The 133,179-nt window shown below is 46.5% G+C and overlaps 5 protein-coding genes across 16 annotated transcripts; 3 read left to right on the forward strand and 2 right to left on the reverse strand.

Annotated features, from left to right (window-relative positions):
- The first annotated feature begins 7,534 nt into the window (after positions 1-7,534).
- On the forward strand, positions 7,535-16,481 carry Dusp9 (dual specificity phosphatase 9). Of its 3 annotated transcripts, none has more exons than XM_013125858.3 (4): positions 7,535-7,807; positions 13,359-13,774; positions 14,293-14,748; positions 15,058-16,481. In XM_013125858.3, the coding sequence occupies exons 2-4, from the start codon at positions 13,402-13,404 to the stop codon at positions 15,381-15,383; spliced, it is 1,155 nt and encodes a 384-aa protein (XP_012981312.1). In that variant the 5' UTR covers positions 7,535-7,807; positions 13,359-13,401; the 3' UTR covers positions 15,384-16,481. The 3 variants fall into 3 exon arrangements, with proteins under 3 accessions (XP_012981312.1, XP_040600695.1, XP_005087012.1); XM_040744761.1 differs by lacking the exon at positions 7,535-7,807 and adding an exon at positions 8,376-8,792; XM_005086955.4 differs by lacking the exon at positions 7,535-7,807 and adding an exon at positions 12,586-12,789.
- A 13,994-nt stretch (positions 16,482-30,475) lies between these two features.
- Positions 30,476-36,216, reverse strand: Pnck (pregnancy up-regulated nonubiquitous CaM kinase). 6 transcript variants are annotated; one of them, XM_013125863.3, is made up of 13 exons: positions 36,178-36,216; positions 35,469-35,616; positions 33,606-33,675; positions 33,137-33,268; positions 32,723-32,797; positions 32,488-32,626; positions 32,190-32,313; positions 31,913-31,988; positions 31,706-31,818; positions 31,546-31,624; positions 31,387-31,474; positions 31,151-31,295; positions 30,476-30,867 (listed from the first exon to the last, which is right to left on the reverse strand). In XM_013125863.3, exons 3-12 carry the CDS (start codon positions 33,671-33,673, stop codon positions 31,158-31,160), a joined length of 1,032 nt encoding a protein of 343 aa, XP_012981317.1. In that variant the 5' UTR covers positions 33,674-33,675; positions 35,469-35,616; positions 36,178-36,216; the 3' UTR covers positions 30,476-30,867; positions 31,151-31,157. The 6 variants fall into 6 exon arrangements, with proteins under 6 accessions (XP_012981317.1, XP_021079181.2, XP_012981316.2 ...); XM_021223522.2 differs by lacking the exons at positions 35,469-35,616; positions 36,178-36,216 and adding an exon at positions 34,539-34,680 and having other exon boundaries at positions 31,706-31,767; XM_013125862.3 differs by lacking the exons at positions 35,469-35,616; positions 36,178-36,216 and adding an exon at positions 34,539-34,679.
- Positions 36,217-47,530: 11,314 nt separating this feature from the next.
- Slc6a8 (solute carrier family 6 member 8) lies at positions 47,531-56,983 on the forward strand. The gene is made up of 13 exons (XM_013125881.2): positions 47,531-48,471; positions 49,968-50,099; positions 50,940-51,189; positions 51,606-51,738; positions 52,946-53,080; positions 53,167-53,270; positions 53,379-53,503; positions 54,162-54,274; positions 54,389-54,526; positions 54,603-54,705; positions 54,803-54,903; positions 54,976-55,146; positions 55,460-56,983. Exons 1-13 carry the CDS (start codon positions 48,210-48,212, stop codon positions 55,598-55,600), a joined length of 1,908 nt encoding a protein of 635 aa, XP_012981335.1. The 5' UTR covers positions 47,531-48,209; the 3' UTR covers positions 55,601-56,983.
- Positions 56,984-60,795: 3,812 nt separating this feature from the next.
- Positions 60,796-99,166, reverse strand: Bcap31 (B cell receptor associated protein 31). 4 transcript variants are annotated; one of them, XM_013125853.3, is made up of 9 exons: positions 99,025-99,157; positions 98,073-98,129; positions 96,973-97,107; positions 94,526-94,626; positions 85,880-86,027; positions 64,411-64,546; positions 63,414-63,534; positions 62,581-62,681; positions 60,796-61,215 (listed from the first exon to the last, which is right to left on the reverse strand). In XM_013125853.3, the coding sequence occupies exons 3-9, from the start codon at positions 97,062-97,064 to the stop codon at positions 61,177-61,179; spliced, it is 738 nt and encodes a 245-aa protein (XP_012981307.1). In that variant the 5' UTR covers positions 97,065-97,107; positions 98,073-98,129; positions 99,025-99,157; the 3' UTR covers positions 60,796-61,176.
- A 422-nt stretch (positions 99,167-99,588) lies between these two features.
- Positions 99,589-121,596, forward strand: Abcd1 (ATP binding cassette subfamily D member 1). Of its 2 annotated transcripts, none has more exons than XM_005086948.4 (10): positions 99,589-100,794; positions 104,573-104,753; positions 113,095-113,237; positions 113,321-113,489; positions 114,729-114,823; positions 117,395-117,540; positions 117,904-118,049; positions 119,868-119,952; positions 120,192-120,317; positions 120,402-121,596. In XM_005086948.4, the coding sequence occupies exons 1-10, from the start codon at positions 99,901-99,903 to the stop codon at positions 120,619-120,621; spliced, it is 2,205 nt and encodes a 734-aa protein (XP_005087005.1). In that variant the 5' UTR covers positions 99,589-99,900; the 3' UTR covers positions 120,622-121,596. The 2 variants fall into 2 exon arrangements, with proteins under 2 accessions (XP_005087005.1, XP_012981346.1); XM_013125892.3 differs by having other exon boundaries at positions 99,592-100,197.
- Positions 121,597-133,179: the final 11,583 nt, after the last annotated feature.

Here is a 133,179-nt window from a genome sequence, read left to right on the forward strand (position 1 = left end):
AAACCTGGCCAGCTGGGGAAGGCAGGGAAAGGTAGAAATCTAGAAGGGAACACCACTGCAGCTGAGTATCAATGCAAGTGCAGCTGAAATGCACCTGCCCACAGAGCTATATCGTGGTATCTCAGCAAGTAGGGGGATAGTTGTCCCTGGATACAGTGTCTGGGAAGCAATTACACCAGTTCCCACAACTTCTGAGAACCAGAGTGAGGCAGCATTCAGAGGACTTGGTGAGGAAGGAAAGATGGTACGTGTGTACACTGATGGGAATATACCAGGGTGTTGTGACAAAGGAAGAGGCTTGTGCTGATGAGTTAGAGGACATAAATGAAGAGGCTGGCCTAAGACAAGCAAAGGACCCTGTGCCTCTTAGTCCGAACACCAGGTGTTCAGAAGGCAAACTGTTGCAATGCTTTGTGAAATCCAGCCCTTCCCACTCCCTGTCCATCCCTTATCAGAGCCATCTACCTCAGGGATGGAGAGTAGCATAAGCCAAAACCAAGTCACCAGGGGTGAACCGGGCAACAAAGGAAAAGGGAGGAGTACCTCCACCACCCAGCAGTCTGACCACAGATAGGTACTGCTAACTGGTCGGGACTCTGGGGAGATGTGTGCAGGAGAAGGCATAGCACCTACAGGAGGAACTTGGAAACCAGAAGTTGAAGTGATGATACTTGGTAAGCAAAGATTAGGTGGCAGGATGGATCCTGAGATGCTGGGTAGGGAAGCTTTTAAGAGCAGAATGAACAGAATGAAGTCAAAACTGGTGATCAGAAGATAAAGTGCACAGCAACAAGGGATGGGGCAGGGAGGCCAGCTTTGCTAAGAGGAAGATGATATTCTAAGCACAGGTCTCCCTGCTCTGAAGCCAGGCCCTGAACACTACTCTTAACTTGTAGCCTTCAGAGCCTTTATCTGACGGCCTGGGAGTAGATGGATCTGTCACTGGGAGACAGCACATGAGGCTTGCCTCTGAGACATGTAAATTTGACATATCATCTTGAGTGATACAAAGAAAGCCAACTCAGAGTGCAACTGGGCCCAGGATCTCTGAGACAGAGGCCTTAAGATGTGGGTCAGTATGTGAACATTGGTCGATAGTATGAGTAAAAGTGTCCTTCAGAGTGTGAGCAGAGGCAACAGGCCCTACTCAATGACACTGGTGGACAAGGGTGATGTCACAAATATGGAAGACAGGATTTCCCAATACTCCTCTCTTACAAATACAATTCAACAACCACTTACCAACAGACGGGACAAGTAATGACAATCCAAGCTATGAAGTCACAATCTCCAGAGGCCAAGCAAGGACTTTCCACAAGGTGACCAGACCCTCACTAGATTGAGTGAGTCTTTGATTGGATTTAGTTGGATCCTTGAGGCACTGGCCAGGCCTGGGACATGAAATTCAGAATCTAATTATAAATACCCTGGTATAATATCATATTCCCATAATCCCAGCACTGTGGAGAGGGAGGTAACAATATTAGAAGTTCCAGATCCTCCTCAGCTATGTATAGAATTTGTGGTCAACCTTGCCTACATGAGATCCTGTCTTAAGAAAAGAAAAGCAGCATTGGTGTAAAGATGTGGGCCTGCCACCCACCAGCCCCATTAGGCCTAAGAATTTTCTTCATCAGACTTCAAAGGTGTGACTTGGGAAGGTGAGCGGGGGAGGGGCAGACCAAGCTCCTGAAGAAACATCTATTGAGATCAATAAATAACTCAGGACCCTATCCATGGACTGCAGGCTGCCCAGCACTTAGACACCAGGAAGGAAGCCTTGGTCTTGACTAGCCTGTGTCACTTTTCCGGCCAGACAATCATAACTGACCATTGAGAAGTTTTCCCAGGTTTAGCTTTAGAGCTTCTGTCCTTGGCCCATCTCTTCCTCCACCAAAGCTGTAGAGAACAGCTACCACACATACCATGAGACACAACCCTCATGGTTCTGGCCAGCTCTCCAACTACATAACCATGAAGCTGAGCTTTGCAAGTGGAAAGACTAGGTCATTCCCATAGTCACATCCTATATTACTCACAGATGCTCTCCCTGAGGCTTCCACTACTAGAAAACCAAGTCTCAAGTCTCACCTCCAGGTGGTAACAGCCAAGCCTAAATAGCCAACTGAGCAGATCTCAGAGTCACCATGTTGTCCCTTCTCTCTTTTAACTTGGGTAGCTGCTTAAAGGAAGCAGTGCTGCAGTTCAACATCTGCAGGCAGGATAGTAAAGACCCCCAGAAGGAACTTAGTGACATCATGACACTTCACTAGGAAGGCCTGGTCCAGAGCAAAGAACTTTTCTTGGCAGCTCTCCACCCTCAGTATTTCTCAGGCAAGAGCTAGTCAACATTTGCCTCTCTAAGACTTCACTGTCCCCTGCCTGAGCCCACTGCTCTCCCCATTTTCTCAATGCTCAGGGCCTAGCCCCAAGTCAAGCAGTCACATGGTGTGGCATTTGTGTCCTCTTTGTAGGGCTCCCTCAGAATGTCAATCATTTACCAATGTGGGAAGTAGCTGCTCACTAAATTTAGATGGAAAAATCCCCAAGTTGGCAGAAATATCATGAGCCTTCCTTGTGGCAAGCGGCCCATACAGGAAAGTGGGGAGGGGTAGTGAGGGTGCCAGGATAGATTCACCTACAGCCTCAGCCTGGGTCTCCTCCTGGCAGGATAGCCCACTCTCTTTTCCTATTTAGCATTTTGCCCATCTAAATTGCAGTCCCAGTTCTTTGTAGCCAGGAGCAGAGGGAGCTGACTTCTTCCCTGCCCTGGTAGTATGATGGAGCCTTGTAGGATGCACTGAGACCTCAGGCCACTCAGGCCCAAGACTGTGGGAAAAAGTGACTCTAGTCCCCAAGTTAAGAGGTCACTTCCCACAGGTCAGGCTAACTAGTGGAGACTGTCAATTTGGCTTTGAATCCTTGATTGAAAGTAATAGAACTAACTCCATCACTTGTTTCTGTCCTCCAGGGGCATCTAGGAACATTAAATGAAAGCATAATCACTCTGTCATTACCAGCCAATGTCACTGCTTGTCATCATGGTCATCATGACTTGAATGAGACTTTTACACAAACCCCTGAGCTGCTCATCACCCAAAAGGCCTGTAGAGTAGGACTTCCTGGATACAAGGAGACTCCTTCTGACATTTCTGAGATTCAAGGTGGAAAGCTAAGATACAGAAAATAATGCTTCAAAAGGCAATCAGGCTAGAGAGTCAGGACAAGGTGGCAGACCTTACCCGAGTATTCATCTTGGAAGCCACTTAACTCAGCCAGCTTTGAATCTTTGCTTAGAAGGTCATTTCTGGTACCTGAAGCCCAGACTCTGACCCAAGATGTGCCACAGATTACCACAGGGACTTGAGAAAGTATCAGACTGGACAGGACAGGAGCACATGAGACTCAGTCAGCCTGGGCATCTGAGGACAGGACGACAATGGAGCCCTGGGCTCTGCAGTTCTGGGGAAGTGGGGTAGGTGGAAAAGAATGCCACAAGAAGAATCAACACAGAGGACAGTTGGGGTTCTCAATGCGGCATAGGGTCCCCACAGTCTCTCCAGGAGTGCCCCTCCCTCTCCCGCTGACATCTGAGGTTGCAAGGAGCCCTAATCTGGGTTGTCCATGGCTGCCTGCTTCACATATTATCTTGTTTCTTGTGATGAGCAGGCCTGACTAGCAAGACACACTCCTGGCAGAGATGGGGCCAGAAAGGACACTCATGAGGCCTTTCTCCAGGCCCATGATGAAAGCAATGATAAGAGATGTCTAAAGCAGGGAAGCTGGTATCTGTCTGTGCAGCCCAGTCCTTCCACCCTTAGTAGCTCACTGTGTTCCTGGTCTCCTTCAGTCTTCGACGCCCCTTGGATAAGCCCAAAAGTCATTGACTTGCCTGTTCGTTCCTTCTGTATAAAAATCATGGCTTCTGTCCACCCTTACCTCCCTTTGCCTATCCAGCCAGGGCGGCTGGCTCTCTGATGGAAAAAGGATTATATCATCTGCAATGTAGATACAGACACACACAATGCTTTCTAGAGGACAAGAGAAGGGGTGGGAGCCCAGCAACTGCCAGATGGGGGTTTATAACCATGTTATTGGACCTGGCTTCAGAGGTCCTGCCCCCAGAAATCAATCACTCACAATGCAGATGTATTTTCTCTGTCCCAGCCTCTCTCTCCTTTTCTCTCAACTCCCTCCTGTCCCTCTTTGGAACTTGTACCCCTGGGGCCCTAGGACTCCATGTCTGGTTGGACTGCTTTTGACCTCATCTACAAGAGCAGCTGGAGGAGCTGCCACCATGAACCATTTTGTTTAACACATCTGGGTGTGTCCCTGAAGGAAGCCACTAGGCTCAGGAGCTTCTTCTAAATGGGTCTATAATTTGCTTCTGAAAGCACAGTACATGGTAACAACATGCATCTAGAAGACACTAGTTGAAGCACTGTTGATCAAGGATGGGGGCCAAGGAAGCTGTTAGGCTAAGCACAAAGGTAAGCCTGCTTAGTCCAGGTGGTCCCATAGCGGTTTGGGGCACCTGTGATAATAGATGGCTTCAGCTACAGGAATTCTTCTCTGTATGAATCAATGGTTTCCCAGAAATAAAAGTTGCAGATGTATGAGTGTGTATGTGCATGTTCTTGTGCATCCAAACAGTGCCCCCAGATGTGAGCAGGGTTTCCACGTGAGAAACCTTCAGCCTGAGCACAGCACTCAAGAGTACAATGCCATAAGACACAGAAGGAGCTGTAGACAGCTGGAAAGGGGCAGACAAGAGCCTTCCTGTCTGCCCAACTTGGAACCCTACACCAGGGCTGAGGCTTCAGCAAGTATTACTTTCCCATGCCTCTCCCACAGTTCCGCTTACTTGAAGAGTGGCCACAAATGGGACCAAAAAATGTGTGTCTTAACAGTTACAGGTGATCTTACTCAAAAGACTACTGCATCATGGAGTGGAAGAGGTGACCGAAACATGGTGACACTCTCAGGCTGAAGATTCCTCCATCCCAAGGGGAGGTCTGTCATCCTAGTTCCTCCACTTTGCCTGGGTATGGAAGACGTTGGGGCTATTTTCAGTCTTGGGGAAGCAGCTAAGAGATTAAACAGAGCATAGGGTCTTGGAAAAGCAATGAGATGGCCTCCTCCCACCAAGGCTGTCCCCCAAGGAATGGAAAAGAAAGGAAAGGCATGACATGCTCATGGCCCTGTGCTAGTGCTGAGTGCCTTGGTCTTTTAGGAAGCAAAGGGACTGGCTAGAATGAGATCAGACGAAGTGGCATAGAAAGGGCAAAGGATAGAGCTAAACAATCATCTTATCCTGAGGTTTGTCAGGAACCACCAGGACCTATGCATGTAAACATGGCTGCTACAGAGATGGAGTCCAGCTTGTTTCCACTTCAACAATAGGAATCTGCACTCGTGTCTCTGTCGAAAAAGTTTTACATTTTATTCCCCAACCTCAAAAAGGCACAGACTGGGCCCTGCTAGTCAAGTAAAGTCCCTAGAGATAAGGAGGAGAGTATTTCCAGAGGCCAAGCAGGCCTGGGCCTTTCAGTTTCCCAGACATCTTCAGATGAGGCTAGCCCTTGACTTACTTCTCTTGCAGCAACCACTGTGGGAGGCCAGGGTAGGTGCTCTGCAAGAATCAATACAGACATACATTCCCCAGACTCTCAGCTCTGAGTCACTGAAGTGCAGATGCAGGAGGCTTTTACAAACCTGTGTAGAAACACATCTGAGTTAGTCCATGAGATGAGTGCCCAGGCCACATGCAAAACTTCTCAAGTCCTCTGCAAATAAGAGCAGAGAATGGCTGTCCTCACCTCATCTTTCTTGCTTTCAGCTTCTTTCAGTTTTGTTTTGTTTTGGGTTTTTTGGGGGGAGGTTGGTATTTGATTTTTGTTTTTGTTTTGTTTTGAGACAAGGTTTGTCTGTGTAGCCCTGGATGTCCTAGAACCAGCTCTATAGGCCAGGCTGATCTCGAACTCACAGACATCTGCCTGCCTCTGCCTCCTGAGTGCTGAGATTAAAGTTGTACTCTCCTAGTTTCTAAAGAAAGTTCCCATAACCTTGGAATAAGGCATAGTTGGGACTGCCAAAAAAGACCCAGGGATAGAAGTAGGGAGGAACCAAAGACTGGCCTGTGTGCAGCCATTTTGGCAGTTGCAGGTTCCAGTCCTGAGCCCATCAGCAAGAGCCCAGAGTAGAGTGATCTAGAGAGCAAGCCTACAATCAGTCTATTGCCCCTTCCTGGCAGGGAGAGGTTGATGTTTGCCTCTGCCTATAAGAGGCTGACATTTTGCTGAAGCTGAGATGAAGAGAGGCATCCAGAACTCAAGAGCATGGTGGTCGTGCCACGCTACAGAATCCACACTCTGACCTGGATGACACATCAGTGTCTGATACTGCTGTAAAACTCACCTGGAGATTACAGGATATTGCTTCCCTTCTCAAATGTACAGACCAAAAAACCAAATCTTAGAGATGGGACAGAGATTTGGTTGCTGGAGGCCAAACTGTCACCTTCCTTCCTCTGCAGGAGTAAATGACTCAGGGGAATCTGCACTGCTGCAGATATAAGCCGGCAGCCCAGCAGCCAGGCCTCCCTTGGCTAACCCCATCCTTGGAGCTGCTGGCATCCCAGCCTGCATGGCCTCACTGGATTCGGCTCCTCATAAGCAGAGAAGCCAGCCCTTGGCAGCCCTGACCAAAGACTGGTTCTCAGCATCTCCCCAGTGCAGAACTTCCTGAGCCCCCCTCCCCATCACCCATGACTCGCTTTGGAGACTTAGAGACTTAGAAAGAACAGGACCTTCCTCTGAGTCCTTCTCCCCCAAAGCTGGAATTGAGACCTGGAACCAGCTAGGATCCTGTACTTCATCGGAGGCTCTAGATTTCTGACTCAGTGACCTTGGAGCCAGTATGGCTTCACCATACTACTTGGCACCCCTTTCCAACCAGTGCCTCAGTTGACCTAGCTGTAGCATGGGAACAGTCTCGCTTCCACAAAACTGATGTGAGCATAAAATAAACTACTGGATGGGAATGCAAAGGAAAGTAAATGGAACCCACAGGCTCCCAGCCCTTCTCTAACACATGAGAACAATAGAAGACACTGCCAGGGGGACCTGGGGTAGGAGCACTTGCAGCACTGTCAGTCAGACCGTACACCCACTCTGTTGTGGGGACTGGAGGTGGCCCTGGAGGTCAAGGCATATGTCCTGTCCCTGACGGGCCCCTGCACTTCTGCTGGAAGTAGGTATGCCAATGTAGACCATTAAGCAACCACTGCCCAACCCAAAGGCAGACGAAGTCAAACCTCCCAACATACTCTGGCGCCCAAGACTGGGGTAAAGGGGTAAGCAACAGTGCTTGGGGGGGGCATGGCACCACAGGTCGCATCAATCAAGCAGAAGTCGTGGAGGGCAAGGACTTGCAGGTGGGTGGAAGGCGGGTGGGGCATGGGAGGCAGAGGGAGATGTTGGGCAGGCCTCAGCCCCTCCTTGATCCTTTCCAGCTCGATCCTTTCCAGAGCTCTGCTGGCGACATTGCCCCTCCTGGACAGGGGGCGGAGAAGACCGCCACAGGAGGGGAGGAGGCGGCTGTGGCGGAGGCGGTGATGGAGGCGGGATTTGGAGTTTCCCTCCGCAGCGGGGCGGTAGCGACTGCGGGCCCCCAAGCTCCCTGAGAGGCCGCCGCCCGGAGCTCTGGTGGCGTTTGCTGGTGGGAGCGGTGATTCTCACTGCCCGTGCTACGGAAACTTCCTGGCGGTGGACGCACAGAGCAAGGGATCAAGCTGAGGCTAGCAGAGGTGAGCAGAGCACGCGGAGCCCTACCCCACCCCCACCCCTCCTGGCTGCCTACCCCCAAGTGCGTTCCTCCACCTTGGACCCCCAAAGTCCTGCCAAACACATCCCAAAGGCCCCGAGGCATGCTGGGGAACAAGAATCTACAAGAGCCATTAGGTCTATCACTACACAAGCTTGCCACCCTACCCGTGTGCCTTCCATGTCCCCTGCCATTTCCACCAGCTGCACAGTCGTGATCACACAGGTTCCTGTACCGTACATAGCAGCAGACCCCTGTCTCACTACTCACCACTACCCCAACTCATACCAACACTATCCCAGACCCTGCCACACCCCAGTACACTCAGGTGCTGACACAGTGCCAACACATCCTGCGATGTCTGCACTAACATAGTGCTCGCTCGTGCTCAATCTCTCTCTCTCTCTCTCTCTCTCTCTCTCTCTCTCTCTCTCTCTCTCCCTCCCTCCCTCCCTCTCCCCTCTCTCTCTCTCTCTCTCTCTCTTTCTCTCTCTCTCTCTCTCACACACACACACACACACAAAATGTCCCTACCATCACAAACTTCCCATATGCCCATTGCAGACACCCACCCAAGTCCCCACAGTCCAGACACTGTTATCCACCCACTATAACACAAATGCACTCCCCAGCGGCCAATACTCCCCATTCCTCAGGCAGACATCTCCAGCATCCCCAACACCCTAACATGCAAGGAACACCTGCTAGATTGCTAGATCTTCAGCATCCTGCCCCGCCCCCATCGCAAATAGCCCTGAATACTCCCTACGCCTCTCTGAGTCCCTCCCACCACCACCCCCAACACCTGGCACACAGGCTGTAAAGGCTGCAGCATTTGGTGGCATCCCTGCCAGACTCACTAGCTTGGGACTCTCCTCCAGGTGCCTCCCTAAAAGACCTTGAGATTCCCCGGGGACTGACTTGACCTCTTCTTCTGTAAGAGATATAGAAGGCAATTGAGGCCCAAGGTATAGTACTTAGATGTGAAAGCCAAGGGGCTGACGGGGTGGGGGCGGTGGAAGGACAGGAGAGGTAGGCACTGAAATGGAGGAGGCCTAGCTGGGACCAAAAGGGTCCTGCGCATAGTGGGTTGTTTCCTTAAAAGCTTTAAGTCTGCATGCACTGTTTGTGCCCCATACTGCGTGTATGCTATGAGGAGTGCTGTGTGCATGTGTGCTTGAGCGTGTCTAAGAGGAGTGTTGTGCTCCATAGAAGGAAAAAGCAGAAACAGTACCCTCCTGGGCTCCCCAAGGCAACAATTGGTTTCATTCATTCATGCCTTCTTTCTTTCTTAACGAGCATTTCTTCTGCGAGCTCCCGGTGTGTGTGCCAGGTCCTCACTGGAGGGCTGGGGCCAGCTTGGGACCACTCATACACCCATTTCTGCCTTGGAGGAGCATCCGGTCCGGCTCAGGAAAATCATAAATCCATTTCCAGTGGAAAGTGGATTTTATGGAAAAGACATGGGATTTGGTAGAATCTCTGTCTCTGGGGGTTGTTTTTCTGACCATGTGACCTGGCCGTGATAGCTGAAATCCTACCACTGGGCCAAGCGGGAATCATGCATTTTGCTGGGGGCATTGCGGTTCTCGGGCATCTTGGGGGACCTGAGAGAGCCCGCGGCACGCGCTGGGCCTGTGGGGGGTGTTGGCCTGGCCTGTCAGAGGCTCTGGAGTGCCCAGCGGGGGAGGCAGTGGGCTCACCGCCCACCCTGCCCCTGCGGAGAGTCTTGAGCACACCTCCTGACTCTACCAGCTGAAGGGGACTAGGGGAGGCCCCCAGTGCTGCAGCCTCCCCAAACCCTGGCAGCCAGGAGAAGCGGGCGAGGGGCGGGGCCAGCGCGCAAGCTGACGCTGCTGGGGACCTGAGTGGGGGCGGATGGGGGGGACTTGGCTGGCCAAATCCTGCAGTGCGGGGGTGACAACAGGTTTCCATTTGTCCTGTTTGTTGGCACTGCGGGCGCGGCAGGCATCGCGCACTGAGCACTGACTTTGGAGAGAGTGTCCCTCATCCCCTCCCTATCTGTTACTAGGGCTGGGGCCTTACCAGCAGGGGCCTGTAACAAGGTGTAGGGGAAGTGCTCTCCAAGTGTGGGCAGGAGTAAGGCTGATTGTTAATGCCTCAGATTCCCTTTCCTTCACCATTGTAGGGTGCCTCCCTCCCATGCTCATCCCCAGGACAGTTCCTATTACTTCTTCCTGAAAGTCTACTCCAGAGAGCACACCTAGACTTCTGAGAGTACCAGTATTTATCTTTGATTGAAGATCCTCACACCAAGCACAGGGAGCCTCCAGGGTGGGATACTTTCTCTCCAGTTGTCTGCATCCATGGCCCCATGCCATCACTACCCTATCCACAACATAGATACCAGCCAGCCCTACTTACAAGTGATACGTTGCAGAACTTCTGTGTTATCTTCAGCTTCTGCCCTATCCCAAGGTCTTACCTGCAGGTACAGTTGGGCTATGGAGAAAGGACCTAGTCTGGATATGCATGGTCAGGCAGCACCAGACACACTTCTGACACTGGAGCTAGTATGTAAGGGAGGAGAAGGTAGACTGTTGAGAAAGAAAGAAATGAGCCATGCCACAGTGCTGCCTCTTTGAAGCCACTGGGAGACAGAGAAGGAAGTCTGCAGGCTTGCCCCTGAGACCAACACGGTATAGGGGCTGGGACATGAGCAGCCAGTAGAGGAGACCTGGGTTAGACTGTGTCCACGGAGCCCCATTTGCCCAGAACCCTTGAATATCAATATTGGAACTCATCCTAGAAGCAGGGACATGGTGAGGTAGGGGCTCAGTAGTCTAAGCTCACTGGTGGTTCACTGCAGTGGTGGAAAAAGGGGAAAACCTGGAGGGCCCTCTGAGGTAGCCTTCATCTTTATGGCTGACTTCTTCCCCAGCATCACTTCACGCAGTATCTCATGAGAGGAATCTTTTCAATAGGCAAAAGATGGTCTGCAGTGGTGCTAAATGTTGCTCTTTAGCAACACATTTTTCACTCCTGTTTTTTTTTTCCTTGTCTGATTCTTTTTTGTTGTTTAGGGTTTTCATTGTTCTTGTTATCGTTTTGTTTTTAGAGAGGCAGTTTGAGACAGGGTTTCTCTGTGTAGTCCTGGCTGTCCTTAAACTCACAGAGATCTAAACATCTCTGTCCCCTGAGTGGTGGGATTAGAGGTGTGCACCACTACCCCTGTCCATCTTTATTGTCTGTTTCTTTTTTCTGGTTTTTCCAGATAGGGTTTCTCTGTGTAACAACCCTGGCCATCCTGAAACTTGCTCTGTAGACCAGGCTGTCCTAGAACTCAGAGAGATCTGCCTGCCTCTGCTTCTCAGGTGCTGGGATTAAAGGCATGCACTGCCCATCCTATTCTTGTCCGGTTCTTGTTGCAAATTGTTACACACATTTCCAAAGGAGTACGACCAAAACAAAATCCCCCTCTAGGATGAGAACAGCACACTTGATTCACAGCAACCTTGCTAATACTGGGTGTTTTCATTTTGAGAACATTCTACTAATGTACAGAAACTGGGAAGCATTTCTTTATTTTTTAATTGGCTTTCTTTCCATGACTGAGCTTCAACCTTTCCCCAAATATTCTTACCCCATCACATTCCTTCCTTCAGGCAGAGTATGCAGTCCTTGAGTTCCTTACCCATTTATCTACGGGGTCTTAACCCTTTGATTATTTTGTGCGAGCTTTATCTTATCTGTTGTGTGTTTTCCTTTAACACTGTTATTTGCTTTTCTTGGGCTTTTAGCAGAGAAAGAACACATGGCCAGATGGGGCTTTTTTAGGAGCCTCCCCCTACCTCTCCTTTCATTGTCAGCACTTATCACCCCGATATCTCATTCAGTGTCTTTGCTTATTGTTAAGGTGTGTCCTGCTGGACTGGAAGACTCAGGCAAGGAGAGCCCCTGTGTGTCTTTTCTGTTCATCATCTGTCTGGTGGGCTGGTTGAAAGCCTCCAGTTTTTGTGAGCTGAATGGTGCTCTGGCATGGCAGGGTGGAGAACAAACTGAAGTTTTAGAAACTGGGACAGTGACTTCTGTAGCCACCATGGCCAGTGCAAAAGACAGAGGGAGCATAAGGATGATGACATATTGCGGTAAAACGACTTCCCTCCATGTGGATCCATCCAGGGGTTTGTGGGAAGAAGGCAATGAGGAAGAGCCAGCGAGGGCTTTTCGGATTCACCATGTGATAAGAGCACAGTTCAGAGTTGGGTGCTCAGAATTTCTGGGTACCTTTAGCCAGGCCTGTGCAAATGAAGCCCAGATGGGAATAGGGAACACAAGCGCTGCCTTGTGCCTTCAGTATTTCAGTGGCATTTCACAGTAGCCCAAATTGGATGGCTCTGGTTAGCCCATTATACAGATGGGGGCCATCTAGTTCCAGACAACGGCTGACTGACGTTAAGGGTTATTAAGTGAGTTATTTGAGGCAGTTTCTGGTTCTGGGGCCCTGGGCTTTTGTCCCCACCCCTCTTCCTGCCTCTAGGGACCAGACTGGCGCCAAGCAGGGGCAACTGCAACTGGTCCCCTGCTGGGCCCCCCGACCTGCCCTTGGCCTCTGCCCCGACCCAGTCCCGCCTGGGTGGAAGCCCTAGTTCAGCTTGCTGCTCGCAACTCCCACCCGACTGTTCGCTCTCACTGGTTGGCTGGCCTGGCCCCTATGCCCGCCCCACCGCCCCACCGCCCAGCCCCGCCCCTCCGAGCAGCTACTAAGTAGGTCCGAAGGCTGCGGCTTCCAAGGTGGAAGCTGGATCCGGCTGCCAGGAAGCAGCCAGCGCACGAGTGGCGCGAGGCTTGGCTTCCACGTGCGAGCCTGCTTCGCCACCCCGCCCTCTCCGAGCGCCAGAACCTGGGGACTCCCTCTCCAGGGACCATACCTGCGCCCTGCCCTGGCACTATCTGCGGCCAGGACGTCCACGCGCGGCCGCCTGCCTTTGGATCTCGCTCCAGGTCTCTCCTTTTGTTCTCTCCTGGGGTGGGGAGGAGTGGGGCCGAGTCAGCTCTTACAGGACTCGCCTAGGCCCATCACCTCGGTGACCCTCTTGTTCTCTGGTTCTTCCTGGCCTTAGAGAAGATCCAGACCTTGAACCCAATTTCTCCACACATCCAAAGTCGAACTTGGGGAGTGATGGAGATCTGGGCGAGTGAGAAAGTCAGAAAAGGGGTGTGGAGGGAACTGGATTTAGTCCTCCTAGAACCCCCCAAAAGTCTTCATTCAAGAGGCCGCTAGACTTTCTCCTTTCTGGGGTATGTCTCACACAAACTCCATCTAAGCGGGGCAGAGAGCAGCAACACCCCAGTGGCGGTGGCCTCGGGTGTTTTTCCTGGGGCGCCTTCCTTGGTTTTTTCACTGTGGGTGGAGCGCAAGGAGAGAAGCAGGCGATGGAGGAATGTCCCTCCAGGGACACTGGGCGCCTGCCCTCAGGACAGGGGCTGACTTCCCGTCTCCAGTAGCCTGGTCCACACTGCGGGAGCAGAGACAAACCTTCCCTCACTCGGAGCCTTGCGTCTCTCCACAGCACACGCTGCCCGACGTGCAGAAGTGCAGAACGCTGCGCACCCATGGAGAGTCTGGGTCGTTCATGCCTGTGGCTGCGGCAGGAGCTGTCGCCCCCGCGCCCCCAGCTTCTACTGCTGGACTGCCGCAGTCGGGAGTTGTACGAGTCAGCGCGCATCTGCGGGGCGCTGAGCGTGGCCCTGCCTGCCCTGATGCTGCGCCGCCTGCGGAGAGGGAGCCTGTCGGTACGCTCACTCTTGCCTGGGCCACCGCTGCAGCCTCCCCCACCCGCCCCTGTGCTCCTGTACGACCAGGGTAGTGGCCGATCCCGGCGTGGAGAGGCAGAGGCCGAAGCCCCAGAGTGGGAAGCTGACTCGGTGTTGGGCATTCTGCTCCAGAAGCTGCGGGAAGAAGGCTACCTGTCCTATTACCTACAGGGTAGGTGAGGGGCAGTGGGTTGAGAGAGGGCACAGGCTGCCTGTGGTGGCCTCAGGTCAGGAGAAGGTCTTGCGTTCCAAGGGGATTTCATAATTACTTTATCCTTGGGCAAACTCCATCGAGTTTTTAGGTTAATACTCCCTCCCAGTAACCTACCAGACAGCTTTTCGGAAGGTAGACCGCAGCATGACCTTGGGCATGTCCTTCATCCCTCCAAGCCCATTTATAAATCTGGAAAATAGGGAGAATTGACCTTAAACAACATAGTTCACAGGATGTTCCCTAGGGCTGCACCATCCAGAGAGACAGCCACAAGTGCTGAGTGAGGGTGGATGGGTGTCCATAGTACATACCACATGTGGTGCTCCAATATAGATGAAACTGCTGGCTTCTGTGTTCCCTTTCGCAATATCTGCAACCCACCTGGGCTGTTAGGATCAGCTCCCTAGCCCCAGCTAGGGATTCCTGACTGCCCAGGTGGCCATAATAGCAAGACAACCCCCCTTCTTTCCCGACAGGTGGTTTCAGCAAATTCCAGGCCGAGTGTCCTCACCTTTGTGAAACCAGTTTCAGTGGTTGTGCTGGATCAAGCCTGGCCCCAATGCCTAGCCCAGTGCCTGTGGTGGGGCTAGGTGGCCTGTGCTTGGGCTCTGATATCTCTGATGCAGAGTCTGAGGCCGACCGCGACTCCATGAGCTGTGGCCTAGATTCGGAGAGTACCACGTCCCCTCCAGCTGGGCTGCTACCACCCTTCCCAGTCCAGATCCTGCCCAATCTCTACCTAGGCAGTGCCCGAGATTCAGCCAACTTGGAGAGCCTGGCCAAACTTGGCATCCGCTATATTCTCAATGTCACCCCCAACCTACCTAACCTCTTTGAGAAGAATGGTGACTTCCACTACAAGCAGATCCCCATCTCTGACCACTGGAGCCAGAATCTGTCCCAGTTCTTTCCAGAGGCCATTGCATTCATTGGTGAGTCCTCCCTATCCTCCCTGTCTTCTCTTTCTACCTGCCCCCACCCACTAGACTGACCCCTGGTCTCTCCTGCTCCTCACCCTCTCCTGTAAGGGAATTCTTACCCAGCTTAGCTACCCTTCCCAGAGCCTACAAGGCACTTGGGTAGGTGGGAGTAGAGCTCAGGTCAGCTGCCAATGAAACCTCCCAGATATGGCCTAGGTGGGGTGGGGAGACTGTGATGGTCCCCCCCCCAATTCACTTGGTTTTGGCCTCATTCATACTGATTCTTGCCTTGGGGGCCATGTTTCTGTCTGCTCTACCTAGATGAGGCCTTGTCCCAGAACTGTGGGGTGCTCGTCCACTGCCTGGCAGGAGTCAGCCGCTCTGTCACTGTCACCGTGGCCTACCTCATGCAGAAGCTCCATCTCTCACTCAATGATGCCTATGATTTGGTCAAGCGGAAGAAGTCTAACATCTCACCCAACTTCAACTTCATGGGGCAGCTGCTAGACTTTGAGCGAAGCCTGCGCCTGGAGGAGAGGCGCTCTGGGGGGCAGGGCAGTGGGGGACCAGAATCCACTGTCTCAGACCCACCTTCTTTCTTTACTACCCCTACCAGCGATGGGGTCTTTGAGCTGGACCCCACATAAAACCATGTGGGGTAACTAGGCTGGTCCCTACCTATGACCCATGTATTAGCAGGGATGGGATACAGCCATAATCGGGGAGGGGGGAGGGGAAGCTCAATACCTCAAGCGGGGATGGTGGAGCAAGGCTGGAACAGAGCAGACACCTGCCCTACCCCGATTCTATTACACGTGCCTATGGGTGGTTCCGTGGATATGGGCTGACCTGCACTGCTTTAGGGCAGGACCACGCTCCAGAACCTGCCTCTTCTGCGACTGTTACTTTATTCTTTCGGGGTGGGAGTGGGGCTTCCTATCCAAGAGACCATTCCAGACTGCTGCCTGCTGCCTGGGCTTTGTCCCTTCTTGCTGTTTTCTCTTCAGGAAGATTGTATCACACTTTGCCACAGGGACCTGCTCTTCCCTGTCCCCAAATGGCCGCCTGTGGGAAAAGGTCTCACAACTTTCACTGGTGTAGTTTCCTTCCTGCCTCTCCGGCTAGGGCTTAGATCTCTTAGGGCTCTGGGATATGGACCCAAAGACGCAATGGCTGCTCTCAGCATCCACAGGGGCAGCCTCTCTGGGTGGCTTTTTGCTGGGCAGTGTCACATGGGAGGGCATGGGCCTGGGAGCCAATCGGCAGGATCCCAGCCACACATCTGGTGCCCCGACTGTTTCTTCCCTCCTCCCCCAGATGTCTTGACAGAATCACTGAGACTCTTTGTGACTGAGGGTGGTCAAACTGCCACTGGAGGAGATGGGGGTCTCAGAGTGAGAGCTGAGGGGGAGGGAGGGAAGGATGAAGGCCTCAATTTTGCTGCTGTGTGTCTCACACAGCCGGTGTTGGTTTGGGGGGCAGGGAAGGGACCAAGCTGCAGACACACACATGGTCTTTCATTGCAGTCCACACCCCTTTGTAAACAGTGTGTATGTGTGTGTGTGTGAGTGTTCACACATGCACACTAGTCTACTCACACATTCAGCCTGGGGCTGGCAGTACCTGTGGCAGCAGAACCATCTTGTCTTAGAACCTGGAGACGGTTGTGCTTATTTGTTTTTGTAATCCACTTCATAATCGCTTTCTTTAATTGTTCCTCCTGAATAAACGGTTTATTTAAGATACTGAACAGAGAGTGCTGCTTCCTGGGCTCCTTGGGGAAGGGAGGGAGAGGAAGTCTGCCCTTCACCCATTCATAGTTTTTCATCTATGTACACTGCCTATGGGCTACCTGGCCCATACTTTAGGGACGGGGATAAACAATAAGCTAAACATGATGAACCTGCATGTTTGGAGCTGCATTCCCAGAGGGGAATGAGACACTGTGTGGGCCACAATCATAAAGGAATCAAATACCCCAAATCAGTCATGAAGGTGCAAGTGACCCTGAAGTCCTGAGTAAAAGTAGGCTGTCTACTATATTGAGGGTGACTAGGACTTCAACAGGGGAAAGACATGGGCTGGGTGTATCATACAGTGTGGAATCAAGGGTACAAAAGCCTAGGCGAGGTCAGGAGAGCCGTGGGACCGGTGTGCACTTGGGCCATCTGCAATGTTAGGCAGAGCCTACATCATCTAAGTTTCAGGTAGGGCTCTTCTGCTCAACACTGCACTACAGCTGGCAGAACTGGGAATCTATGTTTCCAAAGTTTAGAGAGAGAACAGAAAGGAAGAGCAGCAGAGTATGTATAGGGGAGAAAGTAATGGAGGCTAAGTTGTTTCAGTCAGGTTTCCAGTCAGCACAGGAATACCTGAGGCAATATGCTTACAGAGAGAGAAGATTGATTTTTTTTGCTCACATTTCAGAGTTCCAGGCCATGGTTGGTTAGGCAGCACCCAGTGGTGGAAGTATATAGTGAAACATGATTGGACACATCATGACCAAGAGGAAAAAGGGAGGAAAAGGAAGGGACTGGGGCCCCCCAAGACCCCATCTCAAACTAAAGATACATCCCCTCCCCCAGTAGCACTGCCTGATGGCCTACACCCTTAAATGTGGACTTTTGAGAGATATTCAACATTCCAACTGCAGCAATGGACTTAGAAACAACAAGATGTTCAGGTAGCACTCCCAGTCCAAAAACCCTGAAATGTGGATGAAATTTAAAGCCCTGTGACCAGTCACTTGGTGGTAGCGCACACCTTTATTCCCAGCACTCAGGAGGTAGAGGCAGGCGAATCTCTGTGACTTTGAGGCCAGCCTGTTCTACAAAGCTACACAGACAAACCCTTGTCTCGAAAAACCAAAAACCAAAACAAAACAAAAACCCTATGACCAAATGGCTGAGCTGGTGAGAAAATAAGAGAAAAACTCTGAGGGAAAAAACAAAAAACAATGAGGACCTTCCAGTCCAAAACTGCCTGGGGCATAGCCTAGGACTAGGAGCCAGGAGCCTCCACAGGAATGCAGCCCTCCCATACCTGTTGGTGTTTAAAACTATGATAACCCCTTTCTTTCTGGCAGAGTCCCATGTAGCCTAGGCTGGCTTCAAATGAATTCATTGTGAGGCTGAAGAATTTAAATTCCTGATCCTCCTGCTTCTACCTCCCAAGTACCATAATTGCAGGCAAGTTATACCACCACACTAGGCAAAGTGTTACTCTAAGTCACTAAATTTAGGGTAGTTTGTGACAACAGCAAACAAATACAATAGATGACCTTGAAAATACCCCTACAGAAATAAATTAGGATTTGGGTCAAAGTGGAATGAAAAAAATATCACCCCTTGAGAATTTCTTGCCACAAGCTGAAAATGACATTCTGAATGGCCTAGGTATGAAGTCATGTATGTTCCCCAGCATGTCTCTGGGAAGAACACAGGTACTGATGGGGTTGCTGGGAAGCTCTGAACACGCCTTGAATGTATATCTGGTTCTCATAAACAGACTGGACTTCAATTATGATGGACTAGTAAAAATAGCACAGTTGGAGCTGGAGAGGTGCCTCAGGGGTTAAGAACACTTGTTACTCTTGGAAAGGATGAGAGTTGGGTTCCTAGCACCCAAATGGTGGCTCATAACAATCTGGAAATCCAGTTCCAAGGAATTTGGTGTCCTCTTTTGGCTTCCACATGTACTGCACACATATGTTACATGGACATACACACAGGAAAAATAGTCATAAAAATAAAATAATAAAATAGCAAAGTTTAAGCTGAGTATGTTGACACACACCTGCAATTCTGGCATTGGGAGATAGGGTCAGGAGGATTATTAGGAGTACAAGGCCATCTTGTGCCTTGTCAAAGAACTACTGACCACTAAGGAATGCTGGAGTAGGAGAAATACTCTTCCCCAGGGAAGAACACACCATTTGGTTATTCAATACCAAATTACCAGCCCTGAAAACATACATACGAGTAACATTACACAGACTGAGCAGATTATATTTAGAAATGTGTGTGTGTGTGTGTGTGTGTGTGTAACAACAATTCATACAAAAAGAAGCCATGCATTTGAAAGAGAGCAAGGAGTGGTTTGTGAGAGGATTTGGAGGAAGGAAAGGGAAGGGAAAAATAACGCAATTATAATATCGAAAAATAAAAGAAATATTTTTAAAAGACAATGGCTGAAATTTTTCCACTTTTGAAAGACTCTTTGGGGAAGTTGCTAAGTATCCCCATTCTCTGTCTTCCCCTTTACCATTTTATAAATAAAATATCCAAAGGTGAATAGAGTATAAACATCCCACATCTACTTTTTCTGGTAGCACTTTAGCATTGTGTGTGTGTGTGTTCTTTTCTGTGAAGATGCACATAGAGGCTAGAGAACAACCTCAGATGTCAATAATTCCTGAAGTGTTGTCCGCCATGCTTTTTGAGACAAGATTTCTTTCTGGCTTGGAGCTCACCAAGAAGGATACTCTTACTACCCAATAAACCCCAGCAATCTGCCTGTCTCTGCCTCCCCAGGTCTGGATTAACAGCATGAGCTATCACATCTAAGTTTTTAATGTGAATTCTAGGATACTGAATTCAAGACTTTCTGGTTGAAAGGAAAGCACTTTACTGAGCCATCTTCCCAGTCCAGCATTTTTAGCATTGTATTTATTTATTTGCTTGCTTCTTTTGGTTTGGTTTTTCGAGACAGAGTTTGTATCCCTGGCTGTCCTGGAACTCACTCTGTAGACCAGGCTGGCCTCGAACTCACAGAGATCCACCTGACTCTGCCTCCCGAGTGCTGGGATTAAAGGTGTTCACCACCACTACGTGGCACACTTTAGCATTTTAATCAGTTATTTAAAATTCCTAGTCTGATAAATCCAACTTTCCTGCCCTATGTGACTTTGGTTCTGGTACCCACTTTGCCTTATATTTTAGTATGCCTTGAAGGTATCTTGTTGAGAGTTGAACATGATGTATCCGGGGAAAGAAATCACTATAACAGTTGCCTGTAATGTGGCAGCAAAGTGGCAGGGAGAGGCCATGTTCTATAGTGCACTGTTTGGGGAAACCTGTGCCTCTGGCCTGTGCTCCTCAGATTCTGACTACTCAAAGGTAAAGCAGTATGACTACAGGGGACTAGAGCTGGGAACTCCCTTTCCCCACCCACCTACCCCTGCCATGAGGGCCCAGCTGGGCAGACCCTGCCTCAGGAGCTTCTCTTGAGGAAAGGACTTGTTAATAAAATTCTCTGAATACATTTTAAATGCCTAGGCTCTCTTTCCCTGCCAGAAGCATGAACTTGTTCTTTGTGTGAGTCCTAGTAGGTTTATAAAGAGAAAGTTCCTAAGAGCGTGCAAATCTGCAAGTTTTGATTGTCTGGTCTTTCCACTCCAACCCTCTGCAATTCAGCAATTTCCATGAAACAAGTCTTCAATGGTCCTGGGTGACTCACAGGTTCCTTGGGTTCCTGTGTGTTCCTGTCCCACTCCAACCTGGTATGGATAGCTGATAAATTTGGAGGAGTGCTTCATTTTCAGCTGCTTTGACTTTGTTTAGGATGACAATGATTTCTCAGCTCCTTTTGCATTGAACCACACACTAGTTTCCTAGGGCAACTTCTAGAATGAATAGAGTACACTGATTCCAAACTAGAAAAGGAAAACATGAAATGATGAAGGGGAAAAAATCTCTATTAATTCAGAAGTCAAGAGAGAAATGAAGAAACAGAAACACTTAAATAAGCAGAAAATGTAATATAAGATGACCCGTGGGAACCAGGTGGTGGTAGCACACGCCTTCAGTCCCAGCACTCAGAGGCAGAGGCAGGCAGATCTCTGTGAGTTCGAGACCAGCCTGGTCTATAGAACTAGTTCCAGGACAGCCTCCAAAGCCACAGAGAAACCCTGTCTCAAAAAAAAGATGACCCCTGGGACATTAAGCATTCAAGGTGTGTAATTAGAGATATGAAGAACGAAAACGAGAAACAGGCTGTTGCTGGGGGAGATCAAAATAAGCATCTATTCATCCCCAGACAACATATCAAATAAACAATTCTACTCAACTCTAGCTTAGTGAACCAATACGTTTATTGGGGGTACTTACAGGAGCATTGGTGAGGAGTTACTTAAAAGAGCACGATGACTCAAAGGCAGCTGCATCTCAGTGTGGGCAAACAACTTATGAAAGTTCCATCTCTGGAGCTCCCTGAACAACTTACAGGTTGCTTAGCCTACTGGAGAGTCTCTCCTCAGATACTGTTTGTTGCTGAGGCTAGAGAGATATTAGTGGGTAACTCTTGTAGAGGACCTGGGTTAAGCTCCCAGAATCCACATCAGTCAGCTCACAACCACCTGTAACTTCAGTTACAGGGGATCCAATGCACTCTTCTGACCTGCAATGACACCTTCATGCACATGGTGCCCATACATACACTCAATACATACACATACACATAAAATAAAAGTAAAAAAATAAATCTTTGGAGTGGGAGAAAAGAATTTGCATACTGCTTATATAATCTTGGGAAGGGGCCATGTAAATCTTGTTTCAGGAGCTTCCTGGACTTTCTAAGTTTTGTGAACTTCCTGAGCCTTGTAAGCTATCTTAGTCCTCTTGAAGGGAGTGTTTCTATTGGGAAGAAATACCTACATTGCACAGGCAGAATAAATATTTGAAAAAACAAAGATTAAATACCCTTGCCTAATGGTGGCAATAACGCACACCTTTAATCCCAGCACTCAGGAGGTAGAGGCAGGAAGATCTCTGTGAATTCAAGGCCAGCCTGGTCTACACAGTGAGTTCCAGGACAGCCAAGACTGTTACATAGAGAAACGCTGTCTCCAAAACATACTTTCAAAGTTTTATGAAAAAAAAATTATTTAGACGCGAGAAATTCAATGAACCCTACTAAGAAAACCGGAATATTAGTTGATGTGTTAATACAAAGACATACCTCACACAGGCTACTAATGAGGAAAAGAGGTGAATTTACCCAGGCATCAGCCTGGGAATCCAGCATGGGACTGATCAAGCCCCCCTGAATGTGAGTGTCAGTAAGGAGGCCTAGGTAATCTATTGATCAGTAGTACCCATCCCAAGTATACACACGGACTTTGGACTCCCATCCGACAATGTGAGGTGCACTCTCACCCTGAACTCTTGGGGAAGGGTCTAGGCCCTGCCCTATATGAAATGACAGACTATGGACACCCCCATGGAGGGCCTCACCCTCCCTGGGGAAATGAGGGGATAATGAGGGGTTGGGGGGAGGGCACGGGAGGAGGGGAGGGAAAGGGAGAGGGACCTGGAACTGACTTGTGAAGCAACCTTGTTTCTTATCTAAATTTAAACTGAAAAATAAATAAAAAAGGAGGTGAATTTAGGTCACAGTTTTAGAAGTTTAGTAGAAAGAACATAGACAAGACTCTGAAGCAAGGGCCACCACTTAGCTGCATCAGCTTAGAGTATAGATAGCAATTGCACAAGTCCCAGGAACAAGTAACTGTCACATTCCAAGACAGAAACAGAGAGGCTGTGGGGAACTCAAGGGGTCACATAGAACTACTTCTCAGGAGCATATACCAAATGACCTAAGGACCTCTCACAGGCTCTATTTCTTAAAGGGTTCCATCAACTTCCAGTCCTGCCACTATGGAGTCCAGGTCTTTTATCACATAAAGCTTTGATGGAGACACCATAAAACTCTATCCCAATCGTAGCAAATGCAAAGAAAGCTGCTCATAGCTACATCACAGTCACTGTTTAAAGACAAACATACACAAATTGAAAACGTAGCAAGAGAAAAATGACCCACAAAGACAATTTAGCCTCTGACTTCTGGTCAGAAACAATATAGGTCAGAAGGCAGTGAGTGATATATTCAGGCTACACCCAAACAAACAATATTATTTGTTTGTTCACACCCATCTTTAAAAGGTAAAGATTTGGGGTGTAGATGTAGCTCAGTTGGTAGAGTGTATGTCTAGCAAGCACAGAGTTCTGAGTTTCATTCTCAACACTGCATAAAACCATTCTCTAAAATATATTTCCAATTTTCCCAAAGATTTTATTTTGTTCTTATTTATGTATATGTGTGGAAAATATATGTGAGTGCCCATGAAACCAGAAGAGGATTTCTGATTCCCTGGTATTTTATTATAACAGGTGTCCCTTCTCAGGCTCAAGTCAATATTCCAGCTAGTTTAGGGGTTTAGCAAGGACATTATTCATGACTTGCTGCCACTCAGCTTCTCATTATGTCCTCACCTGGCATCTCTTCAGCATGTGCCTGTGGAGAAAGAGAAAATGAGGTCTCTTGGTGTCTCTTATAAGGACCCTAATTTTATCAGATAGGGGGCCTATCCTGATGATTTTAATTACTTCCTTGGAGGCCCAGCTTCTAAGTACAGTCCCATGAGAACTGGAGTTTTAACATGTGAATTGGGAATGAACCCTTTGAGTCCATTACAATCTACAGGTTATCTGAAGATTTAATGGTATCTCTATCAAAACCTCAGTTGCTTTTTTTTTTTTTTTTGCAGAAATTGACAAATTGGCGTAACGCCTCACCTATGTTTCTGTTGGTGCCTTATTTGGAGTGAATATATGTTCATCTACATGAACATTCACATACATGCACCACATAAACATACATACACACACTGTTCTATAACAATTTCATCTCACTTGAAACTCCATCTTGGAAGGGAACTTGTTAGGACTCAAGAAGTTGTAAAAAGGAGGCGCTTCCTTAAGACTTAGGAAGTAAACAATTCAGGAATCTCAAAAGATCCCTGAAACTCACTATATTTACAAGGCCCCTCCATTTCCAATGTTATATAATAAATAAGAGTACTCCTGAGGAAAATTCTATCTCAACAGTTGCTGCCTGAAACTTGTGCAGAGATGTCTACAGTTCTTACTTTCATCAGTTGTCACCCATGCTGGAGTGGCTTTTGGTGATGCAGCTGTCTTTGAGTGCTCCATGTTCCTGAAAGTGATCCTTCATCCATATTCTTATAAGAGACCCCAATAAACTCATTAGTTCATTAAGTTGAATTTTAGTGTATGTTTGCTTTGGTCTATCATCAGTTCCCAGCCTTGGGAGAATAGACATTTGATCACATGTCCCAAGGAAAAAGTGTCATACAACACAGACATGCACACATGTGGATATGTGCATATATGTGTACACACATGTACATACATACATACATACACACAGAAATTGGACCCTAAACTAAGGTGGTATACAAAAATCAACTCAAAATATATCAAAGACCTGAATGCAGAAGTTAAACTACAAGGGTTTACAATTTCTAAAGGAGAAAGAACTCAAGTTGCTATCAAGTTACCCATGCTCATTGTAAGTAACCCCTCACCTATGCTTCTGTAAGTAATGCCTCACCTATGTTCCTATAAGTAACACCAATTAACCTTACTGATCCCATTTGTGAAATATTTTTTGGTCTGTTGGTGCTTTATTTGGAGTAAATACATGTTTATCCACATCTTCTCAAAAAGTTAATACAACAACCCCTTAAAAGAAAATATGACCATCAATTTTGTGATCAGGATTAAACAATAGTTCTTTACACATAACACTATTGCATAGTTGTGTCCTCCAATTTGAAATATGCACTCCTGGAGAGAAGAGAGAAGCTCATGTAACTTACCAGATTCAGGAAAATAAGGACATTTCTAAGGTTCTGAAAGCTCAAAAATTTACAAGATTCTTTCCCCAAGGTTAAGAAAGCAGTAAACAACTCTAGGCCGAGCTGCCAGCAAACTGTGCAGGAAGCTCCAGAGATGAAGCTTTCATGAGTCATCATCCATGCTGGGATGGGCTGTATAGAGATACAGCTGTCATTGAGTCACCCATGCTCCTGTAAGTAACCCTTCACCTGTGCTCCTGTAAGTATCACCGGTAAACTAAGCAGTTCACTGAACTACAGTTGAGTGCAATCATTTCTTTAGTCTGTCATCAGTGCTTCATCTGAGATGAACAGACACTTGTTCATATCTCCCCAGGAAAAGTCACATAACATACAGGAAACCAAAGAAAACTATTGGAATTTATCACAAGTTTAAAGCATTTGTGAACCAACAACTAAAAAGGCAGCCCACAGAGTGGGAGAAAACACAAACTGCGTATCTGATAAGGATCTACTAACTAGAAAAAAAATAAAAAACTCAAAATAATGAACAAGTAAAGGATCAAAAGTGCAAGGCTCGGTAGGTTCACTTACATAACAAGTTCTAGCCAGTTTGTCTGACAGAAGACCCTGTCTCAAGCACACACACACACACACACACACACACACACACACACACACACGCTGTCTAATAAGTATGTGAAAAGATGTGTAACATCATTGATCACAAGAGAAATGCAAACAGAAGCTATGAAATACCCTTTAATGACTCTAAAAGAAAATCACAGGCAATAGCAAGTGTGGGCAATAAGATGGAGAAGTGAGAATACTTCTGCTATGCAAAAATGGTATGTCTGCTTTGGAAAACAGCCTGCCATCTCCTTAAAACATAAAACATAGAGTCTCCATATGTCTCAGTATTTCCTTTTCTAGGTCTACATTCAAGACAGTTGAAGCAGTTAGGGTAGTGCATGCCTATAATCCCAGTACTGGGAAGGCTGAGGCAGCATCAAGTAGTGAATCCCAGGCCATCCTGAAGACCTTATCTCAAAAAAGAATGGATAATGGAAAATATGTTCACCCAAAATCTTCTACACAAATGTTCATAGCAGCATCATCCACAATATGTAAAATGCAGAAATAACCCAAACATCTATTAATGGATAAACAGAATGTGACTGAATCATAAATGGAATATTATTCAACTGTTTAAAAAATTGATGAAGTATACTACATACTACAATGAAACATTATGCTAAGGCTAAGCAACCAGACACTGAAGCATATATATGGAATGAGTATATTTATTTGAAATTCTGGAGTAAAGCAAATCCACAGAAACAGGGGCTAAGGCAGAGTGACTGCTAATGGGTACAGGGTTTTCTTTTGTACTAATGAAATTTTTTTGGAGTTTGGCAATGTCAATGGTTGTGAAACTCATTGAACTGATATTGGAGCTGAGAATGAAGCAATATTTCATGAATCCCAGGCTGCTCTTGAAATTGCCATATAATCCAGAAAAAACCTTGAACTCTTGACCTTCTGCCTCCACCTGCTGAGTACTGGGATTACAGGCCTATGGCACCATGCGTACTCAAATGTTACACTTTAAAGAGTGAATTTTGTGCGGTGTGAATTCTATTCCAAAAAGTACTTTTTATTTTTAGACAGGGTCTCCATGTATAGACCTGGCTGGTTGAAACTCACTCTGTAGACAAGGCTGACCTCAAACTCATGTAGATCTGCCTGCCTCTGCTCTGAGTGTTGCAATTAAAAAGCTGCACCACCACACTCAGGTTTTTAAAGATTTGTTTTACTTTATGTATATGAGTATTTTGTCCTCATATATGTTTGTGTACTATATACATGCCTCATGCTCTTGGAGGCCAGAAGAGGATGTTGGAGTTACTGATGGTTGTGAATCAGTTGTGGGTGCTGGAAATTGAGCCTGTGTCCTCTGCAAGAGCAGTAAGTTCTCTTAACTACTTAGCAATCTCTCCAGCCCAATAAAAATTTTAATCTTGGAAAGAAAATAATTTTTAAGTAATAGAATATTAACAAAAAGTAGTAGTTGCCATATTAACTTTGACAAAGTAGATTTTAAGGCAAAGGAGATCTTAGTACTGCATTTTTAATAAAGTACAGAACAAATCTGAAATGTGGCACTGAAAAGTGCATAAAGCAGAAAACCAAAGAACTGCAAGGACATTTGGGAGGGATGGTTCAGTACTTAAGAGCACTGACTGTTTTTGATCTTCTACAGGACCCAGGTTCAATTCTTATGGTGGCTAACAACTGTCTGTAACTCTAGCTCCAATGGATCTTTTGCTCCTTCTTTCTGGCCTCTGGGAGCACCAAGCATACACACGGTGCAAACATGCAGGCTGGCAAACACTTATACACATAAAATAATTTTTAAAAAATTTAAATACCAGCAAGGAGAATCTGGCAAAAAGCACTTGGTCTCTGCTCAGAGAATCATTCAAGATACAATACAGCTCCCTGGAAACAGTGAAGGAGGAGACCTAAGGATGAGGTTGTAATTTTGATCAAAATAGCCAGATAAGTTTGAAAATACTGAAAAGTATGGCTCAGTTTGTGAAAGCCCTAGCCATAAAAGTCTGAAAACCTGAGTCTGATCCCCAGAACACATAAAGTGCTCACCTAGGGTTAGACATGGAGACCTGAGGCCTGGCTAAAGCTAGGCTTGTGTAGAGAATGTGGATGCAACATGTCCTTCGGACGTATGCCTGGCAGGAAGGAACTTATGGGCTATGTTGCCAACTCAGTCACTCTCTGTCCAAGTGACCTTCATCCCTAGCTCTTTCCTGGTTCTTGACTTAGCCATGACCTACTCCTGCCCTTCCCCTGACAGCTCACCTCCACTGAGTCCCACTTCAGCTAAAGGTTTTCTGTGTCATGTGAGACCAGAAGTGTTTGTCTCCCAGTCACCATTTCTTTTTTTTCCGAGACAGGGTTTCTCTGTATTGTTTTGGAGGCTGTCCTGGAATCGGCTCTGTAGACCAGGCTGGCCTGGAACTCACAGAGATCCGCCTGCCTCTGCCTCCCGAGTGCTGGGATTAAAGGCGTGCGCCACCAACGCCCAGCTTCCCAGTCACCATTTCTACTCCACTTCTGGGCCATTCTTCACTCTGAACTCTAGAGGGGTCTTTGTAGGGCCCAGATCTTTTCCCCCACCCCTAACACCATAGGAAGATTTCCCTGGTCTCTAACACGACATTAAATGAAGTCACAGAGAATGGTAACAATTACATAAAATCCTTTAAAGACAAAACTGAAATCTAGCCTGGTATTCTCTCTCCTTGGAAACATTGACAAGAGGATGTTGGAGAAAACTCTCCCTTTCTTCAGTCACCCAGTCCTTATGTCCCAAGCAAGCCTCCTCCTTCACATAGAAACAGGCAGGATAATTCAAGATGAGATAACAGTTTTCAGATTTTCACTCTGCCACAGACTGTGTGGCCTTGGTTTAGTTACTTAGTGTCTCTATGCTTCAATTTCCCCCACATTAATGGTAAAGGTGATGATAATGACAGCGGCCACCTCATCCACAGGTGAGCTTTAAGTGACTATACATTAAGCTTTCCAAAGCCTGATATAAGTGCCTAATAAAGAGTCATTGTCAGCTTTCTCTTTATTATGAGAAAGAAGACTCTCATAAATATCATCAATAAAGCTAGATACATATTTGTTACGAGAAGCGTGAACAGCAAGTTGCTTTTTCCCTACTTTTGGATCCCTCAGGCATCTTGAACTTACCATATCCAATAGTGATCTCATTACCCCTCCCACAAAGCCATCCCTATTGAATCTTTCTCCAGACCTGTTGCCAGGGCCATCTGCCCAACTTTTGAAGATCTCCTATCTCAGGCTAGGGTTGAGATTCAGTTTGTAGAGTGATTGCCTTGCATGTGTTAAACCCTGGGTTGGATCCCAGCACCACATTACACACTCGTAATTCCAACACTCAGGAAGCATAAGACTGAGGATCAGAAGTTGAAGTCCATCCATGGCCACATAGCAAGTTTGAGGCCAGTCGAGTCTACTGCATGAGACTTAGTCTAAAAATAACAACAAAACTAGCTCCTATCTGTCACCTGTATATCCCTACAAGTTGAGGTCCTCTGAAACCTCTGCCATTCACATTTCTTCCAAGAGAGAGTTTGGCCAAGATCTGAGGAGGCAATGTTTTCTTGTGAAAGCTACAAGAGGTACCACTGAATTCCTGTCTGTCCCTGAAAGACTGAACCCAGCTCCTTATTCACAGCACCTGACTTTTACAGGAATTTCAATCCCAGATCTCACCCCAAACTGGACAAGAATGCTGCTTGCTTGTGGAGAACACATCAGTAGTGCCCTTGCTCATAGGCTGTCCCCTTCCAGGTTTGGGTATGGCACCTTCCTCTGTTGACCAGCCTCAGTGCCTGAGCCTGCAATGAAATCTTAGCACCACTACCTTCCAGTAACAGGCAAAGGAGACAAGCAGTTCCTCTGCCAGGTGATCTAAAGCTCTCCTCTCACAAGCTGCCTTCCTCTAATGTGAAGATCTGAGAAGGATGAAGGACATGCTGCTTCTGTATGACCCAGTGGTGTCCCTGGTACTCCACTCCGACATGATCAGGATGAACCTCTCTCCCCAGTTCATATTTATTTAGGGCAGGATGTAGGGTGCTGGCAGGCAATGAATGGATTTGAGACACTGCCACGGGTACTAAGGAACAAGAAGTGCCTTATAGATGTCTAAACATGTGTCTGTGGCATCCCCTGCTGGTGGTAAGGACATACTGCATCCTGTGTCAAGGCCATTGTGTCAAGGGGGCAGAAGTGGCCTAGCCCTATGCCTAGTCTGGAAGAGAAACAGCTGACTTTTTCTGGAAGGGTAGCTTGATGCTTATGCTCAGGGCTCCCAGAGTAGTTAGGAGAATACTTTTCCTGTACAGTCATCCTCATAAAACCACCCTCTTCACCCACTAAGAGCCTCCCCTTGGAGTGTAGAAGTCCAATTAGTACTGCATCAACAGAATAAGAATGGGTGGGTGTCATGAGTGACTGAGGGAAGAGATGAGATGCAGGTGCAGTCAAAAAGACACTGGCAAGGTGACCAAAAGACAATGAAGTCTCAGGACAGGTCATTGGAGGTGAGTGAATCAAGCTGCTGAGACTCATTATTGTATCAGACATCCAAGGTTTCCCTCCAGTGACCCCATGGGGAGGGGAACATCAGGATACTGGGCAAGCATGTCAGAGATACATGGCCCAAAGTATGAAGCACATAATAACCTGGAGTGACCATGAAGACAGTGGGGGAAGCTGCTCACTTGCTTCCCAACCTCCTGGCTTCAGTCCTGAAACCCAGAGTAACCTCTGCCCCAGAAACCCAGGCCAGATTTGTCTTACTTCTCAGTACCTCCCTTTGGATTCCAAAAATTTGACAAGATGAGACTTCTTACACACACATCCCATTCAGGTTCTGTCATCCAGCTCACATACTGCAAAGGGAGAAAGAGGAAGCAGAGCCTTCTCCAAACTCTGGCTGGCTGAGGCCCACCCCTGACTGGGCCCAACAAGGCAGGCTTCTGGAGCCCACTGAGAAGTGGGGCTAGGGCCACTAGAGCCAGAGGACAGCTCATCACACCAGAAGCACCAGCAAAGGAAAGTATCCTGAATTCTGGTCACCTTCCCTACAGGCTCGACCCCTTTCCAGCCCAGGAATCTATATAGCCATTGGGATTTTGAGCAGAAGTTGCTGCTGGTGAATTATGTCTCCTGCCATCGCCCCCTGTTGGCAGCCCAGTAGACCTTGCTGGCATTCATTTTCTATCAGACCCAGGGCAACCAAGCAGCCAGGCAACCTCTTGCTGGCAGCACTCTGGGGACAGAATCAGGAAGTCCTTGAACAACCCAGAGTACCTATGCCATGATCCCAGCAAAGAGAGGAACAGGAGGCAGAGTACAAGACGCACTGCAGATCCACTGGCAGTAGACTTGCTTCCTTCATGTCCTTCCTTGAGGTGACCCACAATCCCACACTCATCCCAGACTCAGTTCAGCACCAAGGCATTGCTCTGTTTGTCTTTATTGGTTGGGAGGAGAAGGGACTGAAGGGCTATGACACAAGCAGGACCACCCACAGTCAGCAAAGCACAGAACAGCCACGTGATGCATGTGTGCGTGCAAGGTGCAGGAAGGATGGCCCCCAAATCCACTTGCAAACACCTCAGTTTCCATAGAGTGTGACAGCAACATGGGGAAGGGAGCCTCCACCATAGGTGAGGGTACGGGCTGGGGGACATACTGGGGAAGCCCCCTACCCCAGTGCCATGCACCACACCCACAGTCTCAAACTTTCCAGCGGAGGTCAGCCTGGGGGACAAGGGGCAGGGAAGGAAACCAAAAGGGCTGGAGGAAAGAAAAGCAGGAAGTCAGTCCACTTGGCCTTCTTTGGCATCCTCCTTGGGTGGATGGGAGAAAAGGGAAGCAGAGAAAAACAGGTTCAAGATGTGCCCAGCCTTCCTGAACCCTTCCTAGCATCTTACTCAAGCCTTGGCTTTCCTTTCATAGAGACTCCAGAGGTCATGCCCCTATCCCACTAGCATAAGATGTCTGCTGTAACCCTCTGCCCAGTTTCTCCTTCTCTGACACTCTCTGACCTTGACCCTCCAGACCCCACTTAGTTCACTGCCATCTCCTAGGCTTCCTAAAAGTCAGTTTCCAGAGAATGCAGGGCCTACACACCTGGTTGTCACCACTGAGGGGACTGGCTAGTCCCAAGGCCTGGGTGGCTGTGACGGGTCATACCCTGCCGGGAGGCCTCCTCACCCTCTGAGCTCTGCCCCAGCTTACGGATGTGACGTAGGAATGATGTGGCATTGAATGCTCGCTGTGGGAAGAGAATGGGGTCAGGTCAAGCTGGACCCAGCAACAAGAACAATTCCAAGACCAGCATTCCCTGAAAACCTCTCCATGCTCACCTTCCAGTGGGTCCGGGCAAAATTCTTCTGGATCTGCTCACTGACAGAACCCAGGATATCCTTGTCCAAGGCTGCATCCCCAGATATCCTACAGGAAGGTTGAGAGTTGGCACAGGTGTCACTCCTGCTCCTGTACCACCCCCCAGGCATCCTACTCACCAAAGATGCTGTAAGGCCTGTTGGCAGGTGTACCTCTTCTGGGGATCACGCTCCAGCAGGTGCCTGATGAAGTCTTTGGCTGGAGCAGGAGACAAGGTCAGTCTGCCCTGTCCCGGGTGCCCTTTGTGACTCCCCAGCACAGGTCCAGCTTTGCACTCACCTGATTCTGAGATGTCATCCCAAAAGGGAGAATCAAACTCGTAGCTGGCCCTCAGAATCTGGCTGAAGAGTTCAGGGTCGCTCTCATCATAGAATGGGGGGTACCCACACAGCCTGGCACCCACAGATGAATCACCTGGGTGTCCACCCCTCCCCAACCCAGCAGGGGCAGGCAGGTAGGAGTTGAGCCGTCCCAGCGGTCACTCACAGGATGTAGGAGATGACACCCAGGGCCCACACATCTACGGCCTTCCCGTAGGGTTTCTGCTCCAGGAGCTCTGGGGCTGGCGGCCAGACAAACAGACAGACATGTCTGCACAGTCATGCACACATGTCATGCCTTAAAGACCACACTTGGTGTATCTATTCAGCCTCAGGAGTAGACTGCCACAGGCAGCAGTTTCCCCAGGTCCTGGAGATTTGACATCCCCAGGGTCACCAACTCCCTCCCCACCACAATGAGCCTTAGAGCACTTCCCTCTTACCCACATATCCTGGGGTCCCACACGCTGTGCCTAGCATGTTGCCAGCTTGTATTTTGGACAAGCCAAAATCAGAGACCATGATCTTGGAGTCCTCAAAGGGTGTAGCATAGAGGAGGTTTTCAGGCTGTTGACACATTGGGGCCAAGGGAAGGGCCTATCAGTCCAGAGTGGTTTAGGCATTGGGACAGGGGGACCTCAGCACCCTTAATTTCCCCAGATCCAGACTGAAGTAGAAGCTGGGAAAGAAGATACTCAGGGCTAGAGGTAGGTGGGATGAGGGGGGAACACAGCCAGGTACCTTGAGGTCCCGGTGCACAATGCCCAGGCTGTGAAGATAGGAGACAGCACCAAGGACCTGCCCTACAAGGTGGCTGGCATCCTTCTCTGTGTAGGAGCCCCTCTCCATGATGCGATCAAACAGTTCACCACCTGTCACCCTGGAGGCAGGAGGAATGAGGCAAGAGGTCAGCTGACCCAGGTGTAGATCTGGGCATTGTACTCTTTCTTCCCACCCTCCCAGAATCCCTCCTCACAGCTCCATGGCCAAGTAGAGGTGAGAAGGGCTTTCATGAACATCTTCCAGAGCCACAATGTTGGGGTGGCTGATCCTGCAACAGAGAGAAACGGCTCCTTGTGGACCACTGCAGCCTCTTCATCTGGAAGAGCTCTGTCCTGAGCCCTCCCCTCTTCCCTTTCTTCGCCTGGGCTCCCATTCCCTACCAATTCCTGCCCCCACTAGTACAGGCCTTCCTAGAACACACACTTCTGTAGGTCATTTATAAAACACAGATGAATAGGGTGACTCTGATGTCGCCATGGAGACATGCAGACTCAAATGAGAAGAGATGCCTAAGGGCTCCCTGCAGATTGGCAACCAGGCCTGGTGAGTCCAGACGACTCAGCCTGTGACCACAGGTCTTCCCAGCCCAAGGCGCAGGCAAGCACACCTGCGGAGTACCGCGATCTCATTCTCCACCAGAGCCTCCTTGCCACGAAGTGCTTTCTTGGGGATGCACTTGAGGGCCACAAGATGAGCAGAGCCCCTTTCCTGGGCCAGCATCACCTCAGAAAAGGCACCCCTGAGAGATGGTGGGAGGCAAGAAGGAAGGGGGAAGGTGCCAGTGAGAGGAGGAAGAACAGAAATGGAGGAGGCACTCAGGTCATGCCACCCACCCTAACCCCCACAAGTGTGCACACACACACATCCCCACACCACCTCACATACATTCACACACAGTGACACATTCACATACCACCTCCCACACAGTCAACAACATACCTCACAATTCACCATGTTCACACTCATACCACACTCACCACTCAAATGCTCCCTCACGCATTTGCTCACATGTACACACGCCTCACGTATGGAAGCGGTCACTCCCACAGCCCAGCATGCACACTCATGACACTCACGAGCCCAGCTTCTCCCGGATCTCATAGACACTGCTGATGTCCTCCGTCTGTTTCTTGAGTAGCAGCATGTCTGGGGGGAGGAGGTGGAGCGAGGCCCCTTGGCAATGCGACGCCCCTTGGCAATACGTAGCTCCCTTACCCACCAGGCCAGATCATCTCCTAACTCAGGATGGGGATCACCCCACTCCCCAGCCTAAGTATGCCTTTCCCCTCCCCCACATCCAGAATCATTCTCCCACTGAGGCAGGCCCCTGCATGCGGGCTTCCCACCCAGGCATGCTTCTGCCAGCCTGTGCTCTCAACTCCAGCAGCCAGAGCATGAGTAGTGTTAGCAACAGACACTGCGACATCCCCTTTCTGCCTCCACTCATTGAGCTAGCACTGCCGGCTATTTTCCAGAAGGCTCTATACACTCCCATCCTGGCTCATCCAGGCCCACTTCCATCCCTAAGGCCCATGCCCCTCCCCCACCACAGCTGCCACTGTGGCACAGCTCAAACACACACCACCTAGGCCACCAACCCGCTCGAATGCACCTGCGACCCTGCTTGCAGCCACTCAACCACTGCCTGGCCCCTGGCGACTCGGAGTCGAGGGACTCTGCAACCTCGGCCACCTGCGTCCAGAGCTGCGTGGGCCGCGCGCGTGCGGGCAGGGGGCGCGCCGGGCGTGACAGGTATACGCGAGGGTGGGGGAGGCTGCAAAGCTAAGGCGGCCGGCCGTTGGCCTGGACCCTGTATGCCCTGGCCTCGCTAGCCCGCTTGCCCCCAACCCAGAGCTGCAGGCAGGTGGTGCAGACCTGCAATTCACGCCGCCGCAATGTCGCCTAGCGCAGTAGCTGCAGCGCGGAGCCCCCCGCCCGCGCCCCGCCGGCCCCGCCCCCTTCGCGCGCGCCCCCGCGAACGATGGGCGGTCGAGCACACGGTGACTGACCGCAGCACTGCAGACGTTCTTGTAAGGCAATTCTCGGATTCTGGCCACCACTGTCTGGCTCCTTAGTCATGCTTGATGACTACTGGACGCTCCAGTGCCCTGGTAGCCCACTGGGTAGCCCCAGGGCCTTTGCACCACCGGTGACTTCGTCCAGAAGTGTTGCCATACAGGGGCCTGGCTGTCTGTTTTCTCTAAAGTGTTCTAATGTGCTGTCCACAAACAGGTTGGCTAGGCCTTTTGCTATACAGCAGCCTCTTTTCCTAGTACCTGCTGGTCCTTGAAACCTTGATGTCAACACAATGGTGACCTGGCCTAAGTCCCCACCAGAGGGGCTCTCTGCTTCCACCCTTGCCTCCTGCCCCTCCTCTTTTGCACCACAGCATTCCCTTGGCTGAGGTCATGTGGCTCCAGGAGGCACATATGCCACTCCCTGGCAGAGTAGGAGTCTTTGCAGGGACTGAAGACTCTCTGGTCCCTCTTTCTCCAACTCTCTTCCCCTCTTCAGCCTTCTCTGCACCTGTCCCCTGGCCTTTGCATGCACTAACCCTCTTTACCCAGATGTCAACTCAGTTCAGCCCTCACTTCATTAATTAGTCTGGTATGCTGCCTCTCTTGCCTCTAGGTCATGACATAGAGCATCTGCCACTGCAAATCACCTTGCCAGGGCTTCTGCCCCAAAGCAACTGGTCCAGCCCAGGTGAGGAACTCAGGAAATACTGAGGTCAACCTTCACTCAACAATTAGAGGATTCCTCTGTACCACCATCCCCATGTCATCCAGCCCTATCACAGCTCTGGGATCCCTACAAGAAGGGTCTACTGACTGTCATAGGAGCACATCCAGACAAATCTGTGTCACACAGCCTCTGCCAAGTCACAGGGACTAAAGGTAGCTTGTTCACTCTAGTGTTCTGAGCTCCTGCCCCTTTACCTTTCCCAGATGCCTCTCCTCGTTAACTGAGCCTAGATCCAATCTTGTCCACAAAGTCAGGTGTCATGAAAAGGCAAGGAGTTGACGGGGAACAACAGGAAGTGATGTTCTTGTGAAGATTCCTGCAGATCCCAGAATGTCTCATGCCCTGATGATGATTAAGGCAGACAGTCATGAAAATAAAAAAGTAAAATAATTGCTATTTTGCAAATATTACATTTCACAAACGTATCACACACATTTGTTTCTGAGAAACTAGAGACACTGATCAAGATGAGAAGGTTCAGAGACTCCTGTTGAGCAGCAAATGCCAACTGGAGGCCTATTTCCTGCTGTGGGGATGGGGCCAGTATCTGCACATGATGTCATTTTGTTTCTTTGGGGAGTTGGATTTTTTTTTTTTTTGGTATTTCGAGACAGGACCGGCTTTGGATTTCTTTGATTTGTTGTTATGGGGCATGCTGGCTAGTTTTCTCATCTTAACACAAGCTAGAATCATCTGAATGGAGGGAACCTCCTTTAAGAAAATACCTCCCCAGCCGGCTGTTGGTGGCACACACCTTTAATCCCAGCACTTGGGAGGCAGAGGCAGGCAGGTCTCTGTGAGTTCGAGACCAGCCTGGTCTACAAAGTGAGTTCCAGGACAGGTTCTAAAGCTACATAGAGAAACCCTATCTTGAAGAAAACAAGAAAAAGAAAAAGAAAATACCTCCATAAGATCCAGCTGTAAAGCATTTTCTTAATTAGTGACAGATGGAGGAGGGCCCAGCCCACTGTGGGTGGTGCCATCCCTGGGCAGGTGATCCTGGGTTCTATAAGAAAGCAGGCTGAGTAAGCCATGGGAAGCAAGCTGGTAAGCAGCACCCCTCCATGGCCTCAGCATCAATCAGCTCCTGCCTTCCTTCAATGATAGGATGTTACCTGGAAATGTAAGCTGAAATAAACTCTTCTCTCTCTCAGGTTGCTTTGGTCATGGTGTTTCACCATAGCAACAGTAACCATAACTAGGACAGAAGTTGGTACCAGGATACTGGAGTATTGCTGTGACAGAGTTGACCATGCTGTTTTGGGGAGGATTGTGGAAGAACACCTATAAAAAAAAAACCAACATCCTAGTTTTTGTTTGACACCAGTTGTCTTAGTTACTTTTCTATTGCTGTGATAAAACACTATGACCAAGACAACTTATGAAGAAAGAGCTTCAGAAGGTTAGAGTCCATGATCATCATGTCAGGAATCATAATAGCAGATGGGCAGGCATGGAACTGGAACAGTACCTCAGAGCTCACATCTTGATCCACAAATAGGAAGCAGAAAGGGAGTGAGACACTGGGAATGGTGTGAGTCTTTTGAAACCTCAAAGTCAACACACCTCCTTCAACAAAGTCACACCTCCTAATCCTTCTCAAACAGTTTCACTACCTGGGACCCAAGTATTCAAATATATGAACATACGGAGGGCATTCTCATGCAAAACAACACACTAGCATTCGGTAATTATGATATTTGCAACTATTTAGATATCCATTGAAATACTATACATGTCAACTTCAAGATACATGTGCGTGTGGTGGGTGTTTGTGACAGTGAATAAAGAACTTTTCAAAATACTTTCAAAGGATGCTGAAGTGTTAATCTAATTAACCTGTCTCCATTCCTCCATCCAAAAGGGCTGAGCTCTTGTGTACCTTATAACTTCCTGTCTCCACCTCTCCAGTGCTAGGACATGAGCCACCACCACCCAGCTTCTATGGTTAACTAGTGCCTAGCTCTACCCTCTGATCTCCAGGCAAGCTTTATTTGTCAGAACACAAACCAAATATCACACAACAGGATATCTTAGACAAAAATCAACTGAAAGGACCAGAGAGATGACTTAGCCATTAATAAAGCTTGGTGCTTCAAGAGGACCTGATTCCCAGGATCCACATCGGGTGACTCACAACTGTTTATACATTCCAGTTCTACAGGATGCAATGCCCTCTTCTGGCCTCCACAGGCACTTACATGCACAAATCAATTCCCCTCCACATAGATAATTTAAAATAAAATATTTTAAATTATATTTTTATGAATTATTTGAAATTTTAATACATTATGAATATATTCACTCTGCCCCCAACTTCCCACATTCACCCAATATTATCCAAAGTACACAGAGAACTCAAGTAGAAAAGTGAACAATCCAATTTTTTTTCATTTTTCGAGACAGAGTTTTTCTGTGTAGCCCTGGCTGTCTTGAAACTCATTCTATAGACTAGGCTGGCTCTCACAGAGATCCTCCTGCCTCTGCTTCCCAAGTGCTGGGATTAAAGGTGTGCATGACACTGCCCAACTGAACAATCCAATTTTTAAAAACAGGCCAAATCTATGAAAAGACACATCAATAAAGAAATGTATAGCAAATATGTACAGGCAAATATGCATGTAAAAAGTGTTTACCACCATATCTCATTGAGGAATTTCAGGATGTTCTAAGATACCTCTTAAAATAGCCAAAACTGATAACAGCTAATGTCGACAGAGATGAGAGGACAGTGGGACAGCCATCTACTACTGCCTGTGGGAATGAAAACTGGAATATCTACTTCAGGAGACAGTTTGGCAGTTTCTTTTTCTTACTCTTTTTTTGTGTCTGGTTTTGCCTTGTTTGGTGACGGGGTGTTTTGTTTTTGAGAGGATGCTTATACCTCAGTCTGACCTCCATCTGCATTAGCCTCCCAGAGTGCTGGAATTAGAGGCATGTACCACTACTACCTGACTGAAGGCTGGCAATTTCTAATGAAGCTGAAGTGACTTTTACCATATGGTATTGTGATAACACTCCTTGATGTTTATGACATAGACTTGAAGTCCTTAATTAGTGAAGATTGGTAGCAAGCAGGATACCCTCAGTAGTTCAGTGGAAGACTAGTCAGTGAAGAAGAGGAAAGAACTATGCAACCACACAGAGAAACTAATAATTCTTTTGAAGGAATTGAGGAAATAGAGGCATGAAGACCAGGAGTTTAAGGTACATAGCAACTTTGAGGCCAGCCTAGGGATACACAAAGCAACATATTAAGTGAAATAAGCCATGGGGAATGAACCACCTATGATAGACACCATTTATAGAACATGCCAGAAAGGCAAAACTATAGAGACAAAAATAAATCAGTAGTCATTGGAGGAGTGAGAGGGGACAGTGTTTACCAGGGGAAACATAAGGGATTTTGAGAACATCAAAACCATGATGATGTCATCATACAGAATTGACATATAGCAGAAGTTTCAGGACAATGGAAGAGGAAACTACAGTATATACAAGCCCTGGTGATCTTCTAGGAGGTAAAGGAGTCACAACAAACTGTAGAATATGACAAAAGGACCTTAACTTTTATATCCCTGAAGCAAGGGAAAGGATTGATTTAAGTCACTCTAGACAAGAGTAGGGGGTCTATAAGACGTTCAGGATGCATAATAAGCTTAGGGCCCTAGGTGCCATCTCCAGCAAAACAAATTATAGGAGAGTCTAGAAGGAAGAAAGGGAAGAAAGCATGATATAATCATATTTTAATTAAAATGTATTTTTTTTTGGTTTTTCGAGACAGGGTTTCTCTGTGGCTTTGGAGGCTGTCCTGGAACTCGCTTGGTAGTCCAGGCTGGTCTCGAACTCACAGAGATCCGCCTGCCTCTGCCTCCCGAGTGCTGGGATTAAAGGTGTGCGCCACCAACGCCCGGCCAATTAAAATGTATTCTAAAATATTAAAATAAATACATGTGTTTAAGATTAGAGCTGGGGTGCAGAGCAATGATAAGGTACTCCTTTAATCCCAGCACTGGGGAGGCAGAGGCAGGCAGATCTCTGTGAGTTCAAGGCCAGCCTGGTCTACAGAGTGAGTTCCAGGGCAGCCAGAGCTACACAGAGAAAGCCTGTCTCAAAAGACAAAAAAACAAAGATGAAAAAAGAAAGAAAAAATATTAGAGCTGGGGAGATTAGTGAATCAGTAAAGTGCTTACCACCCAAACATGAGGACCTAAGTTGAGTATTCTGGAACTCACATAAAAAGCTAGTTGGGGTCTACAGAACTCATAAAAAGCATATAATCCCAGTCATGGGGAGGCAAAGACAGGAAGATCTGTGGGACTTGATGACCAGCTAGCCTATCTGAATCATTGAGGACAGGTTTAGTGAGAAACCTTGCCTCAAAAAATAAAGTGGGGGACCAGCAAGATGGTTTGGCAGGTGCTTGATGCCAGGTCCAGCGACCTGATTTTCATCCCCACATGGTAGAGAACTAATTCTAGAAAATTTTTCTCTGACCTCCACGTGTGTGACATCACACACACACACACACACACACACACACACACACACACACACACGAAATAAATAAAAGTGGAGAGTTAAATAGAGAAAGAAAGACACCCAAAATTGGCTTCTGGTGCCTGCACACACATACACAGATATTTGCAAATACACATTTTTAAAAAATTGCGGGCATGGCTGGGTAGTGGTGGTGCATGCCTTTAATCCCAGCACTTGGGAGGCAGAGGCAGGGGATCTCTGTGAGTTCAAGGCCAGCCTGGACTACAGAGAGAGTTCCAGAGCAACTAGGGCTGTTACAAAGAGAAACCCTGTCTCAAAAAGCAAACAAACAAACAAGCAATAAGATGGTGGAACACACCTTTAATTCAGGAACTCTTGGGAAACAGAGGCAGGCAAATGTTTATGAGTTTGAGACTAGCCCGGTATATATAATGAGTTCCAGGCCAGCCAGGACTACATAGTCTTAAAAAATAAAATACTAAAGGCAGATAGGGTGTACTGGGAGGGTATGAGTTAATTATCCTAAGACTGTTACATCTTTATAGTGCAGTTAAACAATTACCTACCTGGTGGCCAAAGGTGGAAGCCAGGTTGTTTGCAAAGGGAAGAGGCTAGAATGATCTCCATGGTAATGGGTTAGAGTCAGAGACATCAATTTGAATTCCTATTTATCTTAAAGCAGACACCAATGCATGTCTATTTATAGATAGTATACAGGGTAATGACTTTTGAAGATTCCTTGATGTGTCTGCCAAGAGGGCCCAGAAACACTAGTCCACAGCAATGGGCATCCTCAATGAATGACTCCTTGGGAAAATGGCTCATTCAAGATCCACAACAGAGACTATGTAAACTGGGCGTGCAGCCAGAAAGCAAGAAAGTGCTCAAACAGGCACACACAAGTGGTAGAGGAGATATCAAGGGGATACAGAAGTGGACTGGGAGAAAAGATCAGTGGCAAAGCATGCATGAAACCATGGGTTCTCTATACATTGCCAAAAAGCAATTCTTTAAAAAGGGCCTATGTTGGCTCACAACTATCTGTAACTCCAGTCCCAGAGGATCGGACATCCTCTTCTGGCCTCAGGCATGCAAGTGGTGCATATATGCAGGCAAAACACCCATACACATAAGATAAAATTTAAAAGGGCCCATGACAATTAACTAGTCAACTTGGCAGGATCTAAAATCACTGAAAAAGCAAGCCTCTGGGCATGATTGTGCGGGGGTTATCTAGATTAGGTTAATTGAAACTGGAAGACCCACCTTAATTGTAAGTACCAACTTTCCATTGGCACAGACTCAGACTAAAAAGAGAAAAAAAAAAGAGGAAGGAAGCTGAGACTCCTGACTGTGAATGCAATGTGACAAGCTGCCTTGTCTTCCTGCGACCATGATTTCTCCACCATGATGGACTGTACCCCTCACACTATGAACCAAAATAAATCCCTCCTTCCTTAAGTTGTTTTTGGCAGGTATTTTGTCACAGTATCCTGAAAAGTCACTAAAACGGGATAACAGGAGTCAACTGAAAGACCCTTCAAGAGTCACAGACAGAAATGTAGGCAACACGTTAGAGAACTACTGGGTTATAAAAATATATATAAACTACATCTAGTGTGGTGATACACCACCTTCAGTCCCAGCACTTGGGAAGCAGAAGCAGTAAAATCAATGCAAGTTTGAGATCAGCCTGGTCTCAAACTAGCAAATTCCAGTCTAGCTAGAGCTATATAGTAAAACCCTGTTTCAAAATAACAAATGAGAGTCAGGTGATGGCCATTGAAGAAACTCCACATTGAGTTTACTTTCTTTGTGGTAAAAGTAAGCCACTAGGCAAGAAAGTGCCCTTGCCTCAACTGCTGACATTATGCTGTCCAAATTGGACTAACAGGACACAAAAGAGAGTGATTGCAAAACTTTGCTAAGACAAGGCAGGACAGTTCTTCAGAAAATCCTGCTTCACAAAACAGTCTGCCACAGATGCTAGACCTAGAGGCTGAAGATCAGTGCCCCAACATTGCAGAGGAACCTTAAGTGACTGTCCAGGCAGTCAGAACCTTTTTTCATTTCTCACATTTTTTTGGAAGTCACTTGCTTACACTTCCTGCTTACTCTGAGAGAGTTGAAGACTAGATAGTTATAGTTTTCATTGTTTACTAGACTCAGAAAAGAAACTCACTAAAGATATGTAAAGTGTACATGACTCGACAGACATTAAAAGATATTTTGATAATGCAAATTAGAATAGGAAGCAAATTATATACAAGACTTTGAACTCACCAAGATAAGATAGATAATGAAGTATTTTCTCTGAATTTGTCAAAATGAAAATGGACTAGAGATTGTTGATGAATTTGTTGCCTGTATATATTGTGTATACTTATTGTATATAATTTTTCTTATGTTAGTTGTAGCCTTCTTCTTGTACTAGACAAAAAAGGGAAATTATGGTGATATATTATTTATGATATACTAAAGCTTGCCTGAGGATTCAGAAAGTAAAGTCAGCCTCAAGCTATAGAGATCAGGCAATGGTGATACACACCTTTAATCCCAGCTGTCAGAAACTAGGAGGTGGTGGTAAACACCTTTAACCCTAGGACTCAGGATTAAAAGGTTGATGGATACCTGTGGGTCCAAGGCCACCCAGATATACACAAGTCTGATCCAGTCCTAAAGAGAAACAGCTCACACAAAGATGATCTCAGCACCTGGGATCACACGCCTTTAATCCCAGAATTAGGGATGTATGTAAGATAGGAGCAAGGTCTTCAGGAATCAGTATCAGGATTTATTCTCCAGCCACATTGAGGATAAGAAGACATTGAAATCTCAGGATTCTCCAGCCACACTAAGAGGCTTGGTATTTTGAAGTTTGGTGGAGCCAGTATTGCCTTTCATTCTGAGGTAAAGATAAGAGGTAGTGACCAGCTGATTTGCTTTTCTGATCTTCAGCTTGAAGCTTGAACCCCAATATCAGTATCTGGGTCTTTTGTTTATTGTACAACATAATCCCAGTGCTGGGGAGGCAAACACAGGTAGAGCTCTGTGAGTTAGAAGCCAGCATGGTTTATATAGTGAGTTCCAAGCCATTCAAGGCTACACAGAAAGGCCTTTTCTCAAAACAGCAACAACAACAAAAAATCAAAGTAACAAGGGAAGAAAAAAGTACAAAGTAAGTATTCCTAAGTCCAAACTGTAATAAATCACTTATTAACAAATATCAGAGGGCTGGAGAGATGGCTCAGAGGTTAAGAGCATTGACTGTTCTTCCAGAGGTTCTGAGTTCAATTCCCAGCAACCACATGGTGGCTCAAAACCACCTTGAATGAGATCTGGTGTCCTCTGCTGGCATGTAGGCAGAAGACTGTGTACACAATAAATAAATAAAATATTAAAAATATATCAGAGAATAAATAAAACTCCTGTGAGGCAGAATGCCGCATATTCAACATAGCTACTCTTGTGTGTTACGCTTTGTGTTAACCATCCCTCAAAGGCCACATATTAAAGGCTTGCTCACCAGCCAGTAGTGCTATGGAGAGGGGAGGAACCGTTAATAGGTAGTGTAATATGAAGTTTTCTCGGCTTGGCTGGTTCCCCCGCCCTATTTCCTTGTGGCCTTCTCTTAACAGATGAAAGGTCCTGGCCTCTTACTCCCTTGGGGTCTACATTACATCTGTTCAACATCTCGGCAGAGAAGAGAGAGGAGACTGATTTCCTGTTTGTTCTTGCTTATATACTGTTATTGCCTGCCACGTCACTTCCTGCCTGGATCACTTGGTGATGTCTCTTCACTATGTTTCCCAGAAATCCCCTTGTCTCCTAGTCCAGCCTATCTTGCTTTTTTATTGGCCAACAGTGTTTTATTCATCAACCAATAAGTGAAATATATGTACAGAAGACTTCCCCCATCAAGGTAGGGTTTAGGGAGAGGAAGTTGGGTCACTGGGGTGTGTCTTTGAAGAGGACATTGGGGATCTCTTCTTGTGGCTTTCTGGTCAAAATGGGGTGGAACAGTTTTGCTCTGTCATATGCCCTTGCCATGGTGTTCTGCCTCACTCTATGACAAAGATCCAAGTGACTTTGGCATGAAACTCCAAAACTTGTGAACTGAAACTAACCCCACCTCTGTAAGCTGGTGTGCTAAGTAAGGTGTTTGTTACAGGAGTGGGAAGTGATTGACATAGCCCCAGGGAGGTGGGTATGTGTTCCTTCTGCAGTATAGAAAGAGGAGAAGGGGTCCCTTTGATGGATGGGAATCTGACACATCTCCACCAGACAGCCATTGTGAACACTGTCAATGGTGTTATAAGCATTGATACCCCAAAGGATGGATCAGCATGACCTTACAAACATCTAAGATTCAACTAGCTATGAGATAAATGGTGGAAAACCCAACAAAGGACATTCAGCTCTTCTCAGAGCTATCAGAGTCATCAAAACAAAGCACTCCTCACAGTCACAGTGGACATGATAACACAAATGATAGCCCAAATCAGTGTTGGATCCTGGATGGAATCTTGGGACAACAAAAAAACTTTAGAGAAATACTGCAGAAAGCTGAATAAACTGGGCTATACTTGGTCAAGGGCCTCTGTTGACTCATTAAGTGGGATAAATGCAATAATCTACCATAAATGCAACAATCTAGCATAAGAGTGGGGTGTGGGAGTACTCACTACTATTATACCAATTTTTTTCTGTAAATCTAAAAGGAGTCTGCACTGCCTATATTATCCCACATCAGGGATCCCAGCATTCTGGAAAAAAAGAAAGAAGGATCAGGCCGGGCGTTGGTGGCGCATGCCTTTAATCCCAGCACTCGGGAGGCAGAGGCAGGCGGATCTCTGTGAGTTCGAGACCAGCCTGGACTACCAAGCGAGTTCCAGGACAGCCTCCAAAGCCACAGAGAAACCCTGTCTCGAAAAACCAAAAAAAAAAAAAAAGAAGGATCAGAAGAACAAAGTCACACTCAGCTGTATAGTGGGTTCAAAGTGCCTAGACTAAACGACATCTTGTTTCAAAACATTGGAAAAATATTTCTCTAAGCCTGAATGTGGTAACTGACACCTGTAATCTCAGCACTCAGGAGGTTCAGGCAAGAGGATCTACTCAAGTTCAAGGTCAGCCACTATCACACCATGCCACCACAAAGGAAAAAAGAAGTTTATGTCAAAACGTAATATCAATCCTTTCAGGTTGTCTTCAGGACTGAGCACAGCTGGTAGACAAGGTAGACTTGCTGGGGGAGGGGGCTTCTGCTGCTGCACCCCTAGTTACATGAACCTTGATCCTGGCCCCATTTATTCGCCTTGCTCAGGGGAGTTGGAAGTACAAAGCCCTGCCAGGTAAACCCCAATTTTCCCTTTGTTCCCAGCTCATTCTAATTCCAAAGCTCATTGTGCTGGGCCTCCAGAAGAGGAGATACCCCGACCCTGTCTTCAGCTTAGCTCCTCACAAAATCAACACTTAAGTTCAGGTCAGTTTCCTGCTTAAAATCTTCCACTGGTTTTTCCTTTGCACTTAAATAAAATGTATACGCAGTGGTACTTGTCTGCCTTCCCAACTTTTTGAGTAGTCTTTCCTCTCCATGTAGTATACAGTGTAGGAGTGACAACCTCCATCCAGCCTTCTCCAAGTGCATGGCCACCTCAGGCCTGGGCAGGCAGTGGGTCCAAACGAAGCCTTACTTGCCAGCCTCCATTGACAACAAGGGCTCTGTGACTTGTCACAGAGTGACTGGTACCTTTAAGTGCTTCTTTGTGTCTAGGTGAAGATACTTCTTCCTTATGTTCCTGTACCTGAGCTTGGCACATGCCTCTTCACCCAGCTGCTCAGCATGGGCCCAGGATGGATGGAGGTCCTCACCGTTACACCCAGCTTTGACTTTTTTACCTCTCGACCCACCCACATGTTTCTCAGGCCACTCTGTTCTTTCCCTGCTACCCCAACTCCCTGCACAAGCAGGGTCTTAAATTCCTGAGAGTTGCCCACACCCAGCTCCCACTCTGCTCTTACCTCCACAGCCTGATTTTCCTATTGTCTACTGCACTCCATGTGGGTCACTGTTGCAGCAACTCCTTTCCCTTTGCAGGCCTCACATCTGTACTGATTCCTTGGGGATCCTCTTCTTTCCTCTCTCTCTCTCTCTCTCTCTCTCTCTCTCTCTCTCTCTCTCTCTCTTTACTTTTTTTGGTTTTTCGAGACAAGGTTTCTCTGTATTGCTTTGGAGGCTGTTCTGGAACTCACTCTGTAGACCAGGCTGGCCTTGAACTCACAGAGATCCGCCTGCCTCTGCCTCCTGAGTGCTGGGATTAAAGGCGTGCACCACCAACACCCGGCTCTTCTTTCCTCTCTTAAATTCCCCTTTTCTTTGTTCATTGGGTGGCTCCAGCTCTTCCAGTATATGCTATGGGCAACTCCTTAATGGCCTTTGTTTCTCCGAGAGGATTTTGATCCCAGGTTGGGCCAGAGAAGACACAAGTTAGGGTCCTCTGATGAACAAGGAGATTCTGCCATGAAACAGGCATCACACACACACACACACCCCACACACACAGGGAAGAGGGCTCGTCTGCTAGCCTGGGTGAAGATGCTGCCCCTCCCTCTTCCCTCACCTATCAGGCTCAATCTGGCTCTGGCTGGAACTGCTTTTCTTTCTAAAGCTGCCTGACTGCAGGCTTAGCATGATGGGATGAGCCATCTGGGGACTTTGGTGTCTGATCAGATCAGGGAGCTTTGGATTGAAATGGGCACACCTCACCTTTCTAGTCCACCCCAGGCTAGTCTTGGTCCTGGAAAATTCCCAAGAAGCTGCTCAGATGCTGATGGAGAGGCCTGGATGTCCCTGAGGAGCAGAGTAGGCAGATGCTGAGCTTAGGGGGAGGGTCTGTACAGTGACCAGGCACCAGGGGGCAGCCTTACCCTATTCTTACCGCAGTATCCATAGATCACACGCCCTACCCACTCCCAAGCCAGGCAAAGGGTGGACTGTCCAGAATTATCATGGAGTCCCCTTCCGCTACCTTGGTGACAAATTATAACCTTGATCCTCAACCAAGCAAGCTACCTTCGCTCACTCTGGAGACAAACAGAAATTGGTCACACCCAAAACTGACACCTTGACCCTCAGCCTCCAAGCTGTATCTTTGGGGAGGCCTAAACGTCTTGAAGAGGCAGCTCAGTGCTTCTGGCAAAGTTCCACAGAACCCCTGGAAGAACTCCTGTTCTGAGTCAGCGCAGAGTTAGTCCTTCCGGAAGCTATCACACAGGACATCTACTTTGGTGCTGGTAGCAATAAACTTGGCACCTGGGTATCCAACTCTCCCTAGGTTAGGCCGGATGGACCTTGGTAAAGAATGATCCACCGGGAAAGGAGACTCCAGGCTAGAAACAGTGGAGAGAAGGGAGAAGGACTTAGGATGTCTGGAAGTCAGCCAGAGACTCCGTTTTCCTGGTGGTTCAGAAAAATCTTGAGGGGACTTTGGCCCCACCCGGGCCAGGTGATCCTGGAATGAATGGCGGCTCGCTTCACTGAGGAGGAGGTGCCGACCAGTGCCTCAGGTAGGAGTCATCCTGCTCAGGACTAGAGCTGCTTCTCCCAAAGAGGAGGGGAAGGGGGAGGAGGGGGGAGAGGGGGGAGGAGGAGGTAGAGGAGGAGGAGGAGGTAGGCGGAGTGACGGGAAGGGCGGGATGAAGCGGGCGGGGTGGGGGGGAGGGGGAACAGCCGGGTCGTGGGGGTGGGGCGACAGTGACATCACCGGGAGTCGGTTCTTAAGCAGCAGCCGGTCGCACCGGGAAAGACACGGATAGTTGGAGTATCCTGGTGAATTTCTGAGTCTGCCACAGCCCGGAGAGCGGCTGTAGCCGCTGCCGCCGGGAAGGAGGGGGCGAGGCGCGCCCGGGGCCACCGGAGCCGCTACCGCCAGTGGAACCGTGGGTGAGCAGGACAGCCGCGCCGGGCTGGGCCGGGGCCGGGGGGCGCGGGCCATAGGCCCCTTGCTCCGGCCACCGCTTGCATACCGTGGGCTTCCGATGCCACTCGCGGCGCCCTAGGGTGAGCCTCCGGCCGAGCGAGCAGTCGCCGCCTCAGCAGCCGCCGCCCGAGCCGCGGGCAGGAGTCTCGGGAGCCGCCGCCGCCCGGTCAGGCTCCACCGCCGCCCGCGCGCTCCCGGGCCCCCGACACACATGAGATTCTTCAGGCTCACTTTCAAGTGCTTCGTGGACTGCTTCTGACTGCGTCGCCCCCGCCGTCCCGCACCCCGCCCGCCCGCCCGCCCGCCCGCCGCCCCGTCCCCCGGCCCCCGAGGCCCCCGGGCGGGCCCGCGCTTTCGGGGCCCTCTGTCGAGGTGCCACCGGAGCCCCTTGCCCGCCTGCCACCTTCGAGGCGCCGCGACCCCCGGCACGGTCTCGCGGCCCCAGGGACCATGGCGAAGAAGAGCGCCGAGAACGGCATCTACAGCGTATCTGGCGATGAAAAGAAGGGTCCTCTCATCGTGCCCGGGCCCGACGGTGCCCCGGCCAAGGGCGATGGCCCCCCGGGCCTTGGGGCGTCCGGCGGCCGCCTTGCTGTGCCGCCGCGAGAGACCTGGACACGCCAGATGGACTTCATCATGTCGTGCGTGGGCTTCGCCGTGGGTCTGGGTAACGTGTGGCGCTTCCCCTACCTGTGCTACAAGAACGGCGGAGGTGAGTACCCCTGTCCCTGAGCATCCTGGCTTCTCATCAGGGGTCAGTTCCCACCCCCAACCTGCCATATGCCCACCCGAGCAGTGGGGTGAAAAGTCCAGAGGGTGGGGAGGCCCGCCCAGAGCGCGTGGGGCCATGGTGCCCCCTCACCGACCAAGCACTCAGTGACCCAGCGCGCCAGCCTCCACCTCCCTGCACCAGTCATGTGCCTGGCAGTGTAGGGGGAGGCAATCAAGGAGAGCTTCCTGATGAACTGAGGAGCTGCCTCCCAGACAGATTTCCATCCTACACTGGGAGTGATTGGCCATGAGGTGGGAAGGGAAGGCCTGCCCACAGTGGAGGGGACTCCGGGAGGTGAGGAGCCCTGGCTGCCCCCATGGGTCAAGCACACAAGTGACACATTGTGTGCCCCCCCACGTGTGCACACAGGAACACACACACAATGGACCACTCTGTCCCTCCCTCACACTCTCCACTCCCCCTCCCTTTTCTCTCTTCTCTCCCCTCAGGCCCAGGCTTGGAACACTGGGTGCTTGAGCCAGACTTGGGAAGTCTGCGGCCTGGCCTGCCTGGCGCCGCCACTAGACACATTGCATGCACATCCCATGCCCAGTTGTGGAAGCCCAGCTTAGCAACAGCAGTAGGCACTCGCCTGTCCTAGGACTGCAAAGCAGAGCTGGATTGCTGGAGAGCTAAAGCAGCTGGGTGGTGGGTGGGAAACTGAGTCCCAGAGGGAAGGACTCTAGTCCAAGGTCACACCCAGGAAGGATGCTGGGAGCAGGAGCCCACCCAGCAAACTGCGTAACTCTTGTTATTGAGTAGTAGAGAGAGCTGAGCAGGAGCAGAGTAGGGGTCCTAGAAAGCAGTAGGGGGCAGTAGGTCAGAGCTGCAGCTGCTCAGTTCTCCCCTCCTTCCTACCACCCAATTTAATTACTGAAATCTTGCCTTTCCTTGACTTGTCTACCTTTTCCTATATCAATACCCCCATAAGCAGAGGACTGCTACACACCCAGTATAAAGTACAGGGTCGTTGAACTCGCTGCCTTTGGACAAGCCCCCAAGTGTGAGCACCCAGCCTGCCAAAAAGTACTGTGCCACAAAAGATGGCCTGCATGCATAAGCATCTGTTTTTGATTCCTGTTTAGCTCACCCTAGGTGTCCACAGACCAAAGACCCCATGGTTCAGGGAATACATTCTGGCTAGGCACTGCTGTTGTGCCCCCTCTCAACAAACCCAGAGCTCATCTCCTGGGATTGTTCACCTTGAGCGTCTGAGTCAGTGGCCACTCCTTCCTGCACTGATTCACTCAGTGGGAAGTCATGGGACTGGGGTGCAGGCTGAAGCTGGGGCTCTGCCTGGACCTTCTAGGACTTCTTGAGTCCAGTATGGTCTGTGAGGCCTGAACAGCTGAGGGGTTTGGGTTAAGTCCCTTCCTACTGCACGGACGGGGGGGTCATTGGGAGGCATCCTGAGTGTGCTCCATGCTTCCTCCTAGGTGTATTCCTTATTCCCTATGTCCTGATCGCCCTGGTTGGAGGAATCCCCATTTTCTTCCTGGAAATCTCACTAGGCCAATTCATGAAGGCCGGCAGCATCAATGTCTGGAACATCTGTCCCCTATTCAAAGGTGAGCTACCCTGAGCCAATTCTCAGTTCTCCTCATTCCAACTACTGGGATGAGGGCAGGGGAACAGAGTATGGCTGTGACCCACTTGAAGAAATCTTACCTTACCCTGAGCACTAGACTTGGGTGCTAGGTAATACCCTCCCTGACTTAGAATCTACAGGACATAAAGATCACACAGTTAACTTGAAGAGTCAGGAATTAGGATGGGGCTAGCAGACTTGCTTAAAGGAGAAAGGATGGAGCACAGATGGCTAGGCTTAGGGATAGGACCTGTTGGACACACTACAGGGATCCTTAAAGCTGAACACACAGGAGTGAAACAATTTGCCAACCTTGCCCACTGAAGGGGTGAATATTTCCCATACTGCAGGTTACTAGAAAGCTCTCCCAGCTGATGTGTAATGGTGACTACTGGGTAACATGGGTGGAGGCTTGCCTTCTGTAACTGCAGGGTGGCAGTGGGACCTGAGAAAGGGGCAGCATTTGAAGCTGGACAATCAGCAGAATATAGTAGTCACATAAGGTAGGAGAGGAGGGCTATCTTTAGCTCTGGACTAGAAAGATGAGCTGAGGCATAGAGAGTAGTAAAGGAACAGGGCAAATGTTAGTGGGAGACAGGCAGGAAAGGTAGCCTAGTGTTGGAACACACATTTGTGCTTAAAAAGCTTGGAGAAGCCTCTGGCAGGATAAAGGGAAGTAGAGAATACAGGGAGAAAAGGAGCAAGCTGTTAGGAACTCAGCAGGAATCAGTGTCAGCTATGGAAGGGGAGATAATAGGACTGGTAGAAAAATGGCCACAAAGGAGCCCAGAAGGAAAGGAAGCTTCTCACTCATCCTCAGGCCTGGGCTACGCCTCCATGGTGATTGTCTTCTACTGCAACACCTACTATATCATGGTGCTGGCCTGGGGCTTCTATTACCTGGTCAAGTCATTCACCACCACTTTGCCCTGGGCCACGTGTGGCCACACCTGGAACACTCCTGACTGTGTGGAGATCTTTCGCCATGAAGACTGTGCCAATGCCAGCCTGGCCAACCTCACATGTGACCAGCTTGCTGATCGTCGGTCTCCTGTCATCGAGTTCTGGGAGTGAGTCAGGTGCCTCTGGGCCAAGTCCATCCTATCTCTTCCGATGGGCTCTCCATATGTGGTCTAGCCCTGGGGCCACATGGTCAGGGATGCAAAACAACCACTCCTGAGCTTTGTCTGTCCCCATTCTCCAGGAGTGCCTAGGCTAGTCCTGGGACTTGAATAGACATTGCTGCTACAGGAACAGAGCATTTGCCATTGTCTTATCATGTTGACCTGGTTAAGGAGCTGAGACTGCATATATGCAGAAGGTTGGGCTGAGGATGTTGATCTGGGGTAGTCCTCCAGACACCTGACGGTGGATCCTGGGCTAGGGCTGTGGTGAAGGGAGGACCTATCAACTCCAAAGCAAATCCCAGTCACTGTGCCCTCTGCTGACATGACCCTCAGGTGCCCTCCTTTCTTTTCTACCCTAGGAACAAAGTCTTGAGACTTTCTGCAGGGCTGGAGGTGCCAGGGGCCCTCAACTGGGAGGTGACCCTATGCCTGCTGGCCTGCTGGGTGCTGGTCTACTTCTGTGTGTGGAAGGGGGTCAAGTCAACAGGAAAGGTACAGCTGGAGGCAGTCAGGGTGGGGGCAGCATTGCTGGGAGGTGTGCATGTCTACAAGGGACACAAATAAATACAATAGGAGGTGACTGGACTGAGGCTCAAGCCTACAGAGTAGACAGGTCCTTTTTAGTGTCACCCTGTTGTTGGGCATTATTTCTTAATCTCACATCCAGGGATTGTAACCTTCAGCCCCAAGGGTGAAAAGTCCAGGCAATAGCTACCCTTCCCTGTGTCCACCACTCCATCTCAGTTCTTTCCCTTTCCATTTCTTTCCTCTCCCACTGTCTCTCTCTGTTTCTCCCTACTCATCCATAGATGCCTAAGTCGATTTTTTTCACTCTGGGTGGACCTGATCTTTGGAGCTCTCCTCACTTCTGTGGTTCTCAGACCCCCCCCCAGGAAGACTTCATATTTCCCCCCTTCAGAGGTTCCCTCTCAGGTTACAGATATATTAAAACTGCCAAACCATGGGACATGGTCAGGTGCCTAGAGGGCCAGACAAGATTCACTCACAACATGGTCCTCAAGTGCTGAGTGTCTCCCTCCTTCCCACCCTCCCTCCCTCTTCCTTTTCCCTCCCTCTTTCTTTAGCAGTAACACCAAGCTGTAAAAACCAACCCTGTTCTCTTGCCAAGCTAGAATCCCTAGCTGCCAAGGACCCCACCAGCCTATCAAGGATGACCTGGAGGTTGGGACTCCAGAGCTCTGAGGGATACGTGCTTACTATAATCCCATGTAACATTGCCACAGATTCTCCTTGCCCATACTCCCCAAACCTTCCTGCCCTCATAGGCCTCCTGTCACATGGACATACCCAGAAGCTGCCCCTCTGGAGAATACACATTGATCACTCCCCATGGACTGATTTCCCTGTTTATATACATTAGATGTACCTAGGGACCCTCACCTTGGAATGCCATGGCCCTATCTCTCCCTTCCTTTTACAGCTGACTAGTGCCTGCTATGACGCTGCCTTGGGCCACAGTCTGGTCCCTAGCTTCCCTGTAGGGGTAGTCACTTATTTAGGAATAGAATGAGTGCTACTGGCATTCCTCACCCAAATTTTGAGCATGACTGCAGTTTGGGGAGACTGACCCATGTGGCCAGCTCACAGTAGCACTGGGAGCTAGCCACCAAGCTTAGGCAGGAGGCCTCTTGAGGGGGAACAGGGGCTCAGAACCTCTCTGAGCACCCTGGCCCCCTAGATTGTGTACTTCACTGCTACATTCCCCTACGTGGTCCTCGTTGTACTGCTGGTGCGAGGGGTGCTGCTGCCTGGAGCCCTGGATGGTATCATCTACTATCTCAAGCCTGACTGGTCAAAGCTGGGGTCCCCTCAGGTGAGGAAAGGTGGTTTGTGGCAACAGCATTGTGGATACAACCTATTGAGCAGGGTCTCTTAAGACTCTGCTCCCATCCCTTCCAGGTATGGATAGATGCCGGGACCCAGATTTTCTTCTCTTACGCCATCGGCCTAGGGGCCCTCACAGCCCTAGGCAGCTACAATCGCTTCAATAACAACTGCTACAAGTAGGCACCCGCCTCTGCCCTGCCTTCCCTGCCTGCCCTGCCCTGCCCTGCCCTGCCCTGGAGCAGTGGAGCTGCTTAAACCAGAACATTCTGCCTCTCCACCCCCAGGGATGCCATCATCCTGGCACTGATCAACAGTGGGACCAGCTTCTTTGCTGGTTTTGTGGTCTTCTCCATCCTGGGCTTCATGGCCACAGAGCAGGGTGTGCACATCTCCAAGGTGGCAGAATCAGGTGAGCTGGCAGACCTTGGCCCACCTCCAGAACTGCAGAACTACCCTGATGTAGGGCAGACACAAACATTCTGAAACATGACAGACGAGTTCAGCTAGCTGTTCAAATGGCTGTAAGCAGCTGAAACAAGGCTGTTCTCTGGAGCCAGGGGCCACACACCCTAGGGCTGCAGGGTGGGTCCTCATAGTTGTTGAGTGCTGGAGACAGAAAAGGGCATGCTTAAGCTGGACGGTGGTGGCGCACGCCTTTAATCCTAGCACTTGGGAGGCAGAGGCAGGCGGATCTCTGTGAGTTCAAGGCCAGCCTGGTCTACAGAGTGAGTTCCAGGACAGCCAGGACTACACAGAGAAACCCTGTCTTGAAAAACCAAAAGAAAAAAAAAAGAAGAAAAAGATGCTCCTTCAGCCCCTGCTGTGTCATCCCAGAGCAACCAGCAACTGTCATGGCTATTGGAGCCCAGGGAGAGTAGTGTCAAGGACCACAGCCTTCGAGAACCCTAGTGTGAGATGGCTGTAGAACCTCAATGGGCCTAGCCATGCTGAGGCACAAGTAGCCCCCAGATTTTTGTTTTATTATCTGGGGGATGAGCATGACCTTGAGCATCAGGATACTCAGGATGGTGCTAAGAGCCAGTCTCACCCTACATCTTTGCACTCAGGGCCTGGCCTAGCCTTCATTGCCTACCCACGGGCTGTCACACTGATGCCTGTGGCCCCACTCTGGGCTGCCTTGTTCTTCTTCATGCTGCTGCTGCTCGGTCTGGACAGCCAGGTTTGCAGGAGCTCTAGGGCAAGAATGGGGTAGGGGATGGTGGTCGGGGTTTGGCACATTGGGCAAGAGATGCACGGGGACATGGGGGACCTGCCTGAGCTGCCCTGGCCACAGTTTGTAGGTGTGGAGGGCTTCATCACCGGGCTCCTGGATCTCCTCCCGGCCTCCTACTACTTCCGTTTCCAAAGGGAGATCTCCGTGGCCCTCTGCTGTGTCCTTTGCTTTGTCATCGATCTCTCCATGGTGACTGATGTGAGTAGGGGTAAGGTGGCTCCTGTCATCTCCAGCCATGGGCCATCATCTTTCCTGACCTGGCTCTGTTCTTCAGGGCGGAATGTACGTCTTCCAGCTGTTTGACTACTACTCAGCTAGCGGCACTACCCTGCTTTGGCAAGCCTTTTGGGAGTGTGTGGTAGTGGCTTGGGTTTACGGTAGGTCAGGGTGAAGGGCTGGACTAGAAATTGTAGGGTGGAATGGAGGTGGATGATCTCCAACTCTATTCTTCCCATTCACCTCACCCTGTTACAGGAGCTGACCGCTTCATGGATGACATTGCCTGTATGATCGGGTACCGACCTTGCCCCTGGATGAAATGGTGCTGGTCCTTCTTCACCCCATTGGTCTGCATGGTAAGGTTGGGAAAACTAAGCAAGTAGGGTGGTGTAGTGAGGTCCTGTGGCTAAACACACTTGTGTCCACAGGGCATCTTCATCTTCAACGTTGTATACTACGAGCCTCTGGTCTACAACAATACCTATGTGTACCCATGGTGGGGCGAAGCCATAGGCTGGGCCTTTGCACTTTCTTCCATGCTGTGTGTGCCCCTCCACCTCCTGGGCTGTCTCCTCAGGGCAAAAGGCACCATAGCAGAGGTAAGGTCCCTACCCAACTCTACCCTGTGTGGGGCAAACCATCATCCAGAAGCACAGCCAGCTCAGACTACAGGCTGATGGAAGGAAAGCTAAACCATCATGGCTTCGTGTAGCGCCAGGGAAGTAAGGCCCACCTCTGACTTTCCTGCTCCACACAGGAACCCCTTAACCCCGCTTCCCATTGTGTGGAGCACGGCCTGTAAGGGTGCCCTAAGAGAACAGACCTGAGCTACAGAGGCAGAAACTGTTGCCATGGGGTGGAACAAGTGACTCATGGGAGGTTCAACATTCACCATGCCCTCCTCTCCCACAGCGCTGGCAGCACCTGACCCAGCCTATCTGGGGCCTCCACCACTTGGAATACAGAGCTCAGGATGCAGATGTCAGGGGCCTGACCACCCTGACTCCAGTGTCTGAGAGCAGCAAGGTTGTCGTGGTGGAGAGTGTCATGTGACAGGCACCCCCAGCTCATATCACCAGCTCATCCTTTGGTAGCCATAGCAGCCCCTGCTTTAGCCTCTGCCCTTGCCTCCAGGGGGCCTGCCTTTCCTTGACAGTTTGGGGGTCTGCCTGGGCGGGGGGCGGGGAGAAGCACCATGAGTGCTAACAAAAATAACTTTTTCCATTTTTAATAAAATGCCAAAAATATCACAACCCACCAAAAATAGATGCCTCTCCTCCCCAGCCCTTAGCCACGCTGGTACTTGTATTGCTTCCAGGCCCCACCTCCTGTCCTTCCTCCAAGTCCCCAGGACCCATCTCCTAGCCTTGACAGCCCTACCTGCCTGCCTCCCAAGCTCTGCTCTGTAACATACCTTCACCCTAGAAACAACAGTGGCAGCTTGGGGAACAGGAGAGGAGGGAATTAAGGTGGGACAGGAGGGGAGGCAAGAGAGGGACAGTGGAACCAAGGCAAATGTTTCAGCTGGATTAGTCCCGTCCCATCCCGTCCCCCCCTTCCCACCCCTGTTCTAGAAGCTATAGAGCCAGTCAGCAATGGAACATTGTGTTCTTGCGCCAATTGCCACCAATAGTAATTGTATGAGCTTGGGTCTGAGTGTGAGTGTGTGTGTGTGAGTGTGTGTGTGTGTATAGATCTCTTATCTCTTAGTGAAGGTGAATACCAGAAGTAAACAGCCTCTGGACAAAGGAGGCTTGTATTTTGCACATTTTATAAGAAAAAAACTGAGAGTGAGACTTCTGCTTGTATATTTCTAAAAAGCCCCAACCATCCCCACCTTACCATTCCTTTCCTTCACATCCCCATCTTTTTTCTCTGACCCTAGCCAAGGAGTGTGAATTTATATAGACTTAAATTTTCATAGGTGAAACAAAAGCTTCAGGCTGTTGAGTATGAGTCTGTGTGGATGCTTTGTGTGGTCTCCAGCCTGAGAAAGTGGGGACCTCAAGGGTATCACCATGCTATCCCTTTGCTCCCAAGTCTATGTGGGGTAGAAGGCTACAGCATTGTCCCAGGGCTCTGGGTCTGCTCACCTGGCATGCTCAGGCTTGCCCATACCCTGTTCCCTGGACTGGGCATGATTTCAGGGATTACCCATGGACACAGCCCAGGGAAGGTATCCTGGGCACAGCTCCCACCTCTAAGCTAAAGGCTAATGTACTTTTGACATCTCAAGTCTTCCATGTAGCAGCTTAAACTCACATGTGTCCCATCAAGCCTGAGATAGCTAAGTAGCCCTAGAAAGGCATATTTCACACAGGGTTAGACTAAGTCAGGGAGGTGGGGCTGGGTAAGGGTGCAGGCCTTTGGGGACATTCTTACTGTGCTAAAAAAGCCACTGCAAACATAGCAATAAAAACACTTCATTTTCCAAAACTGGCTCCTGCTTCTCTGAAAGAGGTATGAGATGGGGATACAGGTGTGGGGACCTTCCTCCAGCTCCAGCTCTGCATTAGGTAAGGCCCATTCTGAAAGACTCTATACCTGGCACCATGTCAAAAACTGGAAATAGCAGGAAAGGAACACAGTCGTAAAGCCTCAGTCCCCTAGAGTGAAGAGCATGGGGTGACAGTAAGTTCAATAGGAACAAATGCAGCAGAGAAGGTAGGCTACAGCCATGAGTTGCTCTTAAGCATTTTACTGAACCAGGAACAGTAGCGTGTGGTTATAAGCCTCAACATATTGAGGCAGGCTGGGCGGTAGTGGCAAGCTCCTTTAATCCCAGCTATCGGGAGAGAGGCAGGTGGATCTCTGTGAGTTCGAGGCCAGCCTGGTATACAGAGACAGGTTCCAAAGCAATACAGGAAAACCCTATCTCAAAAAAAAAACAAAAATTGAGGCAGGTGGATCAATACAAGTGTTCCTGAGCAAGTAGCCACCAGGATCACACGGCCTAGGCACGCCTGTTAGTGGCACTAGAGCGGGGTAGGGAAGGGTCTTTGGATCGGGGTCTACTTTTCTGGCAGAGCCAGAAGGGGCTGTCAGGACTGAGGACAATTACCAGAGATTTGACTTGAGCCACAGGAAGAATGGTGCTGTCAGGTCCTGTGATGAGGACAACTGGGAATTGGCTTTGGGCATGTCGTCTGGGAAATGTTATCCAAGTGGAGATCTCCAGTTAGCAAATGGACATAGGAGTTTGCAGTATGGCCTAGAGCTAAAACTTCAAGTTCTCACTACACACAGATGAGTTCTGAGTCTGGAAGGGCTGGGGGTAGAGCAAAGTGGGTACAAAGGGAAGACTCAGCAAAATACACCAGCCTGGGCCCTGACTAGCCTTCAAGGGTCAAAGATTGTGCTATAGTTCACTGTGTAGCCAAGGACAAGAGTGGTCTTGGGCCCCATGTAAAAACCTCATTAGAATAAAAGAAGTCAGCTGTGAAACCAGGTACTCAGGAGGCTAAAGCAGGAAGACCAAAAGTTCAAGGTTGGTTGTGCTGCAGAGTGAGTTCAAGGTCAGCCTAGTAGCTAAGGATATGATCAGTAACAAATCACCTACCTACAAGGCCCTGGGTTTAATTCCCAGGTTGCTGAAGTTACGGAGTGCGGTAGGGTGGTGGTGGAGTTAGCAGAGCCTGGCAATCCTGGCTATTGGGGGGGCAGCTAAGGCAGGGGAATCATAAATTAAAAGTCTTCCTGGGCTATAGGGAAAGTTTAAAGTCATCCTGGGCAACCTATCAAGATTGTCTCAAAACATAAAAAGCAGGATATACAGTTCAGAAGCAGAACATTTGCCTAGCATGTGCAAAATCCTAAATTCAATGACCAGTGGAGGGAGGGACCCAAATGTACATGAATGAAGTATGGTTTGTCCATAGAATATAGTATTACTCAGCCTGAAAAAGGAAATTGAGATATATGCTACATGGGTGGTCCCAAAGGAAATGACTGGCAAAATGAGCCACTTTCAAAAGAACATTGTATGATTCTACTCACAAGAAACTTCTAGAGCATTAAATTCATACAGACAGAGTAGAATGAGTACCAGGGGCTGCGGTTAAAGGAATATGGTTTAATGGGGAAAGCTCCAATATGGGGAGATGAGCACATAATTGTGCAGACAGGTGATGTCAAGTTCTACATGTGCAAGTGCTTAATGCCATCAAATGTGCACTTGAAAATGGTGATGATGTTTTATGTGTTATAAGTAAATAAATTTATGTTTTACCATAATGTAAAAAAGTGATAGAAGACAGGTCTTAGAAGGGTGGGACGTAGTGCAAACAGAGGTCAGTCTCTGATGCCACAGGAGGGATGGTGACAGCCCTAGTCCTGTTTTGTGCAAAGTGGTTCTGTTCCATGCAGAGCAGGAAGCAGTTATCACCTGGGGCAAGCTCAGGAAATCTGCTTCTATACAAGGGCTTAAGAAACTGACCAGCCGGGCATGGGTGGCGCACGCCTTTAATCCCAGCACTCAGGAGGCAGAGGCAGGTGGATCTCTGTGAGTTCGAGACCAGCCTGGTCTAGAGTAAGTTCCAGCACAGCCTCTAAAAAAAAAAAAAAAAAAGGAAACTGTGACCAAGCCAAGCCGGGCATTGGTGGCACAAACCTTTAATCCCAGCACTGGGGGAAGGGGGGCGGCAGAGGCAGGAGGATCTCTGTGAGTTCAAGACTAGCTACAAGAGCTAGTTCCAGCACACCTTCCAAAGCCACAGAGAAACCCTGTCTCAAAAAAACCAGAAGGAAGGGGAGGGAGGGAGGGAGGGAAAGGAGGGAGGAAGGAAGAAAGGAAGGAAGGAAGGAAGGAAGGAAGGAAGGAAGGAAGGAAGGAAGGAAGGAAGGAAGGGTGACCAAAGGGCATTGGTGGCACACGCCTTTAATCCCAGCAGGCAGGCAGATCTGAGTTCAAGGCCAGCCTGGTCTACAGAGCAAGTTCCAGGACAATTAGGATTACACAGAAAAACCCTGTCTCAATCCCCTGCCAAAAGAAACTGAGACCAAAAGATCCAAATAGAGCAAGAAAATGGAGTGGTGAACCATCAGACAGAATGTCCCAGAAGCTGGCCAGAGACAGTAGTGGCCAGGGTCAGAGTGGACAAGCAGAAGAGGTGATCTGGACTTTAGCCTTCCAAAGCACAGACAAGCAAGTCCAGAGAGGCCTGAAGTAGTCAAGAACACTTCCTGGAAAAGCAGACTAGTCCTATGCCTTGGCATAAAAACCAGAGGGTGTTACCAGAATGCCCCTGCCCCCATGAGCAACAACACCTTTAGACTGCTGGGAAAGGGGTGGATTCTTCACAGAGCTGCCATTTTTTGAGGGTGGGGAAGAGTAACAGAATGCTTGAAAAGGCAGCTGCTTGGCCTAATCCCAGACAGGTCAGACAGGAGTAAGAAGATAGTTATCTGCAAACCATCTAGCCAATATCAACATCTTCAGGAGTTACTCCAATTCCAAGAGACACTTCTAACTTGCTCCTATAATCCCTCCACCCAGTTTTCACAGACAGTAGGCACAGCACACCCTAAGCAGAAAAGCTGATAAAAGAGGGTAGGGTTAGGGTGGATGGGGTGACAAGTACCTAATCAGGGACAGGTCCTTTCTTGTGCCCTGCTGGAGGGCAGCTTAGCTGCAGGTTGATCTTGCTCTAATTAAGTAGGCAGTGAGGGCAGCAAAGCAAGTCAGTGCTTAGAGGCAGGACCCCACCCAGTAAGTCTACATAGCTGGTGGGCAATAGGGAGACCCAAGCACTGTGCAGTCCCTTCTTGATTGCCTTGTTCTGCCCTAGCCAGCTCTAGGTCACTGCCAAGGACAGTCTCCTCTCCTAGTCAGCATTAGTCAGAGGTCAGGCTGTAAACCTTCAGGAGGGGGTTGGGCAGGGAGTGACTGGTGGAGTTCTGCCACATTCTATCTGTCCTGAATGTGATGAATAGGAACCCCGAGAAGGCACCAGGAAGTCCTGCTGGTTTACCGGGCTTCCCAGACAGTTGCCAACTCCCAGGGAGACTGACAAGACAGACACTCCCCAAGAATCATAAAGTGGAGTTGCCCTGGCTGAAGAGGAGCAAGAGGGGGAAGGGCAGGGGTAGAGAAAACAAGAGCTTTGAGGGCAAGTGTGAGCCTGTTCTTCAGGGGCTAAGAACAAGTTCAAGGAAAGAAAGAGTACCACACTGGGCCTCTGCAACCTTCCTGGACACTATATGGCTTTGAGAGGGGAGACGCAGGACCATCCCTAAAGCCTCAGACACAGTTTGTAACATAACAACCTTTATTGCCCCCAGGATAAAAGAGTTGAGGCCTGCCTTACAGCCTCCTTTAGGACACACAGCAAAATAAATGGGCCTTAACTGCATGCCAGGTCACAAGCGCCCTTCTACACTTCTAGGAGTGAAAAGTGCCCTGGCCAAGCAGAATTGTGGCAAAATTACTCTGAATGAGCAACAATCAGGTCCCTTTTGGTATGATGGCAGTATGTGTATAGGGGTCAAAATCATGATTTACAAACTATGGAAGAAAACTGGGGAAGCAGAAGGGAATAAACCCAAAGTACCAGAGGGAGGAGAGGCTATCTTGGGAAGCAGTGAGCATGGGTCAGGTGGAAGCCAGCTGCAGGCAGGGAAGAAACAAGCCTTTACTCCTCCTTCTTATCCGAGGGACCATGTACTGAGGCCTGGAAAAGGAGGGGAAAAAAACAAAGGAGTAAATTAGCAGGACCCATCTCCACCCCCTGGGCCTTTAGTATTATGTCCCTAATACTGTTAATAACTAAGTATCCAGGCAAGCAAGGTGCCCTACTTTCAACAGTACCCAAAAGTTTGCCACGGTAATGTGTCAGCTTATCCATCTACTAGGAAGACCCTGGACTTAATGCTAGGAGAGGACTGGCAGGAACTCAGTGAGCTGAGTCTCATTGGGATACAGTGGCAGCTGAAGGCAGTAACTACAGTTCTCTTTTACTGCGGTGACAACAGAACAAAGACCTCCTCTAGAGCACGCAGCAGACCACCAGCCTTTAGGGCCTTTCCACCATTGTGTACTTTCCATTAGTGTTCTTAAAATCCACATGCTTAGGAGTTGGGAGTTGGTATCTGTCATAAAGGATGAGGACCTGGGCTCAATGCCCAAAACACTCAAGAACCCAGGTATAGTAAAGCATGCCTGTAACCCCCGAGCTGGAGAGAGAGATCAGGCAGATGTCTATAGCTAGTCAGCTTAGTCTACTTTGTAAGGTCCAGGCCAATAAGAGATCATGTCTCATAAAACAAGATGGATAGCTCTTGAGGGGTGATACCAAGGTTATCCTCTGATGTCCATGTATGGACACCTTCATAGACACATGGATCCCATCCCCCAAGTCTTGTCCAGATAGCCTGGTATATTCTGAGGGCTCAGCTATACCTGGAGTTGTGAGGTTAGCCTGAAAACTCACATAAACAACCAGCACCTACCAGCTGAGGTGCCCTTTGAAGCTTTCTCCTCACTTGCTTCAAACTTTGTCAAAAATTACCCCTCCCCAATCCCACAGGAAAGTCAGACAGAAGTAGATCCCTACTTACTGGCTTTTTTGTTTTTTTTTAAAGCAGAGTTCAGTATGTAGTCTAGGCTGACCTGGAGTTTTCTCAATTCTCCAGTCGCAACTTCCTAAAGTAATGGCATTTCAGGTGTGGCCAGCACATCCAGCTTTCCCATGTATGTTCCTGATGAGACCCTGTCCTAAAATGTTAAGTACCCCCTCTTTAAGAGCTTGACACTGAATTTAAGGTAGGAAGGACTCAAAGCAGAGAACTAACCAACATGGGTTGCTCTTAGCAGGTTCCAGCCCAGCATCTAGTACCATGCCACACCTCCTGCATGAAGGGTTCTAGCAGCTGAGTCGCTTCAACTCCACACTTAGCAAAAAGGAAGCAGCAAGGAAGGGCAGGAGAACAACACCAACAGGACACCTAAAGAACAGGCAGCAAGCTCCCCAGCAACCCTAGGAACTGTGCTGCAGGACCTTGACCCTAACCTGCACATATAGTAGAGAAACACTGACCTGCAGCTTGGCATGCTCTTCCAACAGACGGTCATATTCCTTGGTAAGGCCCTCAGACTGCTTCTGCATGGCCAGAGCCTCGTTTTCAGCTTTCTCTAGTTCTGGCAACAATACAAATGAATACAGAAAGAAATTATGTAAGGAAAAAAACCCTACCCACTCAAAACAGAAAACTGCTCTGAATCTGTCTCAAAAGAGGTTGTAAAGAAAGGTTCCAGTGTTTGTCAATGTTTCTGTCTTTATGTCTCTGCCACTAGAGAAGTGAAAGGGAGGGATGACCCAACAGCTAGATGGAACAAAAAGTCAGAGCACTTCCCCTATTAGTCCCTTCAATGGAGGAACATTAATGGTTCTCAGAAGGGGGTAACCTTTTGACTGGCTGGCAGTGAGAAGCAATGAGCAAAATCCTAGCACCAAGACTCCTAATGACAATGATACCTTACACAGTATCAGTGGCCAATGCCTACAGTGCTGAATGAGTCTAAAGTTAACCTAGGAGAAGGAAAAGAGAAGGGAGAAATGGAGGACAGAGCACACAAATTCTTTTTCTTGGCACTGCTTTTGTTCTCAGCTCCCAAGCATCTTGGGGCTCCCCCTGCCTGCCTGTCTTGACAAGAAACCCATAGTAGGTACTACTAGCATATAAAGAAGCTGCTAAGGCTTTTCCAAACTCTACTCAAATCACTGAAATGTTCTAGCAGTGAACTTGCTCAGTCATATTTGGGCACGAAGGTACAGAATGCTGTTTTTTTCCACCTAACTTTTGAGTTTGCACATGAAGTGTTACAAGGGAGCAGCAGTATACAGTGGAGCGTCTGGAGGGCAATCCTCACTTTTCTTGGTGTTGGCCAGCTCATCTTTTAGCTTCTTCAGATCATTCTTCAGGGTCTTGTTCTCCTCTAACTTCACCTCAGTATTCCCAACATCCAACTTTGCCCCGTCCTCAGCAGCTTCCTAGGGAAAGTAAAAGTGAAGCATCTCCAGACCAGTGCACTCCATGGAACTGTGATTTCTCAAGCTACCTCCAGCAATTACTTGCCCTTTTGGAAATGTCAAGACAGAAATGGCCACTACAAGCTCCCAGGCACAGACAAGAATGTGACTAGCTGCTGAGGAAAGGAGAATGGCCAGCAGAGGCACCTACTACAAGTTCACAGGCCACGCACTGTTTACCCTGGCCACTAGGGCTACCTTCCCACCAGTAAAATCCAATGGTTCTGTGGAGTTTACTCATCTAACCAGAGACTCAACTTGCTGTCACATGGAGCTCTCTGACCAGATAACCTAACCACTCCTATTTCTTCTCTTCCCTGGTTCTTACAGCTCACTACAGTCAATGACCCCAAAATTTGTTCCTATCCAATTGCACCCCACCAATCTCCAAACCATCACTCTTCTTCCTATCTTGGCTTACACTTCACTTCCTCTGACAGGCCAGCAAACTGGTCTCTGCATCTTCCCTAGGACCAAGGGGTCCATTAGCACCATGTTATGGAAGGGGTGCAGCTAACAGCTAACTTCTGAAGAATAAAAGGTTGAGTCCCAGCATAGGTCTCTGCTTCCAGAAGATTTATTCTCATCAGAGAAGACTCCAACTAGAACCAGAACATGAATACAATAGTGGCAACAGCCTCTTCCTCTGTGTCCCTACCATCTAACAGAAGGCAACAGACTTACTCCAGATCCTTCCAACAGGCACACCTTCCCCCACTAAAAACTTCCTTTGTCAGGTTGCAGTCTAAAAGTGACCACTGTGGACCCTTAGAAATGTGGTTCTAGCACCGTGGTTCTGGACACCCCACTCAAGTTGTGAAGGCAGAGTTAACTCACCTTCTTTAGCTGGTCATTCTCCTCCATGTATTTCTTGGCCGCCTCGCTGGCACTTTCTGCCTGCTTTTTAAAGGCTTCATTGGAGGCCAGCAGTGTGGCCTGCTGGGAGATGAGAGTTACCAGGCGTCTAAGCAGGCTGCAATTGTTTACAAAAAGAGGAGAGAAGTGAGAAGTACGAGAGCAAAGGGCCTGGAAGAAACTCGTCTTGGCTACTACTTGCCCAGCCTGCCTCCAGCCTGGACCTGGCAACACAAAGTGGGGCCCAGGAACTTGCTTTGCCAGCTCCCCCAAACAGCTACACTGGACTCTGGGAAATATCTCAGGGAAGAACTGGAAATAGAAGTACACCCAGGCACAGCCTAGCTATATAGCAAAGCTCTTAAAACACCAGCACTTTCCAGGTAAGGGCCTAGATGTGCTAGATAAGCCTCAGCACTATTTTTTTCTCTGCAAGGCCGTGCTTGCCTCCCTAAGAGAACAATATCAGATAAACAAATTTGGGTACTTCCAACATGCCAAGTGAATTCCTCATGGCTATTTTATGAGGTAGTTACTACTGTTACCCTCATTTGACAGAAAACTGAGGCTCAGGAAGATGAAGCAATGTGCCTATAAGATAAAGAGCCAGAAATTCATATAGCTATAATTTCAACCCCCGTTTACTTGATTTGATTCCAAAACCTGCACTGAGAGACATGAGTAGAAAAACCCTTCTTCTCCAAATCCCCTTCCCAAATACATCTTACAACCAGCTGCCATACTATATGCTATATAATAGCACTCAAACTGAAGTAGTCTTTCACTACTTGGGGCAGAGAAAGAAAAATCAAGACGTGTCTGTTGTCTGTCTCAAGCAGCTGGAAAGGTAAACAGGTACCAAGTGGGGATACGCACTAGTCCCTGAACAGTAAGACTAGATAAGAGGACAAAAGGACTTGCTACAGCCTTGAGAAAGGCACTGCTCAGGCAGGCAGGAAAGAGGAATACTTTCCCACATGTCTAGCCGTAGCACTTGGGAGTCAGGCAAAGTGCATGAAGAGGTCTGAGGAAATACGAAGAAACATGCCTGATGCCTGTTCCAGGGCACTTCAACAAAAGTGCTTGCTCAGAAGAGTAGCAGCAGCCAGAGCTGGTCTCTCTGGTCCATGGTACATTGACACTCTGTCGTCCCTACCTACAGCCTGAGCAGGCAAGGAAATCAGAAGCACAGAGCAGGTTTTGAACTGTATTCTCACCCTTTGCCCAGGCTCTGCAGGGCTCTAGCAGAACCCTTTTTGGGAATGCACATGTGGGATAGAGGGGCTTTGTAGGTCTTGCTTTGGGGAGAAGCTCCCAGGTGTCTCTGGTGGCACAGTGAGATCCAGGCTGTTGATTCCTGGCAGGAGGGGAGAATTTCCAGTGACATGTGTTCTCTAAAATTAGCAGTCCAGACCTCGTGGCCTAGAGCTCAGGTTTCCCTGCCTCAGCCCAGAGCTGCCCACCAGCCTGCCCCTTACTGGGTTAAAGCCCTAAAAGTAGAAGAAGCTACCAGGCAACCCAGAAGCCAGCAAGTAGTCATGGGCCTGACTCACAGTGACCAGAAGTCACAGAGAAGCCAGAAAGAAAGGCAACTGTGACTAGTCCCAATTCCCAGCACAGAAGCTTCCTAGTTCCTGAACAGGTCCCTTTAAACTTTAAGAGGGCCCACTCCACACTTAGAAATGGGGGTGGGAGCGGCAATGTGTGCCACCTGGGGGTAGATATAGGGCCCATGGACATTGCTGGGTTCTAGCAAAGATGAGTGAGTAAACCCAAGGGTTGCCACTCCCACCTGGCCAGGCAAATGGCTGCTAGGGAGAGTCAAAAGGCATCACCCCACTGGTAGATGACTGCCACAACCAGAAAGGTGCTGCAACAGGTATCTTGAATGCTATCCTAGACCCTTCTCAGATCTTGCGAACCAGGGTTTCTTAAATAGTTCAGGACATGCACAGAATACAGCATCCATAAAACCCAAGCATAAGACCCAGCACCCGCCGGGCGTTGGTGGCGCACGCCTTTAATCCCAGCACTCGGGAGGCAGAGGCAGGTGGATCTCTGTGAGTTCGAGGCCAGCCTGGTCTACAGAGCGAGTTCCAGGACAGCCTCCAAAGCCACAGAGAAACCCTGACTCGAAAAACCAAAAAAAAAAAAAAAAAAAAAAAGACCCAGCACCCACAAAACCCAAGCATAAGACCCAGCACCCATAAAACCCAAGCATAAGACCTGGACATTGTCTGCTCACAATTCTGACCTTTGGTTTTCAGCCAGTAGGAAGAAAGCCACACTGCCAACCAGGTCCTGATATTCCTTCCTCTGGCCAACTGTCATGGACATTTCCCATCTCCCTTCCAGGGCACCCTAGTTGACCTCCAAGGACAAATACTGTAACTGCACCCCAAACACACACACTGACAGTTCTTTCATACCACCTGTGTTGGAGTTGTCATTTTCCCTGGTATGTTGCATCTCATGCCCTTGCCTACAACTTCTCCTCATCAACTTTCTTACCATTTCCACTTAAGCCCATCTTCTCTCCTTCCTACTTATCCCCTGCCCTTGCCCCCTAACTGCCTCATCCTTCAACCACTCAAGTTTTCAGAGGATATGCACTCTGTAACATATGCTGCTACTAACAGATCACTTTTAAGATGTCTGTTACCTAGTACTCTGTTCCTCGGGTGTCTACTCTGTATTCTAGATTTTCTTCCAGCTAATTTTATCCCCTAAAGGGTCTTTCTGCCACCAGACTCCTAATTCAACTACCTACTAAATATAAGCTTTGATGCTATCGCAAATATTCCAGAGTCTGCCAAGATGGGTCTTCCATTACTCCAGAGGGAGCTACCAAGTGTGTTCCTGCTGTAGTGCCAAGCGTATAAGCTGTCTTCAACTCTGTCCTCCCTGTTCCTCATCAAGTCCTGTGTTTTCCATGTCAGCTCTAGAGAAGACAACCTCTAGTGATTCCCACCACCAGTGCCTGGTGCTTCTTCCCTACTGGCATCGGTACAAAGTTCCCATCCACCCCAGAGCTGACAAATTTGACTGGTTTCTCCTCTGGTTGAGCCACTGTATGGGAATAATGGCAAGCCATCACCATGCCTGAAACATGCCTAGTTCTACACATCAACCACCATACCCTTTCCTAGCCAGTTCAACCATCAACTCCCTTGGAAAACCCTTTCTTGTTGGGGAGGTGCCCTCTGATGTTCCCACAGCAGTCCCCCGGTATATCTCAGGCTCTTGAATCCACTTTCTCAGGATATTCAGTTATCCACTTTCTCAGGATATTCAGTTAGCTGGTTGCCCTATCAAGTTACAAACAGTTTTAGGCTGACCCTATACATGTTATCTCTACTCTCCCAGACCAGGTACAACAAAAAGAAATTAGGTGACATAAGTTACTCGTGAGACAGGGGAATGGATGTATTTAAGGCTGCCCTTTTTCTTCTTGCTAAACCCATATCTACCTGGCAGCCTGGCACTGGGGGAAGAGGAAGAGGGCAAGGTGATATAGTACTCACTGCCCTATCTAACAGCAAAGAAGATAAAAGAAGCAGCAGGAAGGTACTGGCTCAGACTCTGCCAGCGAGCAAGCTGGAGCTATGGCCGAAGTGGCAGCTGAGAAGCCACATGGGAAACTCAATTCACTACCTCAAGCTCTGGCCTCCACCCCAAACCTTAAGGCCCTGGCAAGACAAATTAAGCCTTTCCAGTATTTGCCAGCCTAGGAGCCATTCTTCTGGAACATTTTACTCCTCTTTCTCACACTGAGCTACTCATCCAGATCCCACTTGCTAGTCACGTCTCAAGCACGGTCTCCATTGTTCTCTATGGCATTTTCTAGGCCCCTAGAACTGAGTGTCGTGTATGCTGAACACAGACAAGCTTCAGGATTGTGATACTTTGATCCCAAAACACATAAGCCTACAGAAACCAGAAATGACTACTTCGTGGCCTCTCTCCTACTATCTACTGTGCATTGCTCTGCTTTATCTTCTGAAGACTATTACTCGGAGTAACTATTCATACCCATTCACTTAAAAAAACATAGGTGAAAAGAGCCAAAGAAACTTCCTAAAGGTCTAGAGTAGTCACTGACAACAGCTCAGGGTTCTGATTAACTGAATCCAAGCACAGATGCGAAGCACAGAAATCAGAACTTAACAAAATACAGATGTGTCCTTGGCAGACAAATACCTGAACTCAACTTGGTGTTCCTGGTAAAATATTCTTGGATACTAAGCAGGGCTATCATGCTTTTATAAAAGGCTGAGTAAACAAGAGAAGGCAAGAGAAATTGAATCTCTCTTTGGCCTCTAGAGAAACAGTCCCAACATCAAAGTGGCTCACAGGCACTTTTCACCTATCTACCCCAGTGAGCAAACAGAAGGAGAAAAACATGAACAGGAAGTGGTAGAAGAAGCAAATCCCGATTGAAAGGTTCCATGGTGTGGCCCATAACAGCCTTAGCTGACAAGCCACCCCTGCAAACATAAGTTGTATACACAAGTTCTTCTATGCTTCTGTCCCATGCCAAGTAGGGCCTTGGTGTCACAGTGCCACCTGCTGACTTCATACTGTTACAGTCTAGCAAAATCCTCAAGTGTGGCATGGCCTTGGGACACTCTGTAAACATACCTCAACTTCCTGGAAGCAACCTAGATGCCCCTCAACTGAAGAGTGGATAGAGAAAATGTGGTACATTTACACAATGGAGTATTACTCAGCAGAAAAAAACAATGGAATCTTGAAATTTGCAGGTAAATGGATAGCACTGGAAGAAACCATCCTGAGTGGGGTAACCCAGTCGCAAAAAGACAAACATGGTATGTACTCACTCATATATGGATTTTAGACATGGATCAGGAGAGTGCCAGTCTGCACTTCCACTAACAGAGAGTCTGGGAAACAGGAAAGAACCTAAAAGATATGCAAATATGCATAGTACCCAAGAGAAGAGGATTGAGACAAGATCCTCTGAATGGATGGGGAACACGGCAAGGGGGGGGCAGTGGGAGCTGGGAAGAAGAGAGGGGGAGAAGAGGAAGAGAGAGTAGGTCATGGGGGAACAGGAAGTTTGAGTGGGTGGAGGTAGAATAGGGGGAAGAGGGAATCATAGATTAGAAGACAGATCAGGCACCAGAGTGACCTCTAGTGATCTAATGGGATAACACCAATTGGCAAGCTAAGCAATAGTGAAGAGACCACCTCGAATGCTCATTCCTGATAAGGAACTTGATGTCTATAACCATCAGGGAGCCTTCATCCAGGGACTGATGGAAGCAGAGGCAAACACCCACAGTTAAATACTGAACAGAACCCAAGGAACCCAGCGACAGAGAGAGAGGAGCGATGAGCAAATTGGTAAAGAATGGGCTGGCAAAACCAGCAGAGACAGCTGATCTGAACAAGGGAGAGCTCTTGGACCCCAGACCGACAGCGGGGAGGCCAGCATGGGACTGATCTGGACCCCCCCCCAATGTGTCAGTGAGAAGGCCTGGGCAACCTATGGGGCCCTGAGCAGTGGATCAGTGCCTATCCCTGGAATACAAACAGTCATCGTGTGCCCATAGCACAAAGAGGGATGCTCTCTCAGCCTGGACTCTTAGGGGAGTGCCTGGACCCTACCCTGAGTGAAATGACAGACTCTAGATATCCCCTATGTGGAAGGAACTGGCAATAGGGTGGGAAGCTGGGGGGGGATGGGGAGTGCAGGAAGAGGGGAGGGAGAGGGAACTGGGATTGACATGTAAAACAAGCTATTTAAAATTAAAATAAAAAAATTTAAAAAAAAACATACCTCAACTATTGGAAGAAAAGATAAAGAACCCTGACAAGGAACCACAACCAGGAGATACCCAGAAAAGACTTCAGGTGAAGCAAGGTAGTAACAGAACTTCCATTGCTCCAAGTCTCTCAACCTCAAGTACCAGCAGTCATGAAAATAAGGAAGAGACAGAGGGTCAAGGCAGCCATGATAAAAAAAGGGGCCATAACTCAAGGCTCTCCAAGGAGACCCATATGGCTGAGTTATAATAGAGGATTAAGTAATAAGTCCTAGGACTATAGCATCAAGGATCTATGTCAAGTCTTCATGCCCAGTGACATGTCAGAAAGATCCCTTCACCAGGGCACAGTAGACAAGTAGATAGAGCAAGACTAGTAGTGGAAGAACACTTGGTAGGAAAGGCTCCTGCCAGTGGACACAAAGGATAATGGTGACTCTACTGTGGTAGTGGTCCTAAAGGTAGAGAAGAGAGTCTTAGAGAAGGGAACCACAGGCTGTGTCATGGGTAGAGTTTCAAAATTAAAGAAAGTTCTGGAGGCTACTATAAAAGAATATGAAAGTTCATTTACAGTACTGAGTGTTTTTATACTTAAGATGGTTATGTGTGGTTATCTGTGTTTTCCATTAAAATTGTATAAGACATATGGGATGAGACAGGACAGCATACACTCAGTTCCTGGGTTTTGGAAACAGTGTTAAAATAGTTGTTTTCAGGCATAGCACATATCACAGGAAAAGAAACATAAGAGGTAAGAGAGTGGTTTAAGTATTATGTAAACAGGTGGCAAAAGCAAGCTAATCTCCATGTGTTCTGACTCTGGTCTAGCAGAAACCATGCCATTCTCCATGAGTGAGTGCCTGGCTCTCTCTCACCACTGGCACTCAATCTTCCTAGCTTCCCTCTCCTTTGCAGCTCCCAAGCCTCTTCCTCTTTCTGGAATACACTCAATCCTGACTGTGCCAAGTCTAACTTGCCTGCCCTGTCCTCCCACTGTGCTCTGCTGCCCCTATTCATGAACTGCTCCCTCAGAGGCCTCCTTATGAAGCAGTCCAGAGTTCCCTTTCTTTTTTGGGGGGGGGGGGGGGTTGCTGTGTTTTTTCAACACAGGGTTTCTCTGTGTAGCCCTAGCTACAGAGCCCAGGAACTTGCTCTGTAGACCAGGCTGGCCTCAAAGTCAGAGATCTGCCTGCCTCTGCCTCTACCTCCCAAGTGCTGGAATTAAAGGCGTGTGGTGTGCCACCTCACCTGGTCAGAGCTCCCTTTCTAGCCAGCGACCAAGTCCTCATGTTCAATATGCTCAGAGCACAACATGTCAGCGGCCAGTGCCTCTCATATGACTCCCCCCCTGACTCCTGCTATTATTACCATGGTTCAGACACCAGCATTTCTCATAACTTTTCACTCCTAGATTCTTCTGCTTTCCTCCATCTCATATGCTCTTACAAAAAAACCTTAATCCATGATGCTGACCAGACATAGCACTACTTAAATAACTTAACTGTCCACCACAGAGAAACCTTGCCCTTTGTCTCTCCTGACCCATCTACCCCACTCTATTAGCCAGGACCTATCCAGATCCTCCTAGTGAATCAAGAACACAGAAGGCAAAGAGAAAGCAGGGGCAACACAGATATCCCCAAAAAGTCAGAAGACTCAAACAACATCAGTTTAGCTAAGGCAATAGAAAAAAGTGACAATGAGAGATATTTTCCACTGATTATAATGAAAAAAGTCCAAAGGCTTTCTGTCCCTAACAGCTGGAAAGTGGCAGACACACAATGCTAGAGAGATAGATGAAAACTGTTTTAGAAAAGCATTCATAACAAACTAGCTTAAAAATTCCAGTTAGCAGCCAGGTGGTAGCAAAGGTAAGGTAAGATATTGTAGAAGTATTCATCTTCCTGAAATGTAGAGGTAGGAATGTGCACTCCAATGGAAGGGGCAACTTCTAACCCTATATAGCCCAGGCTGACACTGAACATGCTATGATCCTCCTGCCTTTGCCACCCTCATGCTTGGATTATAGGTAAAGCTTGATCCTGTTTTTCAAAATAAGGTGGGTTCTCAAGTGGTGGTGGCACACGCCTTCAATCCCAGCACTCGGGAGGCAGAGGCAGGCATATCTCTGTGAGTTCAAGGCCTTAAAAAGCAAACAAGAGGTGGATTCTTCAGGAGAAAAAAATCTATGTTCGTGGTCAAAGCATTCAAAAATTGAAACCTCAACACTGCCAGTGCCAAGCTCTTGGGAGTCAGAGAGGCTTCTGAACTACTCTGAATGCTAATTTCCTCCTTGCAGAAATGTAAAACTTTATTATGTGCCTTGTCTTAGGATGTTTAATGAGTAATAAAATTGATGTTATGTATTGAAGGATCTGGAAAGGTATATGTCAAGACTGGCTATTGCTGGTACGGTGGTGCATGCTTTTAATCTCAGCACTTGAGAGGCAGAGGAGGCAAGTGAGTATTTGTAAGTTTGAGGCCAACCTGGGATTCATAAGGAGACCATCTCAAAGGAAAAATTGCAGCTATAAACAGGGCTAAAGTGGTAGCTCAGTGCCTAAGAGTGCTTGTAGTGTAAGCATGAGGATTTGAATTCAAACAGTAACCTGTTGGTTTTTTTTTAAACTCTTCACTCTTTTTCTCTTTGGGGGGACCCACCACACAGCCCCCCAAAACACACACACACACAGAGGGAGAGGGAGAGGGAGAGGGAGAGAGAGGGAGGGAGGGAGGGAGAGAGAGAGAGAGAGAGAGAGAGAGAGAGAGAGAGAGAGAGAGAGAGAGAGAGAGAGAGAGAGAGAGAGAGAGAGAGAGAGTCTATTGCTTATAAATGCCTAGCCTTAACTTGGCTTATTTCTTCCCAGTTTTTCTTAAATTAACCTGACTACCTTTGCCTCTGGGCTTTTATCTTTCTCTATTTCTGTATGTCTTACTCCAGGTCTGGCTGGATGGCTGGCCCCTGACATCCTACTCTCCTTGCTCTCTTGCTCTTTCTCTTCCCAAATTTCTCCTCCTACTTATTCTCTCTGCTTGCCAGCCCCACCTATCCCTCTCCTGCCTCGCTATTGGGCATCTAGCTCTTTATTAGACCATCAGGTGTTTTAGACAGGCAAAGAATCACATCTTCACAGAGTTAAACAAATGCAGCATATAAAAAGCAACATATTTTTGCATCATTAAACAAATGTTCTAGAGCATAGACAAATGTAACACATCTTAAAATAATATTCTACAACAATAAAAAGTAGGTCATGACTACATGCACCTATAATCCTAGTACTGTGGGGAACTGAGACAGGATTTCAGGAACTTACTTGCCACTAACACTGAATACCAGCCTCATTTCAGGCTCAGCGAGAGATGTATCTCAAGAGAAAAATAATGTGGAAAGTGACAGAGTCAGACACCTGATGTCCTCCTCTGGCTTCCACATCCACACACAGTCCCCCACGCACATACATACATACACATACACACACACACACACGCGCGCGCGCACAAAGTGGTCATATAACATTTTCGAGAGCTTATTTTCCTATTTTTGCTCATTTAAAGTCTCATTTGGGTGAGAAGGTTAAAGGCAGTTGAGAACAGATAATTTAATATGCAAAATAGCCTGAGTTCAATTTCTAGCACTACAAAAAAAAACTCTTATATTCCTCTAATAAACACATGGTACCATTTTACTTCTTGGTCTTCAGATACATAACAGATAGTAAGATATTACTGTTACTAACCTCTTACAAAAAGATTAACACAAACAGGGAAGTAGAGTTTAGCTTACAGACTGTGCCAACATCTACCTATCAAAAGCCAGGAAAAAGAACATTCTACTATGAGATCTGCAACTGGATGTGAGATAAACTCACTCATCCAGTCCTAACAAGTTTCATTACTACAAGGAATCTGGTATCTGGACCAGGTCTAGAATCAGGCACGGGTTCTGTGTATGGCAGTCTCTCCTGAATGTCCTTCATTTACAAGGGCCCACCTAATATAAAGGATTGTTATAGTTCCTCCTGGTTTCAGTTAGAATTGAACAAAGCACAGTAGACTCAGACACATACCCACCCCCCAATCCACAGAGGCCATCGTGTAGCTGGCCAATGCCCTAGATATGCCCTCGTTTAATAAATGTGAAGAGTGGGGGTGAGAGAGAGGAAGGCTGCTTATTTAAAGTCACACAGCTGCTGGAAAAGAAGCATGGGTCAAGCCCCATGACCTCTAATGTCCATTCTACTGCTCTCACAAACACAGATAACCCAACAATGTGAAGGTGTGTGCTGTCCAGCTACACTCCCATAGAATATGGGCATCACTCTGTCCTGATTCAAACATGATACACTAAGGGTAACTCAGTGTGCTATCTCCCAGTCGGCTACCTTATTTGACTTTCTGTAGAGCAACCCAGCAATTTCCTACACACAGTAATGCTCCATGGTTTGCTAAAAGCCTCACAAAATAGTTCTCATAACACAATCAAATTTGGCACAGTAAAGACATTACTCTTGTTAGTCCACACAGGAATAAACATATATACCTATCATCCATTAAAAATATGTAAGAGGATCTTAAAAATAGTGGTATTTTGTTTTTGTTTTTTCTAATTCTTCCTCTGTTCAAATCATTATCCCAGTTGTTCGTGGGGTGGTTTTGTTTTCTATGTATTTAGTATCTGGAATTCTTTGTAAATTCTGGATATTGGTCACAGGTCTAAAGTATAATTAGTAAAAAAAAAACCAACCAAACAAAAAAAACTTCTTTCATTTAAAAAATATGTAAGAGAAATTTGGGAGATGGCTCAATGTTCAAAGTGCTTGCAAGCATGAGGACGTAAGTTCCAAACCCCAGCACCTATGCAAGAATCAGGGATGGCCCAGGAGTGGTGGTGAATGCCTTTAATCTCGGCACATGGGAGGCAGAGGCAGGTGGATCTCTGTGAGTTCAAGGCCACACTGGGCTACAGAGTGAGTTCCAGGACAGCCTCCAAAACAATACAGAGAAACCCTATCTCGAAAAACCAAAAAGAAGAAGAATCAGGTATAATGGCACAATAGCACATACCTAAAACCCCAGTCCAGGGTCAAGAGGAGTAAAGGCAAATACCTAGAGCTCTCTGGCCTGCCAGAGTAGCTGAAAAAGTGAGTTCCAGATTCAGTAAAGAGACTCAGTCTCAAAGAAAGATGGAGAGCAACAGAGGAAGATATTGACACTGACACACACACACATACCCCATATACAAAAATGTGTATAAGGGCCAGGCGTTGGTGGCACATGCCTTTAATCCCAGCACTTGGGAGGCAGAGGCAGGTGGATCTCTGTGAGTTTGAGGCCAGCCTGGTCTACAAGATCAAGTTCCAGGACAGCCTCCAAAGCCACAGAGAAACCCTGTCTCGAAAAACCAAAAAAAAAAAAAAAAAAAAAGAAGGTAACAATAAAAATGTGTATAAGAGCCAGACATGGGGTTTTTGGGAGGAGGTGGGGTGGAGCAGGAAGATGGGAGGGGAGGGACACCTGTGGTTGGTATGTAAATTGAATAAAAAAATAAAAAGTTGTTTCTTTATGCTGACAAAACAAATGATAAGCAGAAGAAAAAAAAGAAAAAAGAAAAGACCCATGCTAGGCCCAGTTCAAAGAAGTGGGGCACCATGTTTAAAAAACAAAAAAATAGGAAAAATGATGGTGAATAAGAGACCCCATCTCAAAAACAACAATAAAAGAAGGCAAAGTGATGGTATATACTTTTAAGCCCAGCACTCAGGAAGCAGAAGCACGTGAATCTCTATGAGGTACAGACAGCCTGGCCTGCCAGGGCTACATGGATCTCTTTTCATTTGTTTTGTTTCTTGAAACAGGATTTGTCTGTGTAGCCTTGGCTGTCCTGGAACTCACTCTGTAGATGAGGTTGGTCTCGACTGCCTGTCTATGCCTCCTGAGTGCTGGGACTAAAGGTTTGTGCCAGTATCACCCTGAAGATCTCATCTCTTTAAAAAATTGCCTAAGTTTGGAGGGGCTCATATACAAGAGGACACATAGAACAAAAACAGAGGTATTAAAAGGTATTAATGTATTAATTTACTATTAGGGCCAACCAACAATATTGGTTGACAGATTCAAGAACATACTTCTTTTTGTTTTTTTGTGGTGGGGTTTTTGTTTTGTTTTGTTTTTTTGATACAGGGTTTGTCTCTGTAGCCCTGGGTATCATGGAACTCACTCTGTAAACAAGGCTGGTCTCAAACTGACAACAATCTGCCTGCTTCTGCCTCCCCAATGCTGGGATTAAAGGTGTACGCCACCACCACACAGCAAGAACATTCTACTAAAATAAAGTAGGAGAACTACTCGCAGTCTGAGGCTAGCCTGTGCTATATATATATATATATATAGCAAGACTCTAGCTCAAAAAAATAAACAATTAATTCAAAGTTCAGAAACATCCCTAGTGTTACCTGTAGCTATGTCTGGGGATAAGATCACAATGGAGCTTGACATTTCTTTAATTATTTGTGCTTTTTAAAAAAATAGTGTTGCCAGGTTGTAGTGGTGGTGGTGGCGGCACACACTTTAATCCCAGCACTCAGTAGAGGCAAGTGGATCTCTGAGTTTAAAGCCCGGCTGGTCTACAGAGTGAGTTCCAGGGCTGTTACACAGAGAAACCCTGTTTTGAAAAATAAAACAAAACAGTGTTTAAAATCTTACATAAAACATCCCCTGATGGGGGAAGTCATTCTATGTATATGTTGTCTTATTGGTTGATAAATAAAGCACTGTTGGTCAATAGGGAAGCAAGATAGGTGGGACTAGGAGTCGAGGAGGATTCTGGAAAATTGTGATCAAGAGAAGAAGGTCTCCATGTAATCCCGAAGAGAGGACACATAAGTATGTGTTCTCGCATCCTGCATGTTCATTTGGGACTGATGCAGTTCAGGAACCAGGCTGGAGGGAAAAAATACACAGTATGATCCCCAGCCTGAAATTTCTGGGTTTGCTTCCCTCCCCCCAATATTCATATTCTCATCCTCACATTCCCCCCTCTGTCTGTAACTGTGCCCATGCATACCAGTAAAGGCCAAGGGAGGACAGCTAATGTTCTGCTTTATCACTCTATCATGTCTCCCCTTATGACAGTGTCTCTCAATGAACTTGATGCTAGGCTAGCAGCCAGCAAGCCCCAAAGATCCTGTCTCTAACTTAACTTAACCTTAACACTGGAGTTATAGCCTTTTTTATTTTACATAATTGCTAATGATCTGAACTCAGGGTCCTCATGGTTAAGAAAGGACTTTTATCCACTGACCATCTTCCCAGCCTCTTAGTTTCACATTTCTTTTACCTGTTTGTGACCAAATATAGTAATTCTGAAACTAGCATTGGTGGCGCACACCTTTAATCCCAGCACTCAGGAGGCAGAGGCAGGTGGATCTCTGTGAGTTCCAGGACAGCCTCCAAAACAATTCAGAGAAACCCCATCTCGAAAAACAAACAAAAAATTTTGTAATTACAAAATAAAAAGGTTTTATAGATATAAGGTATATAGGCAGGAACATTTCTGTGGCTAAAATCACACAAAAACAGAAATTCTAGCTGTATTAGGGCAGGCTGACATGAGAGGACTACAGTGAGTTCAAGAGTCTAGAATACAGTGAGATCCTATCTTCCTCATACACCCACACACACACACACAAAGTAAAGAAGTTTCTTCCAGCTGAGTGGAATGGCATACACTTGCTGTCCTAGCTACTCAAAAGGTTAAGAGACGAAGGAAGATTGTTTGAGTCCAAGCAGTTGAGGTCAGTTTGGGTAACACACTGTCTTAATAAACAAAGATTGCTTCTGGTACCAACTGCTTTGGGAGCTGCCAGTTACCATTCAGACATGGTCAAGTTCAAGAACCATATCACACACAACCAGTCCCCAAAATGGCACAGGAATGGCATCAAGAAACCACAGTCACAAAGATACGAATCTCTTAAGGAGATCAGCCCCAAATTTCTGAGGAATATACGCTGTGCCAAGAAACCTAACAAGAAAGGCCTGAAGAAGATGTAGGCAAACAATGCACCTGCAGAAGCCATCAAGGCCCCTATGAAGCCCAAAGTGGTTAAGCCCAAGATGCCAGAGGGCTCCAGCCGAAAACTCAGCCGCCTTGCTTTTATTGCTCATCCCTAGCTTGGAAAGAGGATCAGAAGCTACATGGCCAAGGGTCATAGGCTTTGCCAACCAAAGCCCAAGGTTCAAACCAAGGCAGAGGCATTGGCTCCTGCTCAGGCTCCCAAAAGGTGCCAGGGATACTTTTACAAATAACCTTGAGGCAAGATCTGCAGATGGATGGATGGATGGTTGTTTGGATGGATGGGTGATAGATATCAAAGTTCTTTAAGGGTTACAGCTACTATCATAAAACCTGACCCTTAGACTATGGAGGAGTATGTACTTCCAGAAAAATTCTAGAAAAAATTAAATAGATTGTGTGTGAGCAACTGGTAAACACACAGGTCCTTGGAATTGTTGCATCTTTTTCCAAGATGTGGCACAAGACCCACCTTTTGACTAGATGGAGCCACAGGAGGGTGCTATAGGCACAGCTAGGCAGTTGGAACAGCTCATAGGGCAGACACATGTGGATGACTGAGCAATATGAGCAAGAAGTTAAATGAGCCATTTGTCTTGCCTTATATGCTTGTCAAAGGGAGAGGAGTAAACAGCAGTTGTCAGTGTAACAGATACAGGATTAGGACTACATAAGCAGTCTCAGTGGTGCACCTGAATGGAAGTTTTCTATCCCAAGTATCATTCTGAGAATGCTGTATGAAATCTACTTTTATCTGAAGCAATCCATTTAGATTAGAAAGAAATTGCAAAACAATTTTACACACTTATTATAGTATTGCCTAATGGTTTGCATTTCCCAGTGTTAGATGACTTATGTAAAACACATAAGTCTTGGATTTTATCCTCAGCACAAGGAAAAAAGAATTATATGCCCAAAAGTGAGAAATTTAATATACATTTATGCAGTAGCAGTTTGTTCAACAATATACCACACATGACTACTATGGAGTTTTTCTTGTCCTGCCAGCTCTGATTAGATTATAATGTAGCTTTTGCCTACAAGAAATATAGTTGAAATAGAAAAGGAAACTATACATTAGAACTGCAAAATTCACAATGAAGGGTTTAGCAGAAGTTTTTATAGATCTCAATAACTACTTTAAAAAAACATAGGGCCGGGCGTTGGTGGCGCACACCTTTAATCCCAGCACTCGGGAGGCAGAGGCAGGCGGATCTCTGTGAGTTCGAGGCCAGGCTGGACCGACAGCCTCCAAAACAGAGGAACCCTGTCTCGTAAAACAAAACAAACAAAAAAAAACATAGGGCTGGAGGTTATAAATCAGAGGCAGACTATGTATGTATCCAGTCTGTAAGAGGCTCAGTGTTCAATCCCAGAGAAAATAAGTCTGAAACACTGACCGCAATCCCCAAAAGTTTTCTACTAAGGAAGAGAAATAGTGTATAATTTTTTACAAGCAAATATATGATAAAACATACACAAAGCAAGTCACAATGGACATATTTCTCAACAAAGTAACACTTAAGAAGATACTATCCAGCTGGGCGTTGGTGGAGCACGCCTTTAATCCCAGCAAAGGCAAAGGCAGGTGGATGTCTGTGAGTTCGAGACCAGCCTGGTCTACAGAGTAAGTTCCAGGACAGCCTCCAAAGCCACAGAGAAACCCTGTCTCGAAAAACCAAAAAAAAAAAAAAAAAAAAAAAAAGATACTATCCTCACAGGAGATTACAGCTCTACATGTATTACTGGCCCTGGAGACCTTATAGTCGAACAAGATGTAGAGATAGATGATTCTGACCTTACACAGCCTAGGACTGATTCTATTTGTGTCTTGGTTTTAACAAAAAGTTTAAAATGTAAACAAAAAACCTTATTGAATAATTACAATGATTTTTGTGCAACCATCCAATGACTTTACATTTACACTGTTATTAACCAAAAGTTTTATACTTTGTTATTAAAATCAGTGTTGGCACACTCCTTTAATCCCAGCATTCAAGAGGCAGAGGCTGGTGGATCTCCGTGAGTTCGATACTAGCCTGGTCTACAAAGTGAGTCCTAGGACAGCCAGGGCTGTTTGTTACAGAGAAACCCTGTCTCAAAAAAAGGCAGGGGCAGGGGCCTGGAGAGATGGCTCAGAGGTTAAGAGCACTGACTGCTCTTCCAGAGGACCTGAGTTCAATTCCCAGCAACCACATGATGACTCACAGCCATCTGTAATGAGATCTGGTGACCTCTTCTGGCCTGCAGGCATACATAAATCTTTATAAAATTTTCAAGCTAAATTTAAAAGAAAAGCAGCCTACATGTGTGGTATTTATAAGTCTATAATATGGTAGGTATCATTCACTTCTCAGCCCCTCCCAATACCTTACCCAGAGTAATGGCCTGTATTGCAAGTTATATTCATAACCCCATAAAGATACACTGCATTTTATTTTTATGTACCTTTCCTTTTCATTATTTAAAGTTTGTTTATTTTACTTATGAGTGTTTTGCCTACTTATATGTATGTATGTATGTGTACCACATGCATGACTGGTGTCCACAGAGGTTAAAAGAGGGCATCAGGGTGGAGGGATGGTTCAGTGGTTAGCCCAGTGGTTATGAGTACTACCTCTTCTTCCAAAGGACCTGGATTCAATTCTCAGCACTCTCATGGTAGCTTACAATTGTATGTAAACAGGCATGCACATAGTATAGAAACACATATGCAGATAAGACATCCATCTACATATAGATGAATACATACATATACATAAACAAATAAATAGATAGGTGAGTAAATAAATAGTCAGGTGTAGTGGTTCACATTTTTAATCCAACCATTTGGGATATAGAAGCAGGCCTGATCTCTGTGACTTTGAAGCCAATCTGGTCTATACATGAGTTCCAGTATAGCCAGAGGTACACAGTAAGACCCTATCTTGGTGGCGGGGGTGGGGCTAGGGATGGGGTCTGGTGTCAGATTCCCTGAATTGGTTATGGATCATGTAAAGCCTGGGTCCTCTGCAAAAACAAGTGCTTTTATCTGCTGAGCACTTTTTTTAATGGATTTTTGAGATAGGGTTTCTCTGTGTAATTGCCATGGCTGCCCTGTAAATCACTCTGTAAACCAGGCTTCTCTGGAATGAAGAGATCTGCCTACCCCTGCCTCCTAAGAGCTGGGATTAAAGGCGCTTATCACTACCGACACCACCCCCTCTCCACCACGGTCTGTTTTTTTGTTTTGTTTTGTTTTATTTTCAATGCTGAGCACTGAACTCTACAGGCACCTTCCCTACTCTGAACTTTTGTCCCAAATTCAATTAAGCTTTAACAAGCCCAAGTCTTTGTGTTCCTGTTTAATTCAGTCATCCTTGCCCTTGATAAACCTTATGTGCCCATTTATAAATGTCTTCCCATTAAAAATTCAGGTCTCACATTCCAGCTAGCCCAATTAGTGAGGCCATCTAGACCTCTGAAAGGCCATTCAGGTACTTGCTACTTCTGTTAGTGTCTACTTCTTGCCATATCTGCTCACCACAGCCTCATCCGGGTGGAATAGGCCAAGGATGGACAGAAAGCCTCATGAGTCATGAGGCCTCTATCTAAATGGCACTGCTCTGTATAGTAGCAACTTACGTGAATTAGAACTACACCTAAGAACACTGGTTAGGCCAGCACCCTGCCCACACTTTAGCACTGGGTCCCTAAAAGCTTTCAGTATTGGAATATTTTATCATTTAAGGAAAAACAAAACTCAGGGGTAAATATTAAGGAATAAACCTGAGAAAGCCACAGAGTGACCAAGATAGGACCCTCCCTATCTACTTCCTTCATCTAAGTAAATACAACCCCTTGGTCGTGCATCTTCCTTTTCTGTGTGCTTCTCTTTCTCCTTTTAGTCCGCCAGAGATCTGGATGCCCCATTCCAATCAGCTGAATGTGGACTTTTCCTGCTGAACTAAGGTTGGCTCCATTGGTGGTGGTCCCAGAGTAATAAACATGATCAAATTTCACCCAACATTTCAGCCTAGTAAATACTGCTGAAAATCTAGGGCCAGAGAGATGGTTCAGAGCACTGGCTGTTCTTCCGAGAGGTTCTGAGTTCAATTCCCAGCAAACACATGGTGGCTCACAACCATCTACATGCCAGAACACTGTATACATAATAAATATTTTAAGAAGAATCTTATATTTGACCTATAGAAGAGAGGGATAAGACTTACAGAACTCTCTAGTAATTCTGATCCCCTTTCTCAAAAGGACACAAACCTCTCTAGAACATGACTTCGGGTCTAACTCAAATCTTCCCATTCTAGTCATTTCCCCATCCACCCTCACTACTTGGTAACTAACTGGGAAGTAAGCATGTTTGTTGCCTTCCAAAATTTATCCTACTCTACAGTTCCTTAAGGATTTCTAGCAATTCCATTTCTAGCTGATCTTATAGTTTCTGAATAAAATCTCATCACGTCTAAGCGAAGTTAATTGTTTGGAAAAGCTTGGCATGCTGGTAGAGTCTTATATACTGGGGGTTTCAATCTGTCCTCCATCTTCTTACTTAACAAAGCCATATAAAAGCCTGCTTTCTGTTGGGCGTTGGTATCACACAAATTTGATCCCAGCACTTGGGAGGCAGAGGCAGGCCGATCTCCGTGAGTTCGAGGCCAGGCTGGTCTACAAGATCGAGAGCCAGGATAGTACAGGACTGTTTCACAAAGAAACTATATTTTTAAAAAAAAAACCTGCTTTCCCACTGAAGAACAACAGGTTTCACTCTCCATACTCTGTGCATGTTTGTGCATGTGTGTATGCACATTAAAGATGTCATCTAGGGCCTTACACATACTAGGCACTCTGCCACTAAGCTACACCCTGTAGCCCCATCCCCACTGTATTTTTTTAAAACTCTACATATCTAGGATATGTGTCAACTTCTCCAGCATTCTCATCTCTTGACTTTCACCCTGTAGCCCCATCCCCACTGTATTTTTTTAAAACTCTACATATCTAGGATATGTGTCAACTTCTCCCAGCATTCTCATCTCTTGACTTTCCTAAATTTGAAGATGTTAAGCTTGAAGATGATCAAACATACTACTTTAAGCCAAGTAGGCTAACATATATTTAATATTGTCAGCTACTCAGGAGGCTGAAGCAGAGGAATGATAAATTTGAAAAACAGTCCAGGCAACTTGATGATATCCTAGTTCAAATCTTAAAGCAAAGAGGTCTGGAGAGATGCCTCAGTAGTAAGGAGTACTTGTTACTCTTGCAGAGGACATTGCTACAGTTCCAAGTACCTATTCAGTATCTCACAACCATTCATAGCCCCAATACTAGAGCATCTAACAGGCAAACATGTGATGCACATACATGTATACAGGCAAAACATTTATATACATAAAATTTAAAAAATCTAAAAAACTTTAAGTAATTTAAAGGATATGCTTCAGTAGTAGAATATGTGCCTAGTAGGCAAGAGGCCCTGGATTCAAGGCCTGGTACCAAAAAAATAATTAGCACTCACATGCACATAAACATATAGATTATCTTAACAATGTCTTAGAGCTTGGGTAGTAGCTTAGAGTGAGGGTAGTAGCAGATCATAATGTGCTTTGCATGTGTAGAGTCTTAGGTTGTACAAACATACAGTGATGACTCACCATACTAAAACACTAAAGAGATACAAATGTAAGTAGACACAGATACATAGACATACTGACAGACACAAACACACAACCCTTACTTGCTTCCATATTTTACTCTCCTCAACTTGGATTGTGAAAATCCAAGATCATCTGACTGACTGTTTTGTTTATTATTATTATTATTATTATTTACATTCCACTTACTGACTGTTTTCTGGAAAGCTAAAATCTGGACAGGTATTAATGCCTACTGAAGCACAACATGCCAGGTGATTAAGAGGGTAAAAATCCCTTAAACACTAAATCTTGAGTCTTTGGGTCTAAAGTCAGGTAAGAATGGCAATGTAGCACTGTCTCAATGGCCCCCAAATTCATGTTTAGCTTTAATCTCCATTGTGATAATACTAAGAGGAAGAGTAGGGTCCATTGGGAAATTATTAAGCTTTGGAGGCTTTGCTCTCATAAACAGATTAGTGTCTTATAAAGGTCCACAGGAAACTAACTTGTGCTTTTTATGCTGTTAGCATGTGAGAATAGTGTTCCTCCCCTCCAGAGGAGGTACCGTGAAACCCTCACTAGATAGACACCAAGCCTGTCCATGCATTAACTTTGAATGACCCAGCCCCTAGAACAGTAAGAAATGCATTTATTACCACAGAACAAATGGACTTGTCCCTGAACAACAGAGCAACCAACATTTTTGGTTTGATTTTATTCTTTTTGAACAATGCTAAGGAGCAAACCCAGGATCTTGCACATACCAGATAAATCCTTTACCACTGAGCTACATTTTCTGCCTACTATTGACATCCTTTTAATACCTTTTTCACCTGCCCTAGACTGAGCATGTTCATCTACTTCTCTGCTAGGTACTTAAGATTAAAGCCCAGGGGTAAAACCAGAAGCAGAAAACAGGGCTCCAGATGCTAATAGGCATTTTCAAGTCATCTGATCTTACCCAATTAGTCACTCTTGCAGCCTTGGTCAAGGCTTTCAGTTTTGTAAGAAATGACCAGAAACCCTCAAGACACCACAGATCACAACATGATCTGGATACAAATTTACACTAGGGAAGGCCTTAACCCATTCATGTTAACTTCTGCCCACACCATCCAATTCAGTACCCCATATACAAAGGACCCCAAACCAGTTAGTCCCTTATGAGATGGACTCCAAAGATCCTTTACCAGAGGGAAAGTTTTGCCACTTATTTCATTCTACAAGCAGAGCACAAGATGGTGGTACATCTGACCTACCACAAAATGTGGTAAGATATGGTCTTTTACTCGGCATAATAGCACACAACTTTAATGTCATCACTTGGGAAGCAGAGGCAGGTAGATCTTTGTAAATTCAAGGCCAGCCTTGTTTACATATGAGTTCCAGGATAGTCAGTGATACACAAACTGTCTCAAAAAAAAAAGCAAAAAACAAAAAACTGAGCCGGGCGTTGGTGGCGCACGCCTTTAATCCCAGCACTCGGGAGGCAGAGGCAGGCGGATCTCTGTGAGTTCGAGACCAGCCTGGTCTACAAGAGCTAGTTCCAGGACAGCCTCCAAAGCCACAGAGAAACCCTGTGTCGAAAAACCAAAAAAAAAAAAACCAAAACAAAACAAAACAAAACAAAAAACTGGATGGTGGTGGCGCACGCCTTTAATCCCAGCATTCAGGAGGCAGAGGAAGGTGGATGTCTGTGAGTTTGAGGCCAGCCTGGTCTACAGAGTTCCAAGACAGTCAAGGCTACACAGAAACCCTGTATCAACCCACACACACACATACACAAAAAATAAGGCCTTCTGGAATTTTTTCCACCCCCTTCCAATATCCACGGTCTTTGAGTCCAGGCCACACACTAAGGTGGTAAAGCCATAGAAGACCAAACTGCACAGCTCTGTATTCTTAGTTAACCCATGGCTTCCTCCACAAACTCCTGGCCCCTCCCTACTCACAAGGACAGCAGCAAGGAAAAGCCAGCAATGTAGAGATTCCTCTGAGCACGGAAAAGCTTCATGTGGAAGTGCTCCATGGCACCTGGATTGTTCTGGAGGTTCACCTTTTCTGTCACATCATCATATTTTCGGATCTCACGTGCAGCATCTATGGTAGAGCAGAGATGGGCATTTAACAAGAAAAACAGGTAGCAAGACTCCTTCCCTTCAAATCCAAGTACTAATTCTGCACACACCCTTTGTGGGAGGCTTTATCAAAGTTCCCAACCTTATACTTTCTCCTCTTAACTTTTTACAAACCAAGCCCACCCTATTCTAGTTAAATCGTGAGCTTATATTACACTTGATGATGCTATTCAAGGTTGAGGCATTGCTGGCAATGGAGACAGAGTCCGTTTCCCAAGATACTCCCAACTTCAATTTGTTTCAAGTTGTACTGCCAGCCACTTATCAGTTAAGTCAAAGGTCCTTTTGGTAGAAAGTTCACAAGACTTGTTCAGGAGGCATGGGCCACAGTGAACATTATTATGTTTTACATAATTAAAAAGAACTTCATGGGCTGAGGAGATGGCTATGTGGTTAAAGATGTTTGCCACTTGAGTTCAAGCCCCAGGACCCATGTCATATGGTAGAAGGACAGAACCAACTTTTGCTAGTTGTCCTCTGACACATGTACACTGTAGCATGCATGTGCCCTCCACCACCAATAAACTGTAATTAAAAGTTTTTTAAAGCCGGGCGTTGGTGGCGCACGCCTTTAATCCCAGCACTCGGGAGGCAGAGGCAGGCGGATCTCTGTGAGTTCGAGGCTGGGCTGGACCGATAGCCTCCAAAACAATACAGAGAAACCCTGTCTCGAAAAAAAAAACCCAAAAAAAAAGTTTTTTAAAAGAGGAATTCATGTCCATCAAAAACTCAAACAGCACAAACATAAAAAGAAATATCTTTTTTTTGGTTTTTCGAGACAGGGTTTCTCTATATAGTTTTGGAGACTATCCTAGAACTCGCTCTGTAGACCAGGGTGGTCTCGAACTCACACAGGGATCCGCCTGCCTCTGCCTCCCAAGTGCTGGGATTAAAGGTGTGCACCACCATTGCCCGGCCAAAAAGACATCTCTTAATACAATCATCTATAGCAGATTTAATGTCAATTGGTCATTATCATTCTACGTTATCTTTATAACATACATTTGTCACTGAAATTATCTTCAATCTGTGTTTCCTGCCCATCTTCCTCACAGCAGATTACAAACTGAAAGCAAAAGCCTTCTCCTCTATATCCCCTAAAGTTTAGCACAGAGCACACAGCAAAAACTCTACTGTTGAGTAAGTAAACAGCCTGTGTCCCCCTAAGAGCCACTGTCAGACACACAATTCTCTGGTTTAATAATACATCTCAGAATCTTTGGTCTATAATGCAGAAATGGAACCTTAGTGTTATCTACTAATCTTCCCCACCACTTACCTCAAAGAAAAATTTTACCTGGGCTTAGTGGCATATACCTTTTTTTTTTTTTTTTGGTTTTTTACGAGACAGGGTTTCTCTGTATTGTTTTGGAGACTATCGGTCCAGCCTGGCCTCGAATGCACAAAGATCCGCCTGCCTCTGCCTCCCGAGTGCTGGGATTAAAGGCATGTGCCACCACCGCCCGGCTAGTGGCATATACCTTTAATCCCAGCACTTCGGAGGCAGACGCAGGAAGACCTTGAGTTTGAAGGCATCATGGTCTCTGTAGGGAGTTTCAGATCAACCAAGGCTACAAAATGAGACAATGTCTCCCACCACCACCAAAAAAGGAGGACATATTTTTTAAAGCTGGGCATGGTAGTATATACCTATAAGTGTGGCATTTGAGAGACTGAAGTATGAGGGCCATAGCTAACCAAGGATAGAGGATGAGACTCTGTCTCAAACAAATGACTAACAACAGAAAAAAAATCTATCTGAAGGAGGCTCTTAACATACTTCCATGTGAGACAGGCAAGATATCACTGAGTACTGTATTTGTGTGTGAATATTAAAAACAAGTGTCTCATAACACCTGTAGAAGTAAGAGGACAACTTCAAGTGTCAATTCTTGCCTTCCACCTTATTTGAGACAGGACATGCAAACTGCCAGGGAGTCATCTATCTCTACCTCCCATCTCTCTGTAGGAGTTCTGGTACTATAGACACATTCAGCATCTGACTTTTATGTGGGTTCTGGGAATTTGAAACCAGGTCCTTACACTTGCACAGCAAGTACTTTTATCCACTAAGCCATGTTCACACCCCCTAGATTATGCTTCATAGCATTAAAGTTGCCAGTTATCAGAGTCTTATTTCCTTAGAATTCCCAAGCAGACACCTGCAGATCCCTGATATCCAAAACCAATCAAGTTTGTGTCAACTAGTAGCTTCTACATATATCTCTCTGGCCCACTAAGCTGTACTAGGAAATCAAATACTTTCGTGGCTCTAGTTAGGGGACATAGCAAGATAGAATAATTCCAACATGTGCCTTGCCTCTACAATTCTTGGCTTTACTCCAAACTCAAAAGCAAGCACACAAACTTAGAGTGCACATGTTAGAAAACATTATTTTAAGGTCTGTAACTTTTGTCTATGTTGTCTTTGTTTAACTCAGTGAAGCTGTGTTATTGTGTCTGTATAATAAAGAGCTGAGCAGCCAATAGAGAGGCAGGAGCAAGGATAGGCAAGGCTGGCAGGCAGAGAGTAGAAATAAGAAAAATGAAGAGGAGAGAAGCAGGAAAACAAGGATAGGAGGACATCAGGGGCCAGTCATGGAGTTAATAAAGTGAAAAATACAAAAACAAGAAAGATAAAAGCCCAGAGGGAAAAGGTAGATGATATAACTTAAGAAAAGCTGGCTAGCAACAAGCCAAGCTAAGGCCAGACACCCATAACTAAGACTCAGTGTGTGATTCATTTGAGAGCTTGGTGACAGGCCCCCCAAAGAAAAAACATCTTATTATACAAACATCTTTAATCCCAGCACTCAGGAGGCAGAGGCCAGCATGATCTACAGAATGAGTCCTAGGACAGCTGGGGCTGTTACACAGAGAAACGCTGTCTCAAAAAACAAAAACAAAAACAAAAACAAAGCAAGGTGATGATGTATGCCATTAATGCCAGCACTCAGGAGACGGAGGCAGACCGATCTCTGTAGTTCCAGGCCAGTCTGGACTACAAAGCGAGTTCTAGGACAGCCAGGGATATTTATACACTGTGTGAAGATGTACTTCTGTGATTGGTGTGATAAAAAGCTGAATGGCAGTAGCTAGGAGAGAATAGATGGGACTTCCAGGAAGAGAGAGAACTCTGGGAAGAAAGGCAGAATCTCTAGCTAGGCACAGAGAAAGCAGGATAAGGAGTAGAGAGGGGAGGTAACCAGCCTCATAAAGGAGCATAGGTAAGAATATGGGCTAATTTAAGTTATATGAAGTAGTGAGGACTGGGTGGTGGTGGCGCAACACTTTTAATCCTGGCATTTGGAAGGCAGAAGCGGTGGATTTCTGTGAGTTCAAGGCCAGTTGGGTCTGCAGAGGTAGTTCCAAGACAGCCAGGACCTTTTCACAGAGAAACCCTATCTCAACCCCCTGCCCCCAAAAAAGAACTAGTTAGGAACAAGCCTAAGCTAAAGTCAAGCTTTAATACTTGATAATAAATAAGTCTCCATATCATTATTTGAGGACTGGCAGTCCTGGTGAAAAAGTACTACATATGGCATCCAACATGGAGAGTCAAATATTCAAACATAGGGCCTGAGAAAGCTAGGAAAAGTTCTGGACAAGGAGCCAGATGTGGATATAGTATGTTTAAAAATGTGCTTATATGCGGAAGGAAAAAATGGGTATTGACAGTCATAGAAAAGGTTTGAAAATAATAAAGTCTTCAAAGAAGAAGTAATAAGCCACGTAAGGATGAGAAATACACAGCATAGCTGGATGCTGTACAGTGCTTTGTTGACTTTGGGTTTTTAAAATGCTAATGAGCAAAAAAAGACAGCTGCTGAGATGTTGGGTTGTGGAAAAACTGCAGAATTCAAGCAGCCTATACATTTTAAAGTTGTCTTAACTTTAGAATAGAAGTCAGGAAATGTATTGCATTGAGGGAGAGGTTATGCCTTTGTTTCTACAGGAAACAAGAAACTATGGATCTCATCAAAATTAATAAAGATCACATTTGATTGGGGGAGACCTCTGGGTTAAAGACATAAAGGAAAAAAAGACTATAGACAGATGACCTATATACTGATCTCTTTACATGGGAACAGCTGAGACTAGATGAGGCATAATAAATCTTGTTGGCTACAGAGTCCTCACGACTTACTATTGCATGCTATCCTTTCATATGGTATAGGCAGAGGCTTGTTTACAGTTCAAATGAACTTATAAAGTTAACAGATGTCTTTACCTGCTCAAACATAAAATACAAAATCATCTTTAGCTGATCTATGCACACCATACATTCCATACTTAAGATTTTTAAAAATTATTTTTTTATTTTATGTACATTAGTATTTTCCCTGCATGTATGCCTGTGTGAAGGTGTTGGATTCCCTGGAGGTAGAGTCACAAGCCATTATAAGCTACCCTGTGGGTGCTGGGAATTGAACCCAGGTCCTCTAGAAGAATAGCCAGTGCTCTTAATCTATGAGCCATCTCTCTAGCACCTCCATCCTTGTGTTAATGCAGATATGTTACCTTTAAAAGTTTTTGTGTTTTCAGAAAAGACCACACACTAATAAAAACAAATAACCAAGGTGATCCAGTCTCAAGAATGCCTCTGTCGTAGTTTCCTCAGAGTTCTGCATCCAGAAAAACTCCAAACCTGCTAGCTGAGATGGTCTAGCCTCACAGACTATCCAGTCAAGACCTCAGATAAGCTGTACACTTTCCCTTCACACGAATACTAAACAAAAAATAATACAACTAGCTCTCCCAGGACATGACCATTACCCCAATTTTCTCAGGGTCCTCTAAAGATGCCATTGCCCTCAGATAACAGGAAGCAGTCTAGAGAACATGACATCTACATTCTCAAGAGGTGGGGTGACTGGTTTCAGGTTGTCTGGTGGAGTTTAGTGCAAGTTGTTATGGTCATGCCTGGTCATGGTCAGGAAAAAAAACTACACAAGAGATTGAATTCAAGGATCTCGTTCTGAAAAGAAAAAAGGGGGATACAAGAAAGGGTAAATTATTGACTTTACTTTTAAAATAGGAATAATAGAATGAAAGGACAGATTATTTGGATCTACTTTTAAACTAAAAAGCAAGTACTAGTCAAATATTTTACATTGGTATAGACTTTTGTATATTGATACAAATTTAAGATTACTTTTGTTACAATATACTGTGTAGCTTTCTACTCTTATTTAAGGTACTCTACCTATGCAGTTCATTTAAAAATGTAAAGTTTGGGCTGGAGAGATAGCTCAGCTGTTAAAGGCTAGACTCACAACCAAAAATATAAAAATGTAAAGTTCTAGTCCTTAAAAGCTATTATTATAAACTATTTAAAATAATTAAAAAATACAGACCAGTAGTCAGTCATCTAACAATCAAATTTGTAGTCATGCTAGGTATATTTTCAAGGTCAAACAGAGATACAGTTTACATAGATGGTCTTCCAACACTTCAGAGAGCTACAGAATATGGTAGTTAAGATGTTTTAATAACCTAAGGCTTAGCCGGGCAGTGGTGGCACCCGCCTTTAATACCAGCACTTGGGAGGCAAGGGAAGCAGATCTCTGTGAGCTCGAGGCCAGGCTCCAAAGCTACAGAGAAACCCTGTCTCAAAAAAAAAAAAAAAACAAAAAAGAAAATTGATAGATGTCATTCTGAAATCTGTCTCTTATTGGTTGTTGAATAAAGCACTGTTGGCCAATAGGGAAGCAAGATAGGTGGGACTAGGAGTCAAGGAGGATTCTGGGAAAGAGAGAGACAGACAGACATCATGTAGCCACCATACAAGGTCTGGACCCTTTCTCTGGTAAAACAAATACTTAGATTAACATTTATGGGGTAAATACTTAAGTCAGAGATAGCCAGTAAGAAACAAGCAAACGGCCAACAGCGTCATAGTTAATATAGTGTCCTGTGTGTTATTTGGGGACTACAATTATGGCAGAAGAGCCCAAGCGGATGGGGGGGTGCACAAAGTGGTTGGCAGAGAAAAACTACACTTTACAGAAAGTGGTTTAGGTATAAAACTTTGGACTCACTAAATCAGGCTAGACAATAGAGCATTTTCTCCAAATATGCCAAATACAAATGGAATGGACATTGTGAATGTAATTCTTGCCTGATATTGTTCTTTTTTGTTGTTTTGGTTTTTCTTTTGGAGGCTGTTCTGGAACTCGCTCTGTAGACCAGGCTGGCCTCAAACTCACAGAGATCCACCTGACTCTGCCTTCTGAGTGCTGGGATTAAAGGCGTGTGCCACCACTGCCTGGCTGTTCTTATTGTATATAGTTTTACTATGTTAGAGTTAAAATCTTTCCTTTTTTTACTTAGACAAAAACAGGGAAATGTGGGATATTTCTATATTATGTGAAGATATATTGCTGTGATTGGTGTAATAAAAAGCTGAACAGGTCAATAGCTAGGCGGGCAGAGTATAGGCAGGACTTCTGAACAGAGAGAGCACTATGGGAAGGAGGAAGAGTTGTCAGGCAAATGTGAAGCAGGATGGGCAGAATGGAGATGAGGTAATAAACCTCTTAAAAGAATGTAGATTGCAGCACTCAAAGGCAGGAAGATCTCTGTGAGTTCGAGGCCAGCCTGGTCTACAGAGTAAGTTCCAGGACAGGCTCCAAAACAATACAGAGAAACCCTGTCTTGAAAAAGAATAAAAAACAAAAAAAAATCCCCCAAAAAAGTAAATTAAAAATATATGTTAATTTTAATTGAAAGAACTAGTTAGGTACAAATGTAAGGTAATTAATAATTATCATTATTTGCATCTGGTGGTCCTGATGAAAAAGTACTACTACACTATTAAAGCTTGGCATTTGATGAAGTTCAATCCTAAGCAAGATCTGTATACTCCCTATTGGCTCCTATTCCAGAAACTGCTCAGACTGTTAAGTGGAAAAAGCTGCTTCTTGGAGTCTCGCTAAAATCATTTCAAGAGGTATGTGAGCAGTTGGCACCCAACAGCTGTGCCTGGGAATCCATAGGCACATTTGGCCTGTTCAGATGGAAGTCCCATCTCAACAAATCCCCCATCAAGCCCTGAACATTAAGGGAAAACACCCAATGCTTACAGCTAGTGGGTGGAGCTGTGAACATTAACTCACGCTCTACCCTGAAGCATGTCTTTAAGACATGTCAAACACCTAATTTTCTACCTCCCACTATAGAATAAGACAGAACCCCATTTCCAGCTAGGCTGTTTAATCAGTCTGTCCTGTGCTTAGAAATTCTGTTTCAAGAGGCATGCTGGTACATATATGTAACCCCAGCACTCAAGAGACTGAGCCAGGTATTTAATGCCAGTCTAGACTACAGGGTGAGACCCTATCTCAAATAAAAGGAACAAAAACCAACTCATGTCTTTTTTTCTTCTTTTTTTTTAAAGATTTATTTATTTTATGTGCACTGGTGTTTTGCTGCATGTATGTCTGTGTGAAGGTATCAGATCCTTTGGAACTGGAGCTACAGTTGTTAGCTGCCATGTGGGTGCCAGGAATTGAACCTGGGTCCTCTGGAAGAACAGCCATTGCTCTTAACTGCTGAACCATCACATCTTTTTTTTGTTGTTGTTGTTGTTGTTTTACGAGACAGGGTTTCTCTATATTACTTTGGAGGCTGTCCTGGAACTTGATCTTTAGACCAGGCTGGCCTTGAACTCACAGAGACCCACCTGCCTGCCTCTGCCTCCCAAGTGCTGGGATTAAAGGTGTACACCACCTACTGCCCAGCCAATCAAGTCTCTTTTTAAGATGAGAAAAAAAAACCAAAAGCAGTCAGGCATATATCTCTTTAATCTCAGCACTCAGAAGGCATAGTCAGAAGCAGACAGATCTCTGAATTTGAGGCCAGCCTGGTCTACAGAGCAAGTTCCAGGCCACATAGAGAAATCCTGTCTCAAACAACAAAATAATAACAATGATAAATAAACAAACAAAAAGTAAAAGACACTGGATGGTGGTGGTGCGCACCTTTAATCCCAGCACTCAGGAGGCAGAGGCAGGTGGATCTCTGTGAGTTTGAGGCCAGCTTGGTCTACAGAGCAAGTGCCAGGACAGCCTCCAAAGTTACACAGAGAAACTCTATCTTGAAAAACAAAACAAAACAAACAAAAATGTAAAAGACCAAAAAAAAAAAGATGATGTCAGGCTTCAAGAGGGAATACTGCGCTGCTGTCTACATGACTGAAAAGGCAGCATTTTCTGGACCAATGTCATAGGCCAGTTAGTTCCATTAGCATTAAAACAGGTGGTCAAAAGAGTATATAAAAGTTACCAAGTGTAAGCCCACACGAACTGCTATAGGAACCTATTGAAATGAAGGCCTTGCTAATATCACCTCCTTCACAGATAAATGAGAAGGTAAAACTTGTTTTCTATCCATCCAAGGTGGCACATTGCTTTAGAAGCCATGACACAGGATCTGGTCTGGCAGCTGCAGCTCACTCACCAATAACCAACAGCACAAGGATGATGATGAGAACTACAAAGAAGGTGTTGCCATAGGTCACTACCAATTCAACCAGCCGTGATTTGAAAATCTTCTGCCATCTGTGAAAGAGATGAAGATAGACACTAAAGAAGATGCACTTTTGCAATCCAAACCCTGAGAAAAAAGGAAAAACAGTTTGGTGTTCTTCCCCCATGCCCAAGGGGCCTGTACAAAATCAGTCTCAGCTGCTTATGTATTTCTCCTATTTAAGTTCAAGAGTCCTTAGTAAAAAGATGTTTGTCAGGACTGGAGAGATGGTTCAGCAGTAAAGAGTACTGGCTGCTCTTCAGAGGACCCAGGTTCAATTCCCAGCACCCACGTGGCCACTTTCAACTGTCTAAGACTCTAATTCTAGGGGGTCTGACATGCTCACACAGACATACATGCAGGCAAAACACTAATGCACATGAAATAAAAATAATTAATTAAGCCAGGCGTTGGTGATTCACACCTTTAATCTCAGCACTCAGGAGGCATAGGCAGGCGGATCTCTAAGTTCGAGGCCAGCCTGGTCTACAACAGCTAGTTCCAGGAGAGCCTCCAAAGCCACAGAGAAACCCTGTCTCGAAAAACCAAAAATTAATTAATTAATTAATTAAAGGGTGTTTGTCTACCTGCAGAAACGCCTGGAAAAAAATAGTGTTAAAACACTGGCAGTCTCTAGTAAGGAAACCTTACTTTTCATTGTACTTCCCCCTGTAGTAGTTGGAAAAATCTGCCACAAATATAGTTATTCCTTTTGTCTTTCTTTTTTATCTTTTTTTTTTGAGGCAAGGTCTCACTAGGTAGTCCTTACTGCCTGGAACTCACTCTGTAGACCAGGCTGGCCTTGAACTCACAGAAGTCTACCTGCCTCTGCCTTCCTGTGCTGGAATTAAATAAGTGTGCCACTATGCCTAACTTCCTTTTGTCTAATATGTAACAATCTTTTTTTTTGTCTAGAATCCTACCACCCTAGGTTACAAAAAGGAACCCAGATTCTCCATCATTTCCATGAACAAATATTCAAGATACAACTCTAAAAACCTTTCAGAAGGAGTTACATACTGTTAAATGGTGGTGCATGCCCTTTAATCCCAGTACTTGGTAGGCAGAGGCAGGTGAATCTCTGAGTTTGGGGCCAGGTATACATTCCAAGTCCCAAGATCCTATCAACATATCACCTTTGTCATCAGATGCAGAGTTAAAAATCAATAGTTGGTTTGCTAGAAACATGACACAGCATGGTTCTGAATTAGCATTTACCATTTTAAATTGGTCTTAATCAGTTCCCCCCTTCTCCTTTTTTTACTTTTTTTTGTTTGTGTGTTCTGGTACATGAGTATGGGAGCTTTAGGTGGGCATATTCTGTAACCCTTCTCCACTTTATTTTTTTGCAAAGGTTTTAATGAATGCAGAGCTTATAATTCAGCTAGACTGATTAGGATACTCCTGGTCTTTGCCTCTAAAGCACTGTTACAGGACTATGTCACCATGTCCAGCTTTCACATGGGTAATGCAGATCACACTCAGATCCTAATATTTGTACAATAAGCACTTTACTGACAAGCTATTTCCCTAGCCCTTATAAATTTCAGACAGGGTCTCACAGTTAGCCTCAAATTTGCTATGTAGTCAAAATAAGCCTTGAACTCCTGATCCTGCCTTCACCTCCTGAATGGTGGAAGAAAGACAGTTGTCCTAGAAAGCATCCAAGACTATAGTCCCACCAGTGTTTTTATCTCTGTATTTCCTGTAAATGGGATGCCAATGTGAGTTTGGCAAGAATATTCCTTAGGTATTATTAACTGTGGTAATTTTATAACATTTTAATTTAAATAAGGATAGTGTGCTGATATACTAAATATAATTTAAAAATTAGCACCTAATTAACTTAGTAAATTCTGTTTGTTAAAAGGGAATATGGCTTCATTCTTCATAGGCTGAGTAATGCTCATGAGCCTACTAGGCAATGCCAGTAAGAGCTGGTTAGGAGGACAAAAGTCAGCAGATTAACAATATAAGCCAGTGGTGCAAGTATTCTGATTTCCACACAACCATCCTCCACAGCCCTGAGGCCTAAGGAGGGGGTTGGGGGGGAGGCAGAGTCAGGTGGATCTCTGTGAGTTAGAGACCAGCCTGGTCTACAAAAGCTAGTTCCAGGACAGGCTCCAAAGATAGATCTTCCTTTGCAAAGACCAGAAGGCAGGGTGCACAGGAAAGAAACTGAAGAGGTAACAGAGAAAAACAGTGTGAAAGATTTGTAATTAAAAGAAAACTCTTGGCACCCTCATCTAAGACAGGTTTTGCTTGTTTCCATTTAGCTCCAATTTCAGGGTCCACCAATTCTGCACACAGAAACAACAAAGTTCAGGGTTAGATAGGACCCCCCCCATAAGCTTGTCTTGTTGCTCCACTAGCCATACCTTTTGGGGGAAATGAAGGGAATGCAGAGAAGCAACACAGCAAAGACCTCTGCGTAGAGGAAGGTGGCAACAGCAGTCCACTGTAGACTCATCCTGTGACCAAAGTTTTCCAGCAGAGAGATGGGAGCTTGTTTCCTGGTAGGGCAGAGGAAAAAGGAGGAACCATGTGAGCTGGGCAGCCACTGACATCTAATCTAGTTCAAGGATCCTGGAGACTGAGGCTGCTACTATTCAAAGCAGACTCCAGCACTCGGCTTCAGAGCTTTTGAGGCCCTGGATGAAACCAGTCTTAACCCAATGGGGATACTTGGCCAATGATGCTTGAAAGGAAACTTGAAGTCAGCCCAAGACTCCCCAAGACCAAGTTCTCAGCACAAAGGAGATTTATTTGCCCCAGAGGAACAAAGGACATGGAATAAGAGAGAAAGACAGGAGATAGGACTAGGGAGAATCGAAAAGAAACAAGGAAGAGGGGGAGGGGTATTTGTCCCTCTAGGACAAAGGACTGCCTCTGAATAGAGGAGACAGACATGGATGGCCCATAAGTAAATGGCATTTTATAAAGGGAAAAAGAGAAACCCTGTGTTAGGATGAGTTGGTTAATTTTGGATAGACATGTTAGTTAGGTGAGCCAAAAGGAGGCTTTTGATTGCTGGACTTCAATACTTTGATAGCTGGACCTTGGTAGTCAGCCTCAGGAAGATGTGTTGGCCAAGAAAGGGAATGGACCATGGTGGTTAGCTTTAAGAATGTAATCTAACAGTTTTGTTTTTGGTTTTTTTTCGACACAGGGTTTCTCTGTGGCTTTGGAGGCTGTCCTGGAACTAGCTCTTGTAGACCAGGCTGGCCTCGAACTCACAGAGATCCGCCTGCCTCTGCCTCCCGAGTGCTGGGATTAAAGGCGTGCGCCACCAACGCCCGGCAATCTAACAGTTTTTAGCCAACAATGAGGGAACGGGAGAAGGGCAAGGCCTGCCAGACCCATGTTTGCCAGGCTCGTGCCTGTTAGAGCCCCTCCCATCCTAACCAGCCAACGAACTTCCCTTAACTGGCATAGTTACTTATGGCCCTCCAGCATGTGTTTTACCATGACAAGATACCTTTGTTGATGATTCCTTTCCCTGGGAGAGTCCAAGGAACTCCTTAGACCTGTTTAACTAAGAAAATGTTTCTCATAAGAACAGTTCATGAACAGGAGCAAGCATCAGGCTCCCTTCCCAGACCAGAAGCCTCTGATGCAGAAGCTACATGTCTTTCAGTCGCTGCTACAGTGGGCCGGGCCTGGGACTGCAACGTTCATATATGCACTTTCTGGAAATGCCACCGACTGAACCGCAGCACAAGCAAGCAGGCACATTCCTTCCCCAACACCTTGGAGTGACAGATATCCCAGCAGTCTCCTCTCCTCTCCTTCCTCTTCCTTTCTTTCCCTCCTTCCCTTCCTCCCTCCCTTCCTACTTCTCCCTCTCTCTCCCTGTCTCTCTTTCTCTCTGTCTCTGTCTCTCTCTCTCTCTCTGTCTTTCTCTCCCCTCCCCCCACTCTCTCTCTGAGACTGCTTTTCGGAAACTAAACAAGCCTTCCTGCAGATGCACGGAAGTGTGAGGCGTTAACATACCCGCAAAAGGCCCACAAGAGCGACTCCTATAGGACAGGAATCCAGGCCAAAAGCAAATGCAGGTCTCCAAAGAACACCTCAATGCATCTGGAGAAAGTCCCAGAACCAAAAATCTCACCGAGGCCAAACAGACTTAATACGACGCAACTCCACCCAAGTCCATCACGCCAGGGGGCCTTCGAGGAGCTGGGTCTACCTGGGTAGCTCTCGAGGTGGGACTTCTTCACTGGCCCCCGCCCTCGCGCCCCTGGAGCACCGCTCTACCTGCCACCCCACCGTCCCTCTACCGGACCCTATCCTAGACTCCCAAGTCGGCCCGTATCCCGACATTTCCCAGAATCCCCAGTCTTTCTGGGTTGCTCAGTTTCCGCCCTCACGAAGGAGCTTGGGGAACCTCAGTGGTCCGGGAGCCAGCCATGCTCGCGGACCCAGCTTACCGAGTTTCAGACAACTCGCACGCCAAACCGCAATTACTAAACTCTCACCAACGCTCAGGCCCGCCCCTTAGCCCGCAGCCGGAAACCGGAAGCGCGCTTCGGGCCCCGCCTACAGGCCTTCGTGAGATTTCCCCCCAACGGCTCCGCCCACTGTCGTTTCCCGTCCCGCCCCCAGGTCGCGGGCCGTTGCCTAGGTAGATCTTCAGTGGAAGTAGTGGCTGGCGGCCGAAGGGTGACTGCCGCGCCTCTGACACTTCGGACACCCAGGGGTGGAGCTCGGAGGAGCCTAGGCAGGAAGGTTAGGGCCACTTCACTAGCTTTTGCGCAGTCATCCCTCGTCTCTGTGGTCAGAGAGGGGGTGGGGCCCAGCCGTAGGGCGAGAACGGGGTGGGCGCCCCTTGCCCGGACTCCGCCTCCTGCCCCAACTCCACCCCCCATTCCCTCTGGGGAGGGGTGGGTGGGTGGAGATTCTGGGCTGTGGCGAAATCACAGAAGCTTCAGCCCGGCTGGCAAGCAGACGAACACGGCTGGTGCCTCGGGGAGGGGCGTTACAAGGGGGGGAGGAGGTGCAGTAAGAGGGGGTGGAAAGGAAGAGACAGCCTCTTTGCTTAAGACCTCTCCAGGCTCTGACCTCAGGGGCTAAGGGACTATCTGGAGAGGGAAGTCAGTTTCCTCCACCTGGGCTTGCCTGAAGCAGGCCACGACCCTGGAGGATCCCAAGCCAACCGATTCAGGGGCCCCAGCACCACCCCAGGGGCCTAAAACAACAGTCTCAGGGACCACTTCAAGGTTTCCAGTGGTCTAGACAACGAGCCCTGCAACTGCAGCCTCGGGCAGTAGCCCCAGCCCCTCAGCCTGCCCACCAGTCCAGGTGACATGCCGGTGCTCTCCACTCCACGGTCCTCAAGGGTGACCACACTGAAGCGTACAGCTGTGGTCTTGGCCCTCACAGCCTATGGAGTCCACAAAATCTACCCTCTAGTACGGCAGTGTCTGACTCCTTCCAGAGGCCCTCAGGTGCCAGCTGAAGATCAAGAGACCTCTGGGGTCACAGCAGCCAAGGCTGGCATGAACCGGGTTTTCCTGCAGCGGCTCCTGGTGCTCCTGAGGCTGCTGTTCCCCCGAATCTTGTGCCGGGAAACAGGGCTGCTGGCCCTGCATTCTGCTGCCCTGGTAAGCCGAACTTTCCTGTCTGTGTATGTGGCCCGCCTGGATGGCAGACTGGCCCGCTGCATTGTACGTAAGGACCCACGGGCCTTTAGCTGGCAACTGCTTCAGTGGCTCCTCATCGCCCTTCCTGCCACTTTCATCAACAGTGCTATCCGCTACCTAGAGGGCCAGCTGGCTCTGTCTTTCCGAAGCCGTCTAGTTGCTCATGCCTACAGCCTCTACTTCTCCCATCAGACTTACTACCGAGTAAGCAACATGGATGGCCGGCTTCGAAACCCTGACCAGTCTCTGACGGAGGATGTGGTAGCCTTTGCTGCCTCTGTAGCCCACCTCTATTCTAACCTGACCAAGCCACTCCTGGATGTGGCGGTGACCTCCTACACTCTCCTTCGAGCTGCCCGCTCCAGAGGAGCTGGCACAGCCTGGCCCTCAGCCATCGCTGGCCTGGTGGTGTTCCTAACAGCCAACGTGCTACGAGCCTTCTCTCCCAAGTTTGGAGAGCTAGTGGCAGAGGAGGCACGTCGGAAGGGGGAACTGCGCTACATGCACTCTCGAGTGGTGGCCAACTCAGAGGAAATTGCCTTCTACGGGGGCCATGAGGTGGGGCAGGTTGAAATACTGCTTATATAGGAGAAGAGGTGGCTGGGAGACCCATGGCAGCCAGCTATAAGGAGAAGGGAAAGCCTAAGGCCTACTCAGGCTCATATTAAAGTTATGAATAGGCACTGGGACAAGCTTGGGGGTAGGCCTTGGATGGCTATAATCTAAAGGTGCAGAAATGGAGAAATGGCACCACTGGGTGGGAACTTCCCGGTGCTGGCTGCCTGCAACCTCCAGGCCACTTCTGCTTCCTTCCTTGGTGAAATTAATTGTCTTGGACTTGGCTCTTTGGATTCTAGTGGTATGTGATGCTACTGGTCCAGCTCACTCCAGTCTTTAAGTCAACCATTCCTGCAACCAATGGGGGGATTAGACTCCTACCATCTGGAGCAGGGATGGTAGGACACAGCCTGCCACCTAACCTCCCACATCTCTGGGCCCTTTGAAGGCCAGCGTCCAGCAGAGCTGGCTGGCTGGGCTGTCCGGTATTATGGGCATGACTCAGCCCAAGCAGAGGTTAACAAGCAAAATTCAGCACAGCAACTGCAGTGGTGTTGGTGCTCAGGGTCAAGGCTGTCAGAACCCCTGGCTAGTGACTGACAGGCTTGGCAAGCAACCTGCCTAGCTGCCTCCCTCTCTCCCAGGGATAGGGATGCCTGACCCCAGCCTCTGCTGTGGTGCTCAGTCTGACAAGCTCCACCCTCAACCCCCAACACACACACACACACACACACACACACACACACACACACACACACACACACACCTCCATTGTAACCGCCCTTCCGCCCAGATCCCAGCCACTCTGTGAGGTGGGCTGGGGCTAGGAGAGCCCTCAGACACTGGGAAAGGCTACTTCAGGCCACTGCAAGCTTTGTTCTATGGCAGCCCCTCCCCTTCCTTATCCCTGTGGTTGCAGCTGCCTCAGGCCTTATTCTAGCAACTAGTTTCGGTTCCCCAGTGCTTGGGGCGGGGGAGGAACACAAAAGCACCCATTTCAAGAAGGTCTTTGTGTGTTTCCTGGGTCAGGTAGCCACTAACCCCAGGACCTTGTCTCATTGGCTGCATGAATATCATACGGAGAATCAGGCTTGTCCTTGACTTTCAGAAAGGATTTTGTCTCTACATTCTACAAAGAGAGGTCTCTGGTCCAGGTCAGGTTTCAGATTAGGAGAAAAAATGCCTCACCCTCATTATAACCTCTCTCCCACTCTCTTCTGAATACCATGCTGCAGGGCCTTGGCAAGCAGCTGGGGCCTTGGGTGAGACACTTGGCACAATACCCATAGCTACACCATCAGCCTTAGCTGGCACTACTACTAGCTCAAAACATGAACCTAGATTACCAGGGTGCTGTAAGGTGATTTACTCACTTCGGGAATGAGAGGCTGGGTTTGAGGAAAGTCGGGTTATATGAGCAGGCCTAGGCAGAGGGTACAAAAGAAACAGTGTGGTATTTAGAAAGACTTCCTCTGAGCTAGTTTCAGGAAGTAGCACATTCAACAATAGAGTTCACTTGCTGGAACCCAGGGACCTTGTGTGCACCCTTGTTCTGCTTGTCTAAGTTGTATGAAGTGATGGATCACCATGGGTAAGTTAACTTCATATGTCCCACTCTAATCCCACTGACTGGTGAACTGTGGACATGAGCCTACGTTCAAGTCAACAGTTTATACAGAAGGGAACTAACTGGCTGACTAGCTGGCTGGCTGGCTGTCAGGCAGGCAGGCAAACAGCATGGTATTATTCTTGCTAGAATTTCAGACAATCCATATGCATATGTACACACACGTGTGTACAACCTACTGGTTGAAAGAACAAAATAAGTTTTAAATCAGCTTCATTTGTAAGAATCTGGTTATCAGGCTGAGGCAAGAGGATGACTGTGAGTTCATGGGCTATATAGTGAATCTCAAAAATAAAAAAGCCAGGCATGGTGGGACATACCTATAATCCTAGTACTTGAGAAGCAGAGATAGGAAAATTGCCACAAATTTGAGTTTGGTCCTGGTCTACATTAAAGAATTCCAGACCAGCCAGGCCTACAATGAAACCCTGTCACAAAAAATAAAAAACAGAAGTCTGGTTCTCTATGGTTAGAAATAAAGCCCAGTGGTAGAGTGCTCATCTAGCATGCTCAAGGCCTAGAATGCACAAGAACCTAAATTCTACCCACCATACCTCAAAACAAATGAAAATCTGGTTCTCTTAACAGCCCAGTACATTCAGTCCATATTTCCGTACTGTTTGCTACCTCCAGGCAATATGAGCTTGGGTAGGTCACTTTGTCTATCTCCGTTTCTGTGTCCTACAATAGACATGAGAATATACACAGTGAAGTATGTGGCAGTAAAATGGATAAAGAAATGAAAACACTTGACAGTCAGTACCATTACCGAGCATAGGGGTGGGAGGCAGAGCAATCCAAAACACAACAGTCACCTTTCCATGAATATTTCCCAATATTTCTAGACTCCTCCATGAAGCCTGTCTGTCTGATTGCAGCTGCCACCAGATTTGAGAGTATATTCACCTTGTTTTTGGTGAGAAAATTCAGTGTACTTTTCTCACATAGAAGAGTCCTGGAAAAGTAGCAGGAAATGGAGCCTAAGTAAACATACTGTTGTCTGAGTTTTACAAAACCAAGAACTTTATTGCCCAGTGGTAGTGGCACACGCCTTTAATCCCAGCACTCGAGGCAGAGGCAGGTGGATCTCTGAGTTTGAGGCCAGTCTGGTTTACAGAGTGAGTTCTAGGACAGCCAGAGCTGTTACACAAAGAAACCCTGTAAGGATTCAGGCATTATGCTGGCCCGCCCCTGGCACCTGGCAGAACATACTCAGGCAGTGCCCTGGTCAGCCCAGGGTTCCATGGCCACTAGTCTACACGCAGGGGCAAAGGACCCCTTGAAAAGACTGACCCCCTACCCACTCATATGATCTCTTTCCTGCTGGTCCCCTGGGGCAGACAGGACTTTTCCTGTCTCCCTCTTCTCCTGTCCTCTCTCTCTCTGTCTCTGTGCCTCTTTGCCTCTGTTCTCTTTCCTTCTCCCTCCCTCCCCTTTCTCATAAAACTTCTCACTTAAGCTCTGTCTGCCTGGCATGTTTTATCCCCACCCTTGTCACCCTTGCCTGCCATGGAATCTGCCAAGGTCCCCCACACTTTTTCATAACAAAACCTGTCTTCAAAGAAAAACAAAAAAGAGGCCGGGCGTTGGTGGCACACGCCTTTAATCCCAGCACTCGGGAGGCAGAGGCGGGCGGATCTCTGTGAGTTCGAGGCCAGCCTGGTCTACAAAGTGAGTTCCAGGACAGCCTTCAAAGCCACAGAGAAACCCTGTCTCGAAAAACCAAAAAAAAAAAAGAAAAAAGAAAAACAAAAAAGAAGTAGGAGAAGAACTTGAGGCTTAGTTCAAGGTAGAAAAACTATTGCCCGTGATTTCTGGAGTGAAGAGGCACTAGGAGGGAACCCAAAGAAAAGGGATCAGCAGAAGATGAAAGGCCTGAATCCAGAAACTGCCCAGGCAGGGTACAGAGAGGGGAGTGGTGAATGTCCCAACCACAGCAGTAATTGAGAGACTAGGAGCTGCTCCATAACATCAGGCAGTCCCTTACCATCAGCCCTATTTCAGACTTGGCCCTACCACAAATATAGTCCCCAAGCCATTGGCCTTGTGGCCATCAAACAACATAGCATGAATGTGGGCCAAACTTGGGAATTCTCACCATTACCCCCCAAGAGTTGTCACAAGACTTTTGGATATCTATTACCCTTGCAGGTGGAGCTGGCACTACTACAGCAATCTTATCAAGACCTGGCTTCACAGATCAACCTTATTCTGCTGGAACGCCTGTGGTATGTCATGCTGGAACAGTTCCTCATGAAATATGTGTGGAGTGCATCTGGCCTGCTCATGGTAGCTGTCCCTATCATCACAGCAACTGGCTATGCAGAGTCAGGTAAGAACCAAGAATCCAGGAACTAGGGTCCAGAGCTCAGCCAGCCCACTTTCCCCTTCTACATGGGTACACTAAGACCCTACTGGCCTTGAGATTATCAGAAGTCAGGCATTTCTCAGAGCTTTTAGCTGCCATGTATGCATTTCATGGTCCTTGGTGCCAAGAAGCATAGCACAGGACCATAATTTAAGAGCCCCACATACTGCTTTTCCACATGTGTGTACCCTTTACCCACTGTCCTTAGCCCAGTTTTAATTGGAGATAAGCACAAGAAGTGGCTTGGGTAAGCCCCTTCATGACCCAGCCTTGGTTTCTTCTAACAAATGGTACTTACAAATTGCAAGGGTGGAGGCCTTTGTAGGCAGTAGGACGCCTGCCGGCCCTACCTGTCACTTTGGTGGTGGTCAAGTTATCTTTATTTCTGTTTGTTTCTCTACTGGTTTGCAGTTTATTCATTCAATTTTTAGTGATTGCCCTTGAAAAGGTGGACATGCATTCTTGAAAGCTTCCTTAGGTTAATCAATGGCTCTCCTCCTCCTAAACCTTAGAATAGTTTACCTCAAGAAGCAACCCCCATGACACCTATCATTACAACCCAGCCTGAAATTTAGTTGGGGGGGTTGTTCTGTTTGTTTTGGATTTTTTTCCTTTGGTTTTTTAGAGACAGGGTTTCTCTGTGTAGCTCTGGTTGTCCTGGAACTCACTCTGTAGACCAGGCTGGCCTCAGACTCACTGAGATCTGCCTGCCTCTGCCTCCCAGGTGCTGGGATTAAAGGCATGTGCCACCACTGCCTGATGTGTTTTGGTTTTTGAGAGAAGGCCTCTTATAGCTCAGGCTAACCTTGAACTCAGTATATAGCTGAGTATGACTGAATTGTTGATCTTCCTGCCCATTTCCAGAGTGCTGGGGATTACTAGTGAGTGCCAGCACACCTGACTATCATGTGCTTTCATTCTCTATTATGGCTTTGTGTAATGTGTGTAAACTCAACCATATGTATACTGATTTCTGTGCTCAGCATTCCCTTCCTTCAGTTATCCTTCCTGATAGACATTTTTGGAAGTTCTCTCTTTTTTAATGGTTTGTTTTTATTTGAAATGGAGTCTCTCTTTGTAGTCCAGACTACCCTTGAACTTGACACCCTAGCCATCCCAGTGCTGGGATTATACTGTGCCTAGCTAAAAAGTTCTTTCAGTAAGGGTATCATTGGGTCTTTTTCTTTTTTGTGTGTTTTTGTTTGCTTGTTTGCTTGTTTTTCAACACAGGATTTCTCTGTGTAGTCCTGGCTATCCTGGAACTTGCTCTGTAGATCAAGATGACCTCAAAGTCACAGAGATCCGTCTGCCTCTGCCTCCCAAATACTGGGATTAAAGGTGTGTGCCACCACTGTCTGGCTTCATGGGGTCTTTTTCAATTAACTTGTCTGAAAATATCTTTCACTCTTTTTATCTTTCACTCTTACTCCTGAACTAGTTAGGTTAAGCATAAAAATTTAGTGGAAAGTTATTTATTCTAGTCATTTGACAAAATTCCATTGGCTTCTCTCTTCTTGCATAGCTGTTAAATTTTGTTAGTTTAGTTATTAGTACCATATGTTTTCTTTCTAGATACCTTTGTCATTTTCTTTCTCTTTTGTATCCTTCAGCTTTAGTACAGTGGTTCAGGTGTGGGTTTCTGCTTCCTTCCCCTGCTTCAGATTTTTATTTCCTTCAAATATTCATGTTTTTCTTTTTAATATTTTTTATGTATATGGGTGTTTTGCCTCCATGTATGTTTGTGTACCAAGTGCATGTCTTGTGCTTGCAGAAGCCAGAAGAGGGCATCAGAACCCCTGTAACTGGAGTTACAGACAGTTGTAAGCTCCAAACCTAGGTCCTCTGCAAGAGCAATGTTTTACTGTTCTGTTGCTGTGAAGAAACACCATGACCAAGGCAACTTATAAAAGAAAGCATTTAATTAGGGGATACTTATAGTTTCAGAGGATGAGTCCATGACATGATGATAGAGAACATGGTAGCAGACCAGTAGGCATGGTACTGGAGCAGTAGCTGAGAACTTACATCTTATCCACAAATTACAGGCAGAGAGCCAGAGAGACTGGGCCTGTCATGGGCTTCTGAAACCTCAAAGCCCACCCCACCATCCTTAACACACCTCCTCCAATAGGCCATACTTCCTAATCCTTCCCAAAAAAGTTCCAACTGAGGACCAAGCTTTCAAAAGTATGAGCCTATAAGGGGCCATGCTCGTTCAAACCACCATAAGCAGCAATTGCTCTTTTTTTTTTTTTTTTTTTTTGGTTTTTCGAGACAGGGTTTCTCTGTGGCTATGGAGGCTGTCCTGGAACTCGCTCTGTAGACCAGGCTGGCCTCGAACTCACAGAGATCCGCCCGCCTCTGCCTCCCGAGTGCTGGGATTAAAGGCGTGCGCCACCAACGCCCGGCAGCAATTGCTCTTAACCAGTGAGTCATGTTTAGGCTTTTAGCTTCTTGGTCTTTTTGCTCAGTAATTCTGCAAGTCACCTGTTATTTTTCTTTCAGTCATATCCAACTTGAATTTTTTAAAGCATTTAACTATTTCTGCCTACCTTGACCACCATGCTTTTATGTGCTCTGCCTTACTGCTCTCCTAAGTACTACTTCTCTGTATATGTCACTTCTTTGTGTGATTTCTCTCCATCACCTTTTATGGTGAGCTGGAATAGGGTGTAGATAAGGCAAGTGATGTTCCAGGTACTTCAAAGAAAGCCTTAGAGGAAGCTACTTTACCACTTGAGACGATTTTAGATAAGCTTTGTTCTGCTGCCCTGCAACCCTAACCCCACGGCTGAAAAAGAGATAGGATTTACAGTATCTTGTTTGCTCCTCCTGCCAAGCCTTGACTCCAAAGGTCCTAGGATGCTCTGCCTCTAGAAAGTGCTAGCTGCTGCAGAATGTCCTGGCCACAAAGACCTGTGGGCCCCCTTCCTTTGTCTCACTGACAAAGGAAAAGCTGTAGGGATGTTGGGAAGGAGGGCTAATGTCTCTGCTGCCTACTGTAGCTATGTCTTTGAAGACACAGTGGAAAGGAGACCATTTAGACTTAGCTCACCACACCCTTGGGTATTAATTCCCACACCCCACTTCCTCGGACAGGCCCCAAAGGCATTCATTTTGTTCCCTTTTAAACTTGAACTTTTTCAGAGTTGACTCTTTGTAACTTTTTCTCCCTGACCAACCCTGGCCATTAATTCTCTTGAGGGTCATACATATCCTGGTTACCTCTTCCCACAGCTTCAGCTACAAAAAAGTGGTCCCTTGATGACTCCTCAGTGGGCACTTATTATTTATCCATCTGCACCAAGGGCCCTTGGAGCTGGCTTCCTTCCTGTTCTCCACCATCATTTACATGTTCTGTGTGTATAAACCTTGCTCTGGAACTGGCTAGATGGCTTAGCAGGTAAAGGTGAAAACCTGGTGGTCTGAGTTTGATTTCTGGAGCCCACATAAAAGTGAAAGGAGAAGGGAGGAGGCTTAGTGGTTAAGAGTACTGGCTGCTCTTCCAGAGGACCCAGATTTAATTCTAAGCAACCACATGGCAGCTCACAACTGTCTGTAACTCCAGTTTCAGGGAATCTTGTACCCTCACACAGACAAAACATTAATGCAGATGAAATGAAAAGAGATAAATCATGTTTTTAAAATGGAAAGAACCTACTCCACAGAGCTGTCCTCTGACCCCCTATATGCATGCTGTGGTATATGTGTACCCACATATTATATATACATATACACATATACATACATATACTACTAATAATAATTATTAGTATTTCTTAAAGCCTTGCTCTTCTGTGGGTCACAAGTTCATGAAAGTTGAAACTGTCAACTAAGGAGACTTTAAGGGCATAACCATTAGATATAAACTGTGACCATAAAAGCAGATTTAAACAGGACTGATACTTGTGAGAAACCAGAGAAGTCCTTTGATAGGAGGTTAGAGACCACAAAGTAGGATATGAGGGCGAATGTGGGGGACAGCAAGGTCAGGAGGAGAAAAGTCATACTTAAGAAACAAAGCTCATGCTGGGTGTTGGTGGCACATGCCTTTAAGCCCAGCACTCAGGACGTAGAGAAAGGTAGGCCTCTGTGAGTACAAGGCCAACTCGGCCTACCAAACAAGTTCCAGGGCAGGCTCCAAAACAATACAGAGAAACCCTGTTTTGAAAAACCAAAAAAAAAACAGAAACAAAGCTCAGCTGGGCAGTGATGGCTCAGGCCTTTAATTCCAGCACTTCCAAGGCAGAGGCAGGTGGATCTCTGTGAGTTCAACACCAGCCTGGTCTACAAGAGCTAGTTCTAGGAGCGCCAGGGCTACACAAAGAAACCGTGTCTCAAACAAACCAAAATTCCCAAAATGTATTTTTAATTAATATACATAAATACACACATACATACATGTAGTGATATATTATTTGTGATTTATTAAAGCTTGCCTGAGGATTCAGAAAAGCAAAGTCAGCCACAAGCTATAGAAATCAGGCAGTGGTGGCACACACCTTTAATCCCAGGAGCCAGAAACTAGGAGGTGGTGATACACAGCTTTAATCCTAGGACTCATTAGGATTAAGAGGTAGACAGATCTCTGTGAGTCCAAGGCCACCCAGATCTGCACAAAAGTGAATCAGTCTAAAAGAGAATTATAGCTCACACCTTTAATCCCAACATTAGAGAGGTATGTAAGATAGAAGCAAGGTCTCAGAGAGGCATTCATTCTCCAGCCAGGCTGAGGAGAGGTTACAGTCTGAGACTTGATGAGAGCTCATGGAGACAGGACCACCATTTCAGCCTGAGCTAGAGGTGAGAGCTAGTGGCTGGCTACTTTGCTTTTCTGATATTCAGCTTGAAGTTTGAACCCCAATATCAGTCTCTGGGTCTTTTATGTTTTGTATTACAAACATACATATATGTATATAGCTATATATGTGTGTATGTGCATATAATCAGTTATTTTTTAACAATTGCACAACCATCACTACTCTAAGTCAAGAACATTTTGATTAGCTCTAAAGAAAATTCCATATCCTTTATCAGTCACTCCTAATCCTCCTTCACTCAGCCCCTGGCACCCTCTAATCTGCTTTCTATCTCTATAGATTTGCTTATTCCAGACATCTGAATAGAAATGGAATCATATGGTATGTAACCTTTGCTGTCTGGCTTATTTCACTGAGCATAATTGTTTCAAGATTCATTTATGTTGGAAGAGAACAAGTCCTTCATTCCCTCTTGTGGCTAATATTTCTTTTGTCTTTTTTGGGGGGGAATTGACTAATATTTCATTGTATACATATACCACAATTTGTCTTTCTGCTCTTTTGAGACAGGCATGTGCCATTGCATATGACCTATCACAATTGTTTTTTAACTATATAGTCATTGTATGTAGTGATGGATTTCATAAAGACATTTTTGTTTGTTTTCCTGAGGCAGGGTTTCTCTATGTAGCTCTGGCTGTCCTGGAATTCTGTAGACCAGGCTGGCCTTGAACTCACAGAGATCTGCCTGCCTGTGCCTCCCAAGTGCTGGGATTAAAGGTGTGTACCACCATTGCCCAGCTCATAAAGACATTTCCATTCAACTATATCATGCACTATGACCAGATTCACTTCCTGTTACATTCTCCTGTCTCTCTCCTTGCTCCTGTTAGTCTCCATTTTCATAAATTTTTGAAAAACATGATATTTGTCTTTCAGAGTCCAGTGTATTTTGCTTAGTATGATCTCCAGTTATTTCCATTTTCTAGCAAATGGCATAATTTCACTTTTCTTTATGGCTGAAAAAAACCTCCATTGTGTGTGTATATATACATATATAACATTTTTCATTATCTATTCATCTATTGATGAACATCAAGGCTGGATGCATTTCTTGGCTATTGTGAATAGTGCAGCAATAGTCATGGATGTGCACATATATCGGTGGTAGAACTTAGAGTCCTTTACATGTTTGCCAGGAGTGATACAGATAGATCATATGGAAGTTCTATTTTCAGTTTTTTGAGGCTTCTTCACAGTGATTGACGTAGCAGCTGCACGCATTTACATTCTTGCACAAAAAAGGAAAAAGGTTCACCTTTACCTACATCCTCCCAGCATTTGTTGTCTTCCTTTTTTAAAAACTTTTATTTTTGGTTTTTGAACTTACACTACAGACCAGGCTGGCCTCGAAGTCAGAGATCCACCTGCCTCTGCCTTCTGCTGCTGGTATTAAAGGTGTGAACCACCATCACCTGGCAGACTTTTTACTTTAAGACTGTGGTTCTCACTTTGTATCTCTTGTGGACCTGGAACTTGATGGTAGTAGCCATCCTCTCTAGGATGATGGAATTTGGTATAGTTTTAACTTGCATTTCTTTGGTAGCTAGGGTGTGCAACATTTTTATTTGTTTTTTTATTTACTATTTATTGTGTGTACATATATATGATGTGGTAACCATGCCACAAAGAATGTGTGTGTAGGTCAGAGGACTTTGTGGAATCACTTCTCCCAGAGATTGAACTCAGGCTCATGTAACAAACACTTTACCTTTTTTTTTTCTCGAGACAGGGTTCTCTCTGTATTGTTTTGGAGGCTGTCCTGGAACTTGCTCTGTACATCAGGCTGGCCTCAAACTCACAGAGATCCACCTGCCTCTGCCTCCTGAGTGCTGGGATTAAAGGCATGTGCCATTACCACCCAGACACATTAGCTCATTTCTTAACTGGATTGCTGGTTGTTGTTTTTTTTCATTTGGTATTTAATTTTGTTATTTTTGGACAGAGTCATACCATGTAGCTTTGGCTGGTCTGGAGGTTGCTTTGTAAACGAAGATGGCCTCAAAATCACAGAAATCCACCTGTCTCTAGCTCCCACATACTGAAATTAAAGGTGTGTGCCACCATACCCAGCCTGCATTTTGTTTTTTAGTCAGGGATCTCATGTAGCTAAGGCTGTTGTGGAATTCACTATGTAGTCAAGGAGGGCCTTGAACTTCTGATCCTAATCTTCAACTTCCGAAGTGCTAGGATTTGAAGAGTGTACCTTGTAACAAGGTACAAAAGATATTTGATTCATACGTAATTATTTTGTATAGGGTGAGAGATAGGGACCTAGTTTTGTTCTTCTGCCAGTTATATTTCAACAACATGAAAAACAACAAAAAAAGAACAACAATTAAATAAAAAAGAAAATTAAAAAGATCTGCCTCAGTGTGTTCATCCATTCATCATTTACCAAACATGCTGATCATCTCCACCTTTTGGCTATTATGAATAGCACTACTGTAAACATTCCATACAAGATTCTGTGTGAGCTCATGTTTTTGTTTCTCCTGACTATATATAGCTAGGAGAGGAATGCCTAAGTCCTTTGGTAATTCACTGTTTAACTTTGTAAGGAACTGCCAAGTACTTTTCCATTTTATCTCCTTCCGGCAATGCATGGGGAATCCTACTTCTCACCTAGCCAGTGTCTGCTTTTCCCTACCTTTGCTCTAGCTTCCCTGGTCAGGATGACAAATTTACTTATTATGGTAGTAGAATAAGGAAGTACACATGTTACTACACACATGTAGAGGTCATAAGACAACTTTTGGGAGTTAGTTCTCAATTTCCACCATACAGATTCTGGGGATCAAGTCACATCATCAGGCTTGGTGGCAAGCACCTTTACCAAATGAGTCACCTTACCAGCCCACCTGATTGTTCTTTATATATCTTTAATTTTTTTTTGAGAAATTGTTTCACAGTATAGGTTAGGTTGGCCCTGAACCTGTGGCAGTCCTCTTCCATCAACCTTCAGAGTACTGAGATTATAGGTGTGAGCTACCACACCTGGCTTACACACACACACACACACACACACACATATATATATATATTATTTGGATCATTTGCTAACTTTGTGAACTCAAGATTCTCCTGCCTTCATGACTCAAATGCTGGGTTGCTCTGGGTTAAGAAAAGTTTTAGAGGACTATACCTTTACTAGCCATGTGGTTTACAAGTATTCTTTCCCAGTCTATATGTTGCCTTTGTACTTTGCTGATGATGTCCCTCGGTACTCAAGAGTATTTATTTTGAAGTTCAAGTTGCTCTGTTTTTCTTTAATTGTTTGCTTTTCTAGTCTCATAGCTAAGAAATTAAATCCAAGAACAAGTTTTACCCATTTTCTCCTGTGAGTCAGTTTTCATTTATGCTGTGGAGAACATATGTGAGTCTGTACATCTGTCTGTCGTAACATGGCATGCACAATGCTCATCTTTTCCATGGTGGCTCTGTGACTTTCTGCTGTCCCTCCTATCTCCAACCTTGGCTTGTAGATTCAGAAGCCATGAAGAAGGCAGCCTTGGAAATGAAGGAGGAGGAGCTGGTTAGTGAGCGCACAGAAGCCTTCACCATTGCCCGAAACCTCCTCACAGCTGCTGCAGATGCCACTGAGAGGATCATGTCATCCTACAAGGAGGTAAACCCCAGTGCAGCTCCCACCCTGCCTGCTCTCGCACTCCTAAACTAGTCGGGGTTGAGACCATATCACCTTCCTTATAGGTGACAGAGCTGGCTGGCTACACAGCCAGGGTGTATGAGATGTTCCAGGTATTTGAAGATGTGCAGCACTGTCATTTTAAGAGGACCGGGGATCTAGAGGAGACTCAGGCTAAGCCTGGGGCCACGGTACAGTCTGGTATCCGTGTAGAGGGGCCCCTGAAGATTCAAGGTAAGGTGCCCTCTGTGCAGAGTGCTTCCTCTGCCTTCTACCCACTACTTTGTCTTTTCACATCACCTTTCCAACACTCAAGGACCCCGTGTACCCTGTCTCATCCACTCAGCACTCATTGCCAGAAAGGTCATTGAAAACTAGGTCACAGCCAGCGTTGGTGGCGCACGCCTTTAATCCCAGCACTCAGGAGGCAGAGGCAGGCAGGTCTCTGTGAGTTCAACGCCAGCCTGGTCTACAGAGTGAGTTCCAGGACAGCCTCCAAAACAATACAGAGAAACCCTGTCTCGGAAAAAAAAAAAAACTAGGTCACTTGGTAGGGGGATGGCCCAACAGCCTGCATTCTCCAAATACTGGCTACTGGTTCAGCTGCTGACACACCCTCCCAACTGTGTTGGTCTGGGTTATCCGTTAAGACATGGGGTTCTGGACTCTCAGTGCTGGGTATCACACACCCACACAAGGCAAACAGATAAATCATTGCAGTGAGAGATGGGGGTGTAGTTCAGTATTAGAGTGCTTGCCTAACATGTATGAGACCTTGGGTTCATTTCCCAACAATGCAATAAAAACAAAAGTATTGCATGACTAGGGATATAGCTCAGTTAGTGTTTGCCTAGCATATACAAGGTCCTTGGTTCCATCCCTACTGCCACATAAAGCAGACATGGTGATGTCAAGGTCAGTATTCCTTCTAAAATTAAACAAATTAATAGGTAAATAAATAACACATTTACATTCATAATTGATGCCTAATGCCTATAATCCCAGCACTTGGGAGACTGAGGCAGGATTGCTGTATATTCAAGACCAGGGGAGGCTATAATATAAGATCCTGTTTCAAAAAGAAAAAAAGAAATCAAGGCAGAGGACAAGCACAAAAGAAAGTCGAGCCTGCTGCCAGTTCACAGAAGTCATTGTACTGCAGCAGAGGAGCCCAGGCATTGAAGCTGGTCTTATAGTGTTGCCAAGAGGGGTTGTCACAGGGCAAGAGTACCCACCCAATGCCTCGGGTTCCAGAGGACCAAGAGGTGACATTCTACTTGACTCTGGAGTTATCAACTAGTTGGAAGACCACTTATTTTTCTATGGGGTCCTGTACCATACCATACTATTTGAGAATGCAGGGCCTGCTATTGAGGCAGGTTAAACCTGTGCCTATGGAGTAGGGGTGAGCAGCAAGTCACAGGAAAGAAGAAAAATGCTGTGCTCCTATCCTTCCATGCCTTCTCTCTACAGGCCAGGTGGTAGATGTGGAACAGGGAATCATCTGTGAGAACATTCCCATCATCACACCCACAGGAGAGGTGGTGGTGGCCAGCCTCAACATCAGGGTAGGTCAAATGGAGGAGCATGCCCAACCTGAAATGCTAACCAGTCTGGGCCAAGTAACTGGGGACAGGGTATACTTCCCAGTTATCTGGTCACCTGCATCTGTGAACCCTAACCCTTGGCACCTCACTTAGTTGTGCTAGCAATGGTATTGTCACCAGGTCTGTGTGGAAGATAGGCCAAGGTCAAACTGAGAGACCAACGTGTCTCTGACCATGAGTTCTGAAGCAATATTGTGAGTGCTGATAAAATAGACTCACAGTTACCAGGATTGTTCAAGGGTTACCAAAGTACTCTGGCTTGATCATTTGTTTATCTCATCAGGCTTCCACAAACTCTGGACTATTAGAAACAAAATTTAAATCAAAGAGTAGGGTGCCCTCAAAAATTACCCACTGTTTGGTGTGGTAGTACACGTCCTTAATTCCAGCACTCAGAAGGCAGAGGTGGGCAGATCTCTGTGAGTTTGAGGCCAGCCTGGTCTGCATAGTGAGTTCCAGGCCAGCCAGGGCTACACAGTGAAACCCTGTCTCAAAAAACAAAACAAAACAAAATCTAAATAAATAAATAAGTCTCTAGTTAGACTTTGATCCAGAGTACAATAAGGCCCAGGAAAGGTTGATCGTCATTTGATGAGAAGAAGCCCAGTGAAACTTTTCCTCAAAACATAGGAGGTAGATAGGTGGACCCAACTGGAGTTAGGGGCTAAGGGACAAAGGGGCCTGGGTCTGCCATGTCTCAGCCAGGGAGGAACGTAGAAAGATGCAAGAGGAAGTGGAATATCAGGCTCCTGCCTTCACTGAGGGGTTGGCTGAGCCTGGAAGAGAGCAAGGGCAAAGATCCTTGAAAGGTAGTTGAGGCAGTGTAGAGAACATGCCTCTTCCCAAAACAGCATAACATAATGGTGTGGTCCCTGATGGACCCAAGGGAGATAGCTTCCTGGCTTGCCCAAGCATGCAAAGACACCGCAGCCTGGGTGAGCAGATTGCACCTGGGTGGGGAGCAAGGCTGCCAAAGAATCAGATGTACTGGGGCCCTGAGGTAGCCTGAAACCCTCTTGCCACTCTTATCCTCCAGAACCGACTGTCCTATGTTGGTGAGTATCCTAGGGCTGCCCTAAACAAGCCCTCTAGCCTAGGTAGCATTATCGCCAGAAATGGTCTCCTTCTATAGTCTGGAGGCCAGAAGCCTATGGGGGGGTGAGAGAGAGAGAGAGAGAGAGAGAGAGAGAGAGAGAGAGAGAGAGAGAGAGAGAGAGAGAGAGAGAGAGAGAGAGAGAGAGAGAGAGAGTAATCAAGGAGTAAGATGTAAGATGGGTTCCTTAGGGAGAATACGCACCCCACGCCTTGTCTGACTTCTGATTCACTGACAGTCCTTAATGTTTCTGGGTTTCTGCTATGTCACCCTATGCTGTCTGTCTCTGTCTCTATTCTCACACACATACACATCCCTCTATCTGTGTCTATTTGAACCTTGCCTCTTTGTAAGGACTCCCGTCATGTTGGATTTGGCCCACTCCCCTGTAGTATGCCTTAATGTTTATGTAGCTAATTTCATTTGCAATGGCAGGGCCCACTCTGACACAGTAGAACATAGGACTTCAGATAGATTCAGGGTGCACAGGTCAACCTATCCCATTGCTCAAGGTAAATCAAAGGCCACAACCTGGTTCCTCCTGGGAGCCCTACGCAGCAACACCCTTATCACTTACAGATAAGGAAACATCTACACTGAAAGAAGGAAGGGACTGAGAATGGTAATGCTGAGGATGGCCATGCCATGTCTGCTGCAAGGCGCTGTGCCTCTTTTGTGACCCAGTCTCTCTGAGTAACTAGCAATAGCATTAAATGGACTAATGCCTCCTTCCTGCCACTGGTGCTCAGCTACTCTGGGGGCCTAAAAGCCAATGAGGCCCCTGTGTTTGGCTTGTACTATCCAGGCATGTTAGGGCCTCAGGGGACAGAACCAAGTCTTGTCCATTCCCCTGTATCCTATATCTGGCATTCAGTTGAGGCTCTGTATACAGAACCCCATTCTGTGGCCTTGTAGTCACTTGCCAAGAGATCAAGAAAGGATTTGGTGGTATACACTTAAAATCCCAGCCCTTGGGATTCTAAGGCAGGAAGGACTGAGTTCCACGCCAGCCTAGGCAACATAGCAAGACCCTTCCCACCTGCCACCTTGTAAATATGAACCTAGCTTGCTTGCTTTTCTTCCTTCCTCCCTTCCTATCTTACACTCTTCCTTCCTTTCTTTTTTGAGACAGGATCTCATGTAGCTCAATAGCCTTGAACTTACTGTGTAGCCAAAGATTTAAGTTGAATTGAACTTGAACTTCTGATCTTCCTGTTTCTACCTCTCAAGTGCTGGCATTACAAGCATACATGGTTTATGTGGTACTGAATATTGAACCCATAGTCTGTGTGTGCTCAGCAAGCACCCTACCAACTGAGCTGTATTCCTATCTCAGATATAGAAAGCTTTATGAGACTGGGAAGGAGGGCACAGTGATACATACAGGGTGTGGGGAAAGAGACTGAAGCTCTGGATGCCATGCCCTGATTCTTCCACAGGTAGAAGAAGGCATGCACCTGCTCATCACAGGCCCTAATGGCTGTGGCAAGAGCTCACTGTTCCGAATCTTGGGTGGACTCTGGCCCACATACAGTGGTGTACTCTATAAGCCCCCACCCCAACGCATGTTCTATATCCCTCAGAGGTGAGTAAACCCATTCCCTGTGTCTTCCCCACCTTTTCCCATCTGTGTAGTGAGACAGCCCACCTCTCAGGAGAGGATGCCAAGATATTACACCAGATTCCAATAGTCAGCACAAACTAGTCCTATCCATTTCAGATTAGAAGGGTGGTTCTTACACTCATGCTCACAAATGGGGGTGGTCATATATTTGTGTCCTTGCACATAAGTGAGTATATGAACATGTTAGCTGGTGGAGTGCTTGGGTGTGGCATGTCAGCAGCTGAAAAGCTTTGTGACCAGGGTCACTCTGGAGCCTACTAAGGCACAGAGCACTGCTGGGAAATAGGGCTACCTTGCCCCAGTGGACATGCAGCTTTCCCACAGGCCCTACATGTCCGTGGGCTCCTTGCGTGACCAAGTGATCTATCCTGATTCTGCGGAGGATATGCGGAGGAAGGGCTGTTCGGAACAGCAGCTGGAAGCTATCCTGAGCATCGTGCATCTCCGCCACATCCTGCAACGGGAGGGAGGTAGGGGCAGGGCATGGGGTTACACACCAGTCACCCTTTGTCCTGAGACTTTAATGAGGAACCTGTTGCCAACCTACATCTGACCTCTTCCCCTAATCCCAGGGGACGATAGTTACCTCAGTATCCAGGGGTTCAAAGTATGCCAGGGAGGAAAGGTAAACAGGATTGGGTGGCAGGAATAGGGACTTACAGCAGAGAATTTGCCTCATTGACTACCTAGGACACCCTCTATCAACCATTGCAACCTCTTAGGATTGAATTCAACCATGCTAGTTCTCATGGTGGCTCAAATCATTTATGTGTTTATCCTACTGTGCTGTAAATCTCCCAAAAAACAGGCCACAGTTTGGGGGGCAGAAATGTTCACTACAGGCTCTGGGTATACAGGCTCTTATACCAAGTTATGATGCTGTGCATGACCTCCATTTCTAAAGTCACCTTATTACCAATATTACTGCTGTTGCCATCACACCCAGTCCCAAACTGTTAAGATGGAGGAAGTGGTGAAGGACAAAGACAAAGGTATTTGCCTTCTGTCTTCCTAGGAAGGTTCTGTGGGTACTATATGTTTGACAGTAGCTAAAATTACCCTTCACCAGAGGGCAAGCTAAAATGGTTTGCATGCCCTAAGGAAACTTCTGGTCAAGTAGAAACATAGGATGGATGGATGATAGGAGAAGAATTGCTACTTATGCTCACAGTCCTGACAAATCACCCTCCTCACGTGTTCATTCAGTCTTCTATGGCAGCATATTGGCACCAGGCCATGAGATGTGGCCCAGTTCCTCTAGTGAGGAGCCTGTGTTCTGGGGAGAACACTCTAACCATCTCTCAGGCTCTTTGCCTTCAATATCTGCTGCCTGCTGAGGGCAGTGTTGACAGGATCTTTATTGACAACCCACTAGGTGTCCTGGGACTGCCATTAATAAGTGCCACAGACTCACAGGCTTCAACAGAGAACTTTGTTTTCTAGCATTCTGGAGACAAATTTGGGTGTGGCAAAGCTAGGTCCTTCAGAGACTATGAGGAAGGACACACCTAGGGAGTCTACTCAGCAGATAGCCAGCCAACTTCTCATTGTGTGTCTTTATATAATCTTTCCTCTGTACATGTCTCTGTTTAAATGTCCATTTTCTTTTTTAAGATTTATCTATCTAGCCAGGTGGTGGTGGCACACGCCTTTAATCCCAGCACTTGGGAGGCAGAGGCAGGTGGATCTCTGTGAGTTCGAGACCAGCCTGGTCTACAAGAGCTAGTTCCAGAACAGCCTCTAAAGCCACAGAGAAACCCTGTCTCAAAAAAAATATTTATTTATTTATTTATTTATTTATTTATTTATACAGTGTTCTGCCTGCATATGTTCCTGCAGGCCAAAAGGAAAGGCACCAGATCTCATTATGGATGGTTGTGAGCCACCATGCGGTTGCTGGGAATTGAACTCAGGACCTCTGGAAGACAGCCAGTGCTCTTAACCTCTGAGACATCTCTCCAGTCCTAAATAAAAAAGCATTAGTCACACTGAATTAGAGCCCACCTCTTGACCTCAACCTGAGCACATTTGGAAAGATCCTCCTCTCTCTAAATCCGATTGGGGTAGGGCTAGAGCGTATCTTAGTGGGGGAGATAGTTCTTGTTCCAGGTTTTTCAGTTATTAGTGTTATTATCAGATGAGGACACAGAGCAGAAGTCTGTAGCTGGACAAGTTCCGTCAGGGTCAAATGTGTCCTGGCTTTCCATCAGCCTTGCTTAACCCTGGTCCTACCCTGACTCCTACTGGGTATCTGTTAAATTGAGCTGAGCCCCTCACCTCCTGCCCAGGTTGGGAGGCTGTGTGTGACTGGAAGGACGTTCTGTCTGGAGGTGAGAAGCAGAGGATTGGCATGGCCCGCATGTTCTACCACAGGTGAGCACTGCAGTGTCTTTCAAGGACATTCAGTGATTTGAAACCAACAGGAATGGAAAATGGGTGTTCCCAGTAGGAGGAAGATAGCTACATGGGAGAGCCTCACCCCTCCTCCCAGTACAGCAGGGCCATGGTTCACAAGTGGTTGGCCGCGGGTTGGAAGTTGGGCAGTGGCGGGCTGGAAGTTGGGCAGTGGTGGGGAATCCTCAGCTTTTCTCATCACCCACTCCCACCTTAAGGCCAAAGTATGCCCTCCTGGATGAGTGCACCAGTGCTGTGAGCATTGATGTGGAAGGCAAGATCTTCCAAGCAGCCAAAGATGCTGGTATCGCACTACTGTCCATCACTCATCGGCCCTCCCTATGGTAGGTGCTCTTGGAGTTAGGGGTGGGGCTGCCACCTGAGGAGGGAAAACAGTTATGACAGCCTTCCGTCTCTCTCCTGTTCAGGAAATACCATACACATTTGCTGCAGTTTGATGGGGAGGGAGGCTGGAAGTTTGAGAAGCTGGACTCTGCAGCCCGCCTGAGCCTGACTGAGGAGAAGCAGCGCCTGGAACAGCAGCTGGCAGGCATCCCCAAGATGCAAGGGCGCCTTCAGGAGCTCTGCCAGATCCTTGGCGAGACTGCAGCCCCAGTTAAGCCCTTGGTCCCAGATGTCCCCACTTGACTGGGGACCTTGTCCCCAGTCCCCACCCTTCTCCAGGATCTTGGATCACATGAAGGAAGCTGCAGCTCCCACCCTCCCCTTACTGCCCTGCATGCCTTCCCCTCCCAAGCCTCCTAGCCTTACATGAAGACCCCACTCTCAAGAGTAAGTGGATATGAATGGGGACACTCTGCTTCTTCCTGCCCCCATCCCACCTTTACCTGAGGTCTGCTACACGAACTATGCCCTGATGGGGGAATGGGTCCTTTACTTTTCTCTGGGGAGGGGTGGAGGGTTTGGAAGACCCCAGTCCTGACCCTACACCAGTATGCCTGAGCCATGGGAAGGAAACAGGAGCTTCTCCCTTACTGCCAGCAGCCAGAATGTGTGGCAAGCCTGATGGTTGTTGGTCATGTCCCTCCTGAAACCTAAGTTCTTGTTCCTTTGATCCATCCCTTTGTTGCCATCCTCTAGGGTAGGCCCCTGTCCCACAGGACACACCCCCATGGAAACTGCCAAATGTGGCGTAAGATCAGACAGGGCCTAAAGCATTCCCTTCCCCATGGTAACTCCCAGAACAGCACGTTATTACTCCTGAGCCATGAGAAGAATGTAGCTCTAACCTTCTCATTCCTCCACCTTCTACAACGTAATTTATTGGACTCCCAGTTTATAGCTGTCTGAATTGCCATCGTGAGCGCTCTGCCAGCACAGGAGGTGACTGGGTGGTCCCTTTGGTCTGCTCAGCCTCTGGTGCCAAACCTGGCCCCTCACCAGCCTACACTGCCAGTTGCCACTGTGGGGTGCCCTCTGCCACCTAGGCAGGAGTGAGGGCACAATATTCCCAACTCAGTGCCAAAGAGGGGTCATAGAAGGTGCTGTGTCTGCTAAGCCAGCCCTCACCAAGACGGAGACCCCCCACTGCCGCTGTGTGCCTTTCCTGGACCCTCAGCCCTCTGGCTGGGTGCCTCCCTCAGTAAAAACCTCTGGAAAGTACATGCCTGCCTCCTGGATTTGGTGTCTGGTAGAAGTTCTGAGAAGTAAGCCAGGTATGGTGGCACACACCTATAATCCAAGCATTTGGGAGGCAGAGGCAGGCAGTTCTCTGTGAGTTCAAGGCCAGCCTGGTCTACAACATGAATTCTAAGACATCCAGGACTGTTACACAAAGAAACCCTGTCTCAGCCCCCACAAGAAAAAAAATCATGGGGAAAGGTCAGAATGTAGGCTGGAGAAAAAGAGGACATCTGAGCCCAAACATGGGTCCCAGTAAGAAACTGGTAAGCTGCTAACCCCATGGAACACAAAGACAAGACTTAAGTGCTGAATGCTTATTCAGTCAGTATTCTCTAGTTATACCTTCTATGCCCTAGGGAGGTAGAGCTGACAATCATTGCTCTAAAATACCACTTGACTTTGAGCCCCTTCCTGGAGAGAAGGGACCTCTGCCCAGTCCCTGAAGGAGAAGTGCAGTGCTACAGAAACCCAGTGAGCTGACAGAGAGAGAAGTTGAGAACTGAGGGAGCCAAAGGAAAGAAGTATTCCTAGATTGAGTTGTACTAAACCTTCTAGGAAGAGGAACTAGCTTGTGCAAAGGCCCAAAGGTGAGTCCTGAGAAAGATGTTGTTCAATGCAGGGGGAAGGAAAGGCCTGGACTAAGACAAAAGTTCACTGAGGGGACCTATGCAGAATGGGAATGGCTTTGGGTTCTATATAAAGCAGCCCATGGAACTGTGTGCAGACTCTTGCTGGAGACAGGCCAGAGCACTGCTGCAAGGAATGGGGAAGGGATGCTGTGATCAGCTCTACTAAAGCTAAGCTCAGTTCCTGTACTACCCAGCATACCCACCCTCATGTCATACCAAAAGAACTAAGAACAGCGGTGATGAAAATGTTCTGGAACAACAGAAGTAATGGTTATGTAATATTGTAAATTTACAAAACACAGCTGAACCATGTACTTCAAAGAGACTTATGTAAATTTTACCACAAAACAAATGGTTAATACATGGGTATAGCTGGGCAGTGGTGGTGCATGCCTTTAATCCCATCACTCCAGAGGCAGAGGCAGGTGGATCTCTGTGAGTTAGAGACCAGCCTGGTCTACAGGAGCTAGTTCCAGGACAGCCTCCAAAGCTACAGAGAAATCCTGTCTCAGAAACACAAACAAAAAAGAAAGAAAGATAAAGAAATAGGTGATGGATTAGAACAATAAATTACCCAGGCATGGTAGCTCAGGCCTATAATTCCAGCACTTAAAACTGTTGAAGAAGGAGGATTGGCACAAGTTTGAGGCCAGTTTGCGCTATACAGTGTATTCCAGGTAAGCTAGAGCCAAGAGTTAGACCCTTTATCAAAAAGCCAAAAAGAAAAACTAAGATAGTAGATTCATAGATGATACAGGAAAGATGATTTATAGATAGGTATTAGATGATAGAAGGATAAGGATAGATGGTAGAATAATAGGTAGAGGCAGGGCATTAGTGCCGCATGCCTTTAATCCCAACGTGGCAGAGGCAGGTAGATCTCTGTGGCAAGACCAGCCTGGTCCACAGAGTAAGTTCCAGGACAGACTCCAAAGCATAGGTAGATAGGAAGATAACTAGATAGATGGACAGAAATAGACAGAGGCTGAGAAAGTAAAAGAGAAACAATCAGGGCCCTTGCCTCAGCAGAAGCCCAAAATCTTGAGGGGGGAAATCTGACAATTGAGAGAGGTAAGGTGACCATCCCCTGAGTTTGGGCTGTCTGGGTGTGTGGGGAGAGTTAGTGCCCTTTCAGGAAGAAGCAAACTAGAAGAAGGCAAGGTGGCCATCCCCTGGGTTTGGGCTGTCTGGGTGTGGGTAGATGGTGTAGTTCCCACAGAATAGGGATATAAGCCATGAGTAGCAACCAGTGCAGCCCACGGTTTTCAGCTGAGCAAGGCCATCAGAGAGGCAGGTGGTAGAGGAAGTTGAGGAGTTGAGGTGACTTCAGTAGTCTTAAGCACCTTGAGTGACACATGAAAAATGGGACACATGATCAGCACTTGATTCTCCTCTGAACTCTGCCAAAATGGCACACAAATAATTCAGCTATCCAAGAGACTATAGTCACAACAGAAAATAAGAAAAGTACCTAATGAGACAATGTGTAGAAGCTTGAAAATGGGAAGGAGCAGGGTAAACTGGGCAAATGATGGGAGGCACCAAGGGCCCATCCTTTCCAGAGGAAAGGCCAAAAGTCAAGGCCTGAAGAGAAATCAATCTTGCCAACACCATGATCTTGGACTTCCAACCCGCAGACCTGACCACATGGTACTGAAAGAAACTATGGTGTAGACATTCTTGTAGCCTTATTTTCAGAAAGGGAAAGGCAACTACCATGGTGTAAAGACACCCAAGAAAGCTGTGGAACCAAGGCCTTCCAAAGGCAACAGAACCTCCCATGAGTAGATTAAGGAGAATGTGTGAGGTTGAACTGGGATAGAGAGGTAGGAAATTATGTGGACATGGGAAGGAAGTCTTATGGGGCCTCTTCCCAGAGGATAATGAAGAATTCCCATCTGTAGGCCTGTGATTTTCTAAGAACCTCACCAGAAACCCTCTTCACAGGTTTTCTTTCTTTCTTTCTTTCTTTTTTTTTTTGGTCTATCCTGTGTTGGGGAAGTCCTGTGCATTTGTCAATAAAGCACTGTCTGGCCTATAGGGCATCTATATAGGTGGCACCAGGAGTCCAGGAGAACTCTGGGAAGGGAGGAACACGGAGAGTCAAGATGTAACGCCATGGGGTAGGAAGCCCGGAACTATTCTCCGGTAAGAAACATACTTAGATTAACAATTATGGGGTAATTACTTAAGTCAGAGCTAGCCAGTAAGAAACAAGCAAGGCCAACAGCTTCATAATTAATATAGCTTCCTGTGTGTTTATTTGGGACTGATGCAGCTCTAGAACCAGGCTGGCGGGAAGGCTCATCTCAAGGAAAAAGCTTCTCTTTTACAATCCTGGAACTACTTTTATAGACCAGGCTGGCTTTGAACTCACAGAGATCTGCCTGTCTGTGCCTCTAGAGTATGGGCTTAAAGGTGTGTGCCACCCTGCCCCCAGTTTATTTGCTTAATGAGGGAGGCACTCATATCAGAGTGTGCACATGGAAGACAAAATGCAATTTACAGGTGTCAGTGCTCTTCTCCATATAGGGTCTTGGGGATCGAATTCAGATCATCAGGCTCAGCATCAAAGCACTTTGACACTCTGCTGTGTCTTGCTAACCTAAGTGGCTCCCAGTATTATCTATCAGATTATAATTCTAATCCTATCCAAGGTACATTGAGAGGCACCTTATCATCTCAGTTGTCAAAAAGAAAGGGCTACAGAGATGGCCCAACTGTTAAGTTTGGGGTTTTTGGAGGGGGGGCTCCCAGACAGCATTTCTCTGTAACTTGGGATCCTGTCCTGGAATTCCATTTGTAGACCAGTCTGTCACTGGTCTCTACCTCCAGAGTGCTGGGATTAAAGGCATGCATCACCACCCACCTCTGAGTTTAAGTTTGGTACTTAGCAATTAAATGTGGCTTGTAACTGTCCTTATCTGATGTCCTCTTCTGACCTCTTTTGGTACCTAGCACATACATGGCATACAGACATACATGCAGGCAACATTCATACACATAAAAATAAATCTAAGAAAAATTTTAAAAGAGAAGTATGAAAGAAAAAACTTTTTAGCAACCCTTTGAAATGTAGTTTAACAGTCACCAAAACAGTATATATGGTTAATGCTAAGACACCCCATTTGAGTATGCCTTGTTCTTTCCCTAAATGCCTCTCTAATACCCATACATACTAAAAATCTATGACAAAATGCATTTTAGCAGGGTGTAGTGGCACATACTTTTAATCCCAGCTCTTGAGACGCAGAAGCAAGTGGATCTCTGAGTTCAAGGCCAGTCAGATCTACAGAGTGAGTTCTAGGCCAGCCAGAGCTGTTACACAGAGAAACCCTGTCTCAAAAAAGCCAGTATTTTAATAAAGTAACTTTTCTGTCAGAAACCTGCATGTTCTCTGTAATGATTTACTCTTTTTTAAGCACCCTTTTTGTTTTTAATTATGTGTATAGTGCATGTCTATGTGGGGGTATGTGACATGAATGCAGGTGCCCTCAGAGACCACAGGTATGGGATCCCCTGGAGCTAGAGTTACTAGCAGATGTGAGCTTGCTAATGTGAATACTGGCACTAAGCCATTTCCCTAGCTCCTTTTCTATTTTTTTTTTTGTTGTTTGTTTGTTTTTTGGTTTTTCAAAGCAGGGTTTCTCTGTGTAGCCTTAGCTGTCCTGGAACTTCACTCTGTAGACCAGGCTGGCCTTGAACTCACAGAGATATGCCTGCCTCTGCCTCCCAAGTGCTGGGATTAAAGGCATGCGCCGCCACCGCCGCCACCACCACCACTTGAGAACCCACCTCATTTTGAAAAACAGAATCAAGCTTTACCTGTTCATTCCTATCATCCAAGCATGAGGGTGGCAAAGGCAGGAGGATCATAGCATGTTCATTGTCAGCCTGGGCTATATAAGGTTAGAAGTTGCCCCTTCCATTGGAGTGCACATTCCTACCTCTACATTTCAGGAAGATGTATACTTCTATAATATCTTACCTTCACATCTATAGTTATTTTTCAGGGACAGGAGGCATGGCTTAGTGATAGAGGGATTGCCTGTTCTGTACAAGATTCCAGGTTTTATGAGCAAAAAGAAACAAAAAAAAGTTCTTAAATCTTTTTTGTTTGCTTTGTTTTTTCAAGACAGTTTTTCTGTGTAGCTCTAGCTTTATTATAACTCACTCTGTAGACCAGGCTGGCCTTCAACTCTGCCTCCCGAGTGCTGAGATTGAAGGCATACACCACCACCTCCCAGTTGGTAACTTGATTCTTTTTTTTTTCCGAGACAGGGTTTCTCTGTGGCTTTGGAGCCTGTCCTGGCACTCACTCTTGTAGACCAGGCTGGCCTCAAACTCACAGAGATCAGCCTGCCTCTGCCTCCAGAGTGCTTGGACTATAGGCGTGTGCCACCACCACCCAGTACAAAATTATTTTTGTAGAATATTTATTAAGGTTGTTTAACATACAATTCTTCATTTGACATTTTGGAAATCCTTTATTGTAAAGATAATCCTTTTGTTTGATGACAAACAAAAGTCACAATGGTTGTTCTTGACCTCCACACTGGATAAATTGTATTTCTTCTTGACACATAGGTTTCCTTCTAAAATGTTAATCCCACCAGTGAAGAATAAGACCACTAGCACAGTTGAAAGTCAAACTTGAAGCAAGCTTTAATTAAATACTGGACAGGTTGGTGGACTCTCTGGCCAGGTCCGTCTCGGGTTTCCCAGAAAATGGTTCCAATCACATTTTGTAGGGGCTACAAGAAAAGTCCGTAATTCAATGCATTTCCCATCAGGTTCAACCAAGTGCAAACATACATCCTGATGTACCTCCAGCCTACATCCACTCAGGGGCAAGCATACATCCTGACGTATTTCCTGCCTGCGAACCTCCTGACCACATAAGATCAAGCAACCCCTGTGCAGATGGGTCAAACAAACCTGTGTAGGGGAATGAAAACTTGTGGCTTGTTATATCCCATAAACAACAGCCTCCAGCATTTCAGGAACTATCAACAGCCTCCAGCATTTCAGGAACTATCAGTCCTTGAGTAAGGGACTTGCAGATCAGAGACAGTTTTGTTTCATGGATCTCTTAAGCATAGTAATTAAAACTTAACATGAGGTAATAGTTTTATTATTTCTGCAGTATCTTGTGGCTGGGGGTATATACTTCCTTTAGAATGTTATGAAATTATACAAGAATGATAGTGTAGCCCAGTCAATCTCAAAGCTTCTAAAGCTGCACAACCTTACTGGCATCTTGCTGCCCATAGTGACCCTCAAACAGGGGCCCACAATATATATTCTTTGGGGGGGATTTACTCTGTGTAGCCCTGGCTGTCCTGGAACTCACTCAGTAGGCCAGGTTGCCTCAAACTCAGAGATCCTCCTACCTTAGCCTCACAAGTGCTGGAATTAAAGGAGTGCACCACCACCACCAAGTTTAGAATACACATGCTTAAACCAGGCCTATAATCTTGACACCAGGAACCTGAGGCAGGAGGACTGCTGTGAGTTTGAGTCCAGCATGTGCTACATAGTGAATTTCAAGACACCTGAGCTACAGCGTAAGATCCTACACAAATAGAACATTCTTCAGGATGGGCTACAAAATAAGTCCTCTGAATGGTAAACAGGCATTGTGGTCTATATATGTTCCCACATACATCATACACACAAATGATAATAAATACTAATTTAAAAAACAAACTTTCATCCATGTGGTGATGGTGCAAGTCTTTAATCCCATTACTCAGGAGACGGAGACAGGTGGATCTCTGTGAATTCAAGGACAGCCAGGTCTACAGAGTGAGTTCCAGGACAGCCAGGGATATGCAGAGAAACCTTGTCTCAAAAAACAAAAACTAATTCAAAATGGTCAACTCAAAAACCATATAATAGAAGTAACACTAAGTGAACTGAACAGGTTGTATTTATATATCTATGGATCAGATTTCGTAGAGTCTGATGCCAGGCGGTTCACTGTCAGCATGTTTAAAACAGTACAATTGGGAAAAAGTTTCAGGCAACAATCAGTCCAATTCCAGGTGCCTAAGGTGTGTACACAGAGACTCCTTTACAAAGTACATGTGACCGTGAGGGTTAGGGTTCTATAGCTAAAGTGCCTGGGATCTAATGTGATCTCTGATAGCATAGAGGTCAGCAAGCCATAAAGTACATGTGATATCCCCCTTCAGGATGGGCTTTATTAACTTGGAGCTAGGGAGGGTGAGTCAGGCATAAACATTCTGGGGGATTGGGGCGTGGTCTGACTCTATAGTAAAAGATGGTGAGGTCTGCCTCCACAGATGTCCACTCCTAGATTTCTGGGCAGGAAAACATGTATATTATCTCCTGCATTGAGAAGAGGCCTCTGTATGTTTAACATTCCTAGTTCCCTAGTACTCCATCAATGCAAGAACCTTTGTCCCCCCGCAAGAGTGTGGAATGTAAAAAGTTGAAATTGTTGGGTGTGGTAGCTCATGCCTGTAATTCCTAAATTTAGGAGGCAGAGACCAGGGCTTGTGGTGGTGGAAACGGGAAGAGGGAAGTCAGCTAAAGGGTGAATTTAAGTTATAAGATGAACAAGTTTAGAGGCGAGGAGAGAGTGGGGGGAAATGTATAGCTCAATAAAATAAATACTTTTTTAAAGTTAAAAAAAGATGAACAATTTCTTGAGATCTATTATATAGTGACTCTAGTTTGATAATAATAAAAAAAAGACCAGGAGCTAAAGAGATGACTGGATGGTTAAGAGCACTTGGTACTGTTCCAAAGGTTCTGAATTAGGTTCGTAGCACCACATCATGTGGCTCAGTTGTTAACTCTAGATCCATTACTTTTAGCCCCTCTTTCGGCACCTGAACTCAGACACACACACCTACATATAATTAAAAGTAGTAAAAATAAATATTTTTAAAAATAAGAGAATAAAATCTGTTGCCACACTAAATATTTTCCATCTCTTGGCTCTGCATTCATATTAGGACAAATACAAAGAAAAGAAAGGCTGAACTTTAGTTCTGTGCTATGAGAGTATGGCTCCAAGGTATAGGAGATACTGTTCCCCAGCTGCCTGGCTTCGTTATGATTTCTCAAATGACTCCTGGAAAGGTTTCTGCTCTCTTAACGTGTATCAACTTCAACAAAATGAAAGAGCCACGAAAGCAGTGAATCAGCAGTTGATCAATTGAAAGCAGATCAGGGCTGGGTGTGGCTCCATGTCGCAGTGCTTGACTGGCAGGTGTGGGGCCTGTGTTGGGGTGATGGGACTAACTGAACAGTAAGCCTACACCTGGTTTTGACATGCTAACTTAATACTACTAAATAAATAATAAAAGAAGACATGTCATGTGCGGTGATCCGTGCCAACAGGATATGTTGAAGAGAGATAGACAGGAGGATCACAAATTGGAGGCCAGTCTGGGCTCTACCTTGAGCCTCTAGAGGCAGCTCAAGTGAGTAAAGAAAAGTGCTTGCTATCAAGCCTAAGGCTAATGAACTGAGTTTGGTTACCAGGACCCACGTGGTAGAAGAAAATAACTTTCTGCCCAGCATGGTGCCACACACCTTTAGTCTCAGCACTCTCGGGAGGCAGAGGCAGGTGGATCTCTATGACTTTGAGGCCAACCTGGTCTACAAAGTAAGTTCCAGGATGGCAAGTGCTATACAGAGAAACCTTGTCTTGAAACCTACCAAAACATGTTGCTCTCTGACTTTCATAATTCTCTCTCTCTCTCTCTCTCTCTCTCTCTCTCTCTCTCTCTCTCTCTCTCTCTCTCTCTCTCTCTCTCTCTCACACACACACACACACACACACATACAAATGCAAACATGATAAAATAAAAGTAAAGAGAAAACAAAAATATCTTAAGGGAGAGAGTATGGTAGTATGACTCTGAGGTTAAAAGCACTTACTGCTTTTGCAGATGACCCAGTTTTGGTTCCCAGAATCTGCTTGGCAGCTCATAACCATCTGTAACTCCACTTCCACAGACTCCAGTGCTCTTTTCTCGCTTCCTTGGGCTCCACATGCACATGCCCTTCTTACATGTATGAAGTGAAACCACTCACACACATAAAATAATCTTTAAAAATTTAAAAAATATGCTAATAAATTGGGAAACCTTGTCAGGCATTGGTGGCTCACACCTTTAATCCCAGAACTCTGTGAGTTCGAGACCAGCCTGGTCTACAGAACGAGTTCCAGGACAGCCTCCAAAACAATAGAGAGAAACCCTGCCTTGAAAAAAACAAACGAGAGAGAAAAAAAAAAAGGGAAACCTCACATTAGGGACATATCTCTGAAAAAAATATTGTGTATCAACTAAAATTGAAGATGAAGGGCTGGAGATGTGGCTCAGAGGTTAAGAGAACTGCCTGCTCTTCCAGAGGTCCTGAGTTCAATTCCCAGAAACCACATCGTGGCTCACAACCATCTGTAATGAGATCTGGTGCCCTCTTCTGGCCTGCAGGCAGAACATAATAAATAAATAATACATAATAAATAAATAAATCTAAAAAACTGAAGATGAAACCTTGAGCTCTCCTTTTCTTGTGTCAAATGACAGACACCATACTGATCTTCCATTCTTTCGTTGTGGAAAGATATGACTTAAATAAATAAAAAACTTAAAGAATTAAAAAAAAATTAGTGTGGTGGCACACGCCTTTAATTCCAGCACTGGGAAGGCAGAGGCAGGTGGATCTCTGTGAGTTCAAGGCCAGCCTGGTCTACAAAGCAAGTAAGTGTGGCCAGAAGGAAAGACAGACAAGGGAAGGAGCAATTGAGCTACAGTCCAGGCTTCATTCGGGAAAAGACCCGAGAAAGGTGGCTCGATACTGTAAGATCCAGAGAGCCTGCAGACCTTCTTATAGGCTAGGTAAGTTGTAGGCCAGAAAAGGAGAGAGGAAAGAGGACTGAAAATTTCCCTGTTTTTGTCTTGTGGATTGCTGTTGCTAGGAATAGCTGGAGAGCTAAAGTGAGCGGTGAGTTAAAGAATGTCAGGTGACTGATAAACATCTCTCATGGCTTTTACTGGGGGTGGTCAGTAGGACAGGGAGGGTAAGAATCTAGAAAAACAAGTTACTTTAGTTTTGGAAACCAAATTACTTAGTTTTGGTAATTGTCATTGTTTAGCCAAAATGGAGAATTTTTAAAAAGAATGTGGAGCCGGGCGTTGGTGGCGCACGCCTTTAATCCCAGCACTTGGGAGGCAGAGGCAGGAGGATCTCTGTGAGTTCGAGGCCAGCCTGGTCTACAAAGTGATTTCCAGGACAGCCTCCAAAGCCACAGAGAAACCCTGTCTCGAAAAACCAAAAAATAAAAATAAAAAAATAAAAATAAAATAAAAAGAATGTGGTCTTGGTTAACAGCTACCATGCAAGATGCCCTGAGTTCAATCTCCAATGACTTTTTTATTTTGGTTTTTTGAGGCAGGGTTTCTCTGTATTGTTTTGGAGCCTGTTCTGGAACGTGCTCAGTAGACCAGGCTGGTCTCTAACTCACAGAGATCCTGCCTCTGCCTCCGGAGTGCTGGGATTAAAGGCATGTGCCACCAACTCCTGGTTCCAATGCCATTTTTTTAAAAAGGTGAAGAGGGGAGTGCCAGCCTACAATCCCACTGCCAGAGAGTCTGGGAAACAGAACCTTCATTCAGTGGCTGATGGAAGCAGAGGCAGACTCCCCCAGCTAAGCACGGAGCTGAACTCAAGGAACCCAGTGACAGAGAGGGAGTACTGATGACCAAAGGGGTTAAGACTGGGCTGGTTTAACCCACAGAAACAGCTGACATGAACAAGGGGAAGCTCTTGAATCCCACACATATGGGTGGGAATCCAGCATGGGACTAATCAAGACCCCCTGAATGTGGGTGTCAGTGGGGAGGCTTAGGCAATCTATTGAGCCTTGGGTAATAGATCAGTACTCATCCCTGGCGTACAAATGGACTTTGGGTGCCTATTCCACAATGAGAGATGCACTCTCACCCTGGACTCTTGGGGGAGGGCCTAGGCCCTGCCCTGGATGAATTGACAGACTATGGACACTCCCATGGAGGGCCTCACCTTCCCTGGGGAAATAAGGGGGTGTTGGGGGGTTCGGAGGGAGGGCGTGGGAGGAGGGGAGGGAAAGGGAGAGGGACCTGGGATTGACATGTGAAACAACTTTGTTTCTAATTTAAATTTAAAACTAAAAAAAAAATAGGTGAAGAGGATACTGACATTCTATAATCAGCCCTTGTGAGGCTGAGACAAGGAAGATCACAGGTTGAAAATCAGTCTGGGCAGCTATCAGGTTAATCTGTCTCACTTCCAAGGCAATATGTATAAAGCCCTGGTTTAAATGCCAACATATCCCCCACCTAAAAAAAAGACAAAAACGGCTGGGCGGTAGTGATGCATGCCTTTAATCCTAACAGTCAGGAGGCAGGGGCAGGTGGATCTCGGTAAGTTGGAGGCCAGCCTGGTCTACAAAGAGAGTTCCAGGACAGCCAAGACTATCCCACAGAAACAAACAAAAAAGAGGAAAAAAGAAAAGAAAACCACAAATTGACTTACAACAATTGACTAACTTTATAAGGAATCTCAAGACATACCTCCAGGCCAGGCAGTGGTGGCTCACGCCTTTAACCCACCACTCCTGAGGCAGAAGCAGTCAGATCTCGGAGTTTGAGGCCAGCCTGGTCTACAGAATGAGTTCCAGGACAGGCACCAAAAAAACAACAACAACAACAACAAACAAAAAAAAAAACAGAGAGAGACAGAGACAGAAACCTCCAAATAACTGAAACAATTCTGGTAAAGTGGTACAGGGTCAGAAAATACTTCTCGGTTTCTTTTTTTAAGATTTTTTTATTTACGCTGGGCAGCGAAGGCACATGCCTTTAATCCCAGCACTCAGGAGGCAGAGGCAGGCAGATCTCTGTGAGTTTGA

The sequence above is a fragment of the Mesocricetus auratus genome, unplaced genomic scaffold (assembly GCF_017639785.1).
Source record: "Mesocricetus auratus isolate SY011 unplaced genomic scaffold, BCM_Maur_2.0 Super-Scaffold_100003, whole genome shotgun sequence".
Lineage (NCBI taxonomy): Eukaryota > Metazoa > Chordata > Mammalia > Rodentia > Cricetidae > Mesocricetus > Mesocricetus auratus.

What these genes read in the sequence shown, in the direction of transcription:
- Dusp9 (XM_013125858.3), top strand. Translation starts at nt 13,402, where the DNA reads ATGGAGAGTCTGGGTCGTTCATGCCTGTGGCTGCGGCAGGAGCTGTCG. An exon ending in CCTGTCCTATTACCTACAGG is followed by an intron (nt 13,775 to 14,292) that starts GTAGGTGAGGGG and finishes CTTTCCCGACAG; the next exon opens with GTGGTTTCAGCAAATTCCAG. An exon ending in AGAGGCCATTGCATTCATTG is followed by an intron (nt 14,749 to 15,057) that starts GTGAGTCCTCCC and finishes TGCTCTACCTAG; the next exon opens with ATGAGGCCTTGTCCCAGAAC.
- Pnck (XM_013125862.3), bottom strand. Translation starts at nt 34,608, where the DNA reads ATGACTAAGGAGCCAGACAGTGGTGGCCAGAATCCGAGAATTGCCTTA. An exon ending in ATCCGGGAGAAGCTGGGCTC is followed by an intron (nt 33,269 to 33,605) that starts GTGAGTGTCATG and finishes ACCATCTCTCAG; the next exon opens with GGGTGCCTTTTCTGAGGTGA. An exon ending in TGGGACCCCAGGATATGTGG is followed by an intron (nt 31,989 to 32,189) that starts GTAAGAGGGAAG and finishes TCTGGCCGCCAG; the next exon opens with CCCCAGAGCTCCTGGAGCAG.
- Slc6a8 (XM_013125881.2), top strand. Translation starts at nt 48,210, where the DNA reads ATGGCGAAGAAGAGCGCCGAGAACGGCATCTACAGCGTATCTGGCGAT. An exon ending in CATCTGTCCCCTATTCAAAG is followed by an intron (nt 50,100 to 50,939) that starts GTGAGCTACCCT and finishes ACTCATCCTCAG; the next exon opens with GCCTGGGCTACGCCTCCATG. An exon ending in CCTGTCATCGAGTTCTGGGA is followed by an intron (nt 51,190 to 51,605) that starts GTGAGTCAGGTG and finishes TTTCTACCCTAG; the next exon opens with GAACAAAGTCTTGAGACTTT.
- Bcap31 (XM_013125854.3), bottom strand. Translation starts at nt 97,064, where the DNA reads ATGAGTCTACAGTGGACTGCTGTTGCCACCTTCCTCTACGCAGAGGTC. An exon ending in CCCTTCATTTCCCCCAAAAG is followed by an intron (nt 94,627 to 96,972) that starts GTATGGCTAGTG and finishes TCTCTTTCACAG; the next exon opens with ATGGCAGAAGATTTTCAAAT. An exon ending in TTTTCCTTGCTGCTGTCCTT is followed by an intron (nt 64,547 to 85,879) that starts GTGAGTAGGGAG and finishes AAACAATTGCAG; the next exon opens with CCTGCTTAGACGCCTGGTAA.
- Abcd1 (XM_005086948.4), top strand. Translation starts at nt 99,901, where the DNA reads ATGCCGGTGCTCTCCACTCCACGGTCCTCAAGGGTGACCACACTGAAG. An exon ending in GGGGCCCCTGAAGATTCAAG is followed by an intron (nt 113,490 to 114,728) that starts GTAAGGTGCCCT and finishes TTCTCTCTACAG; the next exon opens with GCCAGGTGGTAGATGTGGAA. An exon ending in TGGCCAGCCTCAACATCAGG is followed by an intron (nt 114,824 to 117,394) that starts GTAGGTCAAATG and finishes ATTCTTCCACAG; the next exon opens with GTAGAAGAAGGCATGCACCT.